The sequence below is a fragment of the Sus scrofa genome, chromosome 9, assembly GCF_054392235.1.
Source record: "Sus scrofa isolate SSC_HxYL_T2T_F1_AM1 chromosome 9, Sscrofa_HxYL_maternal_Yorkshire_Landrace_v2.0, whole genome shotgun sequence".
Taxonomy (NCBI): domain Eukaryota; kingdom Metazoa; phylum Chordata; class Mammalia; order Artiodactyla; family Suidae; genus Sus; species Sus scrofa.
The window spans coordinates 104,680,551-104,824,729 of record NC_139391.1 but is presented as its reverse complement, the minus strand read 5'-3'; the positions used below and the strand labels follow the sequence as shown (position 1 = coordinate 104,824,729).

The window sequence follows — 144,179 nt, the reverse complement described above, 5'->3', positions numbered from 1 at the left end:
CCATGTGGTTAGCTTTTTCTCATGTCTTTTCCTGTGGTTGATTTTTAGTTTCATGCCATTGTGGTCAGAGAGAAGATACTTGAAATAATTTCTATACTCTTAAATTTGTTGAGGTTAGCTTTGTGCCCCAGTAAGTGATCAATTCTTGAGAATGTTCCATGCGCACTTGAGAAGAATGCGTAATCTGATTTTTTTGGATGTAATGTCCTGAAAATGTCGATTAAGTCTAACTTTTCTATTGTTTCCTTTAGGATCTCTGTTTTTTTGATTTTGTGTCTAGAGGATCTGTCCATTGATGTGAGTGGGGTTTAAAGTCTCCTTCTATGATTGTATTCCCATCAATTTCTCCTTTTACGTCTGTTAGTACTTGCTGTATGTATCTGGGTGCTCCTATATTTGGGGCATATATGTTGATGATTGTAATATCCTCTTCTTGAATGGATCCTTCAACCATTATATCGTGTCCTTCGTTGTCTTTCTTTATGGCCTTTGTTTTAAAGTCTATTTTGTCTGATATTAGTATTGCAACGCCTTCTTTCCTGTCTTTTCCATTGGTATGAAATATCTTTTCCCATCCCCTGACTTTCAGTCTATACTTGTTCTTTGCTCTAGGTGAGTTTCTTGTAAGCAGCAGATTGAAGGTTTTTGCTTTTTTATCCGCTCAGCCACTCTGTATCTTTTGATTGGAGCATTCAGTCCATTGACATTTAAGGTGATAATTGATAGGTGTTTATTCATTGCCATTTTAAACTTCGTTTTCCAGTTGATTCTATGATTGTCCCTTCTTCCTTTCTTTTTTTGGTTGGATGGTCTCCATTTATTTTCTGCTTGCGTACTTTTCATTTTTTGTGAATGTAATGTTTGGTTTTGATTTGTGCTTGCCCTATTTTTTTAAGTATGTTAACCCCTTCCTATTATTGTGTGCTTTAGCTTGATAGTCCTATAGGTTCAAACACTTCATTACCATAATAAAATTTAAAAAAAGAAAAAAAGAATCTATTCATTTCCTTATTTCCCTTTTCTACTCTTTATGATTTTGATGTCTGTTTTTTAAAAAAATTATTTTATTTTAAGCATGTTCATGATTAGATCTGTATGCTGGCTTATTTAAGTGACTGCTCTCTGTGGTTTCCTGGTTTCCTCCTTCCTAGTTTTTTCTCTCTCTCTTTTTTTTTTTTTTAATTAGAGAAGCCCTTTCAGTATTTATTTTAGAAAGGGTTTTATATTGCTAGATTCTTTTAGCCTTATTTTGTTGGAGAAATTTTTATTTCCCTTCTATTTTAAATGATATTCTTGCTGGATAGAGTATTCTAAGTTGTGTATTTTTTCCTTTAAGTGTTTTAAATATCCTTTGCCATCCCCTCCTGACCTGTAGTGTTTCTGTAGAGAAATCAGCTGATAGCCTTATGGGGGTTCCCTTATAAGTGACACTTTGCTTTTTTCTTGCTGCCTTTATGATTCTCTCTTTATCATTAACTTTTGTCATTTTTATTATAATACGTCTTGGAGTGGGTCTATTTGGGTTCAACTTGTTTGGGGCGCTCTGTGCTTCCTGTATCTTGAAATCATTATCCTTTAGATTTGGAAAGTTTCCAGTGATAATTTCTTCAGGTATATTTGCAGTCCCCCTTTCTTATCTTTCTGGAATTCCTATTATGTGTAGATTGGCCTGGTTATATTATCCCATATGTCTATTATATTGCTTTCACGTTTTTTTCTTATGGTTTTCTGTCTGCTTTCCTGTTTGGATAATTTCATTATTCTAGCTTCCACATCACTAATTTGTTCCTCTGCATTATTCATTCTGGTTTTTACTGCCCTTAGCTCAGTTTGTATCTCTGCAAATTAATTTTGTAGTTTTTTTATTGGCTCATACTTATATTTTTTAGTTCCTTTCTGAGCGTCTGTTCATATATTCTCTTAATTCCTTCAGTATTTTCACTATCTCCCTTTTGAACTCCAAGTCTGTCTGATTGCAGAGGTGTTTCATTGTTGACTGCTTTAGGTGAGTTCTTCTGTTGCTTTAACTGGGAATGGTTTCTGAGCTTCTTCATCTTGCTCATGTTTGTCCTTTTTGTGGTGGAGGTGCACTCCCCGTGGCCAGGCAGGGTTTGCACTGGCGCTGATGTGGAGTGTTTCCTGAGGGCAGGTGGTGTTGGTTGGCCTGCTTTGAGGCAGCGGGGCATTTCCCAAAAGTGGGCTGGGCTAGCAGGGTCATTCCGAGGCAAAGGAGCACTTCCTGAGGGCGGGCAGGACTGGCGGTTTGCACCATAGTGTAAGCTCTCTGCCTGTGTCTGGGCAGGGCTTGCCCAGGTGCTCCTGGGCTGTGGAGCTCTTCCTGAAGGTGGATGGTGCTGGGTGGCTTGCTCTGTCTGAGTGCCGCACTTCCTGAGAGCAGCTGGGGCTAGCTGGCTTGCTCTGAGGCAAAGGAGCACTTCCTGAGGGCAGGTGGGACTGGCAGGTGCACAGTGAGGTGGAAGCACACTTCCTGTGGCCGGGCAGGGCTTGCCCTGGCGTCCTGGGCCACAGAGTTCTTCCAGATGGCGAGCAGTGCTAGGTCGCTTGCTCCACAGTAGTGGGCCACTTCCCGTGTGCAAGCAGGCCAGGCCAGGGAAAGCCTGGTGGTGGACGGCTTCCTGTGGGTGGTGAGGCCAGTCTGCTGGGACAGCAGGAGGCTTGGCCAGGTGCATGTGGGGTAGGGGAAGGGGGTTGTGCTGGGAAGCTCTGCTCTCTGCTAGCTGGCAGGCAAGTGTGCACACTGGGGCATAAGGAGTATTCTATGGTGGTCTGCCTCTCCTCCTCTCTCCTCCCCAGAACTGGTGCCTTGTCTCTCCTGTGGGTTCAGACCTTCTGTGTTCCCTCTGCTGTAGCTTTCCACTCCCCAGCCCTTAGTATATTGCTCCCTCCACCCACGATGCACCATTTCCTAGTCCCTAAGACTGACTTCACACTGCCAATCCCGGCCCACTCCCAGGGACTAACCTCTGGGGCCTAGATATCTGTGACCATCCCCCACCCGAGCATGTGTTTTTGGTGTCTGTGCCAGTGGTTCAGATGATCTGTGTGGCTCTTACTCTGCTTTTTAGATCTCCGACCTGCTGCTGTAGTTTTCTCGGCATCTGGAGATCCCTCTGACTTGGTCGATCTTTCCGTAGGTTAGGTGACTTTTCAGGGTGTGGGTTCCCTTTCTTCTTTACACTTCCCTCTCAGGAGTTCCAGTCCAGTCCTGATTACCCTTCTCTTTCTCTCTCTCCTATTTTCTCTTGTTTTACCCAGTTATGTCAAGAGATTTTTGGCTGTTTTTGGAGGTTTAAGTTCTGCCAGCATTCAGTTTTTGTTCTGTTTTAGTCGTTTTATGTGTAGATGTGTTTTATTGTTGTGTTTGTGAGAGAGGGCAAGCACGTCCTCCTACTCTTCTGCCATCTTGCCTTGTCCCCTGTTTGTGTATTTTGGATATTAGGCCCTTGTCTATTGCATTGTTTGCAAAGATTTTCTCCCATTTTGTAGTTGTCTTTTTGTTTTTTAATGGTTTTCTTTGCTGTTCGAAAGCTCTTGAGTTTGATTAGCTCCTATTGATTTATTGATGTCTTTATTGTCATTATTCTAGGAGGTGTATCCAACAAGATGGTGCTCTGATTTATGTCAAAGAGCAATCTGTGTTTTCCTCCAGGAGTTTTATAGTATCTGGCTTTATATTTAGATCTTTAATCCATTTTAAGTTTATTTTTGTGTATGGTTTTAGATAGTGTTCTACTTTCATTTTTACATGTAGCTTTCCAGCTTTCCCAGCACCATTTATTGAAGAGGCTATCTTTGTTCCACTGTATGTTCTTGCCTCTTTTGTCATAGATTAGTTGACCATAGGGGCTTGGGTTTATTTCTAGGCTTTCTATTCTGTTGCACTGATCTGCATTTCTGTTTTTGTGTTAGCAGCATATTGTTTTGATAACTTCAGCTTTGTAGTATTGTCTGAAGTCAGGGAGCCTGATTCCTCCGTTTTCATCTTTCTCTTCAATATTTCTTTGGCTATTTGAGGTATCTTGTGCTTCCATATAAATTTTAAAATACTCTGTTCCAGTTCTGTGAAAAATGTCCTTAGTAACTTGATAGGGGTTGCAATCAATCTGAGGATTGCCTTGGGTAGTATAGTCATTTTGACAATATTGATTCTTCCAATCTGAGAGCATGGTATTTATATCATTCCATATGTTTGCGTTGTCTTTGATTTCTTTCATTATCATCTTAGAGTTTTCAGAGTATAGATCTTTTGTCTCTTTAGGTAGGTTTATCCTAGGTATTTTATTCTTTTTGATGTGATGGTAAATGGGATGGTTTCTCTGATTTCTCCTTATGATCTTTCACTGTTAGTATATAGAAATTCAATTGATTTCTGTGTATTAATTTCATAGCCTGCAATTTTTCCAAATTTACTGATGAGTTCCAATAGTTTTCTGGTGCTGTTTTTACGGTTTTATAGGTGTAGTATTATTTCATCTGCAAGCAATGATAGTTTTACTTATTCTTTCCAATTTGGATTCCTTTTATTTCTTTTTCTTCTCTGATTGATGTGGCTATGATTTCCAAAACTATGTTGAATAATGGTGAAAATGGACATTCTTGTCTTATTGTTGATCTTAGTGGAAATGTTTGCATTTTTTTTAAATCATTGAGAATGATGTTAGCTGTGGGTTTTTCATATATGGTTTTTATTGATGTAGGTTCCTTCTTTGCCTACTCTCTGGAGAGTTTTTATGAGAAATGGGTGTGGAATTTTGTCAAAAGCCTTTTCTGCATCTATAGAGATGACCATATGGTTATAATATTAAACAGTAGTCTCAGTACCATTTATTGAAAATTCTATCCATTCTCGACTGACCTAGAATAAGTCTGTCACAAATTAAATTTCTAAATATGTATGGTTTTTTTTGTTGTTGTTCTTGAGGGTGGAGGAGGGGGATGAGAGAGCAGTTTAATTGTTTTATCATTTAACCTATACCAAATTATCTTAAATAATATAACTTTCTAATAGTTCTTGATATTTGTTTAGGTAATTATTCTCACATATTTGTCTTCAAGAGTGTCTTACTTGCTCTTGGATCTTTGTACTTACATATGCATTTTTGATTTAACTTTTCAAATTCTGTGTGGAATGTTAACTGATAATGGTCAAACTACTGGTCAATTTGGGAAGAAGTGATATCCATACAATATTGAGACTCTCAATTCATTGTTCCATACATGGTATATCTAAAGATTCTTATAATCTGTTAATTTTTTCTATGAACTTTACATTTCAATGATTATAAGCAACATCTTTGAAAATTACATTTTAACATTAATATAATTTATTTTTATAATAATTTTTGACTTCCAGAATAATTGAGCAGGTAGTAGGGAGACTTTCCATATATCCTACCTCCACTCTATAATTTCCATTATTATTAACATGTTATTTTAGTATGGTACTTTTTTTTTTGGTCTTTTTAGGGCCACACCTGTGTCATATGCAAGTTCTGAGGCTGTGCCTAATTAGAGCTGCAGCTGCCGGCCTACTCCACAACCACAGCAATGTGGTATCCAAACCACATCTGCAATCTATACCACAACTCATGGAAATGGCCAGATCCTTAACCCATTGAGTGTTGTCAGGGATCAAACCCTCATCTTCATGGATACTTGTTGAGTTCATTACTACTGAGCCACAACAGGAACTCCAGTATGGTACATTTTTATAATTAATGAAATAATATTAATGCAGTAATACTAACTCAAGTCCATAATCAGATTTTATTCTTCTTTTAAGCTTAATAACTTTTTCTGTTGAAGATATCATGCAGGAAACCACATTATGTTTATTCATAGTATCTCTTCAGGCTTTGTTTTGCTGTGGTAGTTTTTCAAACTTTCTTATTTTTGATAACCTTGACTGTTTGGAGGATTACTTACTGTTCATATATTTTATAGAATATTCCTCAGTTGAGATTGGTTTGTTTCTCTTATGAGTAGACTGGGGTTATGGATTTTAATAAGGCATAGAGATAAAGGATCAGTTTTATCATATAATATAAAGGGCTCTTATTATCTACATGATTTATGACTGTTGATGTTGACCTTGATCACCTGGCTGAAGTAGTATTCATCCAGATACGCCACCACTGTAAAGCTACTCTATTATATTTTGTTTCCTTTTAATTTTGTACTTTCAGATATAAATCACTATGTACAATACATAGTTCAGGAGTCAGGAGTATGCTCCCTCCAAAATTATATTTTCTAACTTTTTTTCCTTGTAAATAGAAATTAGCACTCTTTTTTTCTTACAATCATCAAATTGCTGAGCTATTTCATTATTAATATTTTTTTGTTCTTTTTAAAAAATATAAGCAGTAACATCATCTGTAAATAATAGTAGTTTTGGTTTTTGCATTCTGATACTTGTTTTATTATCTTACTGTATTGGCCAGATGCCTGAGGAAAATGCTTAATAGAAGTGTTGATATTGGATATCTTTATCTTTTTCCTGATGTAGCTGCATTTAGTTTATGGTGCACCCTGGTTAATTATGCCTGAGAATCTTGCAGAAGCAAATTCAGAAAAACAGATTTTCAAACCAAATATGATAGGTAATATTCTGTGTTATCAATTAAAAATTCTTCCTTAAAACTCAGCTTTGTTATCAAGTTCTTAACTAGTGAACTAAAATATACAACATATCAATTTCATAACAGCTAGGAAGTATACATCTCTGTGTGAAACTACCTTCTCTCTTGTCTCCTATATGTCACTTGGTCCTCTGCCCTTTTTCTCCTTGGCAGTTCTTTCTTTGCCTTCTTCCCAAGTCCTCATTATTGTATCTCTTAAACCTATTCTAGGTGATCCTTCTTTACACTTCTCCTCTAGATATTTCTGTTCTTCTCTCAGCTTTTGCCACTGTTTCTTTTCCAAGGAACTCTTTCTTTGAAACTATATCCACACATGCCACTTCTGTAAGATGCATACAGCATTATTCAATTAGATTTGTCCAAGATCCATCCTACTTTTTCTCCAAATAAGTCCTTCTTCCTATCATACTTATATTTACATGAATTTATTCTCAGTATCTAGGCTGAACAACTTGAGGTCATTTTTGACTTCTCCCTTAGATACACGGAAGAAACATTTAGTATGAAAAAAATGGTCTAGACACTGAAGATATAATCAGGAATAAGACGCATGCTCTGCCTTCATGGACAAGTGGCCATCTTTAATCCCCTTCAGATAAGGAATACTGGGATACACAAGGCCTTCTCTCTATTTCTCGTTTTTAACCCTAATATCGCTATTAAGATTCAGAGGTGTATTTCATATTTCTACTCCTTACCCAGATATCTGAAATGTCTGGAAAACCAGCCTATCTCTAACACAGCTCTGATGATATTTTGATCTTATTAAAACATCGTTAACTACATGCCTCCAAGTTCTGACCCTGACATTCAAAGCCCTCTTCAATATGATGGCATTTATGTTTTCCTGTGTGGATCATCACTGCTGTATTAAACTTCTAAGAATCATACTCATTAAATTCAGTCAGTTTGACTTGACAGTAAAATGGAATTTAAAATGAACTTTTACCTGATAAAAGAATTTTTTTCTCTGGAAAGCAGGCAGAGTAGACTATTAGCTGTTAGATTTTCTTCAATAATGCTCCAGTCTTCTCACAATGTTTAACTCACTAACCCAAGTAAGGGAAGTCAGAGAGCTGTTTTTTTAACCTGTTCCTGACCTATTGTACTCTCATGGGAAAGTCTGATACTCCTTGTTTGCTTGCCTATAAAACAGTAATCAAAATTCCAGACTATCAACAGGTGAATTATATTCATTGTAGATTACCTTAACTTTAAGTCCTCTGGCTTAATTACACAGAGTAGTAGAAACTGTTTTTAGCTGGAATCATATACTAACTCCTGTCTGTTTTCACTTTTTCCAAGCGTTTTGCTGCTTTGCAGGAGCACTTTTATATAAAAATATGTAATATTTTCACATTCCTGTAAATTTACAAACAATTACTTCTTAGCTACTTCTGAGCTGATAATATCAATCTGAGGAGGCAATGCTAATTATCTGTAGCTTTGAGTTAGAACCAAAGATGAGAGTAGTAGAGAAGAAAATATTAATATTTTCTCATCTCCTGTACCAGCCTTTTAAAAAGTATAAATACCTTGCTATATAATGATGTACTTGTCAAATTGCAGATATTTAAGTAGGATAATTTCTGAATTTGGTTTGAATTTGGATTATTCCTTCCATGTGTTTGTGATGTTGGGTATATTAATCTCTTTTAGTCTCTATCAAGTATAAAATGGGCATTAAATATGGTTGCACTTAGAATGTGATCAGACATGTGAATGAAGACTTGTAACAGAGAGATTATACTTTAGAGATGTAAAATGTGGTCTCGCACTGCAGCATCCTCATTACCTGGAAACATGTTAGAAATGCCAAATCTTGGGTTCCACTCCAGATCTACTGAATCAGGAATCCTGTGGATAGGCTCAGATGTGTGTGTTACCCAGACTCCCAGATAATCCTCATGCCTGCTGCATTCAGAGAACCCGTGCAGCAGAAGTATGAATCCATGAAAAACCTTAGGTGCCAATTATGGGAGGAAGCAGGGAATGATTGTATATTCTCTAGGTGAGGAAAATTTGAGACAGCCACTACTTTTGATTTAGTAATTTAGTATTAATCTGAGAGGCAGTTCAAAGTATATAGATATACTTAGTTTGCAAAAATGAGGTTTTGTCCAGGAGAACAGGGTGAGGACAGAACTTATGTCATCATGTAACACTTAGGGAACTAGAAGTTCTTGAGAGTGTACAGAACAGAAAACAAGAGAGATGAGTAATTTATTTAGTTATAAATATTTCTGTAGGTTTCCAAACTGCAGAATAAGTTTTTAAAAAATTAACAAGTCAGATTTTGTTAATGGTTTAGTAGTGGAACAGCATCACCAAAAGAGAATGATAAACAAACAAACAAACAAAACCCCAAAAACCTAGGGGTGGGATGAGGAAGTGTCTAGTCTCAAAGTCCTAGGATTCTTAAATCCCTAGATGAAGCGATATCAAGGGAAAGGTAAACCTTAAGGTCCAACAATTAGGACAATTGGACCTTGTTTAAATTGGTAATCTACTATTTATGTCCTAGTCATTTAGACATTTTTAAATATTAAATATTTATATGTATTCCAAACTGTGTGGAGTGGATCTGACCTACTTTTGAGGTATTCTTTCCTTGAATGAATTACATGAAGGTCAGAAGAAGAAAAAACTAAACACTATCAACAAACAAAATGTGTACGTTTCAGCTGAGTGCTTCAGTGCTTCACTTGACTTCACCCAGCAAATTCATGATTGCCTTGAGGCACAGGAACTCTGTTTGATTCCTGACCCTCAGCTCTGTGTTCTGCCTAGGTCGCTATGAGGTCTTTTTTGTGGTAAGGATATGTGATCCTAGAAATGTTTGCATGTGTTAGTCTGGGTTTGAGACATGTATTTTGTTAGACTGTAAACTTGTATGACCATGGTGAAGGATTCAGGAACTGTTCTAGGTTGTTGAGCAGCATTCTGGCCTATTCTGTTAACAACATCACCTTTGAATGAGGTAAGAAATCCAGTTCATGTGCGTGTGTGTCTGTGTACTTAATAATTTTATCTTTCTTCTGTCTTTATTAAGTATCTTTCAAATCATGAGTAGGAGAGCCACTAGCTTTGGACTTCATGTCTCAAAAGTCAACATCAAATACAGTCCCTGAACTGTACCAAGACATTACATTTTTTTTCCCTCCTCAATCATTCATCTACCTAAAAATCTCATTTGTCAGTATTTATTAATCTACATTTCTCATAACTGTTCTTAATCCTCATTGAGAAGATTACAAATATTTTATATATATATTATGTGAGTCTTCTAGATTTTTTCATTTTACACTCTAGAAACCTAACATTTTTTTGAAGAAACTTCCCTATATCCTCAAGCACTTTACACCTCCACACATTAAGCAAAATCGCTTCTTCCTCTTGATTGCAACAGCTCCACAGATAGACAGCTTGTGGAGGACACCCTGCCAACACTGCATGTGTCTCAGGGTCTCAAAATAAAGGTGACATCTCCTCAGTCCCTAAGATAGCTTCCAAACCACTACTTGATTCCCTTTTCAAAAAATGCTTATTTTATATTTATTATATAAATATATTATTATATACTATTATATTTGTATTTAGCAATACGTGGATACACTAGAAAAATGTAACTTTTCTACAAAGCTTATTTATTAAAAAAATCTCTTCTCCAAAACACCAAGCTCCATCCCATGTCTGAGAAGGAACACTTTCTTAGGTGTTTTCCAAAGAATTTCCCCCCAGATGTACAAATAACATGTATATATAGATTGTTCTTGATTTTTCAGTTTTAAATACTTGCTAATTATTTCTTACAGAGGAAGAGGAAGACTTAGCTTTATTACTCACTTAACCTTATCTCCTCACTCATACTCTTGTCTCCCTGCTCTCCTGTGAATATATGTATCATTATTCAATAAGTTAATCTTTAGATCAAGATTTAATACTTGTGCTATGCTTGTATTTCTTCAATAATATTTCTTCAACCTAGAGGTAATGATTCATATTCTCTCTCCCACAACCCCTTACTTTTCTCTGTACCTATCTCTACTTCATCCCTAAACTGCTTGTCACTACTGGACATAATCTTACATGTCTGTGATCAATTCGCATTTTTATTTTCCATAGCTCTTGTTAAAAATCACTGTTTCGAGTTGTCCTTCTGCATGGTTATACCCTTCTGTCTCTAGAGATAACTTATATCTTCCCACATTAACTTATACAGAAAATCAAGTTGAGCAGGTAAGGCAATATATATAATCTGCTACCACCTTCACCACCTTCCCTATAGTCCAAGTAGACAGGCTTATTCATATCTGGTACATTATAATTGTTACCTCCTTTGCTCCATATTGCATCCCTTCAGCAAATTAGTAAACTGCATATCCTAATAGCTTCGAGCTCATTATTTCCCTCTTTATTTCATTTACAGCTGTCCACATCATTCTATTACAACAGTCTCCTCTATGGTCAATTTATCTTAGGCTTTATGTCAGTCACTCCAATCTATCCTCACTCTGCCATGAGAATGATTACCTAGAACACTTTTGGTCATGTGACTCCCTTCCTTAAAATTTGGAAATTCCCCAGTGTATGCATAAATATGGTAAAATGCATACTCCTTAGCATGTGCTATAGAACCAACTGTGGCTAAGGCCTCTTCCTGACCCTCCAAACTCATCTTTTTAAAATTGGCAACCTACTTTTAAAAACTGGAGTATTAACATATAGTGAAATGTTTAGCTATTAAGTACCACTTCGCGTGTTTTGATAAATATGCACGCCCATAGTACACACATTTTAAATTTAAGTTCCTGGAATAATGAACAACTTTAATTTCTTCAAACGCACATGAGACTTTGGTACTTTTGTACATATATACCCATTTTCTCCCTTGACTTACAACACTTTCTGGTCCTGTCATCTATTAAACAACACTTAGACAAAGTATTTTCTGGGAAATATATCCACTCTTCTTTTGTTCTTACACCTTGTACACAACTGTCATGGCACCCATAAAGCCTTATTGTCCTTACTAATCCTATGTCTAAGTTCTCCACCAAATTTTCTGTTTAAAATTTTTCCAGGATGGGGAAATTTAAAAATTTAAAAATTTTCCAGGATGGGGAAATTTAAAAATTAAAAAAAAATTTTGTGAATAGTCAATCCTTCATACTACATAGGCATTTGATACATAACTGAATAAAAATGCAGATAAACACTGAATTTTTAATAGTGCAGTTTGGGTGGATGAATGGAGCAATGGTTAAGGGTAGAAAATGGAGAATATGACTATCTGGGTAAAAATCATCTACATATTACTGAAGGAATTTGGGAGAAGTCATACATCCTAAATATGGCTCATCATCCTAAAATGTAAAATGGAGGCATTCATTGTGCTTATCTCATGCATTGTTATTAAAGCTTAAATTTTGAATCCCTTTAAAATTCCTGGAACATTTTCAGTACCCAGTAAACACTCAACATTATTGCTGCTATTAATTTACATTAATTAAAATGTTACATTGAAGATACTTAAGATTCTAGCTAATTTAAGGAAGATCAAATATGAGAGCTCATAAAAACTAATTTGATAGGTGTGTCTTTCATCATCTCTTATAGAAGGTAGTAGAAATATATACCACTGGAATGAGAATTTCATATTCTTAGAGTTAGTTTATATGTGATAGCAATATATCCTCTTACTTATTACTTTTATGATTATCACAACTGCTTAATACATAAAAATTAGTGCAAAAAATCAAATTTAAAGCCCACAATGTCAGTGCTAGAAATCACAATAAAATACACTAGCTCATATGATATAATGACATAAGTAAATCCAATCATCCAGAGCAGTGTTGAAACAGACAGCTGATCCATTTTGAAAAATTAGTAGGATGAGTGGTTGAGAAAGTAGAACAAGGACGATGCATGGTTAGAAACAGGTAAGACTGATTTAGAATGGCTTCCAAAAGAAGATGCTGATGGAATGGGTAATTCCTTTATAGTCCACATCTGCCTGTAGCTTGCCTTTAAAATTATTCTTTTAAAAGCCTCCATAATCTTACTGAAGGAAAAATACAATGAATTGGCAGCCCATTTGAATGGAAAGCTATTTATCACAATTTTTTCAACTTAAAAAACAGCAGAATTTTGCACCAATATATGTTATATCTGTTTAAATGTAAAAACAAAAACGAAAACAAAAACAAATGGAGACCGTTAAATTTTTCTGGGTATAATCTAAATCTTCAGATTCTAGAATTTTGTAGCTTTATTTCTGCCACCTGGTGGTTGAAAATGTCGATGTCCTTGGAGTTTGTGAAGCTGTATTCTTTGTACACGCATATTAATATGCATTGCCTTCCACAGAATAATTTGTCATAACTGAAACTGGCATGCATTTCAGTATATTGCAGGTGGGAAAAATGGAATATATTTCCTTCTCTGGCTTTAATCAAATTTTATGATGAAATACTTAAAGTACTTGTACTCAAATGTCTTACTGTCTTAAATCCTATAACACTGTATTGGTTTGGAATTAAGCTTTTTCTTTGAACACGCTCTAAAAGTTATTTTTCACCTCTTATTTAACACAGTGCATTTTTAGAATGTCAAGGAATTTTTAAGCACCTTTAGAACACATTAATTTTGGCGAATGTCTTCAAGAATGAGCAAGTAAAATCGAATGCAAAATTTAAAAGTGAACAGCGATTATCAGTGGAGTTGAAGACAATCATTAGATTGCATGAATGAAGGACCAAATACTCACAAACCAAAGCCCAGTTTTCTGTAAGCCTTCCTAATCACGCGAACTATGCAAGGTAGCGGGAATTGAGTGTTGCTGGGAAGTGGGGCATGGGAAAGGACAGACATTTATTTAATGGAAATAAATATAAGATATCTCAGGCTATGTAGTCAAACAAAACATCCCTTCTCCCTAAGCTCAGGGTCAAACTGAATCGTTTACTTCCTTTTAAGACCTTGACTCTAGGTTCATAACTATCCTTAAAATGTGGCTGTTTATTGGGAACCACTGCTGTCCTGTCAAAGAGGACTTTCAACACTGTGGCAAATTCTTCCTCTTAGAATGGAATTCATCTTTTGTGGCCTGTTTAAGTTTTTACAACTGTGTGCGTAAGAGGGCTCTTTCAGCATAGATAAGAACATTTTCAGTATTAACTGAGGTTTTCTTGCTATTTTTCTTGATGTTCCTGAGTTTTGTTTTGTTTGTTTCCTATTTTGTTGGAATAAGGGTACAAAATTACAAAGCTATCTGGATTCTAGGCTTAGTTCTGTTCATTTATTTTACTGAATGATTTTAGAGAATCAATAGATTTATTTGAAAATGAGCATGGGAGTTCCCTTGTGGCTCATTAAGTTAAGGATTGGGTGTTCTTACAGCTGTGGTTTTGCTCATGTTTGACCTCTAGTCCAGGAACTTCCTCATGTCATAGGCATGACCAAAAAAAAAAAAAAAAAAAAAAAAAAAAAAAAAAAAAAATTGAGGATGACAACAATGCCCTACCTGGACCAGAAGTTTTTGGATGATCAACAAATACATTGTTAAAGAATTCCTAAAAATATGCCGCTACAAAATATGCCGCTACAAAACTGTAATATTATTATGTTAACATTTCTCCTATTTTACTTGCTTCTATACCTGGTTCCAGCTAGCTCAAAAAAGAGGAAGAAATAGTATTTAAAAGAAGGAGAACATTGTTGGAGAGAGCAATTTTGGACAATGAATCAAGTTATGATGTAACTTAAGTGTTGGGGGAACAACAAAATGTGATTTAAGTTAAGAATGAGGCCCTGTCAAATAGCTATCACCATCTACTGCTGCTACACTCAAGTGTAGCAATTAAAAATGCATTTCTTTTAGATATTGATATCTCTTTTAAAAGTCCCTACCAAAGAGAAAATACTTTACAAAGGTCCAGCATTATTAGTCATCAAAAGCATCTTGACAAAGGGGGAGGAGGTCTACTGGTCAGAACCCAAGCAATGCGCCTGGGTAGGATGAGAAGGGACAGCACCTCCTCCACATTCACCTTTACCTTCCTTCAGGGTTTCCCAAGGCTGAAGCCTATTTGTATAATTTTTTTCTTTTTTTTTTTAGCACGTGGCTTCACTAACGTATAATTAAAATAAGTGTTCACCAGGGTTCTAAATACTCAAGTTTGTTTTCCTTCAGTATTTTTTTAGGCTTCCTCTAAATTTGAATTTCTTTTTAACAAGTATTTTTGAATTTATACTGTGTGGAGTTATCATTGTGGCAACCTTAAAAATAAAAATATCTCTGCACATACAATACCTCTAAAATCATTTTTGTGAATAACCTTCATATGTTGGCGATTGTACAGGGAATTTTCCATTTCCATTTAAGAAATCAGGGTGTTTTTTCTTTCTAAAATTATTCCCCACCAAATATATTTTGTTCAAAACCACAAAAATGATGTTTATGATGGTGACAGGTTGTGATCGCAATTTTCTCTGTGCCAAGGATGAATTTATAAAAATTCCATTCTTGCAAGATTGCCAATCATCATTTGTTATTCCTTTCTTAATATACTTTTGAGAACTAGGTTTATAAAAGAGAAAAGGAAACAACTACATCTTAAATGATATTCTATATGTAGTAAAACCTTCCTTGAGAACTTCAAATTAAAAGAGTGAGACATTTTAAACATAATCTTTATTAAATGCCTTCAGAACATCTGTTCATTCGTTTATTCATTATTAGCACCCAGCACAACTACTGGAATAGTGCTAAGGATATAAAGATGATAAGGTGCTCAGTCCTTGGATGGTAATTATTCAGCATGAATCTTGCCTTGAAGGAGCTCATATATTTCAGCAAGGTATGAGAGAGTTGATGCCGTATGGAAGGAAAAATATGATGTATTTGAAAGGCAAGGTACAATCAGAAAATGACATACTCTTCAGAATGATAATGAGAAGAGGCTGTACAAAATAGAACAAAAAAAGTAGCTGAGTCTTAAATGAAGACAATAGATATTTTACTAATTAGATATGGTGGGTAGAGATGTAGGTAAGAATTGGCATACAGGATAGAGGAGTTGACACACATAGAACTATACCTGACATAAACTAACATTTAATAAATTATAAGAGAATAAAAATTAAATGACATAATATGTCTAATGATACACTGAGGTTTCTTTGCTGTAGAGTAATAACTATAAGAATTAACTATCATAAAATAGAATCATTAAACATTTTATCTCCTTTGAATCTAATATCTTCAAATATCAGTAAAATATAAATGGTATATGCATATAAAAGAATGCATTTTATTTTATTTATTTGTTTTTTGTCTTTTTGCTATTTCTTGGGCTGCTCCACGGCATATGGAGTTTCCCAGGCTAGGGGTCGAATCGGAGCTGTAGCCGCCAGCCTATGCCAGCGCCACAGCAACACAGGATACGAGCCGCATCTGCAACCTACTCCACAGCTCAGGGCAACGCCAGATCGTTAACCCACTGAGCAAGGGCAGGGACCAAACCCACAACCTCACGGTTCCTAGTCGGATTCGTTAACCACTGCGCCACGACGGGAACTCCTATCCTGTTCTTTCAAGGCCGAGTAATAGTCCATTGTGTATATGTACCATCACGTATTCTTAATCCATTCATATGGTGGTGGACATTAGGTTGTTTCCATGTCTTGGCTATTGTGAATAGATGAACATAGGGGTGCATGTATCTTTTTCAGTGAAAGTTTTGTCAAAATAAATGCCCAAGAGTGGGATTGCTAGATCATATTGTAGTTCTACATTTAGTTTCATGAGGTCTCTCCATCTGTTTTCTGTAGTGGTTGTACCAATTTACATTCCTGCCAACAGTGAAGGAGGATTCCCTTTTCTCCAGCATTTGTTATCATTTGTTATTTGTTGACTTGTTAATGATGCCCATTCTGACAGGTGTGAAGGGGTAACTCACTATAGTTTTGATTTGCATTTCCCTAACAATTAGTAACATTGAACATTTTTTCATGTGTCTGTTGGCCATCTGTATGTCTTCTTGGGAGAAATGTTTATTCAGATCTTGGGCCCATTTTTCATTTGGATTCTTTTTTGCTATTGAGTTGTATGAGTTGTTCATATGTTTTGGAGATTAAGCCCTCATTGATTACATCATTTGCAACGATTTTCTCCCATTCTATAGGTTATTTTTTAATTTTTAGTTTCCTTTGCTGTGCAAAAACTTGTACGTTTGATTAGGTCCCATTTGTTTATTTTTGTTTTTATTTCTATTGCCTTGGGAGACTGACCTAAGAAAACACTCATAAGGTTGATGTCAGAGAATGTTATGTCTATGTTCTCTTCTAGGACTTTGATGGTGTCTTGTTTAATATTAAAGTCTTTAAGCCATTTTGAGGGTTTTTTTTGTGTGTGCATGGTATGAGGGGGTGTTCTAATTTCTTTGATGTAGCTGTCCAGTTTTTCCACCATGACTTGCTTAAGAGACTCTCTTTTCGTATTTTATATTCTTGCCTCCTTTTTCAAAGATTGATTGACTATAGGTGTCTTGGTTTATTTCTGGGTTCTCTACTGTGTTCCATTGGTCTGTATGTCTGTTTCGGTACCAGTACCACACTGTCTTGATGAATGCGGCTTTGTAATATTGTCTGAAGTCTAAGAAAGTTATGCCTCCTGCTTATTTTTTTCCCTTGGGATTGCTTTGGTAATTCTGGGTCTTATGTTTCCATATAAATTTTTGGATTATTTGTTCTAGTTCTGTGATAAATGCCATTGGCACTTTGATAGGGACTGAATTAAATTAGTAGATTGCTTTGGGTAGTATGGCCATGTTTACAATATTAATTTTTCCAACCCAGAAGCATGGAATATCTTTCCATTCCTTTACATCTTCTTTAATTTCCTTGATTAATGTTTTATAGTTCTCATCATATAAGTCCTTTACCTCCTTGTTCAAGTTTATTCCCAGATACTTGATTTTTTGGGGTGCAATTTTCAAAGGTATTGTATTTTTGTATTCATTTTCTAATATTTCATTGTTATTATACAGAAATGCAACTGCTTTCTGAATGTTAATCTTATACCCTGCTACTTTGATGAATTTGTTGATCAGTTTGAGTAATTTTTTGGTTGAGTCATTAGGGTTTTCTGTATATAATATCATGCCTCCTGCGTGATTTTAAAAGTATTGTATTTTTTTTTTTTCAGTTTTCGTAGGGCCACACACATGGCATATGGAATTTCTGAGGCTAGGTGTCTAATCACAGGTGTAGCTACCGGCCTACACCACAGCCATACCAATGCCAGATCTGAGCTGCATCTGTGACCTATACCACAGCTCACAGCAATGCTGGATCCTTAACCCATGAACAAGACCAGGGATCAAACCTGCGTCCTCATGGGTACTACTTGGGTTTGTTACCTATGAGTCACGATGGGAACTCCAAATGTTTTGTGTTTCTTTTCTAATATTTCATTGTTAGTATACATAAATGCAACTGATTTCTGTATGTTAATCTTGTATCCTGCTACTTTGCTGAATTCATTGATTAGTTTGAGTGGTTTTTGTGTGGAGTCCTTAGCGTTTTCTATATGTAGTATCATGTCATCTTCATAGAGTAGCAGTTTTACTTCTTCTCTTCCAGTTTGGAGATCTCTTTTTAAATTCTTTGGTTTGTCTGATTGCTGTGGCTAGGACTTCCCATACTATGTTGACTGAAAGTGGTAAGAGTGGGCATCCTTGTCTCATTCCAGATTTTAGTTGGAAAGCTTTCAGTTTTTCTCTGAGTGTTATATCGGCTGTGCTTGTCATAAATGGCTTTGATTATTTTAAGCTATGTTCCCTGTATACCCACTTTGGTAAGAGCTTTTATCATGAATGGATGTTGGACTTTGTCAAATGCTTTCTCTGCATCTATTGAGATGATCATATGGTTTTGACTTTTATTTTGTTAATGTGTATGATGTTGATCGATCTTTATATGCGGAACCATCCTTGTGAATTTGCAATGAATCCAATTTGGTTGTGGTGTGTGGTCTTTTTTATATGTTGTTGGAGTCAGTTGGCTAAAATTTTGTGGGAAATTTTTGCAGTCTATATTCATCAAAGATATTGGCCTATAATTTTATTTATTTGTAGTATCTTTGTCTGGTTTGGGTATTAGGGTTATTCATAGTGGCTTCTTAGAATGTCTTTGGGAGTCTTCCTTCTTCATAGGAAAAGTTCAAGAAGGATAGGTATAAGTTCTTTGTATGTATGGTAGAATTCACCTGTTAAGCCATCCAGTCCTGGACTTCTGTTTGTAGGGAGTGTTTTCACTACATAGTCAGTTTCACTTCAAGTGATGAGTCAGTTCAATTGATGTATTTCTTCTTGATTCAGTTTTGTGGGCTGTATGACTCTAGAAAATTGTCCATTTCTTCTACATTGTCAAATTTGTTGGCATATAATTCTTCATATTCTTTTTTTTTTTTTATTTCTGCAGTATCTGTTGAGATTTCTCCTTTTTCATTTCTTCTTTTATTACTTGGGTTCTTTCTTCTTCTTGCTGAGTTTAGCCAAAGGTTTGTCAATTTTGTTTACCCTTTCAAAGAACCAGCTCATAGTTTTATTGATTGCTTGTATTATTTTTTTAAATCTCTATTTTATTGATTTCCTCTCTGATCTTTGATTTCCTTCCTTCTGTTGACCTTAGCTTTTGTTTGTTCTTCTTTTTCTGATTCTTTTTTGATAGTGGGTTAAATTGTCAATTTGAGATTTTTCTTCTTTTTGAAGAAGGCCTATATTGCTATTAAATTCCTCTAAGGACTGCATTTGCAGTATCCCATAGATTTGGAATGGCTGTGTTTTAATTATCATCTGTCTTGAGATATTTTTAAATTTTCCTTTTGATTTCCTCTTTGACCCACTTTTTTTTTAGTAGCATGTTGTTTATTCTCCATGTAGTCATTTTTTTTCTCATTTCTTTTCTTATGATTAATATCCAGTTGCATTCCATTGTGGTCAGAGAAGACACTTAAAATAATTTCTACATTTTTCAATTTGTTGAGGTTAATTTGATGCCCCCGTATGTGGTCAATCCTTGAGAATGTTCCAAGTACACTTGAAAGGAAATATTTTTTTTTTGAATGTAATGTCCTGAAAATACCAATTAAATCTAACTTTTCTCTTATGGTCATTTAGGGATCTCTGTTGCCTTATAATTTTCTTTTTAGAGGATCCGTCCAATGATGTGAGTGGGTTGGTAAATTCTCCTACTATTACCATATTCCCATCAATTTCTCCTTTTATGTTTGTTAGCATTTGCTGTATGTATTTGGGTGCTCATATATTGAGACATATACATTGATGTGTAATATACTTTTCTTGAATTAATCTTTTTATCATTAAATGGTGTCCTTCTTTGTCTTTCTTTATGGCCTTTGTTTTAAAGCCTCTTTCGTCTGCTAGGAAATCAGGAGTTTCAATACTTCTGTCTTTTACATTCACATGAAATACCTTTTTCCATCCCCTTACTTTCAGTTTATATGCATCCTTTAGCCCTAATGTGAGTATCTTGTAGGCATCATATTGTAGGCTCTTTTTTTTTAATCCATTCTGCCACTCTGTGTCTTTTAATTGGAGCATTCAGCCCATTGACATTTAAGTTAATTATTGATAAATATGTGTTGCCATTTTAAATCATGTTTTTCAATTGATTCTATGTTTCTTTTTCCTTTTTTTTTTGTTGGAAAATTTCACCTTACTCTATTCTTGTGTCCTCTTCCTTTTAGTTTTTGTGAATGTTTTGTTCTGATTTGTGGTTGCCCTGTTTTTCAAGTACATTAATCCCTTCCTATATCTGTTTGTCTAGCGTGATAGTCACATAGGCTCAAACACATTAGAAAAAACAAGTCAAGATTTTCTTACTCTCCTTCCCACATTTCATGATTTTGATATCCTTTTATAACATCTTCATGTTTATCCTTTTACTATTCCTTGTGTTTATTGTTGATTTTACAATAGATTTTTTTACTCTTTATATCTAAATACTGGCTTAAGTTATTACTTTCCAGTTGTGAGTTCCTTCATCCTATATCTTTGCACTTCTTTCCTATTTAGAGGAGAACTTTCAGTATTTCTTTTAGAATGGGTTTAGTATTGCTGTATTCTTTATTTTTTGTTTATTGGAGAAATTATTTATCTTTTATTTTAAATGATACTTTTACTGTGTAGAGTATTCTAGGCTGTAAATTTTTCTCTTCTATAACCTTTATATATCTTGCCACTGCCTTCTGGCCTGTAGTGTTTCTGTAGAGAAGTCAGCTGATAGCTTTATGGGGGTTCCCTTATAATTAACTCTTTGTTTTACTCTTGCTGCCTTTAGAATCCTGTCTTTGACTTTTTCCATTTTTATTATAATATGTCTTGGTGTGGGCCTGTTTGGGTTAAACTTGTTTGGGGCCTTCTATCCCAATATCTCTATCCCAAATCTGTTTCCTTTAGATTTAGAAAGTTTGCAGCTTCCTCTATCCCAATATCTGTTTCCTTTAGATTTAGAAAGTTGGAGTTCCCGTCGTGGCGCAGTGGTTAACGAATCCGACTAGGAACCATGAGGTTGCAGGTTCGGTCCCTGCCCCTTGCTCAGTGGGTTAACGATCCGGCGTTGCCGTGAGCTGTGGTGTAGGTTGCAGACGCGGCTCGGATCCCGCGTTGCTGTGGCTCTGGCGTAGGCCGGTGGCTACAGCTCCGATTCAACCCCTAGCCTGGGAACCTCCATATGCCGCGGGAGTGGCCCAAGAAATAGCAACAACAACAACAACAACAAAAAGACAAAAAAAGACAAAAAAAAAAAAAAAAGAAAGTTTGCAGCTTTTATTTCTTCAAATGTATTTTCAATCCCCTTTTTCTCCTCCTTCTGGAATCCCTATTATGCATTGATTGGCCTGCTTTGTGTTATCTCAGAGATCTCTTATATTGCTTTCATGGTTTTTCATTTGGTTTTCTTTCTGCTGTCCTGATTGGGTGACATCCATAATTCTATCGTCCATATCACTAATTTGTTCCTCTGAGTTATTTGTTCTGCCCTTCAGTGCCTTTAACTCAGCTGGCATCTTTGACAATGAATTGTTTAATTTTTCTTGGCTCCTCCTTTATTTTCTAGTTCCTTTCTAAAGTAATCTTCTTTACTATTCATATCTGCTCTTCTTTCCTATATATTTGCTCTTAATTCCTTCAGTGTTTTCACTGTTTCCTTTTTGAATTTGGTGTCTATTTGATTGCACAGATCTGTTTCACTGTTTACTCCTTAAGTGGAATTCTGTTCTTTTAACTGGGAATGGTTCCCAAGCTTCTTTATTTTGCTTATAGTTTTCTTATTCTATGAGTTTAGAGAAAACTATTATGGTAGTCTCAGAGGGTTATTTATATGCAAGAGTGCCTATATATATATTGGCACGAAAGCTTCTTTTGGTTTAGATGCTTGCTGTCTCTTTGCAAAGTGTATGAAGGCTGTTATCCTCATGCTACTGTATGGCCTGCGTGTGCTGCCAGGGAGATGGCAGGACTAGTTGCCAGTTGTTGGGTCCCTTAAAATGGAAAGAACCCATGGGGAGGTGATACAAGCTGCTCCTGTTTGCAGGGCCCTGGGAATTGACAGTGATCCTGAAACAGGTGTAGGTGGCACCCAGGGTATTTGGTATTGGCAGCAGAAGAGCAAGTGCATTCCTAGAGGAGTGAGAGAGACAATAGGTGGTGCTTGGTGGCAGTGCCCTACTCTGCAGTGACCCCTGAGATGACTGGGGCCACAAATGGTCCCTGTTTATGGACTCCTATCAGTGGGCCCTGATAGGAGTCTGAGATACCTGAAATGGTTTTCCCCTGCCACCTGTAGCCCATGAAAGAGGTGCCCTACTACCAGTAGCCCACAAAAGAGGCTTCCCTGCTGCCCTAGCTCACACAAGAGGTGTTTGCCCATCCATAGCCTGCACAAGAAGTGCCTGGACACTGAGAGCCCACCCGTAAACAGGAAAAGATATTCCTTTGGTAGCCCACTCTCTCCTCTTTCCCTCCCCAGGAATGGTGCATTGCTTCTCCTGCAGGCCCAGGCCTCCCCCTATGCTCACTCAGCTGTGGTGGTTTGCTTTCCAGCCCCTCAGACTGTCTCCGCACAGCCAACCCTACTCCTCTCCCAATAACTGACCTCCAGGGCTTGAGTCTGAATGCTCAACCCCTGCACAAGCGTTCTAGCCTATGGTGTTTGGGGCAGTGGTTCCAATGGTTTATGCATCTCTCTCTCTCTCTCTGCTTTGCCCTCTTCAGTCTGGCTTCTGTGTTTTTCTCCAAGGATTTGAGGTCCCTCCATTTCAGCTGATCTACCCTCAGTTAGGTGGCTTCCCAGAGTGTGGGTTCCTTTCCTCTTTCACAGCTCCCTCTCAGGAGTGCTGATCCCTTCTGGATTACCTTTTATTTCCTCTTCTCTCTCTCTTTTTTCCTTTTGTTCTACCTAATTATGTGGAGGGTTTCTTGCTCTTTTAGGAGGTTTAAGGTCTTCTGCTCGTGTTCAGTAAATCTTCTGTGCAAATCATTCTACATGAACATTTTTTAATGTGTTTGTGGGATAATGTGAGCACTACATATTACACCTCTTCCATCTTGATTCTGTCCTCCAAAGAATTACTTTTAATAGTAAAAATACTAGAGCTAGCCTATGTACTTAATAGTAGAATTACAAAATCAATTAAGGTACATCTAAAGTTGCAAATACTATGCAATACATTTAAACCCTTTAACTGGAGACATTGAATGGAGAAAGTTTTGCAATTCATCAAAATTAAAAATGTCAGCTTTTAACTAATATATATAGTATGTAGAATAGGCATTTATAGTTTTTGAAAAATAAATTTTTGTTAAAAAGTCTATAATAATCTGTTCTAATTTTTAAAAATATTATCGAAGGGCTGATTTTAATAGTTTTGGGGAAATTATTCAGGTTACATGTGAAATACAACAATGATGCAATTCTGAAAATTTTAAAAAATACATGTATAAATATGTAAATATTGGAGTTCCTGTTGTGACACAGTGGAAACAAATCCAACTTGTATCCAGGTTTGATCCCTGGCCTTGCTCAGTGGGTCAGGGATCTGGCATTGCCATGAGCTGTGGTATAGGTCACAGACAAGGCTTGGATCCTGCCTTGCTGTAGCCATGGTATAGGCCAGCAGCTATAGCTCTGAAGATGTGATTCAACCCCTAGCCTGGGAACTTGCATATGCTGAGGGCGAGACCCTAAAAAGGTAAAAATAAAAGTAAATATCATGTATTGAAAACACTAAATCACAAAAGAAAGCATCTGAAATGCATTTTATAGAGCTAGTATTTAGCATACGTCTTGGCTTAGAGCATGCATCTTGGCTTCCACTATCCAATACTACCTTCCTGTCAAGTCACTAAAATACTAGTGGTTGCAGTCTCTTGATATGCAGTTATGATTGTTTTTAACTTTTTCTTCTTTATACATCAGCTGCAATTTCTATAATTAACATGAACTAACTAATACTATTATAAGACACTATTTTTTGATAAAATATGACAAGAAGTTGGTACTGAATTTGTCAACCAAAATAATGGAAATTTTTTGTCTTTGTTACATCAGTTATTCTTGGAACAAATGTATAGGTAAAAACCCTATCAAGCACCAGAGAAAGTTAGCAGATGAGAAATCTCATTCATTCAGTCTAATAGTTCAAAAAAAAAGTAATCCTTGAACTTCTCCTAGTTGTCTAGTGAATCATAGAGTTTCTGCTTCCAGTATACATTTTGTAAAGAAGATAGCCTATTGCTCTTGATAGCATTTTTAAAACTGGCATCATTTTGGATTTCCTATCGTGGCTCAGCGGGTTAAGAACACAACTAATATCCATGAGGATGCAGGTTTGATATCCAGCCCTGCTCACAGATGTGGCTTGGATTTGGTGTGGCTGTGGTGTAGACCATTGATTATGGCCCCTCTTTGATCCCTAGCCTGGGAACTTCCATATAGCCTTGCTGTGGCCCTAAAAAAAAAAAAAAAAAAAAAAAAACGGGAAAGAATGGCTTCACTTTCTAATAAAGCGAGTTTAATACCCCAAGCAGTGACACTTGAATTTGACTGCAAAGTTAAGCAAAGTATATGTTAATCAAGCAATGATCGAGAATGATAAAATTAGGCCATATGATGAGATGTTAGATACACTTCAGAGATATAATCTAATTTGTCTTCAAACAATCTTTTTGCAGATAAATAAAACTCAGGCTTATGTGAAACTTTTCCAGCTAATCAGTAGATTCCATTCATATTTAACAACTTTCATGTCTGTATTCTTTCAACTCTGAAACAGTGCTTCCAATCATTCTGTGTTTTTCATATTTGCTTTAAAATATTTTATTAATAATTTATTTTCAGTCTTCTAATGAAGACATTACAAATCTAAATGCAGATGACTTCATTAAATTAAAAAGGAATCCTACTGAGACCTGCTCTGCTTTGGATCATTTTGATCCAGTATGTTTTAACAGTCTCCACTGTTTTCCGAATTGCTGAGTGAATTTAAAAATTTCCTCTGGGATATAAACATAAGTGATTTTACAAGCTCATATGATAGAATATTTTAAACTATACTTACAGTTCTTTAGATTTAATATACATTAACAAGAGACATTGAGTGGAGATATTTTTATGGAAAATTAAAAAAATAAACTCGGTGACTGTTGTATAGACTAGATATTTGTGAGTTTTGAAAAAAATCATATTTTTTGTAATTATTTGAGAATTTTATGATTTTATAATGTCCTAATTTTCTGTGAAATTTTGTTATATTCAATTCACAATCAACACATAATCAATATAAAAGTATTAATGAGATATTTTACACATTTAAATTTTATATTGAATTAGTTTGACATGCAATATTTTATAAATTTAAGGTTCAGCTATTGTTTAATACATTTATATAATATATGACAGCTATATTTATCACATTATGTAATTATAGTACAATTTTATCTATAATGTTATGTTGTGCATTAGATCTCTATGGCTTATTTACTCCTTGTTACAAGTTTGTGCCCTTAAACCTATCAGTCTTACTCCACTTCCTCTCTGTTAGTAATCACCATTTTACCCTGTATTTTACAGGTTAGCTTTTTTAGATTCCACATATAACTGACATCATATAGTACTCATCTTTGTCTGACTTACCTCATTTTGTATAATGTACTCAAAGTCCGTCTACATTGCCATGAATAGCAGGATATCCTTATTTCACATAGCTGAATACTATCGCTTTGTATATGTGTACCACGTCTTTCTTAACCTGTTCTTCCACTTATGAGTATTTTGATTATTTACTTATCTTGGCTAGTGTGAATAATGTTGAAGTAAACATAGGAGCACATGTATCTTCTCAAAATTCTGTTTACTTTCCCTCTGGGTACATATCTAGAAGTAGAAGTCATAGATTACATAGCAGATATATTTTTAATTTTTTGAGGAACATCCATCTAGTTTTCCACAGCAGTTAGACCAACTTAAATTCCTACCCACAAAATAAAAGTGTTCTCATTTCATCGCATCTTTGCCTGCAACTGTTTTCTCTTGTTTTCCTGATGATAGCTAACCTAGCAGATGTGAGGTGATATCTCCTTGTGGTTTTTATTTGCTTTTACCTGATGGTTATTGATGTTCAGCATCTTTTCATATGCTTCTTGGCCATTTTGATGTTCTTATTGGAAAAATGTCTAGTTACTCTGCCCAGTATTTAATCAGACTGTTTTCTTGTTATTAAGGTGACAGAATTCTTTCTGTATTTTGGATATTAACTCATTTCCAATATATTGTTTGAAAACATTTTCTCTCCCATTCCATAGGTTGTATTTTCATTTTGTTGGTTTCCTCTGCTATGCAGGAGCTTTTGTTGTTGAATATTATTTTCGTTGCTTGTGCTTTTGGTGTCATGTTTAAAAAATCATCGTGAAGACAACATCAAGGAACTCCATCATTTGCTTCTGGGAATTTTATGGTATCAGGTCTTATGTTTAAATCTTTGATCAATTTCAAGTTAATTTTTGTGAATGATATGAGAGGGGATCCAGAAGGGTTTATCTGTTATCCCAGCACCATTTGTTGAAGAAACTATCTTTTCTCCACTGGGTGTTCTTATCTCCCTTGTCAAATACTAGTTGACTATATATGCTGAGGTTTAGTTATGTGATCTATAGTTAGTTTCGTTGGTCACTGTATCTGTTTTTGTGCCAGTACAATACTGTGATTATTACTATGGCTTTTTATCATAATTTGACATCCAGAAGTGTTATAGCTCTGTTCCCCCACACCCTCAGGATTTCTTTGGATATTTGGGGTCTTTTGTGGTTCCTCACTAACTTCAGGATTGTTTGTTCTATTTCTGTGAAGAAAGCCTTTGATATTTTGATGGGGATTTTGTTGAATCTGTAGATGGCTTTGGGTAGTATAGTCATTTTAACAATAGTAATTTCTCAATCCATGAATACAGGATTGTCTTTCTATTTGTGTTGTGTTTGATTTCTTTCAGAAAAGTCTTGTAGTTTTCATTGTACAAATCTTTTATTTCCTTGGTTAAATTTATTCCTAAGTATTTTTTTTTGATGGTATTGTGAATGGGATAAATTTCATTAAGTTCTTTTTCAGATATTTCTATCCTTAGTGTTAATGAATGTAACTGATTTCCGTATGTGGTATTGCCATTCTCATTTGTCCAAGGGTATTTTTAAAATTTTCTTTTAGTTTCTCTGTTGATCCAGTGGCTGTTCAATTGTATTTTGTTTAATTTCCACATATTTGTGACTTTCTAGTTTTCTTTCTGTAATTGATTTCTACTTTCACATCATTGTGGTCAGAAAATATGCTTGATAAGATTTCAGTCATTTTAAATTTGAGACTTGTTTTGTGGCCTAATATATGATCTATCCTGGAGAATGTTCCATGTGTATTTGAGAATAATGTGTATTCTGCTTCTTTTGAATGGAATGTTCTATTTACACCTAAGTCCACCTGTTGTAAAGTATGGTTCAATTCCAATATTTCCTTGTTGATTATCTTTCCGGATGATCTATTTATTACTGATGGTATGGTATTGAAATTTTGTACTATTTTTTGTTTGTTTATGTCTTCCTTAAGATCTGTCAGTATTTGCTTAATATATTTTAATGCTTGGGTATTGGGATCATGACTCCTTTATCATTATATAATAACCTTCATTGTCTCTTGTCACCCTTTTTGACTTAAAATCTATTTTGTCTGAGCTGTGAATGGCTATATCTGCCTTATTTTAGTTTCTATTTGGTTAGAATATCATCACTGACCTTTCATTTTGCACCTATGCATGTCATTAGAGATGAAATCAATGTTCTGTAGACAGCATAATTAACTCTTCTTTTTTTCACCCATCCAGCCACTTTCTAATTTTTGATTGAGTTCAACCCATATACATTTAGGATGACTATTGTTGTGTGAGGATTTACTATCGCCATTTTCTCTTTAGTCGTCTGGTTATTTGGTCTCTCCATTGTTTCTTTTCTTTTCTTTTTTTTTCCTCCTTCTCTTTCTACCTTTGTAAGTTGGTAATTTTTTCCCAAAATGATTTTCTCAGCCTTTCCTCCCTTTTTACATTTCATGTCTCTATTCTTAAGTTTTGCTTTGTGGTTACTATGGGGTTTACATCACACAATCCATAGGTGAAATAATCCTTTTACTGTTGATAGGAATTTATCTTGACTCACCTATAAAAGTCTTATCCCCTTACTCACCCCTTTATATTTTTGATGTCACCAATTACCTTTTATATTGTAATTTCACTGTTGAATTGTATTAGCTATAGTTATTTTCAGTGTTCACTTCCTTTAATCTTCATGCTATAATTAAAGTTTTAATATATTACTCTGATAAAAGTTACAGTTTTCTAATCTATTTACCAGTTTCATTAGAGTTTTGTGTACTTTGGTATTTTTATTTCAGCTCAAAAATCTCCTTTCAACATTTCTTGTGAAGCAAGACAAGTGGTGAATTCTTTCAGCTTTTGTTTATCTATAAAAGTCTTTATTTCTTCTTTGTATCTGAAAGATAAATTTTCTGGATTGAGTCTTATTGGCTGGCAGGTCTTTCTTTCTTTCTTTGTTTCTTTCTTGGGCTGCACCTGAGGCATATGGAAGTTCCTGGGCTAGGGGTCAAATCAGAGCTAGAGTTGCAGCTGCCAGCCTATTCCAGATCTGAGTTGCATCTGTGGCCTACACCACAGCTCACAGCAACACCAGATCCTTAACCTATGGAGGAGGGCCAAGGATTGAACTCATGACCTCATGGAAAGTTGTCAGTGTCATTATTGCTTAGCCACAATGGGAACTCCCATTGGCTGGCAGTTGTTATCTTTCAATATTTCGAATATGTCATTCCACTCTCTCCTGGCCTATAGTTTCTGAAAAATCTATTAGCCTACCCTTTGTAAGATACAGTTTTTTTTTTTTTTTTTCCTCTGACTTCTTTTACAATTCTTTATGATGGACTTTTGACACTTTTAATATAATGTGTCTTGGAGAAGGACTTTTTCTGTTGAGACAATAAAGTGCTCTATTAGCTTTGTGGACTTGTGTATCTAGTTCTTTCCCCAGGTATGGGAAGTTCTCAGCTATTATTTAAATATACTCAAGTCCCTTCTTCTTGTATTTTAGATATTAAACTTATGTTGGCTTTCCTAATGGAGTCTAATGGCTTTTGTAGGGATTCTTCATTTTTTAAAAAAAATCTTAGCTATTACTAACAGAATCGTATCCATATTCCCATCCTCAAACTCACTTATTCTCTCTTGCATCTGATCTGCTTCATCTCTAATGCTTTTGAATGTATTCTTCATCTCATTTATTCAGTTTTTCAACTCCAGAATTTCTATCTGGTTGGGTTTTAGAATTTAAATCTCTACAGTAAAGTATTCCTTTAGTTTCTTAATTTTGTTCCTGGAATTGTTGTATTGCCTTACCAGGTTTTCTTGTAACTAATTAAATTTCTTCGTAACAGCTATTTTGAATTCTTTATCAGGCAGAGGGCAATATTCTGTGTTTTTGGATTCAGTTGCTGGAAAACCTTCATTTCCTATTTGTGATATTCTATTACAATGATTTTTTTTCACAGTATTTTGTGGAAAGCGTCTCTGTTGCCACATTTGAACATCTTTCTTATTTAGGTAAGGTTTTGATTCTAGCAATTCAATAGATTGGTCATTAGGAATCTTCCTTTTTCCCCCCAGAAGGTGGCACTATAGTGCAAGTTTTTGGTTTCTCTCACCAGAGTTGACTGCCTGCTAAGATTAGAAGTATGTGTGGAGGGGGGGAAAGGTGGCGGCTGAGGGAGGGAGGTTTGTCCTTAGAATTTGGAGTTTTGGCACCAGGAAAATCCTTGGTGGTTGGGGGGGGGGGGTCCCAAGATTTGTGGGCATTCTTTTTTTTTAATCCAAAATCCTGGAGACAAGCAACTGGCATTATTTCCCTTCAGGTCATTATCTGCCTTCTTCCTTTTCCTTTTCCTCTCCTAGTCACCGTGGTTCTCAGGGAGGGCAACAAGTCTTTCCAGCTGTAGCACTCAATGCCTAGCAGACTCCTATTCATCTCCTTCACCCTCACCTCTGTGGGAGGCTGTGCTGGACTACAGTTGGACCTACCACCACCTCTGCTGGCACCACTCCCCTTACTTTGCAGACTGAGGTCCAGTCCACCATTGCTGTGTGCACAGATGATTGGATCTCTCATGTGACCTGGTGTATGCTGTGCAGTGGTGCGTTTTTTGTAGGTTATGGACTTCCAATTAGTTGTAAATCAAGGAAGTGAGAAAAAAAGGAACAGCTTAGACCACCATGGTGCTGACATTACTCTGTCCCAATTCTTAAAACCATCCTCAACATTATTTACTAAATATTGTGATAAATGTCTTGGAATAATTTCTTAGAATATTTCTCAATACAGAAAAATTTATCATGCCAAAGATAATTCCATAAAAGTAACTTTGGAAAGAAGGTCAATAGTAGGCAATACAGGAATCTATCAGAATCCTTAATGGTCTGACTTATTCCAAGGATATATTTTTGAGCATCTATAAGAATACCACAAATTCCTTGGGTAATACTCCATAAATAATATTTTGTCCAACTGAGCAAATATATAATATTTAAAAATATGAAAGTTACATATTTTATATTTTTTCTCTGTGGCTAGTTCTTAGGGGGCTGCTACTTCTCTGGTTGCCAGTTAACAGTAGTCATTTGTTGCAACGAACAAATTGATGTCTTATCAAAATTAAATCTCTAACAAGGATACATTTCTGAATAAAAATTATTCCATCACCACTAAATTGTGAGTCAAGTAGAGAAAAGACATGGAGATAAAAAAAAATCGTAGAATATTGATTCACAAGTCCTATTAGAGCTGAGTTTGATGTGATTATTCAAGGAAAACATGGTGAGGCCCAGAAGAGTAATATGTGAAAAATACTTAAGAAGCTGGCAGTCATATGGGCAGCTGGACCACCAGAAGGAAATAGTCTCTTGGTAGTCATGAGTGAAAAGTATTTCAAGAATGGATTGCCCTAAAACATAAAATGTACAAGAGGATTAAACAGAAATTTAGTCATTATTTAGGCAATTAGAATGTTTACTATTGGAATTCCTCTCATGGCTCAGTGGAAATGAATCTGACTATGAGGACACATGTTTGATCCCTGGCCTCACTCAGTGGGTTAAGAATCTGGCATTGCCATGAGGATTTGACCCCTAGCCTGGGAACCTCCATATGCTGGGTGTGCGGCCCTAAAAAGACAAAAAAATTTACTATCGATCTTTTTTTTTGGCAGACAAAGAAAAATTGCTGTGCAATTAGCACAATATGGAGCAGTTCATAGTCTTCAAAGAAGTTTGAAAGAAAGAAAATTGTTTGGGGACATGGGGTAGGTTTAGGACACAGGAGAAGAAAGTATTCGTTGTCTTAAAAGGAGAGTTGTATGTAATTACAAAAGGCAGAGAAGATACTTAAAGTAAGTCCTGGGAATGTGTAAGAGGATGAATCAAGATCACAAATTAAAGAGCTAACCTTGGAAAATAGAAAGCACCTTTACCATTAAAATTTGAAGGTGGGGAGAAAAGGATGACTGAATATGAAAGATAGTGTAGAAAAAGATTTTTTGAAAAATTAACCATTAGATTAAGATAATTAGAGTAAGAAAAATAACAGGTTTGCAGCTAGTACTCAAAATGGTGAATAACTGCTTTAATAAAAAAGGATTTGGGGTGAATTAGGGTAAAAAAAATAGAATTCTGGACAGATTATGGGCTGATTCAAAAGAGAAATATATGTTTGTAATGACACCTCGCTGCATCTGATTCTACATGGCAGCCTAGGATTTGAAGTGGTATGATGATAGCATAAGACATTGTATGATAACGTGAAAAAACAAAAAGTAAATTTATGAATTTTTCCTCAAAAAAAGAGAGATAATATTAACATATTTAGGGTAATTTTTTTTGTCTGCTCACCGCAACCAACCCGATAATCCTGCCTCTGAGGAGATCTCACCATTTATGCAGATATCAGTGTTCAGTTAGGAGGGATGTAGGCCTGAGTGTTCATCTGACATGTGACGTGCTTGAACATGACCTCAGGGAGATGAGGGACAGATCCTAAACCAAAGCCCTGCATGAAAGGTCATATCTAGTATAGAAACATATAAGAGGAACTATGATTTATGGTACAGAAAAGTTTTAAAGAAAATACACAAAGTTGGCATTTGCCATTTTGGCACAGCAGAAACGAATCAGACTAGTAACCATGAAGTTATGGGTTCAATCCTTGGCCTCACTCAGTGGGTTGGGGATCTTGTGTTGCCAGGAACTGTGGTATAGGTTGCATACACTGCTCGGATTGTGCATTGCTGAGGCTGTGGTGTAGGCTGGCAGCTATAGCTCCTATTCACCCCCCTGGCCTGGGAATTCCATATGCTGCAGATGTGGCCCTTAAAAGCAAAATAAATAAATAAATAAAACAAACAAATAAATAAACACACAAAATTGAAGAAAGGACTCTAAAAACACAGGAGACATGGGATGAGAACTTGGTTCCTTATGTTATAAAATGTCTAAATTATATGCCTAGATATGGGTCATTATTTCTTCAGCAATTATGGACACTTTCTTATTGAAGAACTATGGCTTTCTTCAGTTAAAAAATTTTTCTTATCTCTGGTCATTTCTTTTCTTTCCTATTTTCCATTCTCTCTTTTTTTTCTTTTAAAATTTCAATTCATTTGGTGCTTGATTTGTGGGCCTGGTCCTCTGTTGTTGCTTGTATTTTCTCATTTTTTTTTTCTTTCTGACTTTTTGTTCTATGTTCTGAAAGAGTCCCTTCCCTATTTTTCCTGTCTTAAAATTTTTCTACAAATATATGTTTGAGTTAATAAATCTCACTATTATTCTATTTGTCATAGATTTTTATTTGTATTTTATGAATAGAATATCTTGACACATATGAGGATATTGACTACAATATTTAATTTTTTCATTTATTTTTAAATAAACTATGCCCTCCAAGATAATTATTGCTGTTTTTCCTGTTAGACTACTCTTAGCTATCAAAGCTTTTTTTCTTTTGCCAATTTCTGCTGTACAGCAAAATGACCCAGTCGTATATATTCCTTTTCAAGTACTGTTTTCCATCATGGTTTATCCCAAGAGATGGGATATAATTCCCTGTGCTGTACAGTAGTATCTCTTTTCTCATCCATTCCAAGTGTAATATTTTGCATCTACTAACCTCAAACTCCCAGTCCACCCCACTCCCTCTTCCCTTCCCTTTGGCAACCACAAGTCTGTCATATATCCCTTGGTTGTTTGCCATCTCTAACAATGGAAAGTGTGACTGGGAGCATGGGGAATAGTTGGGGATTACTAACATATTCACTTTGGAGGGAATGGTACAGAGCCAGCAGTTCTGATGGTGTATCAGAAATGCCAGAAAGAGGTAGTTCAAACCATGTAGTGATAATGTCCACATAACTTACCCTGTTTGTTCCCAGACATTTTTTTTTTTTTTTAAAGAGGAACTCCTGGTGATTTTTATTGAGACCTACACTTGTGACTGTAGGTACTGTATTGAGGTGCTACCAGAGGAAAGGTGTTTCCTTACAAACTTCATTTAGTTCAAAGTTGTAGTGACTTGAACCTCACTCAAACCTTTGTTCAACTTACGCTCTTTGAGTTCCAAGTTTCACTGGAGCTTCACTTTACAGGCTATCTCCAATTGCAGCTCCCACTTAGAAAGTTGTAAGTGCAGGTTTCCTTCTCTGCTTCATCAGCTAACACCTTTCCTCTGCCTTCTGTCTTCTGTACCTCTGCTGTAAATTTTCATCTGCTGAAACCCCCTTTCATATTATTCTTATTGCTATGGTTGTATACCACTTTGCTTTTCTATCATATTGTGAATTACCTGAAAGTTCTAAATGTAAACACCACATGTGCTTCATCTCAAGTTAGGCACAGGGTCTAATCTCCAGATAGACCAGATAGATCCTATGAGGTATTATGTTGAGAGAGTTTGGTAGGTGAGGGAGCTGAAATAAGAAAAAAGCCAGATCAATGTTATATAAGCCATAAACCAAATTTTGCCTGTCCTAGAAGAACAAACAAAAAATAACAATGACAAAGCCAAACAGGTAGTAAATGGGATGAAACCAAATATAAAATTGATTTTTAATTAATAATGTAATAGGACTCTTGAACAACTACATATAAGCAAGGCAAACTAAGAAATAATCTTGACTATAGAATCTTACAGATGATCTATTTCCCCTGGAAAACAGTTACTTTGGGTTTCACAGTTTGGTTTCTGTGATTATACATTTCACTTGGCTTCCTTGCTGTACCAACAATTCTTTGAACACACTTATAAGCTACATATATTTTCCTTGATAATTCTATCAGATCAGACAGAACAAGCACAGTAATCAGAAATAAGGTTGTTCCACATTTTAAGGGATCTGCTTCTTAGGATCTATAAGAAATTCTTGGATCAGGGTAATGTTCTTGTGTTGCCTCAGGGGAAAAAAAATCTCATCATTACTGGTTTAAGTAGAGAATAGATGGTACATTCAGGAATTCTCAGTGCCAACAGCTAATGGGTTGGTCCTCTGCCTAGTAAACCAACAGGTTCTTGGATATAGGAGCTAAAAAATAATAAAATTTGTTTAGAAAGTAATGGTTAACTAAGCTTCAGACTCATTGAAATATCAAAATTAACACATACTGGAGATATTTCTCTAATTCTTCATATTAAATAAAATGATGTACTTTGTAAAATGAATATTTTGGATGATAGATAAAACGTTGATGTAAAATTCAAACAACTATGTAGGTTTAAAATTGGCTACAGCTCCGATTCGACCCCTAGCCTGGGAATCTCCATATACCACAGGTGCGGCCCTTAGGAGACAAAAGACAAAAAAATATATATATATATATATATATATATATATATATATATATAAAATAAATAAAATAATAATAATCATAATAAAAATGCTTATAATGAAAAAAATAGTTAATGTTAAAATAACAGGTATAAATTTCAAATTCATAATACACAAAAGTTTATAATGATCAATAGCTCTGCCTGGGTCCCCACTATGCCATACCATTTTCCCGAAACATTTAATGAGACAATACAGGAGTATGTTAAATTTATTTTATCTTAAAATACATAAGTATATATTCTTAATAAGGTATAATTCACATACCACAGAATTCACCCATTTAAGGTGTACAATTTAGTGGGTTTATTCCATTCTCAAGTCTATCATAAGATGAAATCATCACCATTATCTAATTCCAGAACATTTTCATCATAGCCCCCCCCAAAAATCCTATGCTTATTAAGCAGTTACCCCCTCCTCCCACCAGCCTCTGACAACCACTAACCTACTTTACATTTCTGTGGATTCATGTATTCTAGACATTTCATATAAATGGAATCATGTAGTATATAGCCTTTTGAGTTGGGCTTCTTTGACTTGGCATGTTTTCCAGGTTTATCCATGTTGTAACACCTCATTCCTTTTTAGAGCTAAATAACATTACATTGTACAAATATACCACACTTTGTTTAACTGTTCAGAAGTTAATGGATTTTGGTCATTTCCAACTTTTGGCTATTATGAATAATGCTGCTCTGGACATTCATGTTCAAGTTTCTGTGTAAGCATGTATTTTTAATTTTCTTGGGTATGTATCTAGAAGTAGAATTACTGGGACATACAGAAACCTATATTTAACTTTTTGAGGAATCACCATACTGTTTTTCACAATGACTGTGCCATATTAATTCCCACCAGCAGTTTACAAGTGTTCATATTTCTCCACATCATTGCTAAGACTTGTTATTTCCTGCTTTGATTTTAGCCATATTGGTTGATGTAAAGTGGAATCTTACTGTGATTTTGATTTGTGTTTCTATAATGACAGTGATGATCATTTTTTCCATGTGCTTATTGGCTATTTTTACATCTTCTTGGAAGAAATAGCTATTCCTAGGCTCGTTTAAAAAATTGAATTGTTGGGAGTTCCCATTGTGGCTCAATGGGTTACAAACCCCACTGTATCTCATTGCTCTGAGCTGTGGTGTAGGTCACAGACATGGCTCGGATCCTGTATTGCTGTGGCTGTAGTGTAGGCCAGCAACTGTAGCTCCGATTTCACCCCTACTCTGGGAATTTCCATTTGCTAGAGGTGCAGCCCTAAAAAGCAAAAAAAAAAAAAAAAAAAAAGGGTTATTGTTGAGTTGTAAGAATTTTACATATACTGGATGATAGACCCATGTCACATGTATGATGTACAAATATTTTCTTTCATTTTTTTAGGTTGTCTTTTCACTTTTTTGACATTTTGATGCACAAAAGTTTGCTTTCTTTCTTTTTTCTTTTTTTTTTCTGCCTCACCCACAGCATGTGGAAGTTCCCGGGCCAGGGAGTGAACCTGTGCCACAGCTGCAGCAACACAAGCTTCTTAACCTGCTGCACCACAAGAAAACTTCCAAAAGTTTTCAGTTTTGATAAAATACATTTTATTTTTTATTTGGTTGCTTGTTCTGTTGGTGCCATTTTAAGAAAATGTGGACTAATCCAAGTTCATGAAGATTTATACCTATGTTTTCTTCTAAGAGTTTAGAAGGTGTAAGAAAAACTCTTATATTTAAGCATTTGATCTTTTTGAGTTAAATTTTTACATGTGAAGTGAGAGAGATACCATTTTATTTGTTTGATTGTGGTTATTTCATTGTCCTAGGATCTTTTGTTGAAATGATTATTTCCTCCCATTTAATTTTCTTGACCTTATTGTCAAAAATTGAGTCTCAAGAAATTAGGAATGAGTTAATACATTATTATGGATTCTAATGTGAACCTTCAGAAATTTTGTACCACATTTATATCCTATATATTTGGTTATTTTTCCCTTCTAGAAACTTCTAGAAGATAAATGAATATTAAATATTTTAAAATTTTGCTATCAGTGCTTTTGTGTAGGAAACTTTATATTCTGTATGCTAGACTTATATTCTGACAATCAAGCATGTGATGGTTTTATCTGCAAATCTTTGACATGCCTGCTGTCATGGTGGACATACGTCAAAGGTGGACATATGTCCCATCTGCTTGAATTGGGGTTAAGTTTAGTCACTTGTTTATAATCAGTAGCTGGATTAGAAATGATGTTGTGTGAACTTCCAAGGCTATATAATAAAAGGTGATGCATGTTCCATGCTGTATACTGATGCACTCAGACCAGTGAGTGGCTTGAATCAACATATAAAACATTTCATTACCTGGTAACCTCCATTCTTTGTGGGAGACCACACCACATGGAAAGGCCATATGTTGTTAATATGGACTTAGCTGAAGTCACAGGTATAAGCCAGTCCCAACTGCCAGTCATGTACATGAAAATGCCTCCCAGTGATCCCAGCACCCCACCATTCAGTTACCCCCAAGCTGAGGAGTGTTCCCCAGGTGTAGGCCAAGGAAGAGAGACAAGCAATTCTCACTGTCTCTTGTCCAAATTCATAATCCCTGAAGCCATGAGCATGATAACATTATTATTTATAGAATCTAAATTTTAGGTTATTTTATTGGCAATAGTAGCTAGAACACAAGCCATTTGATTCTGGAGAATAATAATTTTTTCCCTCTGTTCCCTCTTTCTGAAATTGTTTTTGTGTGAATATTGGCCTACCTAGAATTATACTCTAATTTTAGTACCTTTTTTTCTCCTATGATATATTCCTTTGTCTTATATTTGGGTGGGTGGTGATTTTCCTTTCATCTGAGTTGATCTGTGTTTATGTGTGTGTGTGTGTGTGTTACCTTACATTTAAAAATTTTGTTGAATTTTGGAGTTATTTTCTTGGCTCAGCAGAAACATACTTGAAATGGTACATGAGGATGCAGGTTCAATCCCTGACCTCAGTGGATTAAGGATGTGGTGCTGCTCTGGCTGTGGCAAAGCTTGGCAGCTGGCTCTGGTTCAACCCTTAGCCTGGAAACTTCTATATGCTACACCTGTGGCACTAAAAAAAAAAAAGAAAGAAAAATTTTGTTGTATTTTAAAAATAACTGCTATCCTATTGGTAATTTGCAGTAGATTTCCTTCCCGAACTTTGTTACCTTGTTACTACATTCTGGGAGGATTTTTGCATTCATATAAGAGTCTTGTTCCTACTAATGTTTTGAAAAAATTTTAAATTAAAGTATAGTTGATTTACAGTGTTGTGTCAATTTCTCTGTACAGGCAACGTGACCCAGTCATTCATATATATATATATATATATAAAAATGTGTGTGTGTGTGTGTGTGTGTATATATATGTATTCTTTTTCTCATATTATCTTCCATCATGTTCTATCCCAAGAGATATGGGTATAGCTCCATGTACTATATAGCAGGACCTCATTACTAATCCATTTTAAATGTAGCAGTTTGCTTCTACTAACCCCAAACTCCCAGTCCATCCCACTCCCTCCCTCCATCCTTGCAACTTTAAGTCTCTTCTCTATATGAGTCTCTTCTCTGTGAGTCTGTTTCTGTTTTGTAGATGGGTTCATTTGTTCCATATTTTAGATTCCACACATAAATGATATCATATGGTTTTTATCTTTCTGACTTATTTCACTTAGTATGAGAATCTCTAGTTGCATCCATGTTACTGCGAATGGCATTATTTCATTCTTTTTATGGCTGAGTAGTATTCCATCGCATATATGTGTTCCTACTAATATTAATTTTGAAATTTTCATATTATCTCTAAATTCTTAAGGTCCTTTTCTTCTGTTTGCTTAGTTTTGTCTTTTTTTTTTTTTCCTGTGTTGGAACCATCCTTCAAATTCCTGGTGACCCTGGGCTATCGCTTTATATTATAGTGAATTTGAAGCTATATTCACATGATTAGTGTTTTTGGATTTCTGGACTCCATGTTAGATAATGTTTTTATTTGGGTACCACCCAATTCAAATATTCATATGTCACATTTTCTTGGGTCATTCCATCTTCCTAGAGAGGAATCTGTGATCTCCTGCCCGTAGAAGAGGTCCAGGTAGCATCCATTTTGCTGGAGCCCCTACTAAAAATGGTGTAGGAATGGGGCCCCTAAGAGTTTTACCATTCAATTTTTCCCCTAATTTTTAGACTCTTATCTCCTGATACTCTATTTCTTCTACCCTAGTCAAGAAACTCTCTGATTCAATTACTCTGAACAATGGGACCTTAGGTTCTTTTGGAGTCATTGGAAGAATTTAGTCATTTTGAAACTATGTTCCTCCATCAGTGGGACACAAGTCCAGCCAAACTCAAGTTGGGATTGAACCCATGATCCTTCACTTGGGAAGGGAATGGATCCCCATTCTCTTAATTAAAACCCCTCACCTGCTGTCAGGACTTAGCAAAGATTAGGTTCTTTTGTCTCCTAGTAGGAGGAACTCAGCATGAAGCAAAGTGTCAAGCAGAATTGATTAGAATGCTTGTGAGAGAGACAAGCAGGCAGGCAAGAGAGCACAGCCCTGAGAACAGAGGGCTACATTTTTATAATCAAAAAATGGGGAGGGGAGAAAACTATTTTCTTCTGCATTTTTGGGTAGACATCAAGGTTTATATCATTAGTTCCTCATTTGACCCTATATGGTCTAACCGAGACTGCTCTGGTGCTATGTAAATCATATATATTAGCAAAAGGGTGGTAACATATACAATATACAGTAATTCATCTCAGATTTTTGTATAATGTCCCCTTTCACCTAGGTTCTTTGCTATTTCATCTATATTCCTGACTTGGTTACGTGCAGAAATGCAGTTCTTCAAGAACCATTAACTTCCTGACTTCATATAACAAGATTCAGAGATTCAGACCCCATGTCTATTGTCTTGTGCTTTAACTACCAGGATGTGTGGCTTGAGTGTGCCTGACGCTTGGATGCACCTACTCTTCCTGTAAGATAGAGTCAATTGTCACTAGGTTACTGGATTCTTTTCTTGAATGGTTGTTAGCTTACAGCAGTCACCCAAACTCCCTTAAAATTCTCCTTCTGTCTTGAATCCCCTCTTGGGATTTCTAAATTAACTATTTAATTATCTTACTCTATCCTTATCAACTTGAGGCTTGGATCTGAAGACTAACTACAGTTAATGTGGACTTTGAATAAATCTCCTAGTATCTATTCCATATCTCACATTACTTTTTACAATATTGTATACTCCTAAGCTCTGTGGGAAAATGATACTTCTTTTTTTCACCAGGACTTTTCTCTACATTTACCCAGGTTTTAGCTTTCTCTGTTCTAAAAAGTCAGTTTCCCACTCATGTGCATGCTTTCAATCTTCCAAAATATGTGGAAATTTCTCAACTCTATTGTTTGCTATTCTTTCCTTTTTGTGACTGTGGTGTTTTTTAATCATATTTTACTAGCACTTGGGAAGAAATAGTTTTAGCCCAGTTTAAAATTTTACAATTTAAAAAATAAATAAATTAGTTCCAAGAACACTAGGCTTATATTATATGATAGAGAAGTAATAGTGATTTTTTACAATAATATGAATATGATATATTTAATAAAATGAATCTTTTTGACATGAAGAACTCTTCTGTAACATATGTGGGTGCATTTATTTTCTTTGAGCCATATCCTTTGCACAAGTAGAGAAATAGGGATGTTATGTATCACATTTAATATTTAAACTCACTCCTCTATTTCAGAATAGGTGAAAGTAGGTTTTAATTTTTTTCTTAGAGATTTCAGAATCTTAAGAGTTGGTAAAGAAGGAATTGGGTAAGTCTTTCAGTCAAAATGCTTTGAGCCTGACTAGTAAATTAATTATATTTTCTGTCTACAATACACTTGGGGAATTTATTTAGATCTACTCTCAGATGACTCCCCAAGAGGGCGCAAGTCAATTATGGTTCAAGCTCTTTCTGTCTCATTAGCTATTTGAATAATAATATATTTGAATGATGGCCCAGGAGACTAGAATTAGAAACTACTTGTGTCAGTCCCAAATGAGCTGCTTAGTAAGTAATCCTAAGTGTCCATTATTAGTTCAAGCTGTGCCATAGAATTGACTCTGGGATGTTCTACTCATTTCCAGAAAAAGTGGTGGGGTATATAGCTTTATATATATTTTTTATTATATAAAGATTCAATTGGTCTAGACACTGTAGCCTCTAGCTTGGCAGATTACTTTTCAAAACCACTTCTAAATCTAGATCTAAATAATATGTGAGTTTTGAGTATTTTCCACTTATTTAAAAAGGTAAGTATTACATACTAAAATAGCTTTTTTTTTTTTTTTTAATGGGCTCTTTCATTGTAACCAAAAATAACACCCAGTAAAATATACAAAATTATGTTGTTATACTCTCATGGTCAGGAAACTTTTGATGTATGGAGCAGAAATGAGAACAAATCTACAAAATTCCACAAATAGAGAAAAAGAATATATACATATACATATATATATATATATATTCTTAAAACAGATTTTTAAAATGATCGGTTTACTTATGAATTTTACTTAATTGGCCAGTAGTGTCAGATAAAGACAACACTTTTCAAAAAAATCTATAGGACAAAAATTATCTATTACAATATCCCTGTATTTAACAGTCTCTAAAATACTATTCTTATGATATGTATGCTTTTAAGAATCTTGTAGTACTTGTAATGGTAGTTACAAATCCTTAAATTTGACGATGAAGAATAATACTAACATTACCTCATATTTACTTTGCCCTTATTATGTTACAGGAAACATAATTAAATTATATTATTTAAACCTTACAGTATAAAGTAGACTGTTATTTTTCCAATTACACAGAAAATGAAATTGACCATAGGCAATAATAAATGATAAAGGTTTCACCGGACAGAGTTAATGCTTCATTAAACCACAGTACGCAATGCTACAATTCATTATATGTATGTACACACACAATATGCCATATATACCTGCCATATAGAGAACCCTTCTCTGTGAGACAAAGTACCCCTGAAAAATGGTGTTGGTGTCATGCAAATTTTCTCTGTTCTCTTTTCTAGATAGTTGTTAGGACATCTTCCTCTCATCAACACATTTCTTACTTCAGACAGAGAAAATAGTATTCAGCAAGATAAGAGCTTCTTCATTTAAAATCACTTTTCAGTCATGCATTCTTGAGATTATACTCAAGATTAGTTTGAGTGAATTCTTAACGTCATCTCTTGGAAAGGGCTAAACTTATTCTTTAATACTGAATCTTTCTAACTTATTCTCTGAGCATAACTTTAATTTCATTTTTGAAAATGTCTTATTCTTATCTCTGCCTATAGAGTAAAACAAAAACAAGGAGAGAGTTGTGTGTCTCTTCCTCCTAGAGGAAATACAGAATGAATCAAATATGTTTCCCCTTTTCTTAGATGGTTTCTGCACTGGTTCAGGCTAACTGAAAGTTTCTGAAAATTTTTGGAAGCCACTAAATAGGTGTACCAATGACACCTGGAAATACTTTTCAGGATAACCTCTTGTCTATCCAGCTTCCCTAAAACATCAAAATGAAGGGAGAGTCAGTACCACCTGGCCCCTCTGTATCCAGACATCAGTTTCTTACCCAAAACAGGCTGTTAACTTATATGGCCAAGTCTAATGTCTATGTATATCACAGAACAGTCATTACATATACAAACAAATATAAACACAAGCTGATAAAGAGCTAGATTATGATCTAATAAAAAACATTTACATTAAGGGAATTACTTTTCCCTCTGAAAAAAACCTGTTATTTTTATAATGTGGATAACATTCCTTGAGAGGATAGGCTATCCATTTAGAGATTTATAGCGGTAGCAATATGGATAGCTGAGTCAGAAGACTTCTTGAATCCCTGACTTGTAGTGTGGACTTTATTCATATGCCTAACACATGGCCATAATCATGGTGACTGTCAGAAGACAATTTATTTAAAAAATTGAAAGAATTGCATTTCTCTAAGAGTCAGTGATGTTGAGCATTTTTTCATGTGCTTGTTGGCCATCTGTATATCTTCCTTTGAGAAATGTCTATTCAGGTCTTTTGCCCACTTTTCAATTGGGTTGTTGGCTCTTTTGCTGTTGAGTTGTGTAAGTTGTTTGTATATTTTAGAGATTAAGCCCTTTTCAGTTGTATCATTTGAAACTATTTTCTCCCATTCTGTAAGTTGTCTTTTTGTTTTCTTTTTGGTTTCTTTTGCTGTGCAAAAGCTTGTCAGTTTGATTAGGTCCATTAGTTTATTTTTGCTTTTATTTCTGTTGCCTTGGGAGACTGACCTGAGAAAACATTTGTACTGTTGATGTCAGATAATGTTTTCCCTATGTTCTCTTCTAGGAATTTGATGATGTCTTGCCTTAGGTTTAAGTCTTTCAACCATTTTGAGTTTATGTTTGTGTGTGGTATGAGGGTGTGTTCCAATTTCATTGATTTACATGTGGCTGTCCAGTATTCCCAGCAATTCTTGCTAAAAAGACTGCCTTTTTCCCATTTTATATTCTTGCCTCCTTTGTCAAAGATTAATTGACCATAGGTGTCTGGGTTTATTTCTGGGTTATTTATTTTGTTCCATTGGTCCTTTATGTCTGTTTTGGTACCAGTACCACACTGTCCTGATGACTGTGGCTTTGTAATATTGCTTGAGGTCTGGGAGAGTTATGCCTCCTACTTGGTTTTTGTTGCTCAGGATTGCTTCATCAATTCTGGGACTTTTATCATTCCATATAAATTTTTGGATTGTTTGTTCCAGTTCTGTGAAAAATATCATTGGTTATTTGTTAGGGATTTCATTGAATCTATAGATTGCTTTGGGTAGGATGGCCATTTTTACAATATTAATTTTTCCAACACAGAAGCATGGAATATCTTTCCATTTCCTTGAATCCTCTTTAATTTTCTTGATTAATATTTTATAGTTCTCAGCATAGAAATATTTCACCTCCTTAGTCAGACTTATTTTCAGGTATTTAACAATTTTTGGTGTAATTTTAAAAGGTATTATATTTTTGCATTCCTTTTCTAATATTTCATTGTTAGTATACAGAAATGTGACCAATTTCTGAATGTTAATCTTATATCCTGCTACTTTGCTGAATTCATTGATAAGTGCGTATAGTTTTTGTGTGGAGTCCTTAGGGTTTTCTATATATGGTATCATGTAATCTGCATATAGTGACAATTTTACCTCTTCTCTTCCAATTATTTTTTGTATAATGATTTTTTTCCATTATAGCTCTTTTGGATGCCTTTTATTTCTTTTGTTTGTCTGATTACTATGGCTAGGACTTCCAATACTATGTTGAATAAAAGTGGTGAGAGTGGGCATCCTTGTCTTATTCCGTATTTTAGTGGGAAGGCTTTCAACTTTTCTTTATTGAGTATTATATTTGCTGTGGCTTTGTCATAAATAGATTTTATTATGCTAAGGTATGATCCCTCATACCCACTTTGGTAAGAGTTTTTATCATGGTACCACTTCACATCAGTCAGAATGGCCATCATTAACAATTTAACAAAATACAAATGCTGGATAGGGTATGGAGAAAAGTTAACCCTCTTACACTGTTGGTGGGAATGCAAATTGGTACAACCACTATGGAAAACAGTACAGAGGTACCTTAGAAATCTATACATAGAACTACCATATGACCCAGAAATCCTACTCTTGGGCATATATCCAGACAAAACTTTCCCTGAAAAATACACGTGCGCCCGCATGATCATTGCGGCACTATTCACAATAGCCAAGATAGGGAAACAACCTAAGTGTCCATCAACAGATGAATGGATTAAGAAGATGTGGCATATATACACAATGGAATACTCCTCAGCCATAAAAAATAAAAAAATAATGCCATTTTCAGCAACATGGATGGAACTAGACTCTCTAAGTGAAGTGAGTCAGAGAAGGACAAATGCCATATGATATCACTTATATCTGGAATCTAATATATGGCACAAATGAACTTTTCCACAGAAAAGAAATTCATGGACTTGGAGAACATATTTGTGGTTGCCAAAGGGGAGGAAGAAGGGGAGGGTATGGGATGAACATTGAATCTGGGGTTAATAGATGCAAACTATCACTTTTAGAATCGATAAGCAATGAGAACCTACTATATAGCACTGGGAACTATATCTAGTTACTTATGATGGAGCATGATGGAGGATAATGTGAGAAAAAGAATGTATATATGTAAGTGTGACTGGGTCACTTCGCTTTACAGTAGAAAATTAACAGAATAGTGTAAGCCAGCTATAAAGGAAAAAGTAAAAATTGTTAATAAAAAATTAGAAGAAAAAATAAATATGGAAAATTGAGTTAAATATGTGGAAAGCAGCTTATTAAGGGATTAAATCTGAGAAATAGGTGCATATAATATAAGAGTACTTAAGGAAGTAATATGTGATTTAAAAATGAAAGAATTGAATATCATAAAATTAAAATTTATTTGTGAAAAATAGGGGTAAATACAATGTAAACCATGTTGAGTGATAAAAATATTTATAATATATACAAACATGAATACCACATTTCATAAAATGTTATGAACATAAAAATAGGTAGGATTACAGAATGAGAGTAAAAATTAAGACCTAAAAGTATTGAATGTAGATTGTAATACAAAATGATGGCAGTAAACATGTCCAAAAAAAAACTGAAAGAAAAAAGTTAATGATGGTTAGACAACTAGATAATAAAATCTAACAGTTGTCCAAAAAATGTAAAATTTCATAAATCAAGACAAAAACTAAAACCCTATCATGAGGCCAAAGTGTGGAGCCTTGCCAGTGTTCTGTAATAGATCGATAAACAAAATGATGTGAGCTTAGTGCAGCAGTCAAAAAGTTGTTAATAGCAGAAATTTGTAATTGTATGAAAGAAGGACACCTATTTAAATACACTTATCAGTCTATATTTGAGAAATTAGCACTTTGGACTGCATAGAAAAGACTTCATGGAGTATTTTTTCCTAGGTGGAAGGAAAATATTTTCATTTTAGTATGAGCTGAAGTGCAAGTGTATGATTAGCCATGAAAAGACACGCTCTCAGGATGGACATAGTTCTTTGTGAATCTGTTTTGGAATCTAAGAATAATCTTCAAGAAACAGAGTAATGACTTCTGTGAATCAGACAGCTGAGCAGTTTTATTAAGATAGGGTCTTTTAGGTTTTGATAATAGTGTGATGCCCTTTTCTGGATAAATAAATAGACCTGTTCTGGTACTTTCGAATTCCATATTTAGCCTTCCTTTTGTTTGGAGCTGAGTAGGAAAATGATATAGCAGATTGCCCTGAGATGGTAAGATAATGAGGCTGTGTGAGATAGTAATGCCTATGTTAGCTTGTCCATACAAAAGAGAGTTGAAAGCAGAAAAGAGATAGCAAGGGGAACAGTAAGTTGAGTCACAGGGGAAGCAGCTCCGAGCTACTGTGCAGGGCACAAAATGAGAAGATGTCTGAAAGATGAGATGCATAGATCTATGAATTGATAATTGGGAGATTTTAATATTATCCTATATAAACAGAAAGCCTGTAGATGAAAATGCTTATTTGACAACTTACCTGTCACCTCAGGAACCAATACCCTACACAGACATCAGTGAGGACAGAGTTTGGCTTTGACTTTGTCCTTGTTTTCCCTTGGCTCCGGGCCAGCTGGGAGTACTCTCTCCCTGTTCTTGGCTGCTCCTCTTACTCTCCCAAACCTCTGTACCTAGAACCAACACAAGACCACCTTCTCTGCTCCCCTTTTAAACACTCTGTGATAGTACCTTTTTATTTTCTTTCAGATTAGCAAGCCTATAGTGAATCCTATGTCAGCTGGATCTGAATGGAAAGCAATTAGATTATACTAATTGATAACCCAAGTATGAATAGCTGATAACCCACACCTACTTCCAAACCCTTTGAGAAAATTGCGTATTTTAAAATAAAACACTTTAACCTTAAAAAATGTTTAGTTCAGTCACTACGAGAAAGTGAAAAGGAAGAAAATAGCAGGGATTCTAAGATACTTTGCGGAGGAAGGCATATTTAACAATTTCTATAAGATGTGCATTATAAGTGGTTATGATGTAATTTATATCCAAATCCCATTCTTTTTTTTTTTTTTTTCTTTTTAGGGCTGTACCTACAGCATATGGGAACTTCCAGGCTAGGGGTTGAATCAGAGCTGCAGTTGCCAGCCTTTGCCACAGCCACAGCAATGCGGGATCCGAGCCACATCTGCAACCTATACCACAGCTCTCAGCAATGCCAAATTCCCGACCCACTGGGTGGGGCCAGAGTTGAACCCACATAACCCACATCCTCATGGACACTAATCAGATTCATTTCCATTCATTTCTGCTGAGCTACAATGGGAACTCTCTCAAATCCCATTCTTGAAACAGTGGTATTTGTCGGTTAGTGCCTGATCAGGTTTCCTATGATTGAATCACTTTTGCATACATTAATTAATGTAATATTTTAGGCACAAGATTCATCTTGGTTATTTCCTTGATGAAACCTCTGGTGTTTATTGCTGACACAATATAAGCATAATCCTTGTCATGCTCTAGTTTCTTTCCAGGTCATGATAATTGAATTTCTGTTCATTAGAGTAATGAGTTTTTGGTTTTGGTAGAAAACATTTTATTTTGTTGAAAGAACAGCTATAAACAGAGACAAAATGACCTCTGTCATAAAACAACAACAAAAATCAACAGAACAATCAGTATAGTCCGAAAGAGATATGCTGATATATTTCCTGTTGACTAAAGGTTAGAATGTCAGGTATTTAACACACATATTTATCCCTAGTCTTGTCCCTAATCTTGAACATCTCCCATTAAATTACGAAGAAACGATAATGTAGGCAGCAGCACTGTGATATGGAGCCTCAGTTGTTTTCTGCTTGTATTTCTTGTTCTCCAAGTTTCTCTTTCTTTGCAGTATGTAGACACAGTCTAGAATGTCAAGCCCAAGGAAAGGGATACGAAATTGGCAAGTTGCCATTCTCTGAGTTTGAAGCGGATTTGGGGGGAAAAATCCCTATAGAGAGAAATTGAGACTGAGCAAACTGTCATGGCAGTAGTCTGAAGAGAATCCTAGCATCAGAGAGTTCTAGATTCAAAGGGAACAGTACATATTTTTGATATTGTCCTTTCTTATTTCTGTGAGTGCATCAGAGAAAATAAAGATTAACCACTAGCTCATACAGAAATGGGCCTGAATTCTAATTTCAGAATGGGAATTTGGATGAATAATTTTTAACTCTCTATGCCTTGATTTACCAAAGTATAAAAATAGGTCTAAATATGTTTACTATGTTTATTTTACACTGTTCTTGGAAGAATCAAATAGGAAATAGATATGAAACTTCTTTATGCTATTTACTTATTTATTTAAGCCCAAGTTTGTCATTCCATAATAGAATTTCTCTCAAGAAACAAATACTCATACTAATAATATTTAAACTTACAAATGGTCATACTTGATAACATAGTTTTCTATATCATTAGGAACAGCCAGCTCAAACACAAATGATAAATAAGAGAATATTGTTTTAGCAATAATTCAATAAATATGATTTATTGAGTCCATTTAGTAGATTAATATATGTACATTCAATTAATGAAATAGCATGTTTGTACTAATAAAGAATATTTTTCAAATACAGTTTATAAAAATGGTTTTCAGGGAGTTCACATTGTGGCTCAGCAGAAACAAACCCAACTAGTATCCATGAGGATGCTGTTCAATCCCTGGTTCCACTCAGTGGGTTAAAGATCCGGTATTGCTGTGAACTGTGGTGTAGGTTGTAGATGTGGCTCAGATCTGGCATTGCTGTGGCTGTGGTGTAGGACAGTGGCTTCAGCTCCAATTAGACCTCTAGCCTGGGAACCTCCATATGCTTCAGGTATAGCCCTAAAACGAAAAAAAAATAGTTTACAGAAAAATGTATGTTGTTGTTATGGACTGAATGTTTTTGTACCGACCCCACACCCTAAAGTGGTAGTATTTGAAGATGGGGCCTTTGAGAAGTAATCAGAGTAGATGAGGTCATGAAGGTGGGGTCCCCATTATGGGGTTAATGCCCTTAGAAGAAGAAATATCCAAGAACATGCCTGTCTTTCTCCTCGTGGACACCTGAAGAAGTGATGGTTATAAGGAGCCCACAGGGAGATGGTGGCTACCTACAAGCCAAGAGAAGAGCCCTCAGAATTAAACCTAATTTACAAGCATCTTAATCTGAAACGTCCCATCCTCCAGACATGTGAGGATAAATTGCTATTGTTTAAGCCACCTAGTTCATGGAATTTTGTTATGGCAGGCCGAGCTAAAATACTTACATAATCCTATTTTGTTAAAAATCCTAATACATGTATACTAAGGGAAGAAAATAACAGGAGAAGCACCAAACACTTAACAGTAGTTAGCACTGGAATTAAAAATTCAGGCCTTCTTAGTTTTTACTACAAAAATTTTTATACTACATGATTATTGTCAAATGTGTGTATTTTGTCCTTCCGATTTGAAGAAAAAAAAGACATTTTTATTAAGTTAAAAAGTAAATCAGAATTAAAATTTTAGGAAGAACAATTGGGTTTAGGGCCAGAAGGACTGATATTATTCCTAATCATGTTACTTATTAACCACATATCTTAGACAAGCTCTCTGCTGACTCAAGCTTTCTAAACCTCAATCCCTTCCTTTGTAAGTTATGTATGGCAATATTTGGCCTACACAGGATCTAGAAATTTTGCAGGGGGAAAATGAGATAAAGCACAAAAAAACTTCAGAAACCATAAAAGCACTTTTCATATGTACAGTATATGATAAGTAACCTTGTCATTAAATATGTTAAACGTATTTTTGAGCAAGAGAGAAAGCGAAAAATATTTAGATGTTATAACTTTAAGAATTAGCAATACACAAATAGGCTTTGAAGACAAAGTTATTTGATCATATGAAAAGCAGTGAAAATTGAAACTGTTAACATCACCAACCATATCTGGGAACAAAGAGCACCTTCCTATTATTCTGAGATGTCACATATTTCCAGTGATACAGTTCTTATCTTTTATAAAGCAGTATTATTCTGTCTGCTAAGTTTGTCTTACTTTCTACTTTTTCATTTATCTTCATTTGTCTTTCAATGTATATTTCAGAAAACAGTTAACATTCTTAGTTCTGATCAGATTAATCAAGATCTGTAACTCCTTGTCACATTCACTAGTTCAATAGGACCTATTGACAGAAAGCAGTTCTCTCGATTTTCCTACGGAAAATAATATATGCTATTAAAAAAGCCAAGAAACCCCAAACCTGCCCTCTACATCTTGAATGATCCAGAATTAACTCTAGCAGTGGTTCTAGTAAGATCTTAAAAAGAAGCTAAATTTGATGTTGAGCAGCTTTACTGTGTGTTTGACAGATAATTCACTCTGAGAAAAGAAGTCCCATTTTCTTGTCATTTAACTTCATTTTTTTTTTCAGGAGTAGAAAGGTTGGTGAAACAAAGGTCATATATAGCATTAAATTTTTAAAAATCTCACATTGCTTTCTTAGAGGACAAAAGTTCTATGGGAAAATTGGCATCTATAGCTAAAAATAAATCTGCCCTTGGTCCTTGGTATCATCTTTTCATCAACAAATAGATACATCACCTTGTTGGAAGACATGTGGATCCTCTGTATATAGTCATAGACATTTAAAACTTGGTATTTCCCATTTGGAAATTAGAAGGATGGAAAATTAGCAATAAAACAACTTGAGGTTGTAGGCTTTGAGTTGTCACCACAGATTTTTTAAAAGTATTCACTGTTTCCACATCAAGTAGAAATGAATCTAGTATTGTACTAGTTTCTTTAGTCTGCGCTTTTTTTTTTTTTTGTCTTTGTTTTGAGGGTCCCATCTGATGCCACAGCCCCAGCAAGGCGAGCCACATCTGCTACCTACAACACAGCTCACGACAATGCCGGATCCTTAACCCACTGAGCAAGACCAGGGATTGAACCTGCAATCTCATGGTTAACTAGTTGGGTTCACTAACCACTGAACCATGACAGGAACTCCCAGTCTGTGCTTTTTTTAAAAATAACATTAAATGTAGAATTCTCTCTGTAGTTTCAAAGACTGCCCAACTAACTAGATTGGAAATAGATGCTTTTATAAAACAGAGGAAGATGTGAAAATGGGGTAAATCCAGAAACACTTTCAAAATGAAAATGCTTCATTTTAAGGAAAAAATAATTTGCTGAAACATTATTTAGAAACCTAGTGATTTATTTGTCTGTGTATTTAGTTTAAATACAACAGCTTTATTGGGGAGTAACTTACATACCAATTTATCCCTGTAAAGAATACTATATAATATTTTTAGTATATTCACAAGATTGTGCAACCAGTACCACAACCTGATTGTAGCATATTTTCTTCTCTGCTAAAAGAAGCTATGGACTCTTTAGCAATCAAACAGTTCTCTCATTCTCCAACTCCAATCAATTGTCAATCTACATTCTGTCTCTAAAGATTTGCCAAGTCAAAATATGTCATCCCATCGTGCCTCAGCTGGTTAAGAAACCAACCAGTATCTATGAGAAGGCAGGTTGGATCCATGGCGTTGCTCAGTGGGTTAAGGATCTGGCATTGGTGTGAACTGAGGTGTAGGTTGCAGATAGGGCTCGGATTTGGCACTGCTGTGGCTGTGGTGTAGGCTGGCAGCCACTGCTCCAATTTGACCCCTAGCCTGGGAACTATGCTGCAGGTGTGGCCCTAAAAGGAAAAAAAAATGTCATATATAAGAATCATATAATGACTGACTACTTTGGGTGACTTCTTTCACTTATCAGAATATTTTCAGTGTTTGTCTATATTAGTCCATGTATCAACACTTTAGTTCTTTTTATTGTGAAGTATACTCCATTGTGTGTGTATGCCATATTTTATTTATCTACTCATAAGTTCATGAATATTTGGGTTGTTTACATTTTTTGGCTGTTATGAATAATACTGCTGTGAACATTTATGTTCTAGTTTTTGTGTGATTGCATGTTTTCTCTTGGGTATACAAATAGTGTAATTGCTGAGTTACATGGTATGTCAAGAAATGTTGCTGGGAATAGTGGATTTGAGACTCATTCACAGAAGGACAGTGAATGTTAAGATATGAAAATAAAGATAAAATTATTTACATTACAGCACAAAAACAAAAGAGACAAAAAGCTGATTCAAGAGTATGTCCATATTTAAGCAGTCAATGGGAGGTGGAATTGAAGAAGGGAATGAAACCAAGCTGTGTTCTCAAAGTGAAAATGAAACCATGTCAAGGCCACAAATAGTTCATGCAAAACAAGAATAGCAACATGGATATTTAGATACTAAATGTGGCAAAAAGGAGATCAAATACTGGTGACCTTGCAGTAAGAGTTTGTGTAGATTTAAAACAGTAGCATGGTATAATAAAGGTTTAAGGATTAAGAGACAGGGAGGTGGTCAGTGTAGAGTAATATTTAGCAATTTTTATTTTGAAAAGGAAGACCATGATAAAGCTATAATTCAAAGTAGGAAAGCATATTTGTAATCAGAAAGGAAAAGTCAGTTCAAAGACAATAAACTAAAAGAGAGGGAATCATTAATTGAGAGAAGCAGCAAATGAGGTGACACGGCATAAGACAACACAAATGTAGGGAGGATCTTTTGACAGAAGGAAACACCTTTCTAATAGATACGTGCTGAGGGAGGGAGGGCAAATTGCTTTTGGAGAAAATCTTATTTTAGCTGCAAAAAACAAGTAGCTCATTAAATGATTACCACTATTTTGGCATTTATTAAGCATGTATTTTTTATTTCCCCAGAAACGTTGTTAGGTGCTTTATACAAGGAATTTAATTCCAACAGCAATTTTAGGGGATAACATTATTAATAATCACAATTTATAGATGATAATATTAAGGATTAACATGTAGGATTGGGTCACAGAACAATGAAGGTATGATTTAAACCCAGGTTTGTATAACTTTGCTTTTGACAAATATATCAGCCTTTCTTTTATGTTGACCTTAATCTTTCCCATAAATTAGAAGAGGCTATTCTTTGCTGACATTTGGAGTGTGATGTATGTTTGACTAGATATGTGGCCTGTTTTAAATGTAGAGTGGATCTGAAATATGAAAGCTGAAGGTAAGTATTTCTGACTTCCAAATGTCTATCCTTATGTGAGCTGAGAAAATAATAAGTAGGGTTCTTGAGAGGATGCCCTGCTCTTGAATACATAGATTTACCCTTATCTAGTAGGGAGCAGTTCAGACCAACCCACAGCCATTCTCTGTACCTGCAAACAAAACAAGACAAAGACCATTGAAAAGTCCACTGCATAACAGAGGGGAAAACCTGAATCTATAATAGCAGGTTTTGCCATCACAAAGCACTTTGGGAAATACATAGATTGCAGTTTTCCTCCTTATTATATATTCATTAGTTAAAACAGCTAGGTTGTCAATTCTGTTATCAAGTCCTAAGGAAGCTATAACAGTAACAGACTATAACTCAATCACAATATCAAATAAATTTTAATTTAATATTGAACATAAACATAATTATTAAAACTCAGAATAAGAAGAGGAATTTTATAAAATCAATGCCTGGAAATTGAGGCATTGAAGATTTTCCAGGACCTAAAACTGGGTGGTATGAATAAGAAAATAATATCAGTCATTGGCTATATGAAAGGGAACATGCTGCTTTAAAAGATGGAATTTATTTTTGTATTTAGTAGGCCACTTAACTAGTGAGGTTTTTGTTAGGAGTATAACATATCTTGTGTTTGATATTTTATTATTTGGAATCAAATCACTATTTAATCATATGCTTCATTTAAAAAATTACTTTTTGAGTTTGATGGTATAAATTACTAAATATACAGAAGAAAGATCAAAGTTGTTCTATTCCTAGAAATTTTAGGAATAGAAGAGAAATTCAAAGATTTTTGGTTAAAGAAATATAAATAGTATATTTCAAGGCAATCTTGTATATTTATTTTAATAAAAATAAAAATTTTAAATATATTAAATTCCAGCTTTAGAATGGTCTGAGCTACCTATAGAAAAGAAACAAAAATTTCTGAGCAAACTAACAAGAGCTTTGTGTTTATTATATCATTGAATTAGTAGATACGTTACAGCTTTAAAAAAAAAAGAGGCTTTAAGAGATTCTGTACTTTACTCAGTGTCACATAGCTGGTGAAACTAGGATTCAAACATGGGCCTAGGACATTCCCATTGTGGCTCAGGGGGTTACAAAAGATTACCATGGGTTACCATGAGGAAGTGGGTTCAATCCCTGGCCTTGTTCAGTGGGTTAAGGATCCAGCATTGCTGTGAGCTCTAGTGTGGGTTATAGACGTAGCTTGGATCTGGTGTTGCTGTGCTGTGGCATAGGCTAGCAGCTGCAGCTCCAATTGGACTCTTAGCCTGGGAACTTCCATATGCTGCAGGTGTGGCCCTTAAAAGCAAAAAAAAAAAAAAAGAAAGAAAGAAAGAAAGAGAAAACAACAATAAAAACAAAAAACCAAACATGAGCCTAATTCAAGATCTCATGATCTTTCCAAAAACCATACCACCTCATCGCCATGATCCTAATAAAAGTATTCAAATCCACCATATAGAATGATCTCTCATGAGTTAAGAATCCTCAACAGAACTGAGACCAAGATGGCTCAGAAGAAGCAGTAACTAGATTACCTTCCCCAAATTTCCTTTCCTGCTCTTATATCAGTATATTTCAAAAGACATTTCCTAAATCATAAAGTGAAAATTGGGTGGGAGGAAGAGCTCTAGATAGAGACAGTATTTATCATGCAGACAAATGATGAAAGAGCTCTTTCCTGAAGGAACAAACTCTTCCTTTAATTCTCATGTCTCTCATCCTTGTAACATACCACTTCCTCCTCCTCCCCCCTCCTCCTCCTTCCTTTTGGACAGCCTGCATCAAAATACAAGGTTCTGCCATGGAGGGTAATAACCAATTTGTGAAGTGCATTTTTAATAATAGCTGCACCTTGTAATGAAGTCTTTGCATTTTTTACAACTTAATTCAATACAAAAAAATGAAGCTTAATTGAATACAATCAACTGCACACGTTTAAAATACACAATCTGTTTAGTTTGGACATTTTTGTATACCTGTAACACTGTCACATTAATGAGGGCAACAAACACTTCCCTACCTTCAAAATATTTCCTTACATCCCCTTGTGATATTGTGATTTACAGTAAGAAATGAATATTTGGACTTTGTCTCTATTTCTTGTACAGAGCTCCTAAAGTCCTTGGAATTTACTAAGTAATAAGAGCAATAAAGGATAACTAGCCATTTTGATCACCTGAATTTGTCAATGAGTGATTTTTGGAAAGTCTCTAGATAAGTATAGGATGGGGGCTGGTTATCAGGGGATAGACCATGTAATTAGGGAGTTGAAATTTTCCTACCTTCAAGGTGAGGAGAAGGGCTGGAAGTTGAATTAATCATCAGTAATCAATGATTCTATCAATCGTTCTTAAATAATAAAGCCTTCATTAAAACCCAAAGGATGAGATTGAGAGAAGTTCTGGGCTAGTGAACATACGGAGGTGTGGGAGCTTGATGCGTCTGGAGAAGCATGAAAGCTCCACACCCCTTCCCACATCGTTTGCCCTAGCTGTTTCTTCCATAGGACTGTTGAGTTGTATCCTTTTTAATATAAGCTGATAATCTAATATGTCAATGGCTTCTCTAAGCTTCCCTTGTAAGTTCTTCCTGTGCCATTTTAGCAAGTGATTGAACTAGAGAAAGAGGATCAGAAACCTTTGATTTATACTGGGTCAGTCAAAAGCACAACCCACAACCTGGAGGTTCAATTGGTATCTGAAGTGGGGAAAGTCTTGTGGAATTGAGCCCTTAACTTGTGGGGTCTGATGCTATCTGTAGATAAATAGCATCAGAATTGAATTAAGTTATAGGATGCTCAGCTGGTGTCCAGAGAATCAGAGAATTGTTTGGTGTTGCAAAAACTTCATATCTGCTGTCAGAAATGAAGTATTGTGAATAGTAATAGAATAATGATAAAAAATAGGAGTTGTTTACACCCTTGCAATTCATGTTATTCCACTCCTTTCCCGATGGAATATATTATTATAATGTATATATAAACTTCAATGATACTGATACATAGTTATTTGGCTAAGATGGAAAGGATTGACCTTTTCAAGTATTGGCAAGGATGTAAACAATTGGAATTCTTGACCCTGGAATGGAGATGTAAAATGGTAAAACCACTTTGGAAAGGCAGCTTGACCATTTCCTTAAAAAGTTAAGCTATATGATCATGGCTTTCTTCTTCTAGGTCTTTAGCTCAGCAAAATGAAATCTTTTGTCCACACCAAGTCTTATACATGGATACTCTTAAAAGTTTTATTTGTAATAGCCCCAAACTTGAAAAACAATTCAAATGTGAGTGGATAAACAAATTATGGTATATCTACACAAAGGAATATTATTGAGCAATAAAAACTATGACCATAATGACCTATTGATACATGCAACAGCAGGGTGTTTACATGGATATACATTTTTAAAGTTACTGTCTGCCTTTGAGGGAATATCTGTGAAGGAGAGAGAAAGAGATAAGGGATATTTGGCCTTAATCATTGGAAGTTTCTTTTTCCCCACTCCTAAATATCTATATGAGATAGTGTGGCTTATAAATATGATATATATGTGTCTAGTGTATCAGGCAAGGTGCAGTGTGCAAGGTGATGAGAGGAAGAGAATTAAAAACACTAGCAATTTTTTTTCCTGTCTCCCATGTTCCCTTCTTCTGAGGAATTTCAAACAGGATAGTAGTAGTAAACTTTCTTGACATGCTTTTAGTCCAACTACATAGCCTCAGATTTTCTCAGGCAGAACTAACTTCAGCTATTAACCACGTGAAAATATCTATCATTTTAAAGTCTAGCCCCCCAAAAAGAAAAACCCATAGGTTTATGAGGAGTAACAGACAGAGAAGAAAAACCTTTGGAACATTTAGATCTACTTGAGCTTGCAAGGCTCAAGAACCAGCAAAGTCCTGAGAGCAAGAGTGCATTTTACTTGGGTACTACTACTTCAGATTGTTCCACTTTCAAGAAGCACATCATGAATTAAAACAAAATATGAGCTATTTGAGGGATTAGAAAAATCATTCTAATCCTTTGAAGACTCTTACTTACCCATAGCCTTTTATATTTTATAGTTTATCAAACTGTCATAAAGCTCTTCTAATTTGACAACCTCTTACTATATATTCACCCATAAGCTCTCTTTTTGTTATTCATACTGAATCGAATTGTAGCTTTCTATGTTACTACGAAAAATACTTCACTGTGGATTTTGGTATGCTCTGTTTGCTTAGAGGTTGCCAACTGATTTATGAGTATTGGGCATTTATTCTCCTTAAGATAAATCCCTCACTCTTCTCCTAGGTTTTCTTTTTTTTTTCCCTTTTTTTAAAGTTTTATTAAAGTATGGTTTATTGACAATGCTGTTATAATTTCTGGTGTACAGAAAAACGATTGAGTTATACATGTACACACACCCAGTATTTTTCAGATTCTTTTCCTACATAGACTATTACAGAACACTGAGTAGTGTTCTCTGTGCTATAGAGCAGTTCCCTGTATATGGCTTATAAATATGATATATATGTGTCTAGTTATTCTATACATTACAGTGTGCATTTGCCAGTCCCAAACCCCCAATTCATCCCTATCCCCACCACCTGTCCACTTTGGTAACTCTAAGTTTGTTTTCAAGGTGTGTGAGTATGTTTCTGTTCTGCAATAAGTTCACTCGTATCCTTTTTTAGATTTTGCTTATAAATGATATCATATGAAGTCTGTCTTTCACTGTCAGCCTTACCTCACCTAGTATGATAATCTCCAGGTCCATCCAGGTTGCTACAAATTGCATTATTTCATTTCTTTTAATGACTGAGTAATATTCCATGTATATATGTACTATATCTTCTTTATCCATTTCTATATCAATGGACATTTAGGGTGTTTCCATGTCTTGGCTATTACAAATAGTGCCGCAATGAATATTGGGGTGCATGTATCTTTTAGAATCATCATTTTCTCTGGATATATGCCTAGGAATGGGATTGCTAGATCATACTTTACTCCTTTACTTTTTTCTATTTAATTTCTTCTTGCTTTGTTCCAATAAACAAATCATATGCTTCTTTCTCAAGCTGATAATATGGTACACTTTTAGTAAATCCCACATCTCTATACATGTCCCAGGCCAGGGTCATTTTCCTCCAAACGATTTGTCACATTTGCATGCATCCTATATGTCCAGTTTCTACATTTTTCTTTTCTCCAGTTTTGTAATTTCTTTCTTTATCTCTCTTGATAAAGAATACCCAATCATATTAATTGAAAGCAATATTCTACTAGAATGAGCAATGTAATGTATAATAGGAAAAAACCTCCTAGATAATAACAGGGTTAGAATCTTCATCCAAACTTAGAGAAGGCAGATAATTTGGAAAGGCTCAGTCAGCTTGCACCTGTCACAAACTGAAATGCATATTAATAACTGGGAAAATTTTAATAAAAGTAGAGGGAAAATAGCTCCATAAACTTTACAGTTGATAGAAGTATTATTACATTCTTTATTCTTTTTAATATGATAAACATTTTAATCTTATTGAAACTATTTACTTCTATTCAAACATATTCCCACAAGATTGTAAATGAGCATTCAAAACATAATTATTAAGTTTTTAAATAACTATAATTGAATCAAGTTAAATGTGCTGCAAATGAAAGAGTTTAAATATATGTCACATACAATTTGTCTTAAGCTGAGTTTTCTAGAGAACAGACTCTCAAGAAGAGAATTCCTTAGAGATGATATATTTGTGAAACGATCCTAGGGAGCAGGGATGTGGGATAGGGGAGGTGAGAACTGACATCAGAGTAGCCCAATGCAAGCTTGCACTCTTGAGTTGATGGTCATTATACCTAGTGTTCTATCCCTTGGGATTTCTGAGGAGCTGTCTATCCAGAGAGGACAAAAGCAGAAAGCATTTTCTGTAAGCTTCTGGTCTCCTTTGACGATAATTGGCCCATGGGTGTATTAACGACCCTCAATTCCTTGTTTCACTTGTCTGAATGCTCTCTAGATTCCTAAGGGTATGCCAATGCCACCATACTAGAGAGGCCCTGGTTAGGGAAAGTAGGCTGCATGGCCAAGATAGGACATTGTACAGATTCACTGGGGTAATACTGTTGAAACACTGACTGAAGGAGGAGAGAAGGCCAAGAGGATGTGAGGAAGGATGATACATAGCCATTAATGTAAATGTCAATATCAGTGTTAGCAGATAATAGAGTTAAATAGCTGTTTGCCTAAAAAGTAAAAGTTAGGAGGTAAAATTGCTAGGTTAGTGATTATAAGCTAATTTGTAGGAACTTCACAAAATAAATTAGCCAAATCCCAACAAATGCAAGGCCACCAGACTCACTCTCTGCCATTTTCCTGCTCTTCCTCAAAATGTGAATCAAATGTCAAGATGGTTCAAAAAACACTTTTTCCCTAACATGTTATTTGCTATACAAGTATTAATACAATGACAGTAGTGAGATTTCAGCTGGTGCAGAAATTGAAACACCTCACGAGATCTCCTAAATGGTCATACAGAACTTTTAGCCTTTGTATTAGCACATTTTATAAGACGCAAGTTTGCATTAGGAATTATTTTTAAGTTGTTGAGATAACAGCTGATAATAATTATTGACATTATACCTTGTGGCTTTACATTTCACATCTTTGAATATTACTTTTTTTTTTTTTACTTTCCTCTTTGTATTAGCTCTTTTTTACCGTAAATAACAACAAACTTAGTGACTTGAAATACTACACATTTATTATCCTACAATTTCTCTGAGTCAGGAGTCTGTGTATTGGTAAGATGGTTTTTCTATTCAGTGTCTCATCAGGCTGAAACCAAGGTATCAGACACCTATGGGAAATTAATCTTTGACAAAGTAGGCAAGAATATAAAATGGTAAAAAGACAGTCTTTTCAGCAAGAATTGCTGGGAAACCTGGACAGCTACATGCAAATCAGTGAAACTAGAACAAACCCTCACACCATGTACAAAAATAATCTCAAAATGGCTGAAAGACTGAAATATAAGACAAGACACCATCAAACTCCTGGAAGAGAACATAGGCAAAACATTCTCTGACATCAACATTATAAATGTTGTCTCAGGTCAGTCTCCCAAAGCAACAGAAATAAAAGCAAAAATAAACCAGTGGGACCTAATCAAACTGACAAGCTTCTGCACAGCAAAGGAAACCAAAAAGAAAACAAAAAGATAACTTACAGAATGGGAGAAAATTGTTTCAAATGATGCAAATGAGAAGGGCTTAATCTCTCAAATATACAACTTATACAACTCAACAGCAAAAAAGCCAACAACCCAGTTGAAAAACAGGCAAAAGCCCTGAATAGACATAAAAAAATGCTCAACATCCCTGATTATTAGAGAAATACAAATCAAAACTATCATGAGATACCAGCTCACACCAGTCACAATGGCCATCCTTAATAAGTCCACAAATAACAAGTGCTGGAGGGGTTGTGGAGAAAAGGGAACACTTCTACACTGTTGGTGGGAATGTAAGCCAGTATAACCACTATGGAGAACAGTATGGAGATATCTTAGAAAACTGTACATAGAACTACCATATGACCCGGCAATCCCACTCTTGGGTATATATCCGGACAAAACTTTGCTTAAAAAAATCACATGCACCTGCATGTTCATTGCAGCTTTATCCACAATAGCCAAGACATGGAAACAACCCAAATGTCTATCAACAGATGATTGGATTAGGAAGATTGGTATATATAAATAATGGAATATGACTCAGCCATAAAAAAGAATGAAATAATGCCATTTGCAGCAACATGGATGGAAATAGAGACTCTCATACTGAGTAAAATTAGTCAAAAAGAGAAAGACAAATACCATATGGTATCACTCATATCTGTTATCTAATATATAGCACAAATGAACCTTTCCACAGAAAAGAAAATCATGGACTTGGAGAATAGACTTGTGGTTGCCAAGGGGCAGGGAGAGGGAGTGGGATGGATTGGGAGCTTGAGGTTAATAAATGCAAAACTCTTGCCTTTGGCATGGATTAGCAATGAGATCCTGCTGTGTAGCACTAGGAACAATGTCTAGTCACTTATGATGGAGCCTGATAATGTGAGAAAAAAGGATGTATACATATATAAAATCGTTATATTAAAAAAAAGTATCAGCCTGGTTTCCAGTCTTATCTGGCTTGAAATGTTCTTTTCCAAGCTCAGATCATTTTTGGCAGAATTTAGTGTCTAGTGGCTATGTGACTGAGGTCCCTGATTTTTTGCTGGCTGTCAGCTCCTAGATACCATAGATACTCTACCCAACTATAAGTCCTCTCACAACCTCTTAATAACATCACATTGCGGGGTGAATTTCAACATGTGAATTTTAGGGGGCACAAGCATTCAGTCTATAACATTGGTGAAGATAACGATTCTGTAATTCAGTGAGTTTATGTAAGTCATAAGTAATGTATATAAAGCACATAATTCAGTGCCTGGGGAATATTAAACCTACAATAAATGCTCTCACTGCTACTATTGTGATTGCAGCCTTCTAAGAAATATGAAGTGACAGTATATAATCCTGCTGTATAGCATTGGAAACTATATCTAGTCACTTATGATGGAGCATGATAATGTGAGAAAAAGCATGTATATATGTGTGTGTGACTGCATCACCTTGCTGTACAGTCAAAAATTGACAGAACACTGTAAACCAGCTATAAAGGAAAAAATAAAAATCATTTAAAAAAAAGTGACAGTATATAAATCTGACCTTATCAATCAAAAGAAAATATCCAAGTTGTATCAGAAGCTACCAAGACGTTCATCTACTTCAGCTAATTCACAAGGAAAAGGTAAACATTTTCATTTACATTTATACAAAAGCACAATGGACATGACCCAGAGGTTTCCTACATAAAAACCACATTGAAAACCTCTGAAATGGCACAAAGTGATAAGTGGAAGCCAGAAGAGATTCGGTATACATGCAGCATAATGAGAAATAGCAGGAATGGATATGGATAATAAGCTGGAGTCAAAGGGATGCTATTAGAGAAAAAACAAATGCATTTGCTGTCTGGGGTGTGACGGAGGACAGTGGCAGAGGCGGGGATGGTAGGTCAGAAGATGGACATCTTGAGCAAGTAAATCATCCAGGCAGGAGTCAGAGTGTTCAAGGAACATGATGGATAAGCTAGCTAATACTGCTACTACTCTTATAGTTCAAGTTAATTTTTAAAATAATTATCTGGACAAGTATGTGTACAATCAATACGGTTTTCAATAAGTGAAAGGAGTAGTTCTTTGGTAATTTTTATTCAAAATTTTAAACATTTCAAAGTCATATGAAAAATATTAAAATGTTCATGTAATTGAAGTTGAAATGTTTATTTGCATTTTATATTGCATTACATGAATTACATTCATGTAATTGAAGTTGAAAAATATAAAGCATTCATGTAATTGAAGTTGAAATGTTAATTTGCTTTTTAAAATTTTTTTATTTTGCTTTTGCTCACAGTATCTGGAAGTTCCTGGCCAGGGACTGAACCCATGCCACAGCAGTGAGAGTGCAAGGTCCTTAACCTGCTGTGCCACCAGGGAACTCCCATTGGCTTATTTTTAAAATAATTGTCTTCCACTTTATTTAATCTATTTTAAAAAGAGTAGTTGATTTTCTTCCACTTTATTTTAAACATTAATCTACTGACCTAGATATTATATGTATTCAATACATTATTTATGTTCCAAAGTTAGCTCAGTGTAGTAGGCAGAAATCTAAGGTGGCTCACAAATTCCCACCCTCTGGTATACAAATCTTCTAAAATCTCCTCCTTTTGAGTGTGGGCACAATTGTGAATATGATGGGATATCACTTCTGTATTTAGATTTTGAGTTGATAAAAAAGGGATATTATACTAGATGAGCCTATCCTCATCAGGTGATCTCTCTAAAAGATGATTAAATGTCAGAGAGATGCACTTCTGTTGCTCTCATGAGACAACAGATCTGTTGGCACCTTGATCTTGGATGCTCCGGCCTCCAGACTGAGAAACAAACATCTGTTGCTTATAAGCCACCCAACTTCTGGGGTTTTTTGTTTGTTTTTAAATACAGTAGTCTGAATGGACTAACACATGAAGGATGGAGAATCTGAAGCTCAGAGTTGAACTTACATACATAGCAGTAGCAGAGCTGAATCCTGTATTTGAACTTTAACTCTGACACTCCTAAGTGCTAGGCTGAGTTGACTATGTCCACATGATATCATTTCCTTCAAAGGATCCAGTCTGGAAGAACCAGGAGGGAATGGGTAACAGGATTTCTCTCACTTAATATTGTCTATGGTTTTCTCTCAGTGTTTCATGGAATATGGGTAACTCTCCTGTAGAAAATTTTGGTTTCTTCACTAAAAGTACAATCTCATGAAAGTTTTTTCTCATTTTCTCATTTATGCCATATTATACTAATCAATAGTGTATTAAAATCCCTTACTTTATGGTGCTGCCTCAATTTTGTTTCTTCTGGGAATCATTGCTTCCATCTTAGAAACTTTCTAACTTACCAAAAATAAATGAGAGCACAAATAGACATTCTTCTTGCTCCTACTCACTTTGTTAGATCACCTGCTTCTCGTTGAGGTTTGAGTCCTCAAAGATATATTACTCGCACAAAGGAAAATACATGTATAGACATGTTAAATTAATTGTGATTTTCCATCATCCTTGTTAAATTGCCTCTTAGATTGTTCTCCTCTGCCATTCTTCTATTTGAAGCATATATATGTATACATGCTTGTTTTTCCTTTTAATTTCCAAACTCAAGGAAGTGAATAGAGATGATATTCCACTCTTACATGCAGAATATTTTTGCCTAATATTAAAAATTGAATGTAATGGAAGATATTATAAATATTATTTTTTTTACCTCTCTGTGAATAGATAAATTCTCCTTAAGTTAAAAATATTATCAACTAAATTCTAAGAAAAGTTATTTAAAAACCAACCTTTTAATATTTCAGTAGATAATGATAGGAATCTTGTATATTGCTTGAATTAATCTACCTTCAGTTTCTGTTTTTTTTTTTAATCCTTGGATTAAAGTAGCCCGTTAAGTATCTATTTTAAACTAATGTGATGATAATGATTATAAATTTTAAAGGTTGTATTCATAATTCAACCTAATCTAAATTGCTCTTTAAATGTTAATTTTCTCAACAACAATTTATATGATTCTTGTTCATTTTTATGTGTGATTACTAAGTGGAAACTTGTGTTAAAAAAACAGAATTCAACTGAATAAATTCTAATGATCCTATTGACTTTATTCAATGATTGATGAATCAGGCAGCATTCAGTCTAGCAGGGGCTCTGAGGAGTGTACAAAATAAAAAACTTTTACAGACAGAAAGGAGCAGGAACAAATAAGTTATACTAGGCAAAAAAAAAAAGATTTCTTAATGTAAGATTACTTTGATTGAAGGGATAGCTGGGGTCTATCAGGCAGATAGCTCACTAGTGTTCACCAGGTGATTACTGATTGACTGATTTAAGATTCCATTTCTGGAAAAACCAAAACATTAAACTATGTTGAGTCTCAGTTTGGTGAAGCAGGGCCTAACCTAAGTGACTGCATTTTGAGCCTATTGCATTCTTTTTAACATTGAATGAAAGACGTTATATTCAGATAGGTCACATTCAAATACAGCTGATAATCATTGAGACCTACAATGATCAAGAAATGTAAACAGTAATTTGGATTCAATGTCTTAACTTTCATGGACACCATGACATAAGGATTACCTTTCCCTTTTGGTCACACAAACTAAGATAAATAACTAGGGTCGATCTCATGAAATTAAGTCACGTGCTTATTTGTGTAGCGGGAAAAGAATTCAGAATACTAGAGAGCATTTCAATTTGGGGCAGGATGGGATGGAACTCTGAGGTCTTGACAGAGTTTGTGTAGAACAAGATTACTAGCCTCAGTGATAGAGAGGTGCATGGTGTATTAAATAGAAAATAAATGTGGAAGAAAATCAAAAGGGTGAGTTAGAAAGTAAAGATGTTTTTGTTGCGAATTATTATATTTGAAATGAATGCTGCCTTTTCTTTTTATAGTCAGACTTAAAAAAAAAAAAAAAGATTGCCTGTACTTATTGTCATCATTATCCTTATCCTTTTTATTCCCTAACCAATGACTAACTGCCAGGTGTATCATGGCCAAAATGTCATTGACTTTTTTTTTTTTTTTTTTTTTTTTTTTGCTTTTTAGGGCCACACACATGACATATGGAAGTTCTCAAGCTAGCGGTCTAAACTCAGAGTTACGGCTGCCGGCCTACACCACAGCCATAGCAATGCAGATTCAGAGCCTTGGCTGCAACCTATACCCACAGCTCAAAGTAACACCAGATCCTTAACCTGCTAAGTGAGGCCAGGGACCAAACCCACATCCTCATGGATCCTAGTCGGTTTCATTAACCACTAAGTCACAAAGGGAACTCCCTAGTGGATATATATGTACAACTATTGACTGCTCTTCTCTATTTTTGAAACTTTCTCCCACGTTGCGTTGTTCCTACACTTTTTCTGGTCTGAATCCTACTTTCATTTTCCTTTCCTTTTCAGTGTCCTTTGCAATCTCTTCCTCATCGATACATAACTGTTATGGTTCTTCAAGTCTGCATCCCAAATTCTTTTTTCTTTCTATATCCTTCATCTCATTTGCACACATAATTTCTATTACTATCTTTTTCTTGATGGTTCACAAATTTACGCTTGATGGTTCACAAATTTGGTTCACAAATTGTCCAGACTTCTCAACCCCTGGATCGGAATTTCTAATTATTTAGCTCTGCAGTGATATTTCCAAGGCATCTCAAATTCACCATGTTTAAAAACATTGTCATGCAGGACATGACATGACATATCCTCAAATCTTATCTTCTTCTGCCATCCGTTCCTCAGCAAGTCACCACCATCCCTGAAATTTGTTTCCCTGACTGCCTTCTAGCCCCTTGCATATCTGATAGTAATGAATTATCACCAAGAATACATTATAAATCTGTCTGCCCTTTTATTATCTACCTGTATTGTCCTGGTTTATGTTGTTATCTCCTTTGGAACATTTTAAATAGCTGCCTACTCATTTATATGAATCTAGTCTTTCATCCTCCAGTCATTTTTCCACACTTCAGTAAAGGTGAACTTTTCAAATTGCAGATCTTATCATGCCACTCCATTTCTGCACACTTGTTTTTAAAATAAAGGAAAAAAATCCTTCGGGGGTCCTAAAGACCCATTGTGGTCTGATATCTTTAACCTTAGCTCGCTCTCTCCTCCCTCATTCCTCTTAAACTCAGCCACCACAGTCTTTTATGTGTAGCATGCTTTGTCCTACTTCAGGGCTTTTGCACATGTACTTACTGTGGCCTAGAAGAGTCCCCTTCATCTCATTCCTGCATTTTCATCCTCAGTTCAAGTTTATTTACTGGGAAAAAACGTCTTGCTTCCTCTGACTAGATCGCTATTTGCATGCTATGTGTTGACTGGGTCTTATTCAGTGCTTTTATAACATATACTGCATTTTATACTTACTATGTTATTAATTGGTATAATGACTTCCTTATTCCTAAACTAGAAGTTCCGTGAAGGCTGGACTTATACTTGTTTTTGCTCTCTTTTGTAGTTCCCCAATTTAACATGTTGCTTATTCTTTAATAGATGGATAATATACATTTACTAAGTAAATTAATAAATAAGTGAATGATTTAATAAATGCAAGATTGAAGATACTACCTTTGTTATATAATTCTTCTGGAGCTATATAGCTTATTTCTCTTACTATAATAATCTATTTTGAAAGTGGGCACTGATCTTGTCCACTCATACTTCCCTCCAAAGTCTAAGTTGGAATATAGTAAGTGCTTCATTAACATTCAAATGTGTTATATGGTAGTTCTATTTTTAGTTTTTTAAGGAAACTCCATACTGCTTTCCATAGAGGTTGCACCAATTTACATTCTCACCAACAGCGTTTTGGGGTTGGGGGGGTGGTGCTCCCTTTTTTTCCACATTCTCTCCAGCATTTATGGTTTGTAGATTTTTTGATGCTGCCCATTCCGACGAGTGTGAGATGATACCTCATTGTAGTTTTGATTTGCATTTCTCCAATAATTAGTGATGTTGAGCATCTTTTCATATGCTTTTTGGCCATCTGTCTTCTTTGGAGAAATGTCTATTTAGATCTTCTGACCATTTTGTAATTGGTTTGTGTGAATCTTTGTATTTAAACAATCATTCTGGTGTTAAGGGAACTGTGAGAAACATCAGTTTAATACAGCTAATATATTTTTAATAGGCATAGTGATAGGGAAAAAACAATAACATCATTCACACATTTCATAAGGAAAAAATATATTTGTCCTTCCATTCTTCCTATTTTCCTTTCTTTCTTCTATCAATATGTTAATAGTGATGTAGTCCAAACTCTGAGCCAAGTGTGTTTATGACAGACTTGTAAATTTTGCCTTTTTTTCTTGATTCATGAGTAAACTTTGGATTTCACCTGACCAACCTTTTGCTAAGTGTAGAAACATCTTTGTCCTTCTCTGTGATAAAGAAATTGTTACTTGTGTCTTGAGGTCAGAGATACACCTAGCTAAATTATATGCTGAATGTTTGGTGGTACCTACTACTGTGTAGTTTATCCTAATCTACAATAATGTCTCATACATTTTACTGTGTTTTTTTTTGGGAAATCTTAGCCTAAGTGGTAAATACTATTTTTCTAGGTTCAAATGCATGGGTTAAATCATCTGGAAAATTGCTAGGCTGAGAAAGCAACATTAAGATTATTTCAACAATGTTTTAGTATAAAATTAATGTCAAGGAAGAATTGTATTCAGATGAATGACCTCGTATTGATTTTATGCAAAGGAGAAAATGGATTCCTAGGCAAAGAGAGAGAGGATTTTATCTTTGATTCAGCATTTTGCAATTATAATAAATCAGATGAATGACATTCTAATGGTTCCGGTTTTGGAACAATTAAGATTTATGCTAGGGTAGGATTTGTGTTACAACATAACAATTTCATAGCTTAAAGATGGCTGTTCAATTTACTTTGCAGAGTCAGAATGAAAGTCAAGTCCCTGGACAAGTCTAAGGGCCTCTCCTTACCCAGGGCTTTTCGTTTTGGGTTTTTTAAATAAAATTGCTACACCAAACAGGATACAAACTCCATTCAGAGAAAAAGCCATGCTGCCTCCTAGCACAAAACTACTATATACAAGATGGCCTGATTAGACCCAGGACATTGTTCCCTCTCCTGCAACCTTCACTTTGGTCAACCATCGAGATTGTTTTTTATTGTGTTGAAGTCTCTTTCCCATGTGTATGGTCTAAATGAATATTATAAACAGTGCCATTATCTTATTAAAATTTAGTTTGTGGCCACATCATCTTACGCTGAACAGAACTGGAAATCAGGAAGTAAGTGGAAAAAGGCTTTTGTCCTAGAAATCTATCACAAAGTCCATGCAATAATGCTATTGCTGTTAATTTATTACCTAATATTTCCTAAAACACTGGCTATAAAAATAAGAGTGTCAAAAAGAAATTCTTACACTGTGTCTTCTTCTCAAAAATAAATAACTTTAGAGAAATATTTAATTTTGTTTAAACTTTGTTGACCAAAAGAAATTGTACAATATAATTGTCGAGAGTTTCCATTTTATTCAGTATTCTTACTGAGGACTAGAGCCAGGGGAACAGCCTCTCAGATAGCTCTGAAGAACTGCTCTGAAGAGATAGGAGTAGAGCCAATATGTGATTAAATTTTGTAGCTAAGACATGCATGTGTCAAGCATACATCCTGGTAAAAGATTACTGCTAATTGAAGAGAATGTATAACTCAAGTTGATGATTTTAGTGTTTTTCTATGATGTGTTGTAAGGAGCAAGAATCTGGGGTCATTGAAATACCTCTTGAGATATGCATCTTAACTGTCTATGTCCCATTTATCCAAAGCACACAGTGTCTCCTGTTTTCTTCCTTCTAAATTCTTCTCAGGACGCACTGCTGGTGGGTGACTGTAGTGGTTGCAACCTAATGCCTGTCTAGCTGGATGATAATGACAAGTTTTATTCTTGTGGTTCACACGTTGTATGTCAACCATGAGTTTGACAAAACTCATCCCTCAGCACTTATTTTATTGAGGTTGTCCAGTGCAGGTAATTCTGTTCTACTAATTTGAAAGGATTCTTGATGACAGGGACCTCATATTGAACCTTAAAGATTCTACAGTAACTTCTAAAGTGCCTATTCACAGTGGTTCTTTGTTGAAAAACTCAGTGAATAAATGAATTGGTTAGTGTAGGGATGGGCATATAGATGGAAGAATGAAAAATTAAATAATAAAAGTAATTCTTAGGCCTAACACAATGAATATAATTATTTAAAATAGTTAAATTTAAGATGAATAAGTTTTGCTAACATGAACTGCTACCAGTAAAATAAACCAATGTTTGCAGTAGATAATAGAAAAATCCTTTAACATCATCCTTTTAATCAGTGTATCAAACTTTTAAAAGATACAGTCTCTTAATATTTTGCTCTTTTACATCCATCTTCCTCAAGTCCCTTCCTCCCCAACCAGTCTCTCTCTTATGCCATGAATCCTCTTTATGTTTCTATATACAACTTCATAACTGCATGTTAACTTTTCTTCCCCCTCTACTAATAACCAAGAATCTCTAACATATATCAGACACTCTGCTAAGCACTCCCATGCATATTATTTCATTTATTCCTGGGCTCTGACCTGTAGTTGTTGTTACTTTCCTCATTGTGTGGGTGTGGATACTGAGGAGTTAAGGACTTTACTCCAGGCTGTGCAGCTAACCAGTGACAGAGCTGTTAGCAGCCTAGATGACTAAGAATCCTTATGTGGCATTGTTCTTCTCTATTTATATTCTCTCCACCCTAAAGAGGAAATTTCTCTTTATAGCCAAGAACTTTTTCTTCTTGAGACTCATATCTCTTCACATATATGAGCCCCTATGACAGTGAATAAAATGAAATGTATTATTGTATTACATTACAGTAATGTCTGTCCATCATAATTGTCATGGGATATTAAGGAAAGGGTAAAATATATTGAATATATTCTATCTCACAAGACAGAATTTTTTGTAACATGGTTGAATTATTCATTGTGGTTGAAGATACCAGGGTTTGAAAACAGCAAATCCCCTACTAGTGTGAAAGGATCCTGTTTAGTAAGAAGTCTCCCGTATACACAGATGATCAAAAATAAATGCCCTCTGAGTTCTAAGTGGCGTAGTTTTATCATATTCTGCTTATGCAATTTAGGTATATAAACAAAACTTTGTTTCTTTAAAAATTCACGCTGAGCAATATTATTCTTGCCTCTTGTTATTCCTTGTTGGAATAATAATAAGATATGCCACTACATGGGTTACTTGATGAAGTGATTTAAAACTGCAGCATGTTTGTAATATAGCGCTAACATCCTTAGTCAGCTGATGTCTGGAGATTAATGTCACAATTAGTATGTGGGTGTTTGATTTGCCAGCCTCCTGGGTTTGGAACACTTGTAAAATGCTATGGGCTCAGCTGGGCATTTTGTTGTCATAGCTCACAAAGGTAATATAAACAGACATCTACTGGGCCTCTGCTCAGATGGGCTTTGAAGATAGGTCTCTCACGGAGTAAGATTTAAGTTAGAAAAGAAAAAACACTTTCAAAATGAAAACAACATTTTTGGAAGATAAAATATCATAACACATTTTGTGCATCATTATATGAGCACCAGAAAGTCAAGCTGTGTGTATTCATCCTTCATATTGCAAGAGTTTAATATATTGCAAGCTGGTTGTAATTCGGTCTGGTCATTATGCGTGAGGGAAAATTTGCCTCTTCAAATCTCTTTAAAAATTGAAACTGATGCTAGTTACATATTTAGAGTTGAAACACAACTGAGAGCACAGACTGAGTTATGGACAGTAGAAATTCATTGAATTTTTAATATTAAATTTATGGAGTAAGTAACTGACAGATTTTTTTTAGTCTAAAAAGCATCTTAAAAACTATATTTAGCAAAGGTGTCTTAGGTTACCATGAAGCATAAGAGGATGAGGGCAACTGTATTCAGCAGCTTGAGTCATTAGTTTACAACAAGATTTTTTAGATTTGATAGTTTTCTAAATTTAAGGAAGAACACTAGAAGAAATCTAAACATTTTATAATTATGTTCCTGTTGTATATACACACAAGAGTACATGATTAATGGAAATTGCCAAACATCTAAATCTATTTCAAAGATTACATTTGCTAAACTTCATCAAGAATAAGTCTTTATTGACTTCCCATTAAAATCTATCCCCAGTAACTAAATCTATTATACATATCGGTGAAGAAAATATTTTTATATACAGATATTTTAGAATGTGAGAAGTTTAAAAGAAAACAATATATTCAGATTTTGGAAAACATGCAAAAAGAGTTCTATTATTTACTTATCGATCACTTAGACCATATAGACATTAAAGGGTCATTAATCTATTACTAATTCTGCAAGTCACATTGCAAGTTTTGAAGTGTAAATGTTTTCTGAAGCCCTGTAATAGAACTTTGATGAAGCATGTTTTGTAATCTTCTGGAATGTCCCAGAAAGGGGTTGTTTGTAGTACAGATGGAACTAGCTTTAAAAATTACTGATACTCTGATGAAAATATCATTTGTACTTATAAAATTTTTGTGTTCAGAGGAAGTTCAGAGTCTGCCCTGTTGAGGGGATAAATGTTGTTTTTTGTTTTTGTTTTTTTGTCTTTGGTCTTTTGTTGTTGTTGTTGTGGCTATTTCTTGGGCCGCTCCCGCGGCATATGGAGGTTCCCTGGCTAGGGGTTGAATCGGAGATGTAGCCACCGGCCTACGCCAGAGCCACAGCAACGCGGGATCCGAGCCGCGTCTGCAACCTACACCACAGCTCACGGCAACGCCGGATCGTTAACCCACTGAACAAGGGCAGGGACCGAACCCGCAACCTCATGGTTCCTAGTCGGATTCGTTAACCACTGCGCCACGACGGGAACTCCTAAATGTTGTTTTTTAAAAGCCCTCGAGAGACTTAACAACTACAAAAGAGTATCAAAAAATTAGAAGTAAATTTAAAACTTCTAGTTATAAAAAATCATAAAAATTTATGAAACAAAATGTTTAAATATTCTAAAGTTTAATTCTTTTGTTGTATTTTGCTGTTTTAAGGAAGTTGTTTTAGAGTAATAAAAGAAGATGGTCTAGATAGGTATTTTTGTGATATTAACATTTACATGTTAATCAGAGGAATTTGAGCAGAAGCAAGAGAGACAGGAGAAAAATTAGGGAAATTTGGCATTCTGGAAGCTAGAACAAAAGCAGCTTTCCAGAACTTGGTTAACAATCTTTGGTTTGTTGTTTTATATGATGTAGTTCTACCTTTATAGTTTGATATAAGAAATGCTCACATGTTAAGGTTTATGCTTTTTTATATAATGGACTCATTGTTATAGGCCTTTGTGATGTGCTGCTGTTAATTACCTAAAACCTCAAAAAAAGAAAATCCATATGGCTTATATGCCTGCTCTGGATCAATAATCTCATTTCAAACATTCTAGGACAACTTGATGTGTCTCTGTTTGTGGAGGCATCTGGCTGACAGCAAAGACAAGTATGGTGTTGCTTTCTTTCAAATGCGTTTAGGGAATTACTAGCTGTTACTTCAAGTAGTGGGGGGGTTGATTTATTCTATAGAAGATTATATATGCATATTGATACTAATAGGATGTGGTAAATGCTTTGGGGGAATATGTTGCTGACATATTTATGTAATCTTATTAGGAATATTAAGTTAGAATGGAAAACTTAACAGTTGGAAATTTTGCCAAATGCATTTAAAAGTTTTTGAAAGTGTGAACTGAGTAAAAAGAATTGATGTCCTTTTACTTATGATACATCATTTTCTTTAGACATCTTTATTATTTCTTCCTATCTCCCTCAGAATATTAAGATAAAGTTGGGAATTTTAAAAAACACACACAGAGTAACAGCATACACACAACTATACTTATCCTAAAGCAGAGAATCAAATGCAAATCAATCAATCACACATAAATCATTGTAAATGTCAGTAAGTCATTAAGGGTAAAATTATTATAAAGAGCCATAAAAGATGAAATTCTATCTGTGAGATCTGGGAGTCCCTATCTCAAGATGTGTACACTGAGGTAAAATTTGAGGAAAAGGAAGGAGCCAATAAAATGTAGAGTGGGAGAGGGCAGTTCTGACAGTGAAATAGAACAGCAAAGGACTTTGTTGAGGCACAAAGGCCAATGTTCCAGAGCACTAGGACTTACCCTGAAACTATATTTTAGCATAAGAATGATCTTGGCTTTTAGGAATTTTTCTTTAAAAAGTTAAACTAATGTATTAATTTTAGGCAACCAACTATGCCAGGAGGTTGGACCTTGCTAGACAGGGATATTGGAGCTTAGAAGATGTCTGTTTCAGACGGAGAGTTCATTAGTGGGAATATGACCTTTTTGTTTGTTAAATCATTAAATTCCATTATATTTGTGGTATCCTATGGGGAAGAATGTGTGTCATTTTTTTTATTACAGTATAGTTGATTTATAGTGTTGTGCCAATTTCTGTTGTACAGCAAAGTGACCAGCTCACAAACACAAACATGCGCATGTACACACACACACATACACACACACACACACACACACATATTTTCCTTTTCTTATATTATCTTCCATTGTGGTTTACCCCAAGAGATATAATTACCTGTGCTATAGTGATCTTGCTGTCTAACCATACTAGATATAATAGTATGCATATAATATCCCCAAACTCCCATTTCATCCCACTCCTTCCCCTTCTCCCTTGGCAACCACAAGTCTCTTCTCTATGTCCCTGAATTTGTTTCTGTTTTGTAGAAAGGTTCATTTGTGCCATATTTAAACTCCAAATAGAAGTGATATTATATGGTATTTGTCTTTCTCTTTCTGACTTACTTCCCTTAGTATGAGAATCTCTAGTATACAAGTTGCCGTGAATGGCATTATTTTGTAAGTTTTTATAGCTGAGTCTTTTTTAAAAATCATCTTTATCATTATTCTGATTGGAGGGTAATTTGTATAATCATCCATTTTAGGTTATACAAGTCAATTTTTGTTAATTTACAAACTGTCACATTAGTCTTTCATAATTATGTTTTTATTATTTTTTATTTTATTATAGGTATATTTTTTTGTATTGTATTTTTAGGGTCACACCTGCAGCATATGGAAGTTCCCAGGCTAAGGGGTCAAATTGGAACTGTAGCTGTCAGCTTACACTATAGCCACAGCAACCCAGAATCTGAGCTGTGTCTGCAACCCACATCACAGCTCAGGGCAACACTGGCCCCTTAACCCACTGAGCAAGGCCAGGGATCAAACCTGCATCCTCATGGATACTGGTCAATTTCATTACCACTGAGCCATAGCAGGAACTCCCAAGATTGTTTCTTGTGCTGGTAAATTATCTCACCTAACTTACACTACATATAACTGTATACTTGTACATCAGTAGTAGTTTTAAATGTAACTAAATATTCAGGTTTTAACTGGATAAGATCATAGTAGCATAGATCATCTTTGTCTTTGACATTTTGCATGGGGTGCTTTTTGTGCTAAAGTTTTATATGCTAACTATAAGTCCAATCATCTAGTATTTTCTCCGCTATAAGGCTTTTAATATGTTAAGACAAATAGTTCCACTGGTTTTGACATTATAGTGGCATTTCATATTTAACCTTTTTTTTTCATGAACAAAAACTCACAAAAATACATTGAAAAAATTGATTTTCTATTGTGTCTGTGTGCTAGGTTTGTTTTAATCTGACCAATTTAGGAAATATGAATGTCTTTCAGATAAAATACTCACTGTGCTTGTGTGCCTTATATATTATCTTTATCTGAAAGTATAATAATTAGAGGGCCATTACTGTCCTTGTGAAGTAAATTAGTCTTTTTATTTCATTTTTTATTTCTTAACTTATATGACAAATGTGGCTTAAAATAACAATTGCACCATTACTAATGAAAAATGTGTTAGCAGTGGCAGTGCTGGTAATAGCAAATTGTCACAGAGCACTCATTTTCGTCTTGATTTGGTGAAGTGGTGATTATGAAAAAAGTTGTAATCCACAGAATAATGGAATGGCAGAGTGGAATTTTACTTTGATTTACTGAAAAGATACACATTAATAAACAGCCATAATTTAAAAGCCATAACTATTTACATAATTATTAGGCATCAAATTACTCTACTTTTCACTATAAGCTTATCAATATTTTAGACGCAATATGGATTAATGGTAAAACACACTTTACACAATAAGTGTTTACTTAGATTTAAACAACAGTTTTGAAAATAGTAAAAAATAAAAGCACACAAAGAGACCAAATATCTGTAGAACAGACAAATTAGGAGCTGTTTCAGTAGCTGTCACACACAAGTTTGATTAAAATAGTGCATATTATGATTATCAGAAAATTATCATGTACTCCTGAGCTGGAAGCACAAAATGAAATATGATTCTTAACAGGATTTTATTATCTGTTGCATTAATGTTATTGATAATCTAAATTTGTTATGTTGGAACATTTGAGTAATGATGTAAGTGTGCCCCCAAGTGGAAGTAGACTAGTTTCTGAAAATGTAGAAAAGGCCTAAATGGAAAGAGGGCCTTAGCTAGTTAACATTCTCCAGTGAATCCTAACTGCATCCAAGGCAGAGGGTTCTCGCTCCTATTTTTAAAGTTATTCTAATTTAGAGGATTCAAAATTCCTACTATAGCTTTTACAAGTATTTTATTCTTAATAGATGCTACATGTTAACCAACACTTCTACCTCTGATTCTGAAGTGGTGTAACACTGTAAAACACATAAAGCAACATAAAACATTTTTTCCCTCATATACTTTTTGTAATATATATTTGATTAAGTCAAATAATATATATTTGATTGAGTCAAGCCTGAATGATTATCTGCCAGTATTTTTAAATACATTTTAAATTTAAACGGGATATTGGATAAAATAAGAAAATGTGTATTTACGACAGACCCGTGGCCTGAAAAAGTAGTTTGCTCATTTGTGTGACATAACATGAAAAACTGTTATTTGTTTATAAATTTTGTTAATCAGTAGGATATTGTATATTTATAATCCATAGAATTTGAAACCTCTTTTCCACAGAGTTCTTTGCTAAGTTGCCGCCTTTTATATTTGGACGCAAAGTCATGACCCAATTAATACTCTTCATTTAACTCTCAAGTCACTAGTCCAAAGGTGGAAACACTTATCTATTGATCAGTTCACGCTTCTGGAAAAACTCTACAAGGACTAGTTGCTAGGGACCCCATTAGATGTGAGCCGCACCAGATTTCTGAAGTAGTGCAGTGTGTCTACAATTGGACAAATCCTAGCAATGAATGTGTTGAGGGTATTAAAAATATAAGGCATGAAGGATTATGGAACATTCTGAGTCAGGAAGAGAAGTCTCAAATAATAGGACATAACAGTATCATCACATTTGAACTTTGAATGACAAAGGCTGCTTCCTTGAGATACCATAGAAGCAAAACCGTTAACTCGAGTTAAAAGGTTGAATTTTCAACTGAAACAGGTGTTTTGATCCTAACCAACTTTAATGTTGCTGGTCTAGGAGTGAGTTTTTTCTATCTGAAGGATATCTCCCCTTATTTCCCATTTTGTGACTTCCTTTAATTAGTCCAAAATGCTGTGTATCCGTTCCAAACTTTTTAATTAAAAACATGTAAGAACTTTAGAAATTGACTCAATTTTAAGGAGCATAGTAAAGAAATCATGGAAACATTTATTTTTTATTTCCTCTACTAAATATTTCTTCATTAAAATTCATTCTTTAGCAGCTCTTTTTGAGTGAAGAAAAGTTTTAAAAATTTCAATTATATGATTGGAAGGAATTTAAGTTTTCTCTAATAATCCAAATGGACCTTTATGTTTGGTTTGGTCATTGAACATGTTTTGTAAAGTTCTCAGAGAATAAGATTTCATAAATAAATATTGATGCCTGTCAAGCTTTTGCAAAAATGGAAGTGATTTACGAATTTTTAAAAGATGAACCATTTCTGACTCTACTCTTTCTACCTATGTTATCTAAAAGAGAAACCTAAAGATAAGTCACAGTCAAAATCTAAACTATAATAGTAATAATATTTCAAAAAACGCTATTCTTTAGGACATTCTTTTCACACTGATAGAGAAAACAGATTAAGGTAGAGTAGGAAAACAAAAAGACAAAGCAATGGGTGAAATGAGAACATTTGTAATCTTTATTTAAAATCTCAAAGCACTGAATATCTCCTAGCAAAATGTTGCATTGCTATCATATAGATAATGGTTTTTAGCCAAAAAAATTTATTGAATGCCTGAACTAAATGTTTTCTCATTTATTTTTTGTCCTTGGTATCTTAGGCTTCGTAATAATTTCTACTTTGCAAAGGAATTTCAAATTAATTTTCCTTATTATAACATTTTTTGACCACATCTGTTGATAACTCCTTTGTATTTTTGAAAATAAAACCAGAAACACTCTAGTCAGGGATACTTGGTGAATAGTGATCATTCTTGTTTTTAGAATGGAAATGTGTTACGGAACAATGAAGTAGAGACAGGGCTGCCTAAATCCACCTGAGCTACAGATTGGCAAATTGTTCACTTTACGTTCCATTCAGCTCATCCAATTATACTAACTTAATTGGCTTTTTCAGAGTTGTAAATTGTATCTACTGACCTATCATCCTGACCAATATATTGCTTTCTACAGGCGTGGAGAGTAAACAATGTCAGACATGTTTTAAAAGTATAGGTTGTATATGGTGACACTTTACAAAACAAAAAAGTAATCCTTCTTGTTCAGAAATAATATTTTGTGTGTAATACATCAAATTAACTTTTAAAATATCAGCTTTGACTGCTAGCACAACGTGTAACATTTAAAAGGGACTATCCACTAATATCAAGAAGCTCAATGTTTCTCTTTTTAAAAATCTCTTTACATACTCCTACTTCCTACTGCTTATTCACAAAACCAAAACACACTATTGCTAAGACATTTAATTGTTTTTTACAATTGTTTTAGATTTATTGTCCCCAAACATCAGTTGTAACAATGTTGCTGCTCTGGAGTGGAATGTGGGAAATGAGAATTCCGTTGAGGACTATTGTTCAGCCTGAGCAGCCTTACACTGTTCTTGACCATACCTGGTACCATGTTTTCAATCAGATTGATGCAAAAAATGTTCAATTGAAATCCCCAATTCTAAAGGCAAATTGAGCATTGATTTTTTTTCCTAAGGAAAAGTAGCAATAAAATTGCATGTATTTCTTTTGCATATATACTTTCCATCAACTGGTACACATATAGTGTGTATTTCATGTGCAGCTGGCTGAATAAGAGTAATTGATTAATAAAATACCATACATATTCAGCTATGAGTAGTTTCTACAGTACAGGCACAGCTATAATAGCAAAAATGAATAGCTCCCAAAATATGGCCAGTGGAAATTAGATGGGATACCTTGCCTTTTTTTCAATTGTGCTATACTTAAAAATAGGCCACAAGGCAGAATTTACTTGAAGCACCTTCAGTGTCATTGATCTGTACTGTTACAGCATAACAAAATGTATCTGTTTTTATACCTGAAAGCATCAAACACACCCCCATCCTCAATGTCTCAAAGAAATTGAAACTTATCCACATAGAGGTGACAATACATTAAAAGTTTTGCATGAAAAAAAATTGCCTGATAAAACTAGTTATATTTCTAGATAAGTTAATACCTATTAAAACTAAACACATCACACAGCACCTTTAATATCTTGAAAAGTATACATGAGCAAGAGTAGAATTAAAAAGGATTGATTAGAAAAGCCCACAGTCTTTTAGATTCTCTTTGATTATTATGTCTGTAACTGCATCAAACACGAACTTGACATTCTGAGTATCTGTAGCACAGGTCATGTGGGAATAAATTTCCTTATCTTCTTTTTTTAAATTCAGGTCTAGAAACTGGTTCTTGATGTAGTTTCCTGCATCTTCAAATGTATTTGGACCTTGTTAAAAAAATTAAAGAAGTAAACATTAATTGCATTTAAAAAACATAAAATTATGAATATCAGTGAGATTTAGGATTTTACTTTGTGTGCTATTTAATGTACTCAGTATTGAAACAATCAAAAGAGCAATACCTTTTCCATCAGGGATTTACACATTTACTTTGTGCTGAGAACTATGCTTATCCCCCTGAGGACTTCGGGTGGCTAAAGTGGAAGCTCTGCACCAAAAAAGCCCTAGAAATACTACCCTGTGTACACAGCAAAGTAGGTGGGTCATAAAGCTTACACATGTATCAAAGACTATGCAGAAAAATGTCTGTGTGGGTGTGAGCATGTGTGTTAATAAGAACTAAAAGAAGAATAGAAATTACAGATGAGTGGACTACCCAATGACATGGTATTTGAGATGAACTTGAGGGATAGCTAGAAGAGAGAAGAATGCTGTAAATGGAAGCCAAAAAGTGTGAGGAACAGACTGTATGATTTCAGCTGTATGGCATTCTGGGAAGGGCAAAACTACAGGATCAAATGGTAGTTCAATTTTTACTTTTCTAAGGAAGCGTCATACTATTGTACCAATTTACATTCCCACCAACAGTGTAGGAGAGTTTGCTTTTCTCCACACTGAGAGGGTTTCCTTTTTATTGTAAGATTTTTTTTTTTCCCATTTAGATCATACATGTGACTCAAAAAGTATGCTAAGCCTTAACCTCATAAATATTACACATCAAGATCCAGATGGAAAAATGTATCTCTACACAAGCCTTTACTGCTATGGAATTGAAGGAAAAGAATCTTACCAGTATATTCTGGAAAGCAGATACTAAGATGCACCTTGGTTACTTTTTCTTGAAAGAGATCTTTTTTATTGAGAAACAGGACAATGGAGGTGGTTGCAAAGTACTTGTGATTGCAGATACTGTTGAACAGGTGAAGGCTTTCATGCATTCTGTTCTGTTAGGTACAAAAGATGAAAATGTGTAGGATTTTTAATTGCAAGATACTGATGTTGGTCATTATGAACAAAGACCTAGAAGTAACATCTGTCTTTGGAAGACCATTAATAAGTTGGGAAATGGGGTAGTAACATTGGGAAACACAAGTGCTTACTTTTTACCTTGACTTTGTTTTCCTTTTAAACTTACCACTTCTTCATCTTCCACCAGGACCATGTCATAAGCACTGAGTGAGGCACAAAATATAATGCATGTAACGCCTTCAAAGCAATGAATCCATTTCTTTCTCTCAGATCTCTGCCCACCTACATCGAACATTCTTTAAAAATGTAAAAATAACAGAATAATGAATCTTGCAAATATCTTCAAATTTACATTAAGATGAACATATGTTATTATAAATAAATGCTCTCATGTTAAAAAAATAGTCTTATAATTTTTAATGGTTATAAAGTAAGACTTTTTGGCCAATTTGCAGCTCAAGGACTACAGAAAAAGAGAACACATTTATTTTTTGGTATTCATGCAGATTAGAGTAAAATAATCTACATACTGACTTTGAGCAACTGTCAAATTTGCAGCAGTTTAGAATTTCAGTAAGATATCTTTTGGCCTTAGGGATTTTGATATATATAGTCTTAAAGTAACATAGCCCACAAGAAGATTGGAAGCTACTAGAGTTTTGATGCTATGATTTTTGCCTGTTCTCTTAGCTTTCCCACATTTATTTATTCATTCATCGATTTATTCAAAAAATTACCATTTGTGTTCTATATACTAGACACTGTGCTTCGCCTACTGACACAAATATGAAAAGGCATGGTCACTATCTTAAAAGAATTTGCTGTCTTGTAGAGAGAAAAATATGTCATTATAATGTAATATTCTAATATATAAAGTAAAATATGAGATAAGAGGAAGATTAAAGTCAACCTGAGGGATTATGAAACTTAGAGGAGATGTTTGAAAATTTGGCCCGCCCTCTGTTTTTGTATTTTGGTGAGAAGCATCAATGTGTACAGAGCAACTCAATAAAGAAACTAGGAATTATTTTTAGTACCTTCCTTTCCATTATATTCCATATAGTACACATGGAAAATGCAGTTTCTAATTCGTTCACTTCTTTGAAACTCTTCTCTTGTACAAGCCACCATCATTTCTCAACAGGGCCGCTACTAAAGTGTTTCATCTGGTCTCCCTGGTTTTTGTTTTGTTTTGTTTGCTTTTTAGGGCTGCACCCTTGGCTTATAGAAGTTCCCAGGCTAGGGGTTGAATCCAAGTTGTAGCTGCCAGTCTATGATACAGACATATCAATGCCAGATCTGAGCTGCATCTGAGACCTTCACCACAGCTCATGGCAATGCCAGATCCTTAACCCACTGAGTGAGGCCAGGGATGGCACCTGCATTCTCATGGATACTAGTCAGGTTTCTTTCAACTGCACCACCATAGGGAAATTCTGTGGTCTCCGCTTTTAATAAGAAGATCTAAAATTAAACTCTGCTAGCACTCTAAATTTCACATTAAGGTAAATCTTTTGATACCACTTTCCTGCTTATAACCTTTCAAAGGCTTCTTTTCCCCTTAGCATCAATCACAAACTTGTTATGATGATCCCCTGAGGCTTTAGCTATCTTGGTTCATTCTTACCTTTCCAAACTTAGTTCATACCATGCTTCTTTTTAATGCAATCCATTCACAAGACTATTTATTTAGTTATTTTAATATAAACCTAACTTTTTCCTATCTAAGGACTTTGGCTTAGTCCATCTCCTTTCCATGTGACACAATTCTTTTTTTTCTTACACAAGACTGCTTCTTTCTCAATTTTCACATCTCCTAGCCTCCTTGAGCATCTATGAAAACTGTTAACTCTCTTGCATCACCCATTTACTTTCTATTGCATCAATTTATTTCCTTTATAGTAATTGTCACTATCAATAATTAAGTGGCTCATTTTTCCACACGTTCGATAGCCATCATCTCCTTAATAGAACAGTGGCCTACTGAGAGCAGGGACCTTACCTATGTTAGTGATGTCTATATTCTCCATCCTAGGCACTCTGCCTGACATGTAATAGATAGGCAACAAATATTTGCTAAACAATTGAACAGATTCCAAGTTAATGGAATGGAGGGAGGATTCTTACATAAAGTGTACATACAAGTAACATGGCACGTTTGGAGTAAATAGTTATGTTTTGGGGATTATGAAGATTAAGGTAAAACATTGAGATATATGGCCTGATAATTACTCATTTATTCAGCAAATATTTATTGAGCACTTATTATATTCCACGTACCATAGATTCAGACTTGAGAATCTTTTAATGTGGTGATAGTGGTGTGGCTCTAATCATTCTGTATATGTATGAATAAATTTAGGTTATCAGTATAAGTGTGTTGTAATTTGAAATGAAGTGATCAGAAGCTGCAGAAGATGATAGTTGTATAAGAAGAATGTTCCAGGGAGAGGCAACAAGAGGAGCAGCAAGAGCAAAGTATTTGAGCAGGCAAGAAGAAGCCTGAGGTGTTAGGCCAGAAATAGTTTTACTGTGTCTTTTCTATTACTTGAGAACATAAGATTTTCTATTGTAGTCAATTGGGGGTATATGGGAGATTTAGGAGTAGGGAATTAACATTTGCTTGTTTGTTTATATTATGTTAGTCACTTTGATCTGAGTCCAGAAGATAGATTTGATGATGAGGAAGAGCTAGAGGCAAAAAAAAAAGTTATGGGGCTTTCATAATAGTTTAACCCCAAGATATTAAGTACTAGAAAGCATCCAAGCTGTACAAAGATTTCAAAGGTAATAACTATATTGGTATATTTAAATTTCAAATAGCTGACTTACTGAAGATAATCTAAAGTTCAATATATTACACTTCTTCAGTATTTTACATTTTATGTATTAACCAAGTTGGGAACATATATATAGAACTAAAATTCCCTGTATATATGCACCAATGCAAAATCATTCCATTTAATAGTAGATTGAAAGAGAACTTGTTCATAAGGTTTAGGAGTTCAATAGTTACGTGGTTTGGAAATTTAAATTGAGTGGGTTTTTCGTTTGTTTGTTTTTGTCATTTGAGGGCTGCACCCGCCGCATATGGAGGGTCCCAGGCTAGGGGTCTAATCAGAGCTGTTGCCACTGGCCTACACCAGAGCCACAGTAACAGCAGATCTGAGTCACGTCTGCGACTTAGACCGCAGCTCACAGCAATGCCGGATCCTTAACACACTGAGCAAGGCCAGGGATCAAACCCGCAACCTCATGGTTCCTAGTTGGATTCATTTCCCCTGTGACATGAACTCCTAAATTCAGTGTTAATAAAGACTATTATAAGTGCTGCTAATTATCAAACCCTCTGAAGTTTCAGTCTTAAAATATAAATGGAGGAAGAAGACAGATTTTGACTTTAGGTTGTGACATGTAAAAATGAACAAACAAATTTAATTTTTAAAATTCAGTAAATATTCTAATGAAGCAAAGATAATAAATAAGTATTCAGATTTTTAAACTTTTGGTCAATAATTACTTAAACTCTGCCGTAAACTTATAAAATAGATACAATTATTATTCCCATTTTTCAGATGAGCCCTTAAAGCAATTTGCCCCAGGCTTATTAACTCAACTAATATTTGTTGAGGCTGCATGTACCAAATACCATGGTAGACTCATTGAATGAAAATTGTTATGCTTTGTTGTGGAGCTCATTAAGTACAAGTCTGCTTACTTAGACTAGAGGTCTCCAACAAGTACACACTGTCAACTGTTAGCTATCAAATGCTCCAAGCAGATTGGAATTATTTTTGTTGTGGAGTCTTCTTTCCCAGGTTAGACAGGAGCTCTATGTGTTGCAAAATTTTAAAACTCTCCCCTTCCCAAGGGTTTTGTTCCATTCTTTTAATGGACCATCTAGCTATCTTCTGACATTGATTATTCAGCTTCTTTGCAGCCTATTGATATTAACACCTCTGTATGAGAGGCAGCTTTCTCCTCTTAAGTCAAATACCTACAATTAGTAAGGCATATAACTTATGTAATATGATTTTGAACCCATTGTTTCTTGCAACAAATCTTGCAGCCCCCAGTAAAATGTTTTAATAGGCTTAGTTTTTGCCCAAGGAAGAGAGGACAATGATTACTCAGTCTTAAGGTTTTATTCATGTTGATAAAATGGCTTCTGAAAGTCTTACTCAAATCGCATGCTAGTAATCCTCCCATTTGATGACTCACTGGATAAATACTATTTTTTTCCTATGCAGATTGACATTAGCAACATAGGTCCAGAAAGCGTTGAACTAAGCTGTTTACTATTATTGAGCTGAAATGCTCATTAGCAAATCAGACCCATGGCTGGAGTTTTGCTTTTATGTTGATTCTACTGAATGTTACATTAGCTTTAAGAACAGTTATATTTTGTTTTGCTCCTATTGTAATATTTATTTTTTACACATCCCTTTTCACATAAGCTCTACTTCTAAATTTTTTAAAGTGATGATTTACTTTAGAGTTGTAGGGCACTACAACCTATTGAAACAATTTTGATATTCCCAAAGTGGAGCACTGAAGAAATATAAATATACATTCCATCATAACTATTCTGAGAAAAAATAGAAATCAGAGGAAAACCTGTATACTTGGAGTCTGTATACCTGGATAGGTCACATCTACAGGGACAATTAAGAGCATGGCTATATGACACAGTTTAATACTCTTAATTCTATAAATAGTTAAGGTAACCAGAGCTTTAATGATATTAAATGGAAACTGCAGTTCTCATTTTGGAAAGGCTTTTTGTTTTATGTATGTATTTATGTATGTATTTAATAGACACATGTTTCCTTAAGTCAGATATTTAAGGAATTTTAAATATTAAGGTAAAAAATGTTTAAGTGTCTGAAGTGAATGATGTAATTAGATATTCATAGGGCAGCTTTTAAGCAACAACTGAATATCAATTATTTGTTAAACTGCCTGTGGTATTAATACAGGGCAAGCCATCAGAGTTTTATGGCTTTATGTTAAACAGTTGAGTAAACAATTGAGTTTTATAGTTCATTTTAAACAGTTGGGAGAGCTATTGAGTTTTATTGATTTATATTTAACAGTTGGCTAAATATTTGAACACACGAGATTATTCACATGTTATATCAGAATAGACCATTATGAAATAATAAGCCCTTTGTTATACTTGCAAAGTCATCGCTTAGTCTAGGATAGCTGAAAATTAATATTGCTACTACCACTTATTTGTGTGATGTCTTTGTTCATCCTATAGACATGTTACTCTCTTGGAAAAATAAAAATTTCTGGCATCATTATATATTTGGCCACAGAAAAATAAGATAATCTGAGTAGAAATTTATTTTAAATTATTCTCTTGAATGAGATTTGTTCAGAATATTTGACTATGCCAGAATTAGTATAATGTTTTTAAATTTTACTTTTTAACTGGCATATAGTTGATATACAAAATTACCTTATTCAGGTGTACATCATAGTGATTTGACATTTAATATACATTATAAATTGATCACCACAACAAGTATAGCTATAAAGTCTTAAGATGGGTACATACATCAGGGTCAACAGTTGGATCTATGTTACCCCTACACAACCATAACAAAACGGCCCAGCCAAGTCTTTCCCTGGTGTTCAGTTCTGAAAGTAGATTAGGGCAAATAGTTGCACATACAAAGGATATGCACAGAAGCCATTCTAAATTCCTTAATTGCTTGTGATTAAAAAAAGAAGAAGAAGAATCAGAAGGATTTATGACCAAAAGGGAGCCTGTGTCTCTAATTGTTAATACCATTATATATTTTCTACTAATTGTGTTTTTGTAACTTAAACTGCCCACTAGATAATTCTGTGATTATTGAATAATATGATTCTTAAAGTCATTAAACTAATTCTATCATGAGAATAAATTAGATATCATCTTATAGTTTTGGTAACTTTAACCATGAACATACCTGAAACAAATATATAGTGACACTTGGATTATTGCTCTATGGCATCTAATAGAGAATAACAAAGCTAAGTTGAAATATAGCTGCTGGACAACCAGACTCACTGCTAAGTTGATTCATACCTTCACAGGAATGAATACAATATGAATTATTCAACTTCAAATTCAAAACAATTATAATTTATTTCACATCATATATCCACTAAACACTGTTGAAAACAGTTATGTTACACTTGTAAAATCTGAAGCCCTACATTGTAATAGCCACTGATGTCTTTTCTCTAGCTTTCATATGGTTTTATGTCCTTTCAGTTATGTTTTTTAATCATAGAGCAGTTAGGGAGAAATGACTTCTCTATCACTGATACATCCTTATACAAGTTCTTTGTCCAAGGAATGATTTTATAACAATAAAAGAGCTCACATTTGCATTACATTTTCCATGTGAAAGGGCTTTAATACCTGTAAAGATAGTTAAGTTTACTAGTTTGACAGTCGGAGTTTTGGTTTGATAAGAACTCTAAGGTAATTTCCATTAAATCAGGTAATACATGAAGATGATACTATACATTGACAGAGAGAATTTTTTCATTTTGGTGTTCCTGTTTAAAATTCTACAGTTCTTTAATTTAATATGTAAATTAAGCCTTTAGTTTTAAATACTCTTAGGATGATTTATACTATGTGAATACAAATCAATGGTAATGTAAGTACCTGAGCACTTACTGCAATCAAGGTGGAAGTTAAAATATTTTTATACTCCCTATTTTGAAATACCATGAAATTTTATATTGCGAAAGTCTGTGCAGTTTTGGATAATCCTATTTAGCACCTCAAAAAAGTGATTTAACTATGAGAATTTATTAAGGGATTAATCACTTGCTGTGATTAAACTTAAAAATGTATTTAAATGATTTAAAATAGTTCCTTAAAAGTATATACATCTGAGTATTTAATTTTTTACAGTAAAATCTAAGTATTTTCAAATTTTCATTGTTTAAACATTTGTTTTTGGAGTAATTCCCTGCATTCTCTTTCTCATAGACAAGGCCTTTGATACCATATACTCTTGAGCCAGAGAGAAAGAAAAACCTATTAAGAAAACAAAGGAGCTCAAAACCTGTTTCAATGGAAACAGGTAGAAGGAAAGAGGTAGTAGTTGCAAAATGATAGGTCAAAATAGGTCTTAACTCAGCTTCACAATCCAATTTGCAAACATCTGACATTTTAGCACTGATACTATAATAGAGAATTAGCAAGACCTTCCTCATTTCTTCATGAAGGTAGGCAATATACAAAAGTAGAATAGATCTATATATACAACTTAAAAAGTAGAAAGTACATATTACTTAAAATGCTATATATAATGACAAACATAACCAGAGAATCACAAAACAACAGGAAAATGATGATGCACCAATGGGAGTCTAGCATTCTCATGCAAATGAGATATTCTACCAAAAATTAATTTAAAAAAATTTTATGAATATTGATATTACTTAGCTCTGAGTGAACTAGATGTTTCAGGAAATGAGCATGATTTTCTGAGGTATTGTGTGTCCACTGGTAATTGTCACGTGCCCTTGTTTGAGAAGCACAGTCTTAAGAAGTACTTCAGAGCCTTGACAACTGAAATATATCTTCCCAACAGGCTGTCATTTTTATCTTCGCTTCCCTCTTCTCTCTGAAGGGAATCATGCATAACCAACAACACTGGAAGTAGCATTCACTCTACAGAAAAAGGATGGTTTTCATACCAATGTACCTTATATCCCATCAATGATAAGCAGTAGGAAATAGGATTTTTGAAGTTAGAAAGACATGCCTTCCAATCACAGTTCTAGCACTACTGTGTATGATCTTAGGAGGAATATTTAATCTTGTTTTCAGCCTGCATTTATTGACTATTTTCCTTCATAAGGACAGAAATGCCCATCCACCATGTTACAGTAAGGGTGTAAAGATAGTATCATACATGCATGGCATAGTACATTTCTTCAGCCCACTAGAACTGACTGTGTGCCTACTGTGGGCTAGCCACTGTGATAGTCACAGGAGATAGAGTTGTTAGCAGACATGGCCCCTGACCTTCTGGATCTCAGAGCATATGAGACAGAAACAGAAACAAAAAGAATGGAATGATTAAAAAAAAAAGACAATTTCATATATTGGTAAGTTTAAATACAGGAAAAATCTTGTAATATTATCAATCTTGTAACATTACACTGGCATGGCCAGGAAGAGCTGTTTAATGTGTATTTCTTCCCAACTCTACATTCAGTGACATCATATTGGTAGGTTGAGATGGGCTATTGTTGGGATGTTTACACCCAGGAAATTCTCAAAGGCTGAAAATCAGACTGCTCCCCAACTACTGTCCCTGAAAACCTGTTGTTATGTTTACCTGAACTCTGCAGGGATGTTCAGGGGTGGTTAATAGATAGGATGGTCAAGACTCTGTGAGAAGACAACGTTTGATTTGTAAACTTCATGATAAGAAGTGCCCAATCCTTGCAGAGATCCAAGGTCTGAGATTTTAGGCAAAGAGAACAGCAAGTACTAAGTCTCTAAGGCTTACTTAAAATGTTCAAGGAAAAGATATTTTTAAAAATAATTCATGGTAGTGACTATTTCCAACAAGATACTAAATGGGTTGATGTTGTATAAAATTACCAGGGTTGGGAGCTTCTGGGTGTTCAATATATGCTATTAAGTTTCAAAATTGGCTTATGATCCAGATAGTCTGGGATCCAGAAAATTCCATTAGCCTTGTAAAATAAGCTAACAAGTTATAACTCTGCTAGGACTCGAGTTCAACTAATCTTTACAACAACTTCCTTAGCAAGTGAAGAAAAGTTTGCTTTATTCCTCAACAACTGTTGGTAATTAATGGAGAACCTAGGATTGGAGCCTTGGTAGGATGAGCCGAAAGACCTACACTCAGCTTCTAGTCTGTGTTTCACTGAGAAATTTGGAGAGGAGAAAGGAAAGTATGCCAAAAGTGCTTCAACAGGCTTAGGAGGGCCAAAAGGGAGGAGAAATTGGACTTAGACTCTCAAAGGAAAACCCTGAAAACTGGAGCAAAGATCAAGAGTCTGGAGAAAGTAGTTGCCAGAGGGGAACTGTAGCATACTAATGACAAGCCAGAAGACAAGCTTTGCTTACATTTGCCAAGAGGAATGTTGATACCAATCTTTGTACTCCCTCTATCCTGGCTTGATCTTGGGTAATTTTTCAGAAAATTAACTATTTTTGTGGGCCTGAATTTTATAAATTTTGAAGGCCTTTTTTCCATATTAACTTGCACATATCCTGGCCATCTAGGTAATAACTATCCTAATTATATATTGTATGCCAACCATTTTAATACTTCATGAAACTTAAACATTGATCCCACTGAAACAATTTTTCCTCAGAAATGGATACAAGTACTTCGAAGCAAACTGTAAAATATTTTGTTCAAGTTCTGTGAAAAATGTCCTTGGTAATTTGATAGGAATTGCACTGAATCTGTAGATTGCTTTAGGTAGTATAGTCATTTTGATAATACTAACTCTTCCAATCCATGAGCATGTTATATCTTTCTATCTATCTGTGTCATCTTTGATTTTTTTCATCAGTGGCTTGTAGTTTTCAGAGTATAGGTCTTTTGTTTCTTTAGGTAGGTTTACTCCTAGGTATTTTATTCTTTTGGATGCGATTGTAAACGGGATTGCTTCCCTAATTTCCTTTTCTGCTTTTTCATTATTAGTATATAGAAACGCTGTTGATTTCTGTGTATTGATTTTGTATCCTGCAACTTTGCCAAGTAATTCATGCTATTTTTGTCCATATTTTCTATGTTTTAAAAATATTCCTATTATTGTATACATCAATGACTTACATTTTTATTGACTTTTAAAAGTTACTAAAAGGTACATCTAAAACATTGTTTCAATGTTTAATATTCCATCTCATCCACAATCCATAGGGAGAGGTCCTTAAGGGATATTTTCTAACACTTTGGTATGGATTTATATTCCTTGCTATAGTAAATGAGTAATTTAGTAATAAAATTTCTTGAAAAGTCTTGATAATATAACAATGAAAATAGTGGGCTCATCTTTATACCAAACTGTACTTATAAAATAAGCCTTGTTATTCCAGTAAATAGCACCATATTCAAATAGTTCTCGTATCAATTATTTACATTTTTCAAATTAAGGAAACAATAAGAATATTTCAAGCAAATGGGAGTAGGAAGATAAAGGAAATGGGATCCCTGGCACCTGTTGCTTAATGTTATTTAAATAAACTGACTTTTTTTTTCAAAGTAAGTTATCAGTTTCAAGTAAGAGGAAAATACAGTGTAGCTCCCACCTGCTTAAAGACAGAGGTATTTTCCTTGGAGGGAAGGATGAGGTTCAGGATGAGGGTTGGCATGTAGAGCTATAGGAGGGCCATCAAAGACAGTGGTAATGAAAGTGAGTAAGGACTCACCGCATTTGACCATGGGTTAGAGCTCTTCTCCATGAAGAAATATTGAGGCTGATACATATTTCTGTTGATATTCTGTTAAAAAATACATTTGATCATACCTGAAATGCAAGTCTTTAAATGAGAACTGGGTTTCAATGATTCCAGTTGTTTTCACTCGAGAATGTAGAACATCTTGCTCATTTGGGACATATCCAGGAGCTGCTATTCTGTCCAAATCATTTAGGTAGCTAATAAAACAACAACAACAACAAAAATAGCTAGTATATATATATTTTTTTAACTTTACATTTTAAGATACCAGAATTCAATACAAATGAGTATTTTGTATAGAGTTCATTAAAATGATTAAACTCCAGACTGGTGATCTTCAAACTCTGCTCCTCTGAATTCCAAGAGCTTGGTGGCTGGGACATTGCAGAGCACTGAGTGTGACACACAGCTGACCTGTGGAGTTTGTTTAAAGGTGGCTGGGTGAATACTGCCTTATCTTGTACTTTATGAAGCTGATGTGATGGATTCATTGGTGTCTATGTAGACATTTGAGAGGAGAACATTCCTTGTAGGACTGAGATCATCCCCCAAAATGCTATGTTGTAATCATGGTCAGTCAAAGAGTCTCAAAATGCTGTACTTTGTATTTAGACGCTTTGAGTTATAAGAGAGTGATTGGTTTCAGTATAATGCGAACGTTAGTGTATTGTTTCTCCTGGATGTTCTAACTTAGGAATCAGAACCATTTTAATTAAGTACTAGTTATCTCAGTTGTTGATTCATGCTGAATCTTTGAATTTCATGTTGAACCTTTGTTGATTCATGCTGGAACAAATTTGTGAAATTGCTGACTCACTCCTTGGGACAGAGACCTGAACTTAAACACTGTAGCCTCTCCTACTTCCTCTTCTCTTCCATCAGTGCATCACTCTATCCTTCATTTTTACACAGAGGCCACATTTAAAAACCTCCTGTTACCAGGTGAAATACTGTCCTCTTTCTGCCTGTAGGATCTAGGTGTGGTAAGAGGCAGGAGTGAGACTGATTAAGCTGTGTGCTCTATAAGAGTCTATTAGATTAGAGGAAATAAACTGCTCTTAGCTTTATCTGACAAACCAGATCATATCTTTTGACTAAAACAGTGTTTTATTGCTTTTTTTAAAAACACTTTAAAACAACTTGTTCTATACTTTTGATATGAAGGCTCTAGAAGCTTAGTTATATAACTATTTCTATAAAAAAAATTTAAATAAAGATAGCAATAACCTGGTAATGTTTTTGTGACAAAATTGGACATTATACTGAACCAAGTTTAAACATATGATCTAAATAGAAAGATCATAATGAGCATGCGGCAATCTAGTCAGAATTTGAGAGGTATAATCTACCTGAATATTAGATATTATTCAAAAGTTGAAATTGTCAGGGACTAAGCTGAAGAGCTGTCTTTCTGGGCACCTTGAACAATGCCTTAAAAACCAATGCTATTTTATTTTTTAAAATAAATTGAACAACAATTAGATACTTTATTCTTAGAGGATCTTTCTGCTTTTAAGGTGAAATGAACTAAACGTTGTAAAATGCCCCAAAGAACTTTTGGCCAAGGACAAAGAGACAATCACACTTTAGAAACATGTACATGTAGAACGTGAAAATTTATCACCATGTTTTATTCTAATAAAGTTTAATTTAAAAAAGATGAATCATGATAATTATATCAGAAGAAAGTATTGGGAGATTTTTCTAGTTTATCCATTTTCTCCTTTGAAGCAAAGTCCTTGATGAATTTCCTTTTAACTCAGGCTGTATATCTGGTAGTATACTATTGGTCAACTGGTTCATGCAGGAGTAAAAATAAAAACATACTTGCTATGATAGAGATTAAAATCATTTAAATGACAGCTAAATGAATGCTTTGGTAAAGACACATTTTAATGTAACTTTATTTGCATGTATAAATGACTTCAAGCAAAGCAGAAGCATTACCAGAGTGACAAATTTGCATTTAAAATGCTCATTTTAATAAACAAATATAGAATTTGGGTGCTAAAACTTTTAAACCAAACCAGAGGCCCTAAATATCTATAGCTCAAATCACTGAAAAAATATCTTATTCTTTGACTAGTCATGTAAAAATAGTATTTTTCCTGGTGAAGTCTATGTTAAATCTTAAAGCATATGGAATTTAAATTGCACACTTGACAGTGCCACTCAACAAACCATGACATGACGTATTAAAATCTTTTCGACTGCCATGATGATGCTTTTCTTTCAGTTTGCTGGTACTGATTGGCAGGAAGGTGTTATGTTGCCAACAAAAACCTTGCCTGATTAGGACTCACCTCTTTGTTGGCCTCAACTTAAAATATATCTAGGTTTGAGAGAATAACAAATATCTCACTTTCACACACAGCAAAAAATGGATAGATGGAAAGAAGGGAAGAAAGAAGTAAAGAAAAGAGAGTAGGGAGGTGGTGAGAAAGAGAGAGGCTGGAAAAGAAAGACCACTGCCCTATATAATGCATATGAAATAAACTCGATGTGGTATCAATCTGATATTTAGATTTAAAATGTAAATGTAATGAAGTATTTTTTAAAAACACTATTTTTGGAAGAAAGCAGTGGCCTTCTCTGTAAGGATCCCTAAGGGCAAAAAAGTTAACATTTACATTTTTTGATTTTATATGAAAACTTTCTTAGACATGGAGGAAATCAACTTTCCTGTTGTTATTCTACTACACTATACAAATCTATCTGGGTACTTAAAAACAATTATATTACTGGCAACATTCAAAAAATGGATGCAAATAGATACTCTATAGATGTGTTTAACTTGAAAAACAGACAAATGTTTTTAATATGAATCTATAATGTGACAGATATTCCCAGTGTAAAATATATGTATCAAAACAAAGGTAAAAGCTAAAACTAAAGATAAAAAATTCCAGGAACCACAACAAAATGCCATCGTATTTGCCCATTTGGGGTATACAACATGTAAAAGTTTTTGCTATCAAAAAGCAAAGAATTTGGTAAACATAATTATAATTATAAATATATTTCTTACATTATTTTGAGGGAAAATTGTGTTTATTCAATAATGAGTATTTAAAAATAAATGCATTAATTACAGATCTTAATGTATCCTTCTTTTCCTCCCTCCCCAGAATTTTGCTAAGTAACATTTTATGAGAGTATTTCACAATTCAGTTTCTGATGAATTGTGACTGCTTTTGTCGATGATTCATATAGAAAGCAATATTTTCTATAGTACAAAGTAGTATTAAAATGGGACTAAGCACTAGGACACTTAGAAAAAGAGTTATTCAAGTTTATATTATCAAAGGATGATATCCATTCTTTGCTTCATCTGAGAGAAAAGAACAGGACTTTCCTCTAAAGACAATATGTCCATTGGATTTTGGAATTTAAAACGAACATGACTGCATAATCATAGAAAACTGTTGTTAAATTTTTCTAGAATTTATGTGATTTTTCTCTCCATAATTCTTCTACTCATCATGATTAAAAATTTGAAGTTTTATTGTTCTGTCCTCAAATAATCTTTCATTTGTTTAACTTTACTTTTTTTTTTTAAGTACTGCTGGTATGTTCTATTGGGAGTCCACCAGAAGAACTGTACTTAAACTCTTTTACACATTCATATGCATGGACATAAATATAAATAGGTAATTAAATTATATTTACATATATGTGAACACATGCTTGCCGGCATGTAACCATGGGCTAAGTTAAGAATCACTTACTAAAATGGAAATTTAAAGTCATTTTGATAGGGAAATTATAAATATTGTTACAATTTCCCAATTCTCTTGTGGCTAAAATTGCTAACTGGTTGTGATTAGCTGTGAAATTAAATAATACTTTTTGAGGCTCAAAAAGAATCCCACAATATACAAATGTTTTTCAAATCAATACAGTACTTCCTTCTAAAATTATGTATCATGTGCCTCAAACCAATTGAGTTAAAGCATGTGTCATTAATAAGATTATTTTAGAAGATGATTTCAGTAACTTGGATAGAAATGAAGTGAATAGCCCAAAACCTCAGTGTGCCTGCCACCAGTTGTCTTCATGCTGAGCGTGGTGCATAATAATTCACTCTTTCTAATGGGGAGAAAATATTTACAGCATATATATCTTAGACAAATATTTTCAAAATTAGTTATTTAAAGTGCTCCTCTAGTTATGTTTTTTACATCTTGTTTATATCATCTTTATCTTTCTAATTTCTCTTCATTTACTTTTTATTTTAGGATAATAAAATTTAAAGCCATAGACTTCTGTCATTTGTGATTACAAATGGAGATCATAGAGAGTTATAGGTCTTAAATGTAAACGTTTCAACTATTGTTCTGTCAAATGTATTCACTTACTAAGCTGCTGAGTCATTGAGTTGATATTCAGATGCCCTTTCAAAGCAGGCCTGAATTCCTGGATCTCTCCACAGTCGTTTTATTACCTCAGCCAACTCAGGCGTCAATCTACCATCTTCCAGGGTATTTGCCATCACATGAAGTTGGCGTTGGTCTTCCTGTAACATTTTTTATGTGAGAAGGATAAAAATGTGTTGTTATTTGGAATAGCACATTATCTGTATTAAAAAACAAAATAGAAGATTTCAGTTTGATGACATCTTATTTCAGTAATAATTTCATTGAACATCTATCAGTATATCTTTAGGTTTATGGAACCTAAGTTACTTATGACAGACTGATGTCCAGAAAAGTTCTAAGTTGCAGAGACTGTGAAATAGTATATGGAAAAGTTAGGATTTTTTTTTTTTTTTGGTAGATATTACTAACTTCAGAACATAATATCAAAAAGGACAACAGTGTTGGAGTTCCCATCATGGCTCATTGGTTAACGAATCTGACTAGGAACCATGACATTGAGGGTTAGATCCCTGGCCTTGCTAAGTAGGTTAAGGAACTGGCGTAGCCTTGAGCTGTGGTGTAGGTCGCAGAGGCAGCTTGGATCCCACGTGGCTGTGGCTGTGGCTGTGGCTGTGGTGTGGCCTGCGGCTACAGCTCTGATTAGACTCCTAGCCTGGGAACCTCCACATGCCTCGGGAGTGGCCCTAGAAAAGACAAAAAAAAAAAAGGATAGCAATGTTTTGTTGCAAGTCCTTTGAGCTTGCAGAAGAACAAAATGCTGTTGTCAAAGAGTAATGAATCTGATCTAATCATGCACATTGTCTTCCTTTTCTTGACCATGGCCAGATAATTTACAGGCAATAAAAATACTAAATAAGAATTAGAGTAAAATGGGAATTAAAACCCAATACACTTAAAATTATAGTTTAAAAATATTTTTTAAAAACAATTCCTATGGCAGCTCAGTGTGCTGTGAACCCTATTAGTATCCATGAGGGTGCGGGTTCGACTTCTCTCAGTCAGTTAAGGATCCAGAATTGCTGTGAGCTGTGGTGTAGGTCACAGGCTCGACTCAGATCAGACATTATTGATTGAAGCCCTAGCCTGGGAACTTCCATATGCCACTGTGTGGCCCTAAAAAGAAAAACAAAAGAAAAAAAATAGATAGTATTATTTACCAACACATACCTCTTTGTAATCATAAAAATTAGCAACAGCAAATATTTTGATCTATACAGTTTTTGAACATCTGTAGGTGTTGTCATTGGCATGCCTTAAGGGCAAATCAATAGGGCAGAGGTGAGACTTCATTAAGAAATAAGAGAAAAGACAAAAGAAATGAAGGAAGGAAAAAAGGAAAGGAAAAGCAAACCTCCTGTTTACTTTAATAGGATATTGGGAGGTGACAAGGGCAGAAGGAAATAAATGTTTGAATAATGTAGTCCACAGTTTATTCAAACTAATAATCAAAATTGGTTTTATGATAATTTTTTTGATTAAGAATTTGGGTTTCAGAATAATTAAATAACTAACCATTATACTAGACAAGGCAAGAAGACAACTGGGCTCAAATGCTGGTTGTAAGACTCCAGAACTCATACTCTTTATTGCTCAGACTCTTCTTAGTACATATTACTATAACAACTCACATGGCACTTAGGATGTAGAGTATCTCACACAATCCTTAAAACAATAGTCACCTAGACACTCTATTTCCTCTATTTTACAAATTAGGAATCTAAAGGTTGAAGGTAAATTTGCCAAATCAATAAAGACAACAGCATCAGAAGAAAGGTCAAACCCAACTATATTTTTCTTCAAAGTTAAGTGTGACCAGTGACATATGTCCAATAGGAACATGATGCTTTTCTGATTCATTGTTATTTTAAATAGATGAGATTGTGTCAGATCTTTTTTTTTTTTTTTTTAGGCCAACAAGCACATGAAAAAATGCTCAACATCACTCATTATTAGATAAATGCAAATCAAAACTACCATGAGATACCACCTCACACCAGTAAGAATGACCATCCTCAATAAGTCCACAAATAACAAATGCTGGAGAGGGTGTGGAGAAAAGGGAACCTTCCTGCACTGTTGGTGGGAATGTAAACTTATAGAACCACTATGGAGAATAGTATGGAGGTACCTTAGAAAATTATACATAGAACTACCATATGATCCATCAATCCAACTCTTGGGTATATATCCAGACAAAACTTTCCTTAAAAAGACACATGCACTTGCATGTTCATTGCAGCACTATTCACAATAGCCAACACGTGGAAACAACCCAAATGTCCATTGACAGATGATTGGATTAGGAAGATGTAATATACATACACAATGGAATACTACTTGGCCATAAAAAAGAACAAAATAATGCCATTTGCAGCATCATGGATGGAACTAGAGACTCTCATCCTGAGTGAAGTAAGTCAGAAAGAGAAAGACAAATACCATATGATATCACTTATATCTGGAATCTAATATAAGGCACAAATGACCCTTTCCACAGAAAAGAAAATCATGGGCTTGGAGAATAGACTTGTGGTTACCAAGGGAGATAGGGAGGGAGTGGGATGGATGGGGTGCTTGGGATAAATAGATGCAGATTATTGCCTTTGGAATGCATTGGCAATGAGATCCTGCTGTGTAGCATCAGGAACTATGTCTGGTCACATATGATGGAGCATGATAATTTGAGAAAAAAGAAGGGGTACAGGTATGTGTAACTGGGTTGCTATGCTGTACAGTAGAAAATTGACAAAACACTGTAAACCAGCTATAACAGAAAAAAAAAGTCATTATATAAAAAAAAATAGAGACTTATTTCACCATTTCACTAAAAATATGCTCTTTGCATGAAAACTAATGGTACCCCTCTCATTGTTAAAGAGATGTTCTGGTACGACTGAGAACCTTATATTATCTTTCTTCACAATCAGATTATATCAGCAAACCAAACTGATCAGATGAACATTAGGCCTCAATTTGAACTGGCCCAAGTCAAAGGCTTTGACCTCATTTTGTTGCATCAGCACAGGGTAAACTTTAAAATCCTTCTCCTTAATTAGATTTGGATGTGAGATAAAATTGGTGAAATATGATCCAGTCACTTTGGCTGGCATCATCCTACATGTTTCTTTCTACATTAGAGTGTTGTTTAGGGCAAATGATGAAAGGAAACAATTTTGTCCCTAAAGGGAAAAATTTGTAAACCAAGCTATTACATACTCTTTTTAATCCTTTAAATATTTACCATTTTAAAGTTATACTTTATGTGTAGAGATATCATGAATATTGTCTAACCTTGAATTAAATGTTATAAATATTTAAATGTTATAAAGATCTTTTTGATTATCACTTACTAGTATCTCCCCCAAGTTTGGTTTTTGTCTTTCGAGATCTTTTATATTTTAGTGCATTGCATACATAGGAAAAGTTGATGATGTTGAATTTCAAACCAGGCTGCACATTGTAAACATGCCAAGCTCTTTAAAAATATATTAATACCAGGACTCCACCCCCACCAACCTATTAAAATGAATCTGAATCTCTGGGTAGTAGGGTCTACAAAAGTATTTTTTAAAATCTCATAAGTGACTCAAATGTGCAGCTTGAGTTGAGAATCCCTGGCAACATACTGTTTATTTTCAAACCATAAATGACATTTTATTGCACATAGGGAATTCAATTCTTGAAGTTCTTTTAAGGTTATCAAAGGGCTAATGTTAATTTAAAGAGTCAAAATTTATGTATTTAAGGGAATTGGGCCCACCAATCAAAGCAGAAGTTTTGAAATATATCATACCAAAATTAACAGCTATTATGGAAAGTCATCTTCTGCATAACAACCAAATTGATTGAACAGTGACATTCTATTGTTAAAGTATGCTTATATTTAAAAAAATAGTCCAGTAATTTCCCATCAAACTAAAAATAAAACCCTAATTCCCTGCTGTGGCTCACAAGGCTCTATGTTATTACCCATGTCTTTATAATTTTATTTTCTGCTTCTATCCACCCCACCTCCAACTTTTGTTTCTCTTTCCTCAAGATACACTGAACTCCTCAACGTTCCTTGAATTCAACAGGCCCCCTTTTCAGAGCATTTGAGAATAGTTGATCTATCCATGTCTTTTCCTCAGCTCATTTCCTACTTCATTCAAGTCTCTTCCCAAACACTTCCTCCTCAAGGATGCCTTCCCTAACACCCTTTCTTTCATTCTTTGATCACTCTCTAACTCTTTAATCTCCTTGACTTTTCATCATAGCACTTGCTACTCCCTATATATCGCATAGTTCTTTTTTCTGTTAGACTGTAAGCATATGAAGGCATAGATTTTATTTTGTTCATTTGTATATCTGTAAAACCAAGAACAGAACCTAACACATAGTACATGTCCCTGAAATACTGTTGAATGAATGAATCAATAAAATGAACATGGCGAATTATCTCAGACCTCATGTTCTAGAGAAACTTGAAAGTATGTCCAATGTTTTTCTAAAAATTTCAAATAATTCCAAGGAGGGTTTGAATGGCATCCTAAAGAAATCATATTTTCCTATGATATTTTTGGAAAAGCTTGGGAATTATATTGGTTCTAGAATGGCTCACTCTCTTAAGATTGGATAGTTCTAGAATTATGCTACATAGAAAGCAAAAACAAATATTTCCTCAAGTTACTCAGACTTCCTTCATGAATATTAGGGACCTCAGATGATCCTAGAACTTAGGACTCACTCTGAATCCTAGAATCATATTTCCAAAGGGAAAAAACATATCAAAGGAGTGAAAGGCTAACATAGCCTAGCAATTTGCAGAAATGCCAGGTTTCAAGTGCCAAGTTTTATTAACGATGGGCTTTTCAGAGCCTTTGATTTCAAGTTTTGTTTAAGTTGTTACAGCACATATGTATCCCAAACATACTTGATTATAGAACTTTCATCATAGAACATCTTGAGGGAATCAGTGTTCTTTAATTCAAAACGTAGGATTCACTTTACAGGGTGCTATGTCAAAGATGGTCACAATAACACTCTAAGTGTCTGATTAAAGTGTTTTAATTTTTAGCATTCTTTTATGTTGGTCTAGTGTTTCAAACACTCTAAAATAGTATATAGTAATATTCAGAGAGAATAAGTAAGTGGCTTTATTATTTCTCCCTCTCGTTGGTTCAACTTTACCCTCTTTAAAAGTTACGTACTCATGAAATTAGTTTATCAAATATTAAACGAAAACATTTAGGAACAACACCCTATTAGCTGCATTCCCCTTTAACTCAGATTCTCTCTCTCATTCTCCTCAATTATAGTTCTTTAAACCCTGTTCTCGTTTCTCCCCATTTCTGAACACACTTAGCTGGACTCCGCAATCACAACTCTTCTGAAACATCTCCCATGATCTCTACATTGTTAAATCCATTAAATTATTCTACTTTCTTGACCTCTTAAGACTTTTCAACTTAGAACACCTCCCTTTGGGGCACTTCTCTTAAATTCTGTGATTCCGTATTCTCCTGTTTTTTTTTTTTCTTTCTTTCTTTCTTTCTTCTTACTATTTCATCCTTTCCTCCAAAGTTTCCCATTCCTCTCCAATAACTGGAAAATGGCGGAGCTTTCAACATTGTTACCTAGGTCTCCATTCTGCTTAATGCCCTTTTCTTCCCAATCGAAGCAATTGATCTCTTCCCTTAGTGTAAATTACATTCCATAGTGTAAGGGCAGGGCAGTAACACTGAGATTTAAATTCCTAACCAAAATATCACCTTTGAACTTTAAATGCACATTTGCAACTTTTGAGACATGTGGATGCTTCACAGAATTATGAAACTATGTACTCACCATTTCCAAAAGGAAACTTGCTTTCCCATCATCACTAGAGATCATCTTCCCTTTTTCAGTAATTGTCTCTACACATGAGGAAGATTTAGCTTCATAGCCATCTGTGCCGCCTTTTTAAAATAGCTGATGCTTTGTAATTACTTGTTCAACATCAGTATTTCTTATCTAGAGGGCAAATACTATTTCCATCTCATGTCCTGCTGATTCCTTACTATATTCCAAGTCCATTCAATTGTTTGCCATAAAAATAATAGTTTAATAAAAAATAAATTTTTCAAATGATGTTGGATTGTAGACGTCAATACATGAATGTTAATGAGCTTACATTCAATGTGATTATTGGAAAATAATAATACCTAGTATTAACTGGGAGATTATATTCTTCAGAACATTGTGTTTATGTGAGTTTCTTACAGTTTTGTTTCCTCTTGTAATAGTCACTGTAATTTAATGAAGGAAGCACTGATACTTTGCGGGTGAAAAAACTGAAACTTAGGTTAAGTAACTTGTCTAAACTCACAGAACCTGTAATCAAAGACACTCATGTATATTTTCTATTAGCACTCTTTTTTTGAATGGTCGTCTATGTGATGGTATACACAATGGTTATATAAAAATATATAAATAAGCAAATCAGAGGCTAAATTGAAAGCCACAGGACACTAGAACTCTAAACCACACATAAGTAAAATGCATAGTAAGTAATATGTTGAACAGTTTATGCAAGGTTAACAGTGTATTAATCTTAAAATCAAATACCAGAGAATGTCTTAAAATTGCTAATTGAAATCAAAATATGAGCTATGTAGTGCCTGACAACTGTCAAATTTGATATTTAAGAACATAGGTGCTCCTAAGAAGTTATGTCAATGGCATAGTGCTGCTTAAGTTACTTTGCTTACACCATTTAACACACAGTTTGAATAAATGACATTTATTTTTATTTTTTAGCATAATGTCAGCAGTGTATGGAGTCCATTTTCACTCCACCTGCATCGTTATGACTCTTATCCAAAAATTTCAGATCTTCAGTGATGACTGACATTACTTATCTGCAAATATTGGGGTGCATGAAGCACAAAATATATTTAAATAAGTAGCAGTAGGCAAGGTTGTGATGCAAATGTATGGAATATTGCACATGCAAATTCAGACATAGCTAAATCATGTGCAAAGGAATGCAGAAGGAACATCTGTTTCAGGACTATTATTGCTTAGAAGAAAGAAAATAAAGTGATATTCTTAAGTGTGAAAAATAGTTTTACAAAACTCCTTACATGGGGAAAAGCACTGTAAGGGAAGACAAAAGTGGATTTTGCCCTAAGCTCTAGCTATTTAATACAAGCCAAATTGCTGCTCATCTATATCCCTTATTTATTTATTTTTTTTGCATCTCTCTTAGGTTTATATTAGATTGCCTTTTCAGGGCCAATTTAAAATCCTAGGTTCATAGGAAAAGCCAGGGTCAGAACAATAATTGAACTACACTTAAATGAAAATATGAACTCTAAGTAATGTAATGGTAAAGGCCAAAAGGCTCTTAGAGTTCAGTTCCTGTAAGCACTGTTTTTACATGTGAGAAGGAAAGCGTAACCTAGAGAAGTAGTTGACTTACCAGAGCCAAGTTGTGGGAAAAGCTAAAAATGGAAGGAGAGGGCAGAACTTCTGACTCTGCTTTACAACCTGCCCCAAGGACATACTTAGGATTTCCATACTCTTCACTGGAAAGTGGCAGAACCAAAAAGGAGCTAGCACGTGAAAGAAGTATTTTTTTTTTTTTTTCATCCAAGGGTTACTTAAATAGTCTAACTCTAAATTGCTGGAGGGTAGGGAGAAGAGAGTATAAATGCCACTTTCTTCTCTGTACTAATTTACCATTCCTCTTTAATTTTATTGTTAATAAAAAAGTTATATAAGAATTATACTGGGAATAGTTCAACTGACATCGTCTAGAGGAAACCAGCTGTTCCTAGAGGAGACAAAAGGAAATGGATGAGTTCTTCCTATGGATTGTACACAATTACTACTTTTGGGGGTGTGATTAACTGTTCCTTGCTTAACACCATAGGTTTCATTTGCCAGCTAAAATAGTTTTATATGTTTGAACATAAAGTGCTTTTAAAAAGGTGGATTTTAATTATTTTAACATAAAATAATTACATTACCAAATATAAAACAGAAGAAAAATAAAACTATTTAAATGATACCTTATAAACAAATTATGACTATTCAAGGATTTATTATACAAACATTTTGTTTGGTGACAATTTTGAATTTTTTTTTTTAATTAACTTCATAAAATAATCCTTACCTTGTGCTGCATAGTCTTTGTAATTATCATTAAGCATTAAGGATAATTATCATGTTATTAAAGTCCCCACGAAATGGCTCATAATTAAACTAAGAAAATGTAATTTGATTTTAGGAACTAAACTCTTTTTCATTTAACAGTTACAGGAAAGTGCTTTTTCTCTAATACAGTGACACTAGGATTGAGTCCTAGAAAAACAGTTAATTTTGAATAAGATTATAGCACAGCATTAAAAATAGAAGTTTCATTTAAAGGAGAATAGAAAATCTTATATTTAACAGAATTAAAGTTTTCAAAAAAATATATCATATTCTTAAAGTTTTTGTGTAGAATAATACTATGTATTTATTAAGTCCCACAGCTTCATGGTTCAAACTGTAGGAACTACAGCCATCATGTGATTATTTGCATACTTACTGCACTTCTGGGATTTGCATAATCAATCCCAAGGGTAGCCATGGCTTTCACAATAGCTAAGATGGATTGCAATGTATTACTGTAAATTACTGCTTTGAACTCCATGCATTCTTGCTCACTGTAACCATTCTTATGGATGATCCTATAATTGAAACGTGAAAATGTTTTGTGAGTTGAGTGGCTAATTTTTTTATAAGACTAAAACACATCAATACTAATTTGCTTAAATAAAATTACAGTACATATTTGTTTAAAAGGGCAGACTTTTGTCCATATGCTAAATCTGAACAATTTTATGGCTTTGGATTTTTTTTTTTCATTGAGATTTAATAAAATACTTTCTTTTGGAGCTCTTCAAGCTAAATACAAAGGATTTAGGATTTACTCTAGATATACCACAATTTTAAATGGAGAGATCATGAGTTTTTACTAAGCAAGATTATTTGCCTCAAGAGCTTAAAGAGAATAATAATTCTCTTGAATTATTCCTAGGACAAATTCTTAGGACAAAGATATATACAGAGCTCCGAAGTTTTTGTAGTGTTTATAACATTATGTCTTGAGGAAGTGAAGTAATTTAGTAAAACATTCACATCTTTTCCTATCACTTAAGACACAGAGGAAAATAGGAGTGCCTGCTTTCTATTTATAACAGTAAAAAAGGCATCCCTTTTAATGGAGGTAGTTACACAGTGTTAAATTCCTTGTCACTTTTCCATCTGCGTACGTGCCACTGAGTTCTCAAAGATGAAATGCCTAGAGATTTAACTTGGCTGAACTCTTCTTTCCCTTCCACTCATTCAATCAGAACTCAGAGTTTACTAAAAGTTTCAGAATACACACCCATTGAAAACTAAAGTCTTTGTGTATGCTAATCGATTTATTGCATTTTACTGTATACTATGTTCTTATTCCTTTCTCATATTTCCTTCGTGTTTTTAAAAGAACTGTGTGTTCGTTAGGCATCCTTTGGATGACATATTTCTAAGTATTTGTGTTGTATCCGTGCACACAGAGGCTTTAGCATAGGGGGAAAAAACAGAAATGCCTCCAAAGATAGTAAAACCTTCAAATACAAGGAATGTCGGTGACAGGAATAAAGACAGTACCTACAACTATTATTTATTGTCTTTAATATTTGATTGCCAATATGGCTGTATTTCTACTTTAAAATGGCCATGTTTGTCTTGCTGTATTAAATACTTAAATAACTTAAGTGAATAAAATATGCAACTAAAAGCATTAAAATGTCTTTATAGATCAGGAATAAGTTCATTAAATAAATCCAAGTTTGCTGTCAAAAATTGAAATTACAATGTTATTTTAATTATTAAATGTAAATGGCAATTATAAATAAATAGGGGGTATTTAGTCTTTCTTCCTGGCACAAGTTCTGATTTCTACCCTTTTATCATAGGATGAGGAAATATCTGTTACCAAGCTAAATGACAAAAGCAGAGTTAATGAAATCAAATTGCTGTAGGACTTGAAGCAACATTGCTTTTCTAGGTGCTGCAATGTCTGTGAGACAGAACTCTACCTGCAAGTCAATTTCTAGATCTGTTCAAATTAATAAGCATTTACTCTAATGTATTTCATGTGCTGAAGAGAATGAATGAATTATAAAAAGTCTCTCCTCCCTAAAAACAGAGACTAGAGTTCCAATGTCCCATGTGGTAGACACAACACACATTAATTAAAATTAAAGAAGGTGAAAAATTTAGTTCCTCAATCACAGTAGCCACATATGGCTGGGAACTACTATATTGGAGAGCACAGATACAACTTTCGTGTCATCACAGAAAGCTCTCTTAAAGAGTACCAGACTACAGGAAGGTACAGTTTAGAGTCTGATTTTAGAGCCTGTGATCTTAGCCACTAAGATATATTGCCATCCATAGTATGCCAGTCCACAGACCTGTTCAAGCTCAGCATTTCTGAAGCAGAAAGTAGGAAGGGGGAAACGATGAGACATTAGGATGGAGAGATGGGCGAGAGATGGGCAAGGGATGGACTCCAAAATACTTGTTTACTGTGTCTAGGCTTTTGATCTTCATGGTCTAGATAAAGAGTTCAATTTATGAAAGAGATACAGTCATCTTTTTAGAAATCATTTGGTTGGCAATGTGAATAATACAATGGAAGAAAGAAGTGGGGGAAGCAGAAAGTACACAGCAAGAGATTATATTAATCCAGGTCAAAAATGCTGAGATTTTGAATTAAGGCAGTGACAATAGGGTTAAGTGACATGTTTGGAAATATAACTTGTGTAAGATGTGTAACAACTTGGTAAGAGAGTGAGAGGTCAGTATAACTATACCTAGATGTATTTCTTTCTCTAAAGTGTTGCTAAAGCTAGTGCTGCTGCAATTCACTTTAGGGGACAAGAGGCCAGATGTGGAGATGTTTAATGTTGTTTATTCTGATTTATACCTATCCGTAGAATACAGACATGTATGTATCTGCTTCCCTAATTATGAAAAAGTGCCTTGAGTTTTAAAGAAACATTCTGGGACAGTCCCTTTGAAGATGGTGGGGAGAAACACTGGACTTCAGCAAATTTCATGTGATCAAAGTGTAAAGGAAGCAGAGGAAAAGCCCAGATTAGAGACAGCAATATTTAAAATGTAGTCAAAGAATCAAGGAGAACAGCATACAAAGTCAGGAGGAGAACTGGGAACTAGAGATTTATCCTAGAAGCCTAAATAAAGTGTTAGGAGGGAAAAGCTCTATAGAGTCAAAAGGAATTAAAGACGGAATACTTCATAAAATGACAATTAGGAGATCATAACTAATGTTAGTAAGGCCACTTTCTATGACATCCCCAAGGCAAGAGTGCTGGAATGGGTAAAGGGCAGATGGAAAATGGAAATGTTCAAGAGGCTAGTGCTGACTACTCTTGACAGGGACTCTACTGAGAAAAGGTAGGAGAGATGAGGAAGAATACAGAGACTGACACTTTTTTAATAATAGTTATTACTTGCTCATTGTAGAAACTGTGAAAAGCTCAGAAAGATTCAAAATGAATGTGCAGGGTAACTTTACATCCTACTACTGACAGCAGTTTTTTCGATATTGATATATGTTCTTCCATTTAAAAAATTATCTATTTTATCATAGTTGAGATAAAGATTTTTATGTAATTTTGCATCTTGGTGTTTCAGTTAACATAAGTATTATCTTTTATTAAAATTTCTCATATATATTTAACTTGTGAATATAAACATTGCAATTGCAGGGTCAATAGTACTATAATTTCACAATCTATTTGCTTGTGTATCTCATATTTTATTATTTTATAAAGACTGATATAACTGTTTATAAATTCCAGTTTTCACATATTTTTATAATTTTTATATTAATTTTATTAAGATTACCAGAAATATATTTAGAAGGTCAATAATTATTTTCCCAGCTTACTGTGTATATTGCAAAATTATTTCTATATACTTATTAGAACATATAATTTTAAAAGTAGCAAAAAATATTCATTTCTCAAAACTTCACCACTATCATGTAATATTATTTTAAAATTATTGTTTGCCAATTTACTACGATGCAAAGTATCTCATTATTTTTATTTTATGTTAAACTAAAATATATATACATATACATATATATATATACACACCCATTTATATGTAGTAGATATTTGAATTCTGCCTTTTGTGAAATGTCCGTGGTCTCTTCCCATTTCTATATATTATACTGGACCACTTATGTTTTTTGTTTAAGGCTGCACCTGCAGCATATGGAGGTCCCCGGGTCAGGAGTCTAACCCAAGCTGTAGCTGGTGACCTACACCACAGCCACAGCAATGCCAGATCCAAACCGCATCTATGACCTATACCACAACCCACAGCAATGTGGGATCCTTAACCCACTCCGAGGCCAGAGATCGAACCTGCAACTTCATGGTTCCTAGTCAGATTCGTTTCTGCTGCACCATGATAGGAATTCCACTTACTGTTTTTCTTAACAACCTATATATTCAGTATTTATTTATATTTATTACAGATTTTTCTAGTTTTCTGTTTTTTTAATTTTAATTTTTATATAGCCAAATAGTTCTTCATTTAGTTCCTTTAAAAACTACATATAACCTCTTAGAGAATGGAGAGAGGTAAAAAGGGTAAGAGGGGTTCAAGCATGATTATAATCTGAAGGAAAAGAACAGGAGGACACAGTAGCAATTTCATAAGGGAAGGTGAGATGACTTGGGGGCAAGAATGAAGCTGAGAACCCAAAAGTAATGTGGTCAGGCGTCATAATAAAGAAGTCCTATTCTTCAAAGACAGGAAAAAAGGTCAGACATTTGTGGCAGGTACAGGTGAAAGGAGATTTCAAAAATGGGGCTTAAATATTGGTTGTTACAGACCTTATATGACATTGCTACCTGGGAAGAAGAAGAAAACATTGTTTAGATTACAATTAGACAATGTGATCAGTAGCTGGGACCACTGCCGCATAGGATATATTCCACAGAACAAGGTCCTCAAACATAATGTAAAATAAGCTCAAAATTGATTATCCTCTTCTCCCACAGGAAAAATTATCTTTTAAAATTCTCTAGCAGTGACAGAGCCTTGAGGTTTCATACTCATTTCCACTTCTCAAGGCAATTTTACTCATTTAGACATTTTTGTGTGTGTTCATAGTGTCCTTATTAAGAATTTCAGGTCTTATTAAAAGAGAAAAAAATAAAGAAAATAAATGAAAAATGAAATTGAAATCCATGGCAGTAATAATTTGAAATAAGCATTTCATTCCTAGTTATGTGTGATACCAATTAGATTAAAAACATTGCTTCCTCCTAAATTCAAATGGATCATTGACATATTTTGAAATGATTATGGCTTCTGCTTACAATATTATGACCCTAGATCATTCCCTATTAATAGATTTAAGACATAATTGCTTTAGTACTCATCTTCTTGAGAGGCAAAATTAAAAAGAAAAATGGAAATTATACATTACTCATCTGTTACGCTTTCTGCTAAATGATGGGAGAAATATATGCACAGGAATTGTGACAGGTCTGCCACTACATGTGTTTGAGACACTAACATATTTTCCAAAAGTATTTAAGAATGGTCAAATACATGGATGGATATTAGATATTAAACCTTTAAAATAGTGAGTACCTACTTCATTTGTTTCACAATGGTACTTTTTCCAGATTCTCCTGCTCCTGCAACAGAAAGATGGGAGCATTATCAACTGATGCACCAACTTCACACAGATATTAAAACATGTGACTTCACTTGATTGTGAGCAAATCTTTGATAGACATCTTTCCTATGTAAGGAAAGAAAGTAATCTTGTCGTCTTGAAAGATATTATTAGCTATCTGTTTTCCAAGATAGTAGCAGCCCCTCTATTTTGATATTAGATTCAAATAAAAGTCTGGCTCCAAGGTAGTGTATCTTCTAAAACAAGAAGTGTATATCATCAGGAAAAAAAAATGGTTCCTAGTCGGATTCGTTAACCACTGCGCCACGACGGGAACTCCAAAAAATGGTATTATTGCTTTTTAACATAATTTGGAAAGCTTCTCTCTCCTGAGTTTGCACTCCTCCCCCAAATCCAAATTTATAGCCGCTAGATAATTCTCCTTTTCCAAGAATGTTTCCCCATATATCCTACCTGATTAAATAGCAAGGAAAAAAAGAGGGAGACAATAACCCTTGTTTCTAGAATGTTCAAAGCATATTCTGGTTGAAGGAAGGGCTCTTGTCTTCATCATTATATTTACCTAGTTACACAGTTCTTTTATCTTCTGTTTAAACATGAGAAAGTTGCAAAATATTAAGCAAACCTAAAGAGCCTATGGGTAATAATGGTATGGGAGTGTCTGAAAATGGATTACACATTCCTGAGGAGGGACAGGGGTCAGTGGTTATACCATAGGGAAGCAGTTGCATTTATCTGGGATACTTATTTAGTCAATGATATACAATACACAACTTTTTATTATGGTTTGTAAATGCAGAGGGATAAAAATCTCACATGATTTTAAAAATTTAAAACATGAACCTTTAATGAAAAAAATCAGTAATGGTTTTAGGCTATGCCTCAAGGCCCTTTAAACATATTTCTTGAGTCTACTTTACCCTTAAGGAGTATTTATTTGGGAAATGAAAACCAAGAAGTACTGAAATAAAGTGTGATAACCTAGATTTGAGAGTTTGGCTCTGTGCTCATATTTATGTGTGTGTGAGATATCTTCAGTAAATCCTTTAACCTCTTAGTTTCCTCATCTATAAACCGAAAATACTTACCTTAAGATTATTAGAAGATTTTGAGATAATATACTTGAAATTATTTGCAGACATAATACAAAATAAAACATGAAGTGATGTTATCTGAGATTCTAAGGACATAAGAAATTTTGCAGTTTTATAAAGCTAATAGTCTAAAGATACCCTGCATGAATTAAACAAATGATGTAGGAGAAAAAAAAAAGTCCATGTGGAAAAAGAACATTGATTTCTAAATGACAACAAACCAAAATTAATTTGAAGTGGTTTGTAAGGATAAATGCAATGGGACTTAGAGAAATTTACTTAAGGATGTTCAAGATGATTAACAGAATAAAAATGACTGCCATAAGAAAATACACTAAATATAAATATAACTTGAGAGTAAAACTGATGAGAAAATTTGATTAAAATTACTATAATATGTAGCATATGGATAGAGTATGACATTTTTAAATTTTTTACTTATCTATGAGTACTATACATGTGAGGGATGGGGTAAGGGAGGAGAAAATTCAGGTAACTTCTTGAAGTTTCACAGTTTTGATTTTATAGACAGGAGAAAAGCAGAGTCGCCAGGAGTTGGTAAATTCTCATGACAAATTTGTTCACAAAATTTTTAGATAGAATCAACAATAAATCTCTAAAGTATTGAGGAAAACATTATTTTATAACTGATATGAAATCATTTCTTTTAATAATATCCTCAGATTATAATTAACATTAATCAATAAAAACACATTAAAATATGATACTGTCCAAGGGCCTGATAAAAAATTCCTGTGACTAAATTTTTAGTCTTCTCATACTAGTTGCTGTATAAGCAAAGCAAAGCAAAGACCTTAATATATTATTATGAAGTTGGGTCATAGGACATCTTCAAAGTCTCAGTGTGCCTGTTAATTTTGGACAAATTTCAAAGCAGCACAATTAAAGCAATTAAAAAAAAAAACTACAGGAAGAACACAAATTCAGAAAAACTGTTTAATAGATGTAAACATATCTCTTACCAGCATGGTGATCAACTGCCTTATTTTACCAAAACTAGTATGATTTTATGTAAGTAGAAGTAGTATGACTTCAGGTAACCCTGAATCTCAGAATAATATGAAAATCCATATGGAATCAGAGGACCTTGCTACCCTATTAAATTTTTAACCCCACTGTCACCCACTAGCCACTTTGCCCTACTTCACTTTTTTCCTAGCACTTATCTCATTTTATAAAGTTATAAATTATTCACATGCTGATTTTAGTTTTTTCCTGTCTGTCTTCCAGCACTACAAGGTGAATTCCACAAGGGCAGGGGAATTTGTCTGTTTTGTTCAATGCTATAGCTGAAGCACCCAGAAATGTGCTTCATAGTAGGTAGAATCCTAATGAAACAAATGCGTTCTTATTTTCTTTTCTTTTTAGGGTCACACCTGCCACATATGGAAGTCCCTGTGCCAGGGCTTGAATTGGAGTTGCAGCTGCCAGCCTATACGACAGTCACAGCCACACCAGATCTGAGCCATGTCTGAGACCTATGCTGCAGCTTGTGGCAATGCTGGATTCTTAACCCACTGAGTGAGGCCAGGAATAGAACGTGCATCTTCACAGAGACTATGCCAGGTTCTTAACCCACTGAAGCACAACAGGAACTCTGAAACAAATGCTTTCTTTAAACTTATATTTCAAATATAAAGTTTTGTCCTCTGTGCCATATATCAGTTTCTTCACACTGAAAAATTTTTGCCTGACTCACTGTTTTATTAAAGCTGTAGTGAACAGATATAACAGCATCTCAATTTAATTCTACTTAACAGTAAATTTGCTTTTTCTTAGACGTATTTAAATGCACCTAGTTATTGCAATTAGCTGAAAGAGATAACCACCTTACAAGTTACTGAGGAAATCAGAGTGGTGAAGTTAGGGGAAATAAAATTTTATTGCCAGTGATTAATAGGCTCCTCTTCTTGGGTAAACCTCCAGTATACTTCACTTTGTGGTTTTATGCCAATGCAGTCCACATTACACTGTGCGAAATTTGACAACAAAGTTGATGAATGCAAAATCAACCTCAGTATTAGCTAATCTTTTTTCATAGATTTTTTAATGTAATCAAACACAAACTCACAGATTGGACATCACCATTTCATATGATTTAATAGAGGCTGCTATGTCCAAGAATGAAACATTTGAGATTAAGATGAAAATTACATTAAAATATTGCCTCACTTGTTTTCAGAAGACAACTGCCTATATTATCTTGCATGCCTGAGAATTACTTGTTTGTAAGAGTGACAAAAGCTCTACAATGAAGTGAAAATAATTTAGGTAATTTTCATTTAAATCATGTATTTACCTTGAGAATACTGAAAAAAAGTGTGTAAAGAATTTTCCAAGAATTGTACGGGCATATGTATAATGGACAAATACAGTATCAATTAAGAATCACTACTGGACATATACAAAACTTTGTTTCAGTTTTTCTAAACTTAAACAATGTTCTAAGTGAAATTTATTCAATAAAAAATGGTATTGGAGTTCCCATAATGGATCAGCGGAAACGAATCTGCCTAGGAACCATGAGGTTGTGGGTTTGGCCTTGCTCGGTAGGTTAAGTATCCGGTGTTACTGTGAGCTGTGATGTAGGTTGCAGACACGTCTCAGTTCTGGTGTGGCCGTGGCTGTGGCTGTGGCTGTGACCAGCAGCTACAGCTCTGATTGGACACCTAACCTGGAAACCTCCATATGCCATAGATAAGGTCCTAAAGAGACAAAAAAAAAAAAAAAAAAAAAAAGGTACATAGGCAACATAATCTGTAAATATATTTTTGCATTTCTACCTTGTTAAACACTTTCATTGAAGTATAATAGATATTCATTAAGCTGCATGTATTTATAGTATACATTTTGATAAGTTTGCTGCATGTGTATATCTGTGAAAGCCATCGACATAATCAAAATGGTGAACCTGCCCATCATCCCCAAAGTTTCCTCAAGCTTCTCCGAACTTCCTTCTCATTGCCTCAGTCCTGTGCAAACCACTGGTCTGCTTTCTATCACTATTCATTCATTTGCATTGCCTATTATTTCATATAAATGGAGTAATACAGTATGTTCTTTTGAAAATCTGGGTTCTTTCACTCAACATAATTAGTTCACCTTTGTTGCAGCAAGTACCAGTAGTTCATTCCTTATTGATGCTAACTAGCATTCTGTTTTATGGATACACCACAAATTTCTTTTTGATTCATTTACCATTTTATCCATTTTTCATCCATTTCATCCATTTAGTGGATATTTGCAGGACACATAGAAAATTTTAAATAAGCACAACCAAATTTCATTATATTCACTCTCTATTAGTGACAACTCAAAAGTTTATTATAAATTTGAAAAAAAAAGGTGACTTTTAGATTATGTAAGAGTTACTATAAATGCAAAATGGTCTTTTAAACATCAAAAATTTGGCAAATTGGTAATCATACTAGTGCCACTAAGACCTGGCAAGTTTCCAGAATTGTTTCTGACACTGGAGACACGTATTTACATAAAGATTCTTTTCTGTGGAAAGTTTCAGTTGTGGTTGCCAAGGGGGAGGGGGAGGGAGTGGGATGGATTGGGAGTTTGGGATTAACAGATGCAAACTATTGCTTTTGGAATGGATAAGCAATGAGATCCTGCTGTGTAGCACTGGGAACTAGGTCTAGTCACTTATGATGGAGAATGATAATGTGAGGAAAAAAAATGTATACATGTATGAGTAACTGGGTCACCATGTTATACAGTTGAAAAAAGATTATATTGGGGAAATAATAAAAAAAGATTCTTAATAACTTCATTCATGATGTATCTCGGGTAAGCAGAATTTTTTGTTTTGAAAAATAGCATGTATTTTTTTTATGAAACTTTAACATTTTCTTTTGGAAGATTTTAAAAAGTACTTGGATCATTTCTTTCTCTACATAGCAGCTTTAGGTTTCTCTTATGGTTAACTACAGCATTAATAGGAAAAACCCTGAAGAAAAGTCAATCTGCCTCAAATCTGATTATTTGGAAACTCATTGCAAAGTTATTTCAGGAATGAATTACTGAGTCCAAAAGACCAAAATGCTTCTAGGTCTTAGTTCACAATAATCATTGTGTTCTTATAAGATTAGAACATGTTACAAAGCCAAATATAGATGTGAAAATAGCATATTTTCATCAGCCAAGGGCATCCTGAAATAATGTCTTCCTTTCTAACAGTGGTTACAACTAATATTATTATCTGGGTCAAAGGGTACTAAGGGTAATTTTAACTAGATGTGTGTTTATTTCTTTGGACTAAATAATGTTTCAAATAATTAAATATTGAAATTTACACTTAATTCATACTTTAATGCTCATAAATTTTAATTCTTAGGAAGAATAAATGAAAGATTTTATTCTACTTTTTTATTTGCAATTACCAAAGACAGTTTTAAAGCTACATGATATCTATACCTGTAACTGAAATTCAAGTGAACACACTCAAGTCTTGATTGCTCATTTTGTACAACTTGTTAAAAGAGGCGAAATGAAAAATTTTAACTTATAATCATGTATAAGAATTCCTGTAGGTGTTCTCAAAACCACTTTGTTGTGCCTCAGAAAGAAACCGCAACCAGCTATGCACATATCTTCATTCCATGCATGTGAAAAATGAGCCTAGTAGGGATTACGACACTTAGCCAAAGTCCCAGATCTACCTTTAAACAAAAAAATGTCTCCTTACTCCCATATTAACACTGTAATGTTGCTTTCTTTTTAAGTATGCACTGATAATGTAAATGTTAAAATGATTTTACAACATAAATTATTTGAAATGGACTTATTTTAAATTAATATAAAGCAGTGAATTTTCACAGACATATAGGTGTACAATTTCTGTTCGTCATCTGTTGATAGATTGCACAAAAGATTTTTAGGATAGTGCTTTCTGAACCAACTTAATTTTTTTGTTGCTCAAAGAGAAAGAGGAATAGTGAGTGGAATAAAATTATCTGTCACTTTCATATTTCAACCCTTCAAATAGAGTAGACAGAGGGCAGGAAAATTAATATCATGTTTCAGGACTAAATAAATATGAATTTGTACTCATTTCTGACTTTAGGTGTCTTGATCAAAGTCAATCTCTCTGAGAGTCAGTTTCCTCTTATGAAATTGACTTATTAATATCTACCTGATACATCTCTTACTAAAGTTTAAATGTTGCCTTACCTGCCTCTACCCAAACCGCTGATAAAAGCATTGAAGAGAAGATCAAGAGTGGAGAAAACTGTTAAGCCCATTCATCATCATAAATCCTTGTTCATGATCTGCAGTCAATGATACTAAATGTTCCCCGTTAAGTATGATAATTACTCAAGGTTTCTGTACACACCGTTTGTCTGGTTAAGGGAATTTCCTTCTATTTCTCATTTGGTAAAAGTTTTAATCAGGAATGAATAAAATTTTACTATGTGTGTGTATCTCTGGATCATGACATGATCACAATTTTTTTCCCCACTGTACAGCATGGGGACCCAGTTACACATACATGTATACATAAATTTTTCTCCCATTGTCATGCTCCATTGTAAGTATCTAGACATAGTTCTCAGTGTAACACAGCAAGATCTCATTGCTAATCCATGCCAAAGAATAGTTTACATCTATTAACCCCAAGCTCCCAATCCATCCCACTCCGTCCCCCTCCCCCTGGGCAAACACAAGTCTATTCTCCAAGTCCATGATTTTCTTTTCTGTGGAAAGGTTCATTTGTCCTATATATTAGATAACAGATATGAGTGATACCATATGGTATTTGTCTTTATCTTTTTGACTAATTTCACTCAGTATGAGAGACTCTAGTTCCATCCATGTTGCAGCAAATGGCATTATGTCATTCTTTTTTTATGGCTGAGTCATATTCCATTATTTATATATACCAATCTTCCTAATCCAAACATCTGCTGATAGACATTTGGGTTGTTTCCATGTCTTGGCTATTGTGAATAGGGTTGCAGTGAAGATGTGGGTGAATGTGTACTTTTTAAGGGAAGTTTGTCCAGATAAATGCCCAAGAGTGGGATTGCTGGGTGATATGGTAGTTCTATGTATAGTTTTTTAAGGTACCTCCATACTGTTCTCCACAGTGGCTATACCAGCTTACATTCCCACCAACAGTGCAGGAGGGTTCCCTTTTCTCCACACCACCTCCAGCATTTATTTGTGGACTTATTAATGATGGCCATTTCTGACTGGTATGAGGTAGTATCTCATGGTAGTTTTGATTTGCATTTCTCTAATCATCAGGAATGTTGAGCATTTTTTCATGTGCTTGTTGGCCATCTGCACATCTTCCTTGGAAAAATGTCTATTCAGGGCTTTTGCCCACTTGTCCATTGTGTTGTTGGCTTTTTTGCTATTGAGTTTTATAAGTTGTTTCTATATTTGAGAGATTAAGCCCTTGTCAGTTGCATCATTTGAAACTATTTTCTCCCATTCTGTAAGTTGTCTTTTTGTTTTCTTTTGGGTTTCCTTTGCTGTGCAAAAGCTTGACAGTTTGATTAGTTCCCATGGGTTTATTTTTGCTCTTATTTCTATTGCTTTGAGAAACTGACTGAGAAAATATTCATAAGGTTGATGTCAGAGAATGTTTTGCCTATATACTCTTCCAGGAATTTGATGGTATCTTGTCTTATACGTAGGTCTTTCAGCTATTTCGAGATTATTTTTGTGCATGGTGGGAGGGTGTGTTCTAGTTTCATTGCTTTGCATGCAGCTGTCCAGGTTTCCCAGCAATACTTACTCAATAGACTGTCTTTTTCCCATTTGTGTTCTTGCTTCCTTTGTCAAAGATTAATTGACCGTAGGCATCAGGGTTTATTTTTGAGTTCTCTATTCTGTTCCATTGGTCTGCCTGTCCGTTTTGGTACCAGTACCACTCTGTCTTGATGACTTTGGCTTTGTAATATTGCTTGAAGTCTGGGAGAGTTATGCCTCCTGCTTAGTTTTTGTTTCTTAGTATTGTTTTGGCAATTCTGGGTCTTTTGTGGTTCCATATAAATTTTTGGATTGTTTGCTCTAGTACTGTGAAAAATGTTATGGGTAATTTGACAGGGATTACATTGAATCTGTAGGTTGCTTTGGGTAGTATGACCATTTTTACAATATGAATTTTTCCAACCCAGGAGCATGGAATATCTTTCCATTTCTTTACATCTTCTTTAATTTCCTTGATTAATGTTTTATAGTTCTCAGCATATGCGTCCTTTACCTCCTTGGTCAGGTGTATTCCCAGGTATTTGATTATTTGTCATGCAATTTGAAATGGTATTGTATTTCTGTATTCCTGTTCTAACATTTAATTGTTTAGTATACAGAAATGTGACTGATTTATGAATGTTAATTTTATATTCTGATACGTTGCTGAATTTGTGGATCAGTTCAAGTAGTTTTGGGGTTGAGTCCTTGGAGTTTTCTATATATAGTATCATGTCATCTGTATTCAGTGGCAATGTTATCTCTCCGCTTCCTATTTGGATGCCTTTTATTTCTTTTATTTGTCTGATTGCTGTTGCTAGGACTTCCTATACTATATTGAATAGTATTGGTGAGAGTGGGCATCCCTGACTTCTTCCAGATTTCAGTGGGAAGGCTTTCAGTTTTTCTCTTTTGAGTATTATATTTGCTGTGGATTTGTCATTAGAGGCTTTCATTATGTTAAGAAATGTTCCCTCTATACCCACTTTGGTGAGAGTTTTTATCATGAATGAATGTTGGACTTTGTCAAATGCTTTCTGTACATCTATTGAGATGATCATGTGGTTTCTGACTTTACTTTTGTTAATGTGGTGTATTTTGTTGATTGTTTGCCTATGTCGTACCATCCTTGTGCACCTCGGATGAATCCCACCTGGTCAAGATGTATGATCTTTTTGATATGTTGTTGGATTCGGTTGGCTAAGATTTTGTTGAGAATTTTTGCATCCATATTCATCAAATATATTGACCTACAGTTTTCTTTTTTGGTGATATCTTTGTCTGGTTTTGGAATGAGGATGATGGTGGCATCATAGAATGTCTTTTGAGTGTTCTTTCGTCAACATTTTGAAAAGGTTTAAGGAGGATGGGCACCAGTTCCTCTTTGTATGTTTGGTAGAATTTGCCTGAGAAGCCATCTGTTCCTAGACTTTTATTTGTAGAGAGTGTTTTTATGACATATTCAATTTCATTTCTAGTGATCAGTCTGACCAGTTCGTCTATTTCTTCTTTTTCTTTTTTTTGAATTTATCACATCTGTAGTTGTATATTGGCCTATTTCTTCTTAATTCAATTTTGGCAGGCTGTAAGTCTCTAGAAAGTTGTCCATTTCTTCTAGATTGTCAAATTTGTTGGCATATAATGGTTCATAGTATTCTCTTATGGTTTTTTGTATTCCTGCAGTATCTGTTGTGATTTCTCCTTTTTCATTTCTGATTTTGTTTATTTGGGTTCTTTGTCTCCTCTTCTTGGTGAGTCTAGCCAGAGATTTGTCAATTTTTTTTTTACCTTTTCAAAGAGCCAGCTCTTGGTTTTATTGATATTTTCTATTGTTTTTTGAATCTCTATTTTATTGATTTCCTCTTTGATCTCTAGGATTTCCTTCCTTCTGCTGACTTTAGGTCTTTTTTGTTCTTCTTTTTCTAAATCATTTAGGTTCTGGGTTAAGTTGTCAATTTGAAATCTTTCTTCTTTTTTGAGAAAGGCCTGTATTGCTATGAACTTCCCTCGAAGCACTGCTTCTGTGGTGTCCCATAGATTTTGAGTGGATGTGTCTTCATTATCATTTGTCTCGATGTATAAGGTATTTTTTAATTTCCTTCTTGATTTCCTCATTGACCCATTGGTTTTTTAGTAGCATGTTGTTTAGTCTCCATGTAGTCAGTTTTTTCTCATTTCTTTTCCCATGGTTGATTTCTAATTTCATGCCATTGTGGTCAGAGAAGATACATGAAATAATTTCTATACTCTTAAATTTGTTGAGGTTAGCTTTGTGCCCCAGCATGTGACCAATTCTTGAGAATGTTCTGTGTGCACTTGAGAAGAATGTGTATTTTGATTTTTTTGGACGTAATGTTCTGAAAATGTCAATTAAGTCTAACTTTTCTATTGTTTCCTTTAGGATCTCTGTTGCTTTATTGATTTTCCATCTAGAGGATCTGTCCATTGATGTGAGTGGGGTGTTAAAGTCTCCTACTCTGATTGTATTCCCATCAATTTCTCCTTTTATGTCTGTTAGTATTTTTTTGGGGTATCCGGGTGCTCCTATGTTAGGAGCATATATGTTGATGATTGTAATATCCTCTTCCTGAATGGATCCTTTAACCATTAAATAGTGTCCTTCATTGTCTTTCTTTATGGCTTTCGTTTTAAAGTCTATTTTGTCTGATATGAGTATTGCAACTCCTGCTTTCCTGTCTTTTCTGTTGGCATGAAATATCTTTTCCCATCCTCTCACTTTCAATCTATATGTGTCCTTTCCTCTAAGGTGAGTTTCTTGTAAGCAGCAGATTGAAGGTTTTTGCTTTTTTATCCAATCAGCCACTATGTGTATTTTGATTGGAGGATTCAGTCCACTGACATTTAAGGTGATAACCGATAGGTGTTTATTTATTGCCATTTTAAACCTTGTTTTCCAGTTGATTATATGATTCTCCATTCTTCTTTTCTTTTTTTGGTTGGATGGTCTCCATTTATTTTCTGCTTGAGAACTTTTCATTTTTTGTGAATGTAATGTTTGGTTTTGATTTGTGCTTGCCCTGTTTTTTAAGTACAATGTTTTAATAGTAGTTCAACCAAGTGTTCTTGAGCTAGCTCTTCTTCCCACTTTTGGCTTTTTTTTTTTTTTTTTTTTTACATTTTATTCGCTGCTAGAATCAGTTTAGTAATATTTTCTTTTGATTTTTGGATCTGTGTTTATGAAGGAGATTGGCCTGTCATTGTCTTTGTCAAATACAAAATTCATATAATAAATTGTCTTAGATTTTAGAAAAATGTCAATGTCATAAAAACAAATTAACAACAACAATATGACAAGGGAAAGGTTCTAAATTAAGAGTTTGAAAAGGAGAATAACCAAAGGAATTATACAAACCTTAAATGGATCTTGGTCCAAGAAATATAAAAGGTAAGAAAAACATATTAGAACAGATAAATCTGAACATGAAATATATATTAGACAACATTTTGGATTGATATAAATTTTCTTCAGCATGAAAATATTATTGTGGTTTTCTGATAGAATGACCTTAGTCTTAGAAGATTAATTCTGAAGTATTTATAGGTGAAGTGTCTGATTGCCTTCAAGAGGTTTAGCCAAAACATAAATATATATGTATATATACATATATGTAAACATATGTATGTAAATTTATATAATATATATATTTAAAGCAAATGAAAAAGAATTTATAATTGGTAAAAATGGAGAATATAAAGTATAGTTTTCTTATGGCCTACTTCCTCAAAATTATGCAGGTTTTAAGATTATTAAAAGTTTGGGAAAAATAAGTACACACTGAGATTTTTTTCTGGCAGAATAAAATATACAAATATATTGGCAAATTTGTCCATATTATTTTACAAATGAATTAAATAGCTTATGAGTAGATTATTTTAAAATCACATAAGCTTTTAAAGGAAATTCTCAATGTTTTAATAAACATGACAACAAAATGCTAAATATTCTATATTTATCTAAGGACTAGAGCCAATGTAAATATTTTAGCATACATAAGATATAATAATATTGTGTTCTTTCAACACATCATGTCAGTAGTCATATGGTGGCAGATATAGTTCTGTAACAATTAGTATGTCCAAGCATCTATTTCTGTGATATAGTAGTGATAAACATTAAAATATGTAAAACACCTCAACAGCTGAACAGTTTCACAACTGTTTCATTTGTGAGTAAGAATGTTGTGGCCATGTACTCTTTTCTTACCTATGAAATTTTATTTAAATACTTCCAGTTTTATGCATGTTTTAAAAATATGTGACAATGTTTAAAATATTATTTATGTTAAGCTGTCTTGGATTTTGAAGTATTTTAACAAGTATGTTATCTTTCTTATTAATGTACCTCTTAGGCTAAAAGTAGAAAAAAAAAAGCCTGAAATAAATAATTATGTGATTTTTCTCGTACAGGCCTATTTTACGTGAAAACATAGAAGATAGAAAGATAGATATGGATAGATTGGTAGAATTTGTCTAATTTGTCGAAGTATTAATTGTGGGAGCAGTTATGCACATACATTTTGTATAAATGCTTCAGAAAAGGACCTTGTTTAATTATATGATTGGCCTTTACAGATGTTATACCTGGGAAAGGGAAAACAGAAGGTTGAATATTTCAAATTGATAGCTATCACTAGAATTATCCCACTTAATTTCTAGACACATATTCATTTATTTAATTGATGTGTCCACTTGGTTGTTTTACAAACATCACAAATTTTAATATCCCAAATTATTACTCCTTCCATTTCTTGTCCAACCTAAACCTTGTCCTGTATTTCCTGTCTCGATGAATAAAATAATCACTGTTCCCAATTCTTCCCTTAATCATTCTTTTCACTTAGCATTCACCAGCAGGCCGATGGTCATCAAGTACTGTTGATTTTGTCCCCAGATGTCCCCCAAATCTCACTTCCAAACCTGTAATTTCTGCCTGTATTTGCAACCTCATAATATTTGCAAAGTGGTGACAGTGTTCTAAGTAGTCTTACTACCTCAATTGTCCTCATAAAATCTTTTTCTCATAGCATAGTCTGGATGGTCTTGCACACACCCCCACACACCCCTCCCCCAAAAATCCAAGTATTAGTATTCTCATTAACATTAATAAAATTTCCAGTACTAAAAGTATATTTCTGCTTTTGTCATCATGAACAACTTAGGGAAATATTTTAGATTCTTATTCTGTCCTTCTTTCGTGCATTAAGCATGAGTGCTTTCCTGTGCTAAGCCACAGAAATTCAATGAAGAACAAAAGCAGATGTGTTCTCTATTTTCATAGAACTTAAAATGCAAATACTCATTTAAAACTGAGAAAGATAAAAATAAAAGGCTTTGTTTTCCTGTAAACTAATTTGTGATCTTACAAGTTGAATTATCTTAAGTTCTCATTTTCTTCTCTATATAATGAAAATACTATTTCATAGGATTTCTTTGTAGATTGAAAACAATAACAGTAGCAGTAGAACAAAGAAAAAATGTTAAGACTCATTCTATCAGAGATAGAGCTAAAACTAAACTTTGTAACAAGACTGTCATTTGGGCAATGAATAGAGAATGATTACAAAGAAAGGAGCTAAAGAAGATTGAAATAGTGAGTTGACATGAGGCACTTAATTAGAAAAATAAAGTTTGGGGATGAATTTACAGTGAGATAAACTTAGAAAATAATTTCCTGGTCTCCCAGCACACAACCAGGTTATTGATCAATAATAGAAATTTCAAATATGGATAAAGAAATCAGGAAAAAGAAAAGATGTCAGAGTTATTTTTCTAGAAGTGATAAAGTCCTGATAGGTTTTTGAGAGAGCACAGATTGAAAAATGCAAACTCTCAAGGACCACTTACGAATGGAGAGAAAAGAAGTAAGCTTCAACAAAATGAGGAGTAAAGGGTATAAAAAAACAGGGAGGTACTGTAGTGTTACAGGAGTTCAGAAGAGAGTCAGTTATTGAGGGTTGTTAGGGATCTGTAAGAGAGAATTTTTTAGTAAAGAAGAGGATATGCAAGTTAGATTACAATTAACTGAAGAAAATGGAGAGGGTATGGAAATAGAAGCAGTGAACTTGATCTACTTGGAGAAGCATTTCAGTAAAAACCATTTGAAAAGATACTTATATAAGGTGAATTCAAAGGGGTTATAGAGTCAAAAATTTTTAGGTGAATGGAGAGAAATATAATCAAATGCCAAGAGAAAGAAGCCAACCAAGAAGAATTTGGAAAATGGCAAACAGATAAAGTAATTCATAAAGCAAAATGCTTAAGATATGAGAGGGGGTAAAATTTACAGCATGAAGCCTGAAACTAGCCTTAAATAAAAATGGAATAACACCAATTCCTTAAAACTAGTTGAAATAGAAGAAAGTAAATGAAAGTTTGTAGATGATGACTGATTACTATCTTACACAGGGGTTGTCGTCTAGGGTAAGGTGGGAGGGAAGGAGATTAGAAAGTGATGTTAGAAATGTAGAAATAGCTGCCTTTTGGAATGTTTTAGTAAAAAACTAGGAATAAGTAAAATAATTATTCACCAAGCTAAAGTTAAAAACAGGAAATAGCCAGGAAACTGAAAATGATAGATCATTTTATTCTACAATACCTGGGAATGACAGAAATTTGGAGTTTACACTGGGAACCAGGGTTAGATGAGCAACTGAGGGCTGTAAAGATATTAAATAGCATCATTTTGGAGGAAATCAGTTGGGAACAATGCATTAGGACAATAATAAATGGAGAACTCTGTGGAATTATTCAGGTTTGAGGATGTGAAGGTCAATTAAGGTAGAAGACTAGGGGACAGAATATTACTGACTTTTAGGAGGAACATAGGTAAAATGGCTGACCTTAAAGGGAAATATATGAAAATGATGAACTATTTCAGTAAATAAATCAAATCCTGGTCATAGAGTGAAGTTTCCAGTATCTTAAAAGGACAATTCTAACTGACAAATTTATCCTATTTGAATATAAAATATTGAGGCAAGAATTCAACCCTTGAATTCTACTTTATTAGTACTGGGATCTAGTAAACAGAAATGATATTTTCATATCTTGATGTGTCTTACTCTCAGTTTTACCTTCAATCCTACTTCTTTAGATTTACATTCTACATTGATATATTGGGAGGAAGCTTACATAAGGAGAAGGATTCTGAATTTGAGTCTAAATCTTAACTGGAAGTATATTTTATGTAATATATATCATGCAGTCTTTATGCCAGCTAGCAAATGTTTTAATACCCCCCAGTGGAGGAGTAAATAATTTTTATTAACTATTCATGTAGCTTATATGAATGTTTTAAAAGGTACAGTATTGCTCTTGAATCAATAATTCACATTTCAATGAAACGAATCTAAAAATGTTCTGTGATGTTGCTAGAGAGATTCTGTTAAATTTTAGCTAACAAGAGTTATTATCAGCAGGATAGGATGTTTAATCTCACTAACAAATACAATCATTTGGGTAAATATGGAATGCCTTTATAAATGATTTGCATCTTTTATATGAGAGACTATGAGTCTATGTTGAATGGGCCCTGATTATTTGAGATAAATTAATCTAAAAAACAAATATATGCAAAACATTTACTTAAGTGTTTTTTGCCTATTGGAAAAAAAAGGGACATTGCAGAAAGCTATTTGATGCTGCCATCTTTATAAATAAATACATTGCAAATATTTGGCTTTGCCTCTTGGACTTTCAAATTGCTATGTTGTATACAGTGCATTGTACTTTGGAAACAATTTGAAACTCTCCCAGTAGACTTTTTTGCCTTTATTGAAAAGAAATTTTAAACATTTGTATTAAAAATATTCATGCACCCATAAAACTGATACCTTTAGAAAAATACTGTAAAATATTGTAAAACAAAAATATATTATTATTATTATAGGAAGGAAAGAATGACTTTAATAGGGATAAATAAACCCCAAACTTGGAAACCTTACTCAGGAATAAGTCCTACATGTTATTCATGTTATTCACAAGGTTCTTATTACTAGTGGTCATTTCTAATTCTGGTAATTCTGCTTTGCATGTTTTAACTGTAACATAAATATTCCAGGGGATCTATTATGTGATCCCAACCACAGGCAGGCATTGACTCTATTAATATAATAGAAATTCAAAATAGATTTTCTTACACTTGATGAATTTATACTCTAGCCAGTGACTAAGGAACACTTCTAGTTTCCTGATTCCTATTCCATTCATATATAGAAATACTTCTAAAAAATAAAAATAAAGACCTATTTAAACAAACAAGATAAAAATAAGAACTTTGATATAATCTGAATCTTAAGTATTATTTTCTCTTGGTATCCATAGCAGTAAGAAAATTGTTTACATTTATTGACATTCAATTTATTTCATATCTAGGAAAAATGAACCATATTTGCTGGATTTTTACAGTTTACCCAATGTTTTGACACCCATTATTTCTCTGAGGTTATGTCTCTGGCTAAGACCATTCAGAGAAGTGAAAAAAAGCATGACACTAAATAGAAATATTAAATAAATTTTTTACCTCAAATGGCTTAAAAACCTGTTCTCCTCTATCATAATTAAATTGTATTCTCTCCATTCTGCCAAGTGGATATACCTACTTAGATAATTCTGCTTTGCAATTTTATTTTAACAATTGTTTTGTAACAAGCATTTAGATAATATCAGAATCATAATTCTCCTACTGTCATGCTAAAAAAGAAAAAACAAACACCTTCCAAAATACCCATTTGTTGCATTAAGTGGGACAGTTTGGAAAATTTAGAAAAAGTTGATTAGCTAATATATAAAAGCACATTTAAAGTAGAGTAAAACATTTTCTATAATTTTTCCAGGGTCATTTTCCTAAGAGCCAATGACTGGAATAATATTTAATTAAAAAAATTTATTGGAGTATAGCTGGCTAACAATGTTGTGTTAGTTTTAGGTATGCAGCAAAGTGAATCAGTTATGCAAAAAAAAAAAAATCCATTCTTTTTTCACATTCTTTTCCCATGTAGGTTATTAGAGTATTGAGTAGATCTCCCTGTGCTTTATAGTGGGTACTTGATACTTACATATTTTACATATAGTAGTGTGTATATGTTAATCCCAACCTCCTTCCTAATTTAAAATAATAGAACTCAAATGGCACCATTAAAAATAGTATGATATTTACAAGCTAGCACATAAAAAAAAAATAAATGCTTTAGAAATAAAGGAATAGGAGTTCCCATTGTGTTTCAGAGGATTAAGACCCTGACAGAGTGTCCATGAGGATTCGGTTCAATCCCTGGCCTCTCTCAGTGGGTTAATGATCCAGTGTTGCTGAAAGCTGTGCTGTAGGGCACAGATGCAGCTTAGATCCAATGTGTTATAGCCGTGGCTGTGGTATAGGACTACAGCTTCAACCCCTAGCCTAGGAACCCAAGTGCAGGCTTAAAATATGCCCCAAGTGCAGCCTTAAAAGTTAAATAAATAAATAGGAGCTCCCACTGTGGCACAGTGGGTTAAGAATCTGACTGCAGCAGCATGGGTTGTGGGTTCAATCCCTGGCCTGTTGCAATGGGTTATAGGATCTGGAGTTGCCACAGCTGTGGCATAGGTTGCAACTGCAGCTCAGATCTGATCCCTGGCCCAGGAACTTCATATGCCATGGGGCAGCCAAAAAGAAGATTAAGTAAGTAGGTAATTAAATAAACAAATAAAGAAAGTAATAGAATACCAATGATGAACCATTCATAGTAGTTATGGAAATCACTGGCTAAAAACCAATTATAATATCATAACAAAATTGTAGAGTGATTGAGGCCAGGTTTCAAATATGATGAAAAAATTAATTTTTTACCTATATTCAGAGCTCTGCATCTAACAGCTCACGTGATGGAAATTTGTAAAACTTCAAAAATAAAAGTAATGTGATAAATAAATAAATTTGAAATGAAATTTAAAATAAATATAAAGAAAGGAGATATAGAAAAAATAGAAATATGATACTCATTGATGCCACAATTAAATGACAGGTGTTTCTTTTGAACAGAATTAAGGTTAATCAAACACTTTTAAATTAAGATTTTTAAATAAAGCTAACATTGGAAGTCTACAAAGCACAGCTTATTCATTACCGTTTGTGTTTCCTATTAAAATGTATTCTTGGGCATTTTTACAGGCTAGTTTTTTTTTTTTTTTTTAAGTATGTGACATTATTGTCTTGATGGTAGTTATCACATGATCCAGGAATATATATCATCTCCAGTGCTTTTTAAAAGCCTGCTTTTTGCCAAAGCAACAGATTTGGCATCTTTTCTATAATATACTGCATGTCTGGAAGGTGTAATAAAAAGGAATATCTGCCAGGTGATCTTTTATTTATAAAGTAGCACTTTGATATAGCTCTTCAGATTCAATGAAATCTTGTGTCCATTCATACCAAATGGTACATCTATTTTACAGCACATGTAAAATTTAGAAAGTTGTTCTGAAGCAGCTAGAAATCTATTGGATAAGAGGATTAACATAAAAAATCTGTCAAAAATGTTTTTCAGATTTCTAATTTATAAAAACAGAACTAGATTTAGAGTCTGACCAGGTTAGTCCCGCATGACACACAATTGATAAACTTAAAAACAGTTGTTCACACCTGATGAATGAAAATTATTCTTTCAGTAATAGGAGGAATTAAATTAATTTCATTAGTGAGGAGACTTACAGGTGGCAAGGTTTAGTCTCACTGAATGCCTTTATGATATCTTAATGAGACCAGATTGAATATAAAGATTATACTTTAGAGAATTTGCATTCAATTCAAAAAATAACTGAAGTGGAGTTGTTACAAGACTTTATTGTTTTGACCCTCGACAATTTAATCATTAGACATAGAACTGACACAGAATCCAGAAGGGAAAACATAGTCAAGTGTTTGAAATATCATTGAAATAGGAAAAGCTAAAGAGAATATGATTAATTTTTTGTAACTAAGATATGACTAAGAAGTTCAGTCTGCATATTGTTTGAAAGTAAATTCAAGAATATTATATGGTAGCGCTGGAAATGACTTTATGCAATTTTGATTGTCTTAGGAAAGTAAAAGATATAAAGGAAACATTAATGATATTTGATATCTCTTCTGCAGAATCGAACCCTTTCTTCTTGATCTAGCCCACCACTTTAAAAATACTTGATATATTGAAAATATATCTATTCTTTTGAAATTTTATTCAGACATAGGGATTTTTAATATATTCCAACACTGCTCACATGCCATTGTTCTTAGTATAGGAGGGACACAGAATGCATTTGCATGAATGCTTGATTTTTTTTCCCTCTCACGTTTTATTTGCTTTCTCTATATCCACATTACTTTCACTCTTGACCAAAGCCTTAGAGAATACTCTGGAGGTTAGGGAAAGTATATGTGCTAGTTTCAAGAGAGTTGATTCCTATGTCTCTCTAAGTTACCAGCCTCTCTAGGTAGATACTTGCAAGTGCTGCGGGCAAGTGTGAGGCTTTGGAACTTGGGCATAAAGGGAGAAAACATTTCCTGTCCTTGGAGGAGAAAGTGCTAGGAATGTCATAGTTTCTGAGTCACTTTTGCCCCTGGTACCAAATTAGACCCAGCAAAGGGACACATGCACACACACATACACACAAACACACACACAAAAGAGAGCATTTTGTTATGTGGAAGATTCACAATTCCGAAATAAAATGAAGTCCTTTTATGTATAACTAAGATCAGGAGGAACACACAATTATGAATAAATTAAAGCTTTTGTATTATTTTCATAGGTCTTTATTTGAAAAATATATTTATCTTCTAGTGACCATGACACGTTAACATTTGTTTGTATATTTAGAAAAATGTGTGGCATATTGATTATTTTCATTCCTTCAATTCATTGAACACTTATGGAATTTATAGTTGTGGTAAAATATTGTACTGAATTTGGAGGAAATAAAAGGTAGAAGAGACATAACTCCTGATCTGAATGAATATTTAAGTATCCTGAAAGGATTTAAATGGAGGGTTTTTTTTTTTTTTTCCACGTATGCAGACAACATTACAGGCCTGTTCAGGAGCCTGAATGATATTATTAATGTGAAATAAAGTATTTAACCACTACTCTATAAATAACTTGAAACTAATGGTTATTATAGCATAAGTAATTAAATAACATTAGTGTTGATACCAATCAACATATTTTCAAACAAAATGACATAAAGCTTTAAAATGTGTAATAAGTGATTGTTTTCAATATTAAAAAAGTTGATATCCAGGAAATGACTAGGATAAAATAAGAAAAGTCCATGAGTTTTTATAATAATAGATGATTGACATAGAGAAATGAGTCATCTAATAAATATTTTTCTCTGCTTAACTAAAAAAAATGTAATAAAATCCTAAACAAAAGCAAACTTTATAGAGTTCATATGAAGTCTAGTTAAGTTCCAAACACATTTTCATAATAAACCTTCCATATGGTATTTCGGTTAAAGTTTGAGAAAAGTAAAATATTATGGATGAAACAAATCAGGGTTTTAAAGGCAAAATAAAAACACGATATTACCTAATAACAGCAACTTGACAGTTCTTGCATCTCGCTCAGCATCTTCCTGAAGCTTTTTCTCCAATTCTTTTGATCTCTTGGCAGACTCTTTGCTTTCTGAACTAATGCTGCTTCCCATCTTGTAGTGTTAGATACTTGTCAGTTTATTTGCTCAAACTTTTTAAAATGTACAGCACAGCTCTTGTTTGGACATAGGATGCAAGAGCAGTGCTCTGCTGAAGTACCAACAGCGCATTCCCTCACTCCCTAAGACACTGCTTTGACTAGGGAGATGCTTTCCAAGCTGTCACCTGATCACAGGGTAAAACTATTCAACCATAGAGTTGTATGGTTGGCATGTAAAGAGGAAATTCATTATGCTTTCAAATTAAATGGATACTTCTGGAACATCCTCCAACCTGCTCATCTTCCTTAAAGAATAGCATACCATACATAGTGTAGAAAGTTGTCAAAATCTGAATGAGCAGTTCAAATGGAGTGTTTCCCACTTATATCTGTCTATCTATCTATCTATCATAGGCAATCCTTATTACATGATGTAAAGATATTATTAATAATCAACAAAGTTTGCATCTTATCTTCAGATATTTCAGTCTTCAAATTCTTTGTAATTACTCCAGTGTCACTATCTGAATATTTATATTCAATCAGCCAAATTTATAGTCTTGCTATGCTTAGATTATGTCTCAAAATGTTTGACACTCTCGTAGCCTCTTTCAGTTAACTAGAAAATACCTTTTTATGAAAAAATGGAAACAAATACATGTAGTTCTTACATCTATAAACATTGTTGTATTGCCAAACATAGAATTCAACACACAGTGCTCTTAAATTATTTGCTTTAGTCTCATAGGATTAAATTGTACAAATTGAGCTTTTACGCATGTGAGAAAGTCAATCCATCAACATTAATTGAGATCCTGCTCAGGGTAGACACTGAAATGTGTTCAATTTAGGCAGTGCATTAACTCTTTGGGACCATTAAGCAACAGCTGCTATGCTATAAAGACGTCTATTGATTTAGTACCAAAGGAATAAAAAAAGCAATAGTCTTTGAAACCAGTAGGTCATTTGGTTTTTCCTGAAAAGTAAGAACCTTAAATATACCTAGATATGTCCATGCCTTTAGACCACCCCAAGAGATGTCTTGTCCTTCCTAAAGGTCTGTGAGCTTGGGGATGGAGATTCCTGTGTAATTTTTTGTTTATATTAATCAAAAAGCATTTAGTAGTCAAGTGCTGTTTTCCTTATGAACATGTGGTAAGCAGGCAAATCTCTCAGTGCACATTTTGGGAATTGTGAATGTACCTAACCAGGAAATGCTAGAATACCGTCTGTCCATCAGCATGTCAGGGCCATTCTTTTGGGATCATGGGCAGTCTGAACAGGTGGGCTTTTGCATATTCATAGAACAAGGAAATAAGTTGCCAAATTCAATACAGAGTCCTGCTTTGTTTACTTTTTCACATAAAATATTAGGCTGCCAATACATAAGCATAGTCAAATCTTTCTGAATTTCATTCTTCTAAAGCCATGTTATGATAGTATAAAGATGTGGAAAGGCAGGTATGCGAGGGTCCATGCAAACCATGCAGTGTTGCTATTACAATGCAAAGGGCCTGCTCCAAAGGAACAAAGATTTGCATTGATTGCTTTATTTATGCTTACGCATGAGGACTGAGTCCACATTAACAGTAGCACATAAGAATACAAATATTAAACTATTCTGATTTTTGTTTTTACATCAAAATTGAACACAGAGTACCCTGAATATAAAAGACGCATGTATGTCTCATAGCAATTATGAATGGATAAGATACTTTGTATAATTTGATTCAAGTAAATATACCCCATAGCTTTTTAGTGGGAACATACCCTGGCTTAGAAAGGGTACATATTTTACTGAGACTCCCTAAGTGGGTTACTGACAAAAACTGACCAACTTTTTCAGGGGTAGAATTGTATATTTTCTGCACTGTATTAAATTACAAATTTCCACTTTTCTGTTCAGCCCAGAATATGCAGTCATCAATTTCGTGAAATTATTATGTGATTTTTTTTTCATCAGTGACTAAAATTCAAGCTGCATCTATATTTAGGGGAGGGAGGCTGGGGAGAGCCATGGAGAAGAGAAAGGCTTTTTTCTCAGCCCTCTCCCCTGGGTACCTGGGACACAGCTCTGCTAATGAGTTGGGGTTGATAATACACCTATTAATCCATGTTGCTTCACTTAGGCTTTCTGGGCCTAAAAAAAATGATGAAAGTAAAATAGTAAATTCCACTAGAGTGAGGACAAAATCTTACTAGTTTAGATGTTCTCCACAGTCTTTGGTACAGTGCTAACCCTAGGAAATATTCCAAAATTATTTCTTGTTAATATATTCCAAAATTATTTCTTGTTAATACATTGATAGGGACCTAGAGCCTTTTTTGTGTGTGATCTACTGAGGTCACAGTATGGTAAGGGTTTCTATTCAAGGTTCAGTATCATGGTGGGTCTATCTCAATACCCCAGAAATTGTAGAATTGCCTTTAAAAATCAACAAATAAAAGCCCAATTTTCATTGGGCTGAAACAATGTAAGTATCTACAATTACAACTGTTAGCCCAATATTTACACATTTTTTTCTCAGCCTTAAAAATAACACCAGCACCCTCCTTTTTATTGTTAAATCTTACTCCATAGTTGGGAAAATAGAAGATGACAACAGGAAAAATATAACTAAATTGATGGGGATTTTTTTAAGAAAAAAATGTGGTTGTACATTTTGTTCTTAAAACGAGAAACATAAAGCTATACAAGATTCTATCATGTAAAATTTATATATTGATCACCTAAAAGAGGTAGATTGCTCTGTGTACATATACACACACAGATAGACACACATGGGGTTGCACAACCCAAACACACACAGCAAGAGGCATTGTGTTGGAGCATTGTGGTCTTCTGGAATAATCATTAAAAATAACTTAAGAATGTTATTCCTATTACTTTTTCTTAAAATTACAGTATCAGCCTGATTGAGAATATCTTGTTTGGGCACCAGGCGTGCAAGAAGGAAAACTGAGGAGGTAAAACACAGAGAGTGAGCCCTCTGTAAGTCACTGAAATACCACAAGTTTGCATGGTGTGAACAAATTTTTCCTCTTGCTATTTTTGGTCAGGGTTCTGTGGTCTCTTCAGACTAGGATATTAGCCCTTAAACAGTTTGAGTAACCACTATTTTACATTTATAATTCAACATCTAGCTTGAAAGAATATGTGATTATTTCCTACTTGCTTTTAATATCGAGATTTCAACCTAGGTTTTAGAGATATGTCTTTTGCCAGTATCACCTCATTTTACACAGTCATCAAGCTTGATTTCCCCTGAGATTACGACATGTGGCTGACTTCAGTAAGTGGTTTCAATGGCTCAGCTCCTTCTGGAAACTGTCAAAACAGGATGCCATCTGTAATATTCTTTATTTTGTTCCCCTCTCTCAAAGGATGTGTTGACTTCAGGCATTAGGTCCCTGGGTGGTTTGAGTCCTCGTTCCCTTAGCAATGACCCTTATCCTCATCTATTCCCATGAAAATTAAGGCAAACCATCCCTTCTTTGCTAATGGTACTCAACTGTGCATTTCTTGGAGTTCTGTGCATGGTATTTCCTCCAGAGAGTTTATGTCTCTGGGGACCTTCCTGAGAGCAGCCTTTGATCTTGAGGGAATAGTGCAAAACTTGCTGTTGCAAGTTAGCACATTCAGATGGTGCAATAAGTTTACAGTGCCAGCCTTCAGCAGCTCTTACATCTTAAGAGGTAATGCAAATAGGTACTTTTATTTATTGGAGTTGATTTCAATCTTTACTTATTCTATATACTCTTCTTTGTAGATTAGGACGTAATTATATATACATAGTGATCATTGGAAATAAAACATGTTACAAGCCTAATTGACAAAGATGAGAGCCATAATTATTTCCCAAGGGGCTTCTTCCTATCCCCAATTCTTATTTTAACATGTTTTTAAATAGCCCTTTAATGTAAAATTTCCATTCCATACCCCCTTAATATTGTTTCTCTGTACTTCAGTCCTGAGTCTTACAACCACCTCTTACTTAGGTTTCCTGAGTCTAGTTTCTGCCCTGTTCTGATCTAACCTGTCTGCTTGTACCACATTAAATTACCTCAAACCTAAGTTTCATTATATTACTTTTCCTATTGGAAAAAAAAAAGTTAAGAACTTATTTTTTTTACCATCTCTTGTATTAACCCCATTGCCATACACAAAATAGTCTAGTCTACACTATTCAACTCTTTATCTGTATTTCCCATTACTTCTCATAGCACATTCTCTATTATAGCTGGGCTTTTATCTCTCTCCTAATTTAATATCCCAACTTAGCTTTCACTTAACGCTTTTTTTATTTTCTCACTGGGAAAATCTTGCACCTCCATAGCTGACTTTTTCCCATGTACCCATTCTTTAAGAAAGAACCTCGTATATTCTCCATTATGCTTCACCACTATCCCCTATTAGGTGATTCTTTACTTTCCAAATCCTTGAAAAGAATATACTGCTGATAAGTTTGTCCTTCCTCACTAACTAGCCAGGGTATTTTCCACTGACCATGCCCTCCGGTTCTTCTCTTCTCTCGGCAGGCTCTAAACTGAGAGGACATAGAGAAAATCTTGTTTATTGAAATAATTGGTGAATAGTAAGTTATCCATAGATGTATGCTGTTTGACAGCTCTTTGCTCTGTCTTGAAAATGCATGATTCTCCTTCCCAAATGACTGCAAGTATAAAACATCACCTCTACGATTGTAGGACTTCATTTGTTCAACAATTCATTTATTTAACAATTTTTTTTACTTTTTTAAATTTAAGTATAGTTGACTTACTATGTTGTGTTATTTTCTGGTGTACATCAAAGTAATTCAGGTATATGTGTGTATGTAAATATATTCTTTTTCATATTCTTTTCCATTATGGTTTATTACAGAATATTGAATATAGTTCCCCTGTGCTATACAATAAGACCTTGTTGTTTATCAATTCCATGTATAATGGTCTGCATCTGCTAGTCTCAAAGTCCTAAGCCAACCCTCCCCCACCCCACTCCCCCTTGGCAACCACAAGTTTTGATGCTGAAGTTTTCTTTCAGATTTACACTGGATTGGAGCTGTCCACCTTATTTAAGGATATGACAGCTAGAGACTGGGTAGAGTAGTAGAAAAGGCTTCTATTGGACATTTTTCTCTGTGCCAATTCTTCCTGCATAAGCCAAAAAAGAAAAATGTGTATTCTGCCACTTATATTCATTCCAATTATACATTTGGGGTTTCAAGAAAGGACTACTGGTTGGGTCGCTGAATCTTTTGGATCCCCTGTTAACACTGATGTGGTTCAGGATACACTTACTACCTGACTCTCTTATGTCTCTACTGTAACATGATGGCTGTGATGCTAATACTGGTCCCCAAGTATGAAAATAAACTCAGACCTCCTAGGATTTGGTTAGTAAGTCTTCATTCCATATATATGTCACAGTGTTGAAGATTTCTTCTTCATGAGGACCTTTCAGTAATTACATTCTGGCTTTGAGAAATAGCTCAGTTCTGGAAATAGGACGGGGACATTATTCTTTTAATGATTACCCTTCACACTTTGGGTTGTTTAAATTCAGCAGTACTCATATGACCTGCTCATTTATTTTGGTTTTAAGAACACTTTGTTGTATTGATTGTTTCCACATGTCGTTGGATATCAGGCTCCCCTGGCTGCCACTCTGACCTTTACTCTCTTTATAGTATTATACCTGCTTTGGTTCCCATAATTAAATGCTGGCACCTTGTCTCTATTATTTGGGGGTCATATAATTTCCATTATAAGGAAGCCTAGGTCTGTAACTGCATTTTCTGGCATTAACCCCTGCCTATAAAAAACCACCTCAATAATGATAAATTCCTCCCCTCCCCCTGCAGCTAGTACATTCCTTACTATTTTGATATGTGGAAATCTATTTGATAATTTCCTAAAGTTTGATTATTTTTACAGTCTAGAATGCTAACATCTCTGATCCTTTTGTTGGCTTCCTGTATCATTTGCCGTGGGACCACAATATATCCAGACTTCCAAGAGTGATCCTAGAAAACATTGTATCATCTCCTGGGGTGTTGGCACTTTGCATAATAGGGAAGAGGTTCTGCATAAAACCTTTCCTTTATCCAACTTTATGTTCCACCTTCCTTTGATCTAGTATGCTTAACATCCAAATGTATATATTTTATGTATATTCACATGTGTGTAGACACACACATATACTCTTCTAGCTGCTGCAAGTACATGTTGGTTAGTTTCTGGAGATCTTTTGGTATTTGGACTCTTTGTTCTGGTAGCAGATCCAGAACATCCTTGGTCAGGTTATATAATAAGTAGATAATCATTGATAAGCTGGTCTCCTGGAGCAGTGGGTATAGATCCTCATTAGGTTGAATATTATAAGACAAAGGACTCTACATTGTCTTCATGCAAGAGATAAGGCTAGCTTTTAAAAGAGAAGAGTATAACACTTTTGCCAGCTCAGAGGGTTCAAGTAGAATTGGAGAATTCAAGGCTTTTTGATGCATCAACCAAGGCATCACTGGGCTAATTCTTTTGGCCCCATTCCTTTCTAAGAAGACCTTTGCTTTGGTGTAGTTATCTTGCCAAGGTTAAAAATTCAATCTTCTGTGGAACTGTGCTATCTTTATAATTAAGTCCTTTGCCTAGTCATCACTTTTTACCCATTCACCTCCACTGCAGGGGATGAGTCTCTTCTGATGCAGCACAGAGGATCATCTGGCTTTTTCACTTGGCATTATGTTGGTGATTAATCACCCTTGGCCTTCCATTGCCTTTCTTCAGTGAATTGACAGCTCCCAGTAATAGTGTGATGCTACAGTACTTATAATTTCTATTTGTCCTTACTCTTTCAAAAACTCAGATTTTTCTCAGTATACTGTTTTTCACTGATATCCCGTCTCAGATTACCACCACTGAAATTTCTAAAAACTTAACTTCTACTGCAAGCCAGGGGCTATCAGCAATTACCCTGCCATCAATAATGGGACTAATTGCCCAGTTGGCTGGAGGTCGGGGATGGGGACCTGGGTAATCTAGTTCCAATATCTCATTTTAGAGTCTGCTTCTTAGGATCACTCCTGATACCAGCTTTCTCAGATTAAGTTTTTTCTGAGAAACAGAATCTGCAACAGAGCCACATGAAGAACAGGGATGGGGAACACTCTTGGCAGATATAATTATATGGAAGGAGGGAGGCAGAATGATTCTTCAAAATTTATTTCAGAAGGAAAATGATCCTTACCCTCCCAACTTGCCCAGTCACTCGGTGAGGGCTGCCTTTAGGTGGGAATTAGAACCTTGGGCAAGGCAGCTTCTTTTGATCAAGGACCATTCCCTATAGAGAGACTCAGCTGCCAAAACTCCTAGTGGGTGGAGAGCCTCGGTCATGAAAGGAGCTCTTAGTGGTGCAGCGACTGTTCACTTCAGTAAAATGTAGACAAAGCTATCAAAGACATGAAGCATGAAAAACACAGATGTCTAGAGAAAAACAGATCTGAGCAAAGCGAATAGCAAGTGCAAAGGCTGGAAGGCAGACACTTGCCTAGTATGATTTGAGGTATTACAGGGGAGCCAGGGTGGCTGGAACAGAGTAAAGGCAGGGACAGTAGTAGAAGAGGAAGAGAGAGTGAGTGGGCATGGAGTGGGTCGTTCACATTTTCGAGGGACTCCTAAGCTACCTAAGGACTTTGGCTTTTACTGTGAGAGATTGGAAAACACTGCAGGGTTGTGAGCAGTAGAATAAATTGATATAACCAACATGTTAACAGGGGAATTCTGGATAACATGTTGAAAATTTGTTAGGAAAATTTTGCAATAATGCAGGTGAAAGGGAACATGATTTAGTCTGGATTATCACCATGATAACAAATATACATATATTAGATACATGTTACAGGTAGAACTGGCAGAGTTTGAGAGGTGCAATGTTCAAGAGAAAGAGAGGAGCTTGAGTAATTGTAAGAATAGGGTTTCCTGAGATGCGGTATCTCATACTGAGATGAGATATACTGTGGAACAGGAACAAGCAGATTTGGAGGAGAAAGATCAGAAGCCCAATTTTGAATATCAAATATTTAAAAATTATTAGGCAAATTTAAGTGTTCAAGCAGGGTACCCATATATTAGTTTCAATATCAGAATTCTGGCCAGAATATAAATTTTTTAAACTGAGGTATACTTTATAGTGTTCTGTTAGTGTCTAGTGCAACAGCAAAGAGATTCAACTATATGTATACTTTTTCAGATTATTTTCTTTTTCTTTTTTTTTTCTTTTTTTTTTTTCTTTTTTTTTTTTAGAGCCGCACCTGTAGCATATGGAGGTTCCCAGGCTAGGGTTCTAATTGGAGCTACGACTGCCAGCTTATGCCACAGCTACAGCCACGCAAGATCTGAGCCGCGTCTGTGACCTACACCACAGCTTATAGCAATGACGGATCCTTAACCAATGGGGCAAAGCCAGGGATCAAACCCACAAACTCAACGTTCCTAGTTGGATTCGTTTCTGCTTCGCCACAATGGGAATTCTTAGATCCTTTTCCATTATAGATTATTATAAGATACTGAGTAGAGTTCTCTGTGCTATACAGTGTGTCCTTACTGTTTACCTATTGTATACATAGTAGTGTGTTTATATTAACCTCAAACTCCAAATTTATCTGTCCCCCTGTCCTCCCTCCCACTGATATCCTTCTGGGAACCCTAAGTTTGTTTTCTATTTCTGAAAGTATATTTTTGTTTCATAAACTCAATTGTATCTTTTTTTTTTTTTTTTAGATTCCACATCTAAGTGATATTACATGAGGGCTAGAATATAATTTGAAGGTTATCAGCAGATAATGAATTTTAAAGCTAAAAAATTAGATGAAATAATGACAGTGATATATAAAGAGAGAAAAGCTCAGGGAATGTGTACAAGGTCATTTGAAGAAGTTGTAGAAGTTGCTGCTAAATGAAAGAAGAATCAGGAGAATATATTGTCTTCCTAAAGCCAAGAGAAGAAAGACTCTTTTTTTTTTTTTTTTTTTTTGGTCTTTTTGCCATTTCTTGAGCCACTCCCGTGGCACATGGAGGTTCCCAGGCTAGGGGTCTAATTGGAGCTGTAGCCGCCGGCCTACACCACTGCCACAGCAACGAGGGATCTGAGCCGCGTCTGAGACCTGCACCACAGCTCACGGCAACACTGGATCCTTAACTCACTGAGCAAGGGCAGAGATCAAACCCACAACCTCGTGGTTCCTAGTCGGATTCGTTAACCACTGCGCCACGATGGGAACTCCAAAAGACTTTTAAGAGAATGGAGTGATTCACTCTCTCAAATGCTACTGAGTGGTCAAGTAAAAAATATACTGGTAATTAACTTAATTAAAAACATACATAATACGAATCATTGAATCCAGGCAGGCCTACATCTAATATTTTGGGGGCTGGAGTATCATTCAAAGCATACATAATACACATCTAAATAGTTATAAGTCAAGCTTATAAATTTAAAAATAAAATTTATTTCCTCTTTCTTAAAAAAAGTAACTTCAAGAGATCCCTGGTAGCTAGCAACTAAGAACTCAGCATTGTCACTGCTGAGGCTTGAGTTAACTGTAGACATGAAATTATACTTTACATAGCACAACAAAAGGAGAGAAAAATGCAGTCATTTAAACAGATTAATTTCTCTTCCTACTTCCATCAAGCAGCCCATGATAACTGTCTAACCCATATGGAGGTAAAAAATAGAAATGATGACAAACAAGAGTGAAAATACAGGAACCTGGGTTAGTGTTGGCAGATTAATGGCTTTGTGACTGCTTTCAGGCTTGCATATGCTTTTGCTGGAATGGAAAAAGGGGAAATAGCAAGAATAGAAGGATAGCATGTCAACAATACAGTCCCTTCTCAATTACGTATTATCAAATTTTACTACTTTTCCTCTCTCCTGTATCTTTCTCATTGGCATATACATGAGCATCCTGTTTGGGTCACCACCCTCAACTGGTTAGCATGCCAGTCCTCTCATTTCCTTGCCTGGCAAGCACCTTGAAAGCAATGTCCATTGCAGTCTCTAACTTCTCTCCCCTATGCCATTTTTTTTTCACTCTTAACACTGTCTTGAAACCACTATTATCAAGGACAATATTTCTAAAATCTGTACCACCTCTAGATTCTGTCAAGAGGGGACCCTTCCCTGGGCCCCACAACATGGAAATCCCTCCGCTGGCTCTTCATAGGCTAATGTCCTCCGCAGTGAATCAAGAAGGACAGGGGGCCAAGGGGAAATGCCTACCTGGAACCTAGGCTCCTCTTCTAGCCCACACTCCAAAGAGCCAGAACCCCATAGTTTCCAACTAAAATCACTTAATCCCACTTCAGCATCTTCATGGGCCTCTTCTGTGAGTCTGACCACTCAAGAGTAGATCACACTACTGATATACTTATCCCTATGCCAAAGGAATTGCCAAAGGCAGCTGTTTGTAGGGGTGTTTGCAGAGCTTGGCCAAGACTTGCACTGCCAAAGTTCTGTCACAGCAGAGCACTGAGTTGATGGTAGGAAGAGAAGGGAGTCAGGATCCTTACACTTTCATGTATCAGTATTGAAAAGGTGGCACATTGGACTAAATTTGAACATATCTTTTCACAGCATTATGAAGCTACTTTTTCTTGGTCATGTTGGTGACAGGCCACCAACATGTATATGTTTGGAATTAACATATACATACTACTATAAATATAAAATATATAAGTAACAGGAACCTATTGTATAGCACAGGGAAATCTACTCAATACTCTGTAATAACCTATATGGTAAAAGAATATGAAAAAATGGATATATTTTTATGTATAACTGATTCACTTTGCTGAACACCTGAAACTAACACAATATTGTAAATCAAACTATAATCCGATAAAATAAAATAAAATAAAAAGATACAGATCTTACCCAGTCATTGCAGAACTTCACTGTATGTACCAACTTTGGCCCCCTTTCTGTGATTCATGTTATGAATCCTATTCTTGCTATTTCCCCTTTTTCCATACCAACAAAGCACATGCAAGCCTGAAAGCAGTCACAAAGCCATTACTCTGCCAACACTAACCCAGGTTCCTGTATTTTCACTCTTGTTTGTCATCATTTCTATTTTTTACCTCCATATGGGTTAGACAGTTATCACGGGCTGCTTGATGGGCAGGAAGTGAAATTAATCTGTTTTAATGACTCTATATTTTCCCCTCCTTTCATTGTACTAGGTAAAGAATAATTTCATGTCTACATTGAATTGTCTTTTCATTAGCAAATTGTTAAATGATTGCTCTGCCTGTTAGTTCTACTTGAAGTTCTACTGAAGTTTTGAACTGTAGTCACACTGTAGAATGATTCTCTTGAAAACTACAAAATGATGTTAGCGCAATACTACAAATATACATGACCAGAGAACTCCAATACGAGAGGTGTATTTTTTTTAAAAAAAAAACCCTTCACTGATTTGTTTTGTTTTATTGAAGTGTAGTTAATTTACCAGGTTGTAGTCATTTCTTTTTTTTTTTTTTTTTTTTTTTTTTTGTCTTTTTAGGGCCGTACCCACGGCATATGGAGGGAAGTTCCCAGGCTAGGGGTCAAACTGGAGGTGTAACTGCCAGCCACAGCAACAACAGATCCGAGCCACATGGTCAACCTACACCACAGCTTATGGCAACAACAGCTCCTTAACCCACTGCATCCTCATGTATACTAGTCAGCTTCATTTCCATTGAGGGTGTAATTTCTGCTGTAAAACAAAGTGACCTAGTGATATATATACCATGTCCTTTCTTCTGTAAAAGCTCAGAAGCTTCCCAGAACTTCCTATTTTCCAAATGTCACATTTCCTCCAAAGCCGCCCACTAAATAAAATATCATAGTTCACACCTGTTCTGTCTTCAGAAGTTCATGTTGCCAAAGTTGTCTTCATAAGCAATAGAGAGAACATCAAACAACCCAGTGAGCTGAAGCCTTCTTATCTAAAAATTAAGATACTAAAATTGTCACAAGTGAATGAATAAACACATGAGAGAATAGTGGGACAGTGCCCTACATATGGCAGTTTAAATGTTTATATGCATAGCCCTGATGCATACACACACACACACGCACACATACTTTTCTTGGTCCTGTTCCAAAAAGAGGTGTTCTGATGGCATTCACCTAGGTAACCAGTTGTGATTAAATCTCCAGTACAATTCTTTTTCCTGTAGGTAACCTAATGGACATGTTTATCAGGATTTTCCGTAGATTTCCTGTTGTGGTTGCTGTGCTAGTTATCCACACCCTCCTTCAGGACTAAAGGAAGGACTTTTCCCCTACTTGCTGGAGTGTTTCTGCCTGATAGCTGAGAACTGTTAGTTCTCTCCAGAAATTTCCCTCAGCTTAAAACATCTACCTCACCTAAGGTCACACAACTCAAAGCAGCTACTCCGCATCCAATGCCTGGTGCCTCAAATCAGGACAAATATGAAGGGCTTGGCCAGTTTCAGAGATCCCTCTGGGATTATCTGACACATTGTTACTACCACACTGCAGCCCAACATCTCCCTCAGTTTAATATGCTACTTTCACTTCCCCCACAGATGGTGATCTTGGGAGCCCTCAGACATTAGTCTGTTTCAGAGTTGGCTTCTGAGGGAAGCACATCAAGTAACATTCCCCACCCTATTACAGACTCCCACCACTGCCATGACTTTTAGCAAGTCTGTACTTAACACTGAACTCTACTGAATAGCACCATTTCAACTCAATCAACCAAGGCATCCCTGTCACTCACTCTCACTCCATTCCCACATCCAAGGACACACAGTCTATTCATTTTTCTAATTTTTTAGAATTTTTCTATTTTTTAGAATTTTTTAGAATTTTAGAAATTTTTAGAATTTTTCTATTTTTTAGAGTACACATGCATTGCCTCCCCAATTATCAACATGCCCCACCAAAATGGCACATCTGTTACAATTTGCTGAACTAACATTGGCACTTCATGGTCACTCAAAAGTCCACAGTTTACATTAAGGTTCATTGCTGGTGTACATTCTATGGGTTTGGACAAATGTGTAATGACATGTGTCCATCATTATAGCATCATACAGAGTAGTTTTACTGCCCTGAAAATCCTGTGTTTCACTTATATATCCCTCCCTTCCCACTAATCCCTGACAACCATTGACCTTTTTACAATCTCCATAGTTTTGCCTTTTTCAGAATGTCATATAGTTGAAATCATACAGTATGTATCATTTTAAGATTGGCTTCTTTTACTGTATTTTATATTTAAACTTATGCCATGTCTTTTTGTGTCTCAGTGTTTTGCTTTTCAGCACTAAATAATATTTTGTTGTCTCAGTGTACCACATTTTATTTCTTCCTTACGTACTGAAGGACATCTTGGTTGCTTCCAAATTTTGACAATTATAAACAAAGCTACAGTAAACATCTATGTGCAGATTTCTGTGTGGATGTATATTTTAACTCCTTTGAATAAGCATCAAGGAGCACAACTGCTGGATTATAGGGTAAAGTATGTTTAGCTTTATAGAAACCACCAAAATGTCTTCCAAAGTGGCTGTACCATGCATTCCCACCAGCAATGGATAAGAGTTCCTTTTGCTCCATTTCCTTGCCAGCGTTTGGTGTTTTCAGTGTTCCAGATTTTGACTATTTCCATCTCATATGTGTGTAGTGGTATCTCATTGTTTTAGTTTACATTTCCCTGGTGCCATATGATGGAGGGCTTATTTTCTTATACTTATTTTCCATCTGTATATATTCTTTTGTGTCTTTCAAAAATTGGTCTAAATTATTAACTTTGAGTTATTACATTTGTGGGCACAGAGCTATTCCTTCAAATGTCAATGGGAACTGTAATTACTTTCTCCTTTGCATTTCTAATATTAGTAATTTGTGTATACTTTTTTATTAATTAGCCTATCTAGAGGCCTATTTATTTTATTGCTCTTTGGTAGAAAAAATACTTTTGGTTTCATTGATTTTTCTCTATTGATTACCTTTTTTTCAATTTTATTTCTTCTGTGATTTTGTTTATTATTTATTTCCTACTGCTTCTTTTTTATTTATTTTGATCTTCTTTTCCTGGTTTCCCAAGATGGAAGTTTAGATGATTGATGTTAGATATTCTTTTCTAACATATGCATTCAATGCTATGAATTATCCTCTAAGCACTACTTTCACTATACTCTACAAACTTTGATAAGCTGTATTTTCATTTAGTACAAATACTTTAAAATTTCTCCTGATATTTCTTTTTGACCCATGTGTTATTTAAAAGTATGCCATTTAATTTCCAGCTGTCTTTTAGCTATTGATTTCTAGCTTAATTCCACTATGCTCTAAGAAAAGACATGGTGTAATTTCTACTCATATATTTTTTAAGGTGTATTTTATGGCCTG

The 144,179-nt window shown here is 34.6% G+C and overlaps 1 protein-coding gene across 2 annotated transcripts; it reads right to left on the bottom strand.

Annotated features, from left to right (window-relative positions):
• Positions 1-77,871: 77,871 nt before the first annotated feature.
• On the bottom strand, positions 77,872-140,832 carry GNAT3 (G protein subunit alpha transducin 3). 2 transcript variants are annotated; one of them, XM_021063492.2, is made up of 8 exons: positions 140,685-140,832; positions 109,210-109,252; positions 104,062-104,203; positions 95,487-95,644; positions 91,197-91,325; positions 80,827-80,956; positions 80,482-80,635; positions 77,872-79,678 (listed from the first exon to the last, which is right to left on the bottom strand). In XM_021063492.2, exons 2-8 carry the CDS (start codon positions 109,212-109,214, stop codon positions 79,488-79,490), a joined length of 909 nt encoding a protein of 302 aa, XP_020919151.1. In that variant the 5' UTR covers positions 109,215-109,252; positions 140,685-140,832; the 3' UTR covers positions 77,872-79,487. The 2 variants fall into 2 exon arrangements, with proteins under 2 accessions (XP_020919151.1, XP_020919152.1); XM_021063493.2 differs by lacking the exon at positions 140,685-140,832 and adding an exon at positions 129,644-129,886.
• Between the last annotated feature and the right edge of the window lie 3,347 nt (positions 140,833-144,179).

Coding starts and splice junctions, on each gene's coding strand:
- GNAT3 (XM_021063493.2), bottom strand. CDS start 129,761: ATGGGAAGCAGCATTAGTTCAGAAAGCAAAGAGTCTGCCAAGAGATCA. Junction 109,253..129,643: donor TGTCAAGTTGCTGTTATTAG/GTAATATCGTGT, acceptor TTTCTGTTGCAG/GAGCAGGAGAATCTGGAAAA. Junction 91,326..95,486: donor CTCAATGACTCAGCAGCTTA/GTAAGTGAATAC, acceptor TTGTTTTATTAG/CTACCTAAATGATTTGGACA.